The following is a 144,179-nucleotide window of genomic DNA, read 5'->3' on the forward strand; positions in this document are numbered from 1 at the left end:
AAAATTTTATTAGGTTACTTCAGTGCACAGAAAACTGTTGGAGAATATCCAGCTGACAAAAGAACAAACAAAAAAGGAGAAAATCTAGACACAGGCTTCAAGCATTCAGTATTTTCAGAACATATCAACAAAACATAAAACATTGAAATCACCTATACAAGACTAAGAGAATTTCCAATCGATCATACAGCTATAACATTTAGCGATAAAAGGAAATAATGAATTTAACAGTTATAAAGGGTACAAATACAGAAATAGATCAGTATCTAACCACAAAAAATGAAGCTTATTCAGCGGAAAAGACTTCCAAGATAAGAGTGCAGGATTCATAAAATTAATACTAAAATTCTGGAAGTGAAAAAATAAGAATATCAGCAACGTCTAAATACTCTCAGCAGGCTGGGAACAAGTTCAAATAGGCCTTGAAACAATGCCATTGAAAGAATACAAAAATACAAATGGCGTAACGAACAATGTGTGAAAGCATTACTGTTTATAAAACAGGATTTCCAGAAATTACACTTCACCAAAGGAGTGTAGACTTTATTGGCTTCAGACACAAAGGTGTCAAAATGAAAAACGGTAAGGTCACTTAAAAGGAAGTTTCAGAGGAACAAGCTATCACTAACACAGGAAGTACTCCAAGAGGAGAATAGCAGGAACTTCCATAGCACTTTTAAACAAAACCTCCAAAGTTACCAACCACATAAAATTTGCTGCGAAAGTATAGGTGGAAAATTAGCACTAAACAATGTAGAAAATTATGAAATGCTATCAAGCTATCTCAAGAAAAACTGAAATTTTGATAAATGAAGAGAAAATTTTCTAAAACAAAATCAGTGATGCACTTAAACCTAACCATGGGTGAAATCCAATATATTAATAGAACGAAAAGGTCCGTGGGGAAGATTCAATAACTACTGAACTGTGAAAATCTGCAGATGTTGAGGCAGTCAGGAAGATACATGGAGTCTTTCAAAAAGTCTAGCAAACAGAACCTATACCAAAATACTGCAGAAAAAAACACTTCGCCTAGTCCACAAAAAATAGAATAGAGATGACTCCAACCACTACGTTGAAATTTTCCTCCTACTTAACTTACAAAATTCATACAAACGCTTTACGAAACGTGCTAGAAAGCGAACTGCATCAGTAATAAGAAGAGTACCAAGGAGGATTTAGGAAAAGACGATAACGTATGGAACGCATTTTAAATCTGAAGTTTGTAATCAATACAGAAGAATGAGAGCTAAAAGCATTTATATAAACATGTAAGCTTCGGAAAGTATATCAGTTTGTCAACAGGTTGCTCAAAACCATAAAAGATTCTGGAGCTGCTATAATAAAAGACACACCAACAAATACAAAACAAAAAAAGAATTACATCCTTAGTGAAATCTCCAGACATGTCTTCAGTCTGGAATCTCATTGACTGGAATGGAACTGTGTTCAGTGATGAGCCCCGCTTCTAAATGAGCCCCAACGACCAGCGAAAACGTGTTTGGAGAGTCCTGGAAAAGCAGTGGCATACAAAACTGACTGTCTCCCGCGGACAAACAGGAGCTGATAGCTGATGGTTGGAGAGAAAGCATCGCTGTTACAGGTAGACTGCAAAAGCCAGATATTGATTGGTCACTGATGAATCGTGTATACGGATGGTGTTAACCTCCTGCGTCAGCTAAGCTCTTGACATGGTAGCCATATAATTAACAACATCGTAAGGCTGGCTGTAGGTGTTCCATTTTATTATATACATGAACTGCGAAGCCTCTAACACCTCCAGCCACATTGATGGACATCCAAAAACTAGGAGTGAAGGTCTGGGGTGGTATTTCCTTTAACTTGGTTGTCATCCGCGATACCCTTACAGCAAAGCGGAAGGTCGACGATATTCTACACCACTTTGTTGCCCTTCAAGGCAAGCCATCCTGGGCTTACACTTCAGCAAGATAATGCCCGCCTGCACACGACGACAATTTCTGCTGCTTGCGTTCGTGCTTGCTAGACTCTATCCTGCCCAGCAAGGTCGCCGGATGGCTCCCCAACTGCGAACGTTTGGAGCAGTATGGGCAGGTCCCTCTAACCAGCTCTGGATTTTGATAATGTAAGGCATCGATTCGTTAGAATTTGGCACGATACCCTACAGGAGGACCTCCAACAAATCTGTCACTCGATTCCATGCCAAATAATTGCTTTCGTAAGAGCCAGAGGTCAACGAACGCGCTGCTGACTTGCTCAATTTGTGAAGCTATCTCTCTCTCATTCTTGAATAAATCATCCATTTTTTGCAGAAATTGTAATAATTTGTTTGCCTGTACATGTGCATCACATCTACCGTTTTCCGTCCCTTCGGATAATTATTTCGTGGTGAATCCACATTTTGGTCTTAAAGTGTGCACGGAAACTGATTACGGAAGAATAAAAAAACACCATGAAATTTAAATATCTAGGGTGAATAATGTAACCAAATGCTTTCGCCAAAGAAGCTAACTTATCAAGAGAAGAATAGCGGAAATGGCTTTTCAGCTAACAAAAACACTACACAATAAGAAATATTTTCCCATAAACACAGTACTTCGACACTTCACCACTTTTATTAGACCAGATTACCTTTAAGCTTCCGACTGACTTTCGTTAAATATAGCCGAATAATTAGGTGATACAGAACAGGAGAAAGGGAAAATACTCAGGAAAATGGTGGAAGCAAATATGACTATGGGAAATATAGATAAGCAATAACGTATGAAACAATAGGACCAGTATTATACACAACTGGGAAGAAAAGAGTTGTATTCTAAGAATACTTGAAAAAGCTACATGAGAAATCGCAAAAACATCGATTACATGGTTTAAAGCAGTTAAAGATGACCTGGAAGAAACTAAAATAACAAAGGAAGTAACAGGAGAAAGAGAAATGCTCAAAGCAAAATTAAAAGGATTCATACGCTTCCAGGAGAAGAAAAAGAATATGATAGGCGCAATATGGACAGAAGAAAGAAGATAATAATATAGGGAAAGAATGAACCAGTAATGGAAAGAAAGAAAAGTGGGAAGAAACACATGTAAGTTACATCATGTAGACTTTAGAAGGCCAAGTAAGTAAAGCAAATCGTATTAATTGTAGAAAATGACAATTTATAAAGCTGGAAACATTCGAAATCGAAAATGTTTAAGTAATGATCCATTGTAAGCGAAAGGAATTAAGTAAAAGCAATGGAATATTTTAACGAATACTACTCTCGTTGTATGCTGTTTATATTATCCTATAATCCGTCTTCTCCAATTTTTTCATATCAGTGACCCTTACTATATTTGGATTGAGTCTTTCCATTTCAGACTACTCATCCACAGCAAATTTCTATTTTACGCTACGCCTCATTGGTTTTTAATTTTCTTATGATCACTTACCACTTGACAGTCACTATATGTGGATGAGGATGTTAGTGGACAAACCAGGAATAGTTCTCCCAAAAGAGAGATCATCACGATACATCCAATCATTGAAAGCAAACGTCGAACTTAAAGTATTCGTTTCGCAGCACAAGAAAAAGACCTTGTGAATGGATCCGTTTCCCAACATGCTTATTCAAATCAAAGTCAATCCTACGAGCACAACAGGTTTTAGTGTTATAAATAAACAATGTTCAAATTTGTTAGTATATTCTTCGTTTCTTTGAAACTGTTATGTTAAATTGCAATCCGTCGTTCCCTTTCTTTCCTGTTGTCATTGACAACAACCTGTATCTTCGCCTGCCAGTAATGACAGTCCGTGAGAGAGATGAAAATTCTAGCTTGCTATGACCAATTAGCGATCAAACCGTCCTCGGTCCCGGGTTTGAAGCGCTTAAAATTTGAATAAAAAGCATCAGAATTGGCGGCCGCAGACTTACTGCATAAGAAGTCACCCTATTCTGCGAACGGCCTTGTAGCGGACAGAGGTTCACGCCACTCTCTTAGCCATGGGGTGGGAAACTGACTCGAAAGGTGCAAGAAATTAGCAATGATTAAGTGCATGAGGATTCATAAAGCTACGGAAAACACTGCATTAAAGACACATAATCTGTATCGTAGGATTCGCCAAGAATGGGAAGATAGGGCGACGAGTATGTTACTGCGAACAGCTCAGTGATAGGGTTGTTCTCATCAGAATCATTAGAGAACACCGAAAATCATAAATCAGGGATACAGGCTGACATCTAATGCTGAATACGATTAGAGAAAGTATATGAGGATAGTCACCAGATAATTCAGTTCGCAAATGGAGATGAAAATCTAATAGTTAGTTGGTTGGTTTAAATGGTGGGAGGGGGGCAGGGGGGGGGGGGGGAACTAACTGCGAGGTCATCGGTCCCAATCTAATAGTCATGGACGATGAAACGAGGTTGTAGGGCTAGGAGTAAAGGAAAGGGTTACTGCAGAATTTGGGCTTCGTACTAGGAATCAGAGAGGAAAAGACTAACTTGGTTTAGTAATAAATTCCAGGTAGTCACAGCAAATACTGTGTTCAAGAATTACGTGAGGAGCAGGTGGAAAAAGTCGGGAATACAGATTAAAATGTGAACAGGCAGAGATTCTGAATTCAGGTAGTCATTTCTTGAGCATATGCAGGAGTAGATATAGACACAGATCACAATTTAGTAGTGATGAAACGTAGGCTGAAGTTTAAGAGCCTTGTCAGGAAGAATCAAAACGCGAAGTAGCGGGATACGGAAGTACTAAGGAATGAAGTTCCTTAAGACTATAGATACTGCGATAAAAAATACCACAGTAGGCAATTCAACTGAACAGGAATGATCATCGCAAAAAAGGGCAATCACAGAAGTTGGAAAGTTGGTGATCGATGAAAGAAGGAAATACAAGAGCGTTCAGGGAAATTCAGGAATACAGAAATAAATACAAAATGCCGGGAAGCTAACGCGAAATAGGTACATGGAAAATGTGAAGAGCCGGCCGGAGTGGCCAAGCGGTTGAAGGCGCTACAGTCTGGAACCACGCGACCGCTACGGTCGCAGGTTCGAATCCTGCCTCGGGCATGGATGTGTGTGATGTCCTTAGGTTAGTTAGGTTTAAGTAGTTCTAAGTTCTAGGGGACTGATGACCTTAGAAGTTAAGTCCCATAGTGCTCAGAGCCATTTGAAAATGTGAAGAAATCGAAAATGAAATCATTGTCAGAAGGACTGACTCAGTGTACAGAGCAGTCAAAGCAACATCCGTTCAAATTAAAAAAAAATGGTAACATAATGAGCGCAATGGGAAATCCTCTGTTAAACGCAGAAGAAGGACCAGATAGGTAGAAAGAGAGCATTGAGGTCTCTATGTGGGGAAGACTCGTTTGATGTTATAGGAGAAGGAACAGGAGCCAATATATAGGAGAAATAAGGGCTCCAGTATTAGAATCTGAATTTAAAAGAGCTTTGGAAGACTGAAGATCAAAATTCCACCAGAATTTCTAAAATCATTGGGGAAATTGATAACAAAACCACTTTTCACGTTGGTGTGTAGAACGTATTAGTTTGGCAACATACGGTCTGACTTTCGGAAAAATTTCATCCAAACAATCCCGAAGACTGCAAGAATTGACAAGTGCGAGAACGACCGCACCATCAGCTTAACATCTCATGGATACAAGTTGGTGACACGAATAATATACAGATGAATTGAAAAGAAAATTGAGGCTGTATTACATGACGACCAGTTTGGCTTTAGGAAAAGTAAAGGCATTAGTGACGCAATTCTAACGTTGCGGTTGACAATGGAAGCAAGACAGAAAAATCAAGACATATTCATAGGATCTGTCGACCTAGAAAAAGCGTTCTACAATATATAACGGTGCACGATTTTCGAAATTCTGAGAAAAATAAGGGTAAGTAGTAGGGATAGAGAGAAAGTCGAGTAATAAACAACATGCACAAGAGCCAAGAAAGGATAATAAAAGTGGACGACCAAGAACGAAATGCTCGAATTAACAAGAGTGTAAGACAGGTATGAAGTCTTACGCCCCTACTGATCAATCCATGATCAAAGAATCAATTAAGGAAATAAAAGGAAAGTTTCAAGCCTGGAATTAAACTTCAAGGTGAAAGTATGTATATCAATGATAAGATTCGCTGATGACATTGCTATCATCAGTGAAAGTGAAGAAGAGTTACACGATCTCCTGTATGGATTGAACAGTCTAATGAGTTTCAGAGAAAATCGAAGACAGACAAACAGTAATGAGAAGTACCGGCAATGAGAGGAGCGAGAAACTTGACATCAGGATCGATGGTCATGAAGTAGATGAAGTGAAGGAATTGTGCTACCTTGGCAGGAAAATAATCCATCATGCACGGAGCAAGGAAGGCACCAAAAGCAGACTAGCACTGGCAGAAAGGGCATTCCTAGCCAAGAGATGTCTACTAGCATCAAACATAGGCCTTAGTTTGATGAAGAAATTCCTGAGAATGTATGTTTGGAGCACAGAACTGTATGGTAGTGACACGTGGACTACGCTAAAACCGTAAGAGAAGAAAATCGAAGCATTTGAGATGTGGTGCTAGAGACGATGTTGAAAATTAGGTGGACTGATAAGGTAAGGAACAAGGAAGACCTTCATAGATTCGGCGAGGAAAGTAGTATATGGAAAACGCTTACAAGAAGAAAGGACAGAATGGTAGAACTTCTGTTAAGGCATCCTGAAATAACTTCCATGGTATTAGAAGGTGCTGGGGTAAAAACTGTAGAGGAAGGCAGAGATTAGAATATGTGCAGCAAACAACTGAGAACGTAGGCAGAAAGTACCACTCTGTAATGAAGAGATTGGCACAGAAGATGAATTCGTGGAGGGCCGCATCAAACCTACCAGAAAACTGATTAAAGAAATTAAAAAGTCTAATGACAATGTATATTTCCCTTGGATTTACTATCAGTAGAAACGAAAATTACGTCGTACAACGTAGAATGTAAAAATAAGTTAATGTATGGCATCCTTCGTTAGTATGTCAGCTGTTCTTTCTTTTTTTTCCTGTGGAAATACAGTCAACGTCGAACATGATGTTATTTCAAAATTGTTACATCAGCGTGAATCCCTACCACGAGAAGTTATAAAGGATTTGTTGGTTATGTTTTCTGTCCGATGGTAGATGATGTATGTGAACCGCAGTTTATATGCGTATGACTGTGATACTTATATACAGAGCGCAGTTTCGAGATGGGTTTATTGATGAAAAATTCTACAAATTCACTCAACATCTTGTTTATGAATAATTTTCATTAGTTTCTCAACAGGTAGGATCCATTCCGACTTGTGGATAACAGTTGTTTTGTGTTGTACAGCAATGGGGTTGTGTAGATATCAAACTGTGTGTCCATCAGAATCATGCCACATATTACACAGCGTTCAGAAATACATTTGCACTTTTCAGAATCTTCCCGACAACCACTTGCTTTATCTATCATAGAATCCAGCTTCCACTTTATTTTTTGTTTATACACAGTCTTATTTATTTTCGCCCTTATAATGTATACTATTATTGTAAATTAAAGTCAGCAGTTGCATTGTTCTGTCTCTATGTGAAGGGTAATAGCAGGAGCTCCCCTGCGGACTTTGACATCGTTTACACTAATAGAATGATTCACGAGAAACGATTCAGTACACCATCACACAGTATAGTCTCCTGTCGAGTTTTTCTAGCTGCATTTGAAGGCCATCTTCTTTCTGTAGGATTTGGGGCCGTTGTCACAAACAGACCGACTCACTGATCAGAAAGGTTTGGAAAAACTATAATTTATAAATATTTGTTTCAAAATTGTTGAAGTATGATGATTTAAAGTGGTGCACCGTGTTTTGCTGTCTGGTGTGTGCAGGCTAATCTCAGGATCTATTGTAGGGTTTTTGTTACGGTTTTCACTAATAGACAGACTGATTTAAGAGGCAGGGTTGCGTGTATAATTTATCACCGGTATGCCAGACAAACGGTCAGGCCGCAAATACACACTAGCCTGCAGATTTCAAACGCTCAGATAGGTACCAAGCGTTGTATGTCGTTAATCAACTAAAATGTCGATTTAGTTCGTGTGATGTGCTGTCGTCCAGTATAACAAGCGTAAACTGTAATTAAAAATAACAGCGCAACGAAGGAGAACAGGCAAAACTTATCTGTGAACAATCGCTTTGTATTTCTCGTGTGGGTGACTTGGTAGAGCGTGAGGTCGTTATACCTAAAGTCCTGCATTCAAATCCCAGAGTGATAACGATTTTTTAATTGTATACGCGTGAAACTTATATGGGAGAACATTTTCCGGGCATGTATAAGGACTTTTCGGAGTTTGTAGCAATGTTATTTAATCAATCTGCTTTCGCTTCGTTACTTGAAAGAAGCAAACTCATAGAGTCCATTTGTATAGCTAGGAGTGATGTTCTGTCGGACATCTGCGACAGAACAGACACCACTCGTGACGAAGCAGCTAGTGCATTTGTAGTTTCACGAGACGAACGTAAACAATCGGAACAGTAGGATAAGTAAACTACTGCATCACATGAGCGGAAGTATTGTAAGTCCCGTATAACACTTTCACGCATAATAGAGTAAAAAAAGTAATAATTGGGCTTTGAACCCAGGACCATTGATACGACGATTTAACTTTGTACCAAATTCCCCACGAAAGTTATACGTATTGATTATTCATATTTATGCTTTTACTGTGCTACGTAGTTCTGGTGTTACACTTAATCTTTGATAAATAAGAATTCATTCTTTATACATCGCGCAGGAATATCTATGGGGTGAGCATTAGAAACACAGAGTAGAATATTTGTTGCCAACATAAATTGCCTACAAGAATCACATGACTATTGGGCCACGTAATTCTTTGGTCATAAACACTCTGCAGATTTGAATGTCATTACGTAGCATTAGCAGCTTCTGTTCCAAAGCGCTGTGCACTTTGTATATGCCTGTCAAAGGCATCTTAATAATTTGCATTCAGTATCTCTTTGTAGAAATAATTGGAAGAGCATACCGTTTGTTTGCTTGCGACAAGTGTCACAGCTCCGATGTCGCTATTTTTTTCCATTGTTATAGGAAAATTTGTAAGTTCATGTAGTAAGAGGTGGGCATATGATTAGTGGAACTGAACACTTCAGATTTCTAGACATTCAGATAGATAGTAAACTGTCGTGGAAAACCCACGTCCAGGATCTTGTTCAAAGACCTAATGCTGCCATCTTTACTATTCGAACGCTATCTGAAGTGAGTATCCTTCAACACGAAAGTTAGTCTACTTTGCTTATTTTCATTCGCTTATGTCATATGGTATTATATTTTGGGGTAACTCGTGCGATTCTGAAAAGATATTTTTGGCCCAGAAACGGGCGGTTCGGTCAATAAGTGGAGTAAGATCACGACAATATATACACTCCTGGAAATGGAAAAAAGAACACATTGACACCGGTGTGTCGGACCCACCATACTCGCTCCGGACACTACGGGAGGGCTGTACAAGCAATGATCACACGCACGGCACAGCAGACACACCAGGAACTGCGGTGTTGGCCGTCGAATGGCGCTAGCTGCGCAGCATTTGTGCACCGCCGCCGTCAGTGTCAGCCAGTTTGCCGTGGCATACGGAGCTCCATCGCAGTCTTTAACACTGGTAGCATGCCGCGACAGCGTGGACGTGAACCGTATGTGCAGTTGACGGACTTTGAGCGAGGGCGTATAGTGGGCATGCGGGAGGCCGGGTGGACGTACCGCCGAATTGCTCAACACGTGGGGCGTGAGGTCTCCACAGTACATCGATGTCGTCGCCAGTGGTCGGCGGAAGGTGCACGTGCCCGTCGACCTGGGACCGGACCGCAGCGACGCACGGATGCACGCCAAGACCGTAGGATCCTACGCAGTGCCGTAGGGGACCGCACCGCCACTTCCCAGCAAATTAGGGTCACTGTTGCTCCTGGGGTATCGGCGAGGACCATTCGCAACCGTCTCCATGAAGCTGGGCTACGGTCCCGCACACCGTTAGGCCGTCTTCCGCTCACGCCCCAACATCGTGCAGCCCGCCTCCAGTGGTGTCGCGACAGGCGTGAATGGAGGGACGAATGGAGACGTGTCGTCTTCAGCGATGAGAGTCGCTTCTGCCTTGGTGCCAATGATGGTCGTATGCGTGTTTGGCGCCGTGCAGTTGAGCGCCACAATCAGGACTGCATACGACCGAGGCACACAGGGCCAACACCCGGCATCATGGTGTGGGGAGCGATCTCCTACACTGGCCGTACACCACTGGTGATCGTCGAGGGGACACTGAATAGTGCACGGTACATCCAAACCGTCATCGAACCCATCGTTCTACCATTCCTAGACCGGCAAGGGAACTTGCTGTTCCAACAGGACAATGCACGTCCGCATGTATCCCGTGCCACCCAACGTGCTCTAGAAGGTGTAAGTCAACTACCCTGGCCAGCAAGATCTCCGGATCTGTCCCCCATTGAGCATGTTTGGGACTGGATGAAGCGTCGTCTCACGCGGTCTGCACGTCCAGCACGAACGCTGGTCCAACTGAGGCGCCAGGTGGAAATGGCATGGCAAGCCGTTCCACAGGACTACATCCAGCATCTCTACGATCGTCTCCATGGGAGAATAGCAGCCTGCATTGCTGCGAAAGGTGGATATACACTGTACTAGTGCCGACATTGTGCATGCTCTGTTGCCTGTGTCTATGTGCCTGTGGTTCTGTCAGTGTGATCATGTGATGTATCTGACCCCAGGAATGTGTCAATAAAGTTTCCCCTTCCTGGGACAATGAATTCACGGTGTTCTTATTTCAATTTCCAGGAGTGTGTGTATATATATATATATATATATATATTCCTTACTGTCATTTCTTGTTAACTATATTAGCTTATTCCCAGAATAAGGAGCTTTCACTTAGTTAACACTCGGCAGAAATAAAACCTGCATTTGGATCGGACTCCATTAACTCTCGTGCAGAAAGGTGTGCAGTATACTGTTGCATCCATTTTCAATAAGCTGGCACAAGAATTCAAAAATCTTAGCAGTACTCCACGCGTTTACAAATCGAAACTGAGGAGTTTCCTCAAGGCTCACTCCTTCTATTCTGTCGAGAAGTTCTTTCAAAAATTAAGCCGATTCTTGTTGTATTGTTGATTGTGCTACTTAAAATTATGACTTGATTTTTTTTCAGGTTCATAAACATCTTATTTTACTTGTTATTACTTTTATGTTGTAATTTCATGTACTGACAAGTCTCATGACTCTGGGAGATTTGCTCCTCAATTTGGTCTTACTTAACTTGACGTGTAAATAAATAATGAATAAATGATCAACCAACTTCAGTGGCAGACACAGTAAGAACAGAATTTTGCATCACGACGTGATTTACACAGAGTAGAATATTTGTTGCCAACATAAATTGCCTACAAGAATCACATGACTATTGGGCCACGTAATTCTTTGGTCATAAACACTCTGCAGATTTGAATGTCATTACGTAGCATTAGCAGCTTCTGTTCCAAAGCGCTGTGGACTTTGTATATGCCTGTCAAAGGCATCTTAATAATTTGCATTCAGTATCTCTTTGTAGAAATAATTGGAAGAGCATACCGTTTGTTTGCTTGCGACAAGTGTCACAGCTCCGATGTCGCTATTTTTTTTCCATTGTTATAGGAAAATTTGTAAGTTCATGTAGTAAGAGGTGGGCATATGATTAGTGGAACTGAACACTTCAGATTTCTAGACATTCAGATAGATAGTAAACTGTCGTGGAAAACCCACGTCCAGGATCTTGTTCAAAGACCTAATGCTGCCATCTTTACTATTCGAACGCTATCTGAAGTGAGTGATCGTTCAACACGAAAGTTAGTCTACTTTGCAGAAAGGTGTGCAGTATACTGTTGCATCCATTTTCAATAAGCTAGCACAAGAATTCAAAAATCTTAGCAGTACTCCACGCGTTTACAAATCGAAACTGAGGAGTTTCCTCAAGGCTCACTCCTTCTATTCTGTCGAGAAGTTCTTTCAAAAATTAAGCCGATTCTTGTTGTATTGTTGATTGTGCTACTTAAAATTATGACTTGATTTTTTTTCAGGTTCATAAACATCTTATTTTTATTTGTTATTACTTTTATGTTGTAATTTCATGTACTGACAAGTCTCATGACTCTGGGAGATTTGCTCCTCAATTTGGTCTTACTTAACTTGACGTGTAAATAAATAATGAATAAATGATCAACCAACTTCAGTGGCAGACACAGTAAGAACAGAATTTTGCATCACGACGTGATTTACACAAAGTAGAATATTTGTTGCCAACATAAATTGCCTACAAGAATCACATGACTATTGGGCCACGTAATTCTTTGGTCATAAACACTCTGCAGATTTGAATGTCATTACGTAGCATTAGCAGCTTCTGTTCCAAAGCGCTGTGGACTTTGTATATGCCTGTCAAAGGCATCTTAATAATTTGCATTCAGTATCTCTTTGTAGAAATAATTGGAAGAGCATACCGTTTGTTTGCTTGCGACAAGTGTCACAGCTCCGATTTACTGTCAAAATTTCGAGAGCGTACGTATTTAGAAAAGTTAGCAAACACATTGCTTCCTCCAATCATACCTCCCGAAAAGGCCATGAGGTTAAAATCAGAGAGATTCGAGGCCACATTGAGGCTTATTGGCAATCGTCCTCCTCACTGACTATTCATGACTGAAAAAGGAAATGGGTAGCTGTTAATCTGGTATATTCCGCTGAAAGGTGGTTTGCGGAGTATTAATGTAGAAGTAGATGTAGAAAGTCAGCTTCATTTGTAGTTGCTTTTACTTTATTACCGACCGTCTGTTCTCGTAGGTTATGCTGTAGCGGCTTTTCTAATCGGCTTTCTACTAAGCCAGCTGAAAGTGTCCCAAAAAGCACTGAATTTAGAGCTATAACAGCTTTACTACAAACTGAAATATTAATAAAGATGAAGTTCTTCCTTTTTTACTTTCTGGTGCCACAGGTTTAAGCAGAATCCGAAACCACCGAATTTTTCTAGCGCTAGTGTCTTAAGAATATGACCATTGCGTCACATAAGTTAGCCGTGCTGTATTCACTCGTAATTATACAGTGTGTCAGAATTTTCATCACGTTAAAGAATGACCATTATTATTAACAAACATGTTAAAACAGTGCAAAAAGGTGCAATGCCAAAATTTTAATCTTGATCATTATGAGCTTCACAGATGACATCAACATTAATGATAGACGGAAACGTCCTCAGCTGTATTATTACGTATTTATTATGTACGACCGGTTTCGTTGGAAGAACATCTTCAGATATCCTGCAGTTAAACGAAACAGGAAATTAGGCTAACACTATAGGATCTTAGGGCAAAAAATAATCTCATACTGATAACAGGCTTGTACAAACTATTAAGTCCTCAACGAATTGTGTTAAAGTCATGACAGAAAAGGTCTGGTTGTAGCTGGTTGTGGCTCGATTTTTTTAGTCTTCTGACTGATTTGATGTGGATCATCTCGAATTCCTCTCCTGTGCCAACCTCTTCATCTTAGAGCAGTATTTGCAGCCTAGGTCTTCCATTATTTTCTGGATGGATTCCAACGTCTACCTTCTTCTCTCCCTCTACAGATCTTATCCTCTACAACTCCCTCTAGTACCATGGAAGTTATTCCTCGATGTCTTAATGGATGTCCGGATGTTCTACCATCATCCTAGTCAGTGTTTTCCGTAAGTTCCTTTGTTCGCCGATTCTCTGGAGAACCGTCTCATTCCTTACCCTGTCAGTCCATCTAATTTTCAACATTCTTCTGTTACACCACATCTAAAATACTGCTATTCTCCTTTCTGGTTTTCCCACAGTACATGTTTCACTACCACACAGTGTTGTACTCAGAGCTTACATTCTCAGAAATTTCTTCCTGAAATTAAAGTTTATGTTTGGTATTAGCACATTTCTCTTGACCAGGAATGCAATTTTTGCCAGTGCTAGTCTGCTATTTGGGTCCTCCTCGCTCCAACAGTCATGGGTTAATTTGCTCTGAAGTAGCAGAATTCCTTAACTTCTTTTAATTCGTGGTCACCAATCTCGATGTTAAGTTTTTCACTGTTCTCATTTCTAATACTTCGCATTAATTTCGTCTTCCTTCGATTTACTCTCAATCCATGCAGTGCACTCATTAATCTGTTCATTACATTCAGAGGCTTCTTCACTTTCGATGAGGATAGCAATGTCATCAGCGAATCTTATCATTGATATCATTTCGCCTTGAATTTTAATTCCACTCTTGAACCTTTCTTTTATTTCCATCATTGCTTCTTCGATGCATAGATTGAACAGTAGAGGCGAAAGACTACATGCCTGCCTTTCACCCTCTTTAATTCCAGCACATTCCTGTGCATATTCTATATTACCGCATTTCCCTATAGCTTACTCCTATTTTTCTCAGAAGTTCGAACACCTTGCACCATCTAACATTATCGGCTGGATTTTTCCAGGTCGACAAATACTATGAACGTGTCCTGACTTTTCTTCAGTCGTGCTTCCATTATGAACCGCAACGTCAGAATTGCCTCTCTGCTGACTTTATCTTTCCTGAACCCAGACTGATCTTCAACCAGCAAATCTTCAAATTTCTTTTCCATTCTTCTCCCTATTATTCTTGTCAGAAACATGGATGCATGAACTGCTTAGCTGATTGTGCGATAATTGTCGCACTTTTCGTCTCTTGGAATCTTCGGATTTCTTTTCCCAAAGAAAGACCGTATATCGCCAGATTCATACATTCAGCACAGCGACTTGAAAAGTCACTTTGGTGCCACTTCCCTAGTTATTTTAGAAATTCTGAAGTAAAATTATCTGTCCCTCTGCCTTATGCGGTCTGAAGTCCTCGAAAGCTCTTTTAAATCCTTATTCTAACAGTGTATCACCTATTTTTTTCTATACCGACCCCTATTTCTTCTCCCATCACGTCATCAGACAAGTCTTCCAGGCTTAGAAGTCTTCGATGTACTCTTCCCACTTATTTGCTCCCTTCTCTGAATTTAATAGCGGAATTTCAGTTGCAGCCTTAATTTTACCACACTTGCTTCTAATTCCATCGAAAGTTGTTTGCATTTTCCTATATGCTGATTCAGTCGTGTCGACAATCATTTTTTCTCTTATGTCTTCACGTTTTTTCTGCAGCCATTTCTCCTTAGTTTCCCAGTACTTCCTACTTTTTTCATTTCTAAGTAACTTCTGTTTCAGTATTCCTGAATTTCCCCGAACATTTTTGTACTTCCTTCTTTTAACAATCAGCTGAAGTATTGCTTCTGCTAGCCATTGATTCTTAGCAGTTACCTTTTTTGTACCTCTGTTTTTCTTTCCAGCTTCTATGATTGCCCTTTATAGAGATGCCTATTCCTCTCCAAATTAACTGCCTACTGAGCTATTCCGTATCCCAATGTCTACAGCACTAGAGATCTTCAAGGATATGTCCTAATTCCTCAGTATTCCTTCATCCTACTTTTTGAGCACTGATTTTTCTTGACTGGTTTCTTAAACTGCTGCCTGCTCTTCATAACTACTAACTTACACTGAATCACCAGAGAAACTGGTGTAGAAATACATATTTAAATATAGAGATATGTAAACAGTTGGAACACGGCGCTGCGGTCGGCAACGCCTATATAAGACAAATAAGACAACAAGTGTGTGGCATAGTTGTTAGATCTGATACTGCTACTACAATGGCAGGTTATCAAGATATAAGTGAGTTTGAAAGTAGTGTTATAGTCGGTGCATGAGCGATGGGATACAGCATCTCCGAGGTAGCGATGAAGTGGGGATATTCCGGTACGACCATTTCACGAGTGTACCGTGAATATCGGGGATCCGGTAAAACATCAAATCACCGACATCGCTGCAGCCGGAAAAAGGTCTTGGAAGAAAGGGACCAACGGCGACTGAATAGAATCGTTCAACGAGGCAGAAGTGAAACCCTTCCGAAAAGTGCTGAAGATTTCAGTGCTGGACCATCAACAAGTTTCAGTGTGCGAATCGGTCAACGATACATCATCGATATTGGCTTTTGGTGCCGAACACCCACTCGTGTACCCTTGATGACTGCTCGACACAAAGCTTCACGCCTCATGTGGGCCCATCAACACCGACATTGGACTATTGATGACTGCAAAACACATTGCCTGGTCGGAAGGGTCCCACTTCAAACTGTATCGAGCGGGTATGGAGACAACCTCATGGGTTCATGGACTCTGCAGGTCAGCAGAGGACTGTTCAAGCTGGTGGAGTCTCTGTAATGGTGTCGGGCGTGTGCAGTTGGAGTGATATGGGATACGTCTGGATACGTCTAGATACGACTCTGATAGGTAACACTCATGTAAGCATCCTGTTTGATCACCTGCATCCATTCATGCCCATTGTGCATTCCGACGGACTTGGGGAATGCCAGAAGGACAATGCGACAACTTACACGTCCAGAATTGCTACAGAGTGGCTTCAGGAATACTCTTCTCAGCTTAAACACTTTCGATAGCCACGGAACTCACCAAACATGAACATTACTGAGCATATTTGGGATGCCTTGCAACGTGCTGTTCAGAAGAGATCTCCACCCTCTCATACTCTTACGGATTTATGGACAGCCCTGCATGATTCATGGTGTCAGACATTAGTCGAGTCCGTGTCACGTAGTGTTGCGGCACTACTAAGTGCTCGCGTTGGCCCTAAACGATATTAGGCATGTTTACCAGTTTCTCTGGCTCTTTAGTGTATTGATCTGAGCTTTCGCTATTACTTTCGGAAATTTACTGCAGAACTCAGGTTTTCTCCTCTTTTATTCCTTGTCCCAAATACATGTTTCACAGTAACCCTTTGTTCTACTCCTTTCCCTACAACCCCATTCCAGTCCCCATGATTATCAGTATTTCATCTCTTTTTGCATACAAAATTGCCTGTTCAGTATCTTGGCAGTCATGGGTAATGTCAAAGACCATATCCTGGCGGAAGTATGACGAGCAGCCTTGACTTGCTGCGTACAGTAGACTGCTCAGAAAGTTCTTGGCTTTCGTCGAGTGCGACAGCCGCCTGTACGATCGAGATCATTACAGTTAGTCACAAAACTTTAAGTACTGAACGATATTAAAGGGTACACAATTAAACCAAACAACTGAAAAATACAACTGCTCTTTATTTCCTTAGATAATGTATGGTAAAGTGTCGCTTTTATACCTAAATTATTTTTATATGTCTACACTTGCCAGTCGTGATTGTGTCTTGTGAGTGTATTAGTTTTCCTACGTACGTATCGATGAAAATACTGGAATAGTGAGTCCTCGAATAGAGCTGGTTTTTCTGAGTATGAGTAATTGAACTCATTCCCCGTGATGTTGTTTTGCTTATTTTCATTTTCATGTAAGTCCTTCTGTTCTGAATTGTACATTGACGTCCATTCAAATGTAAAAATACTGCAACTAATGCTTAGGTAGTTGTTTGTGCGTACTTTAGTGACTCCGTTTGTGTTGAGGTTTTACGTTCAATTATTTTTTGCGTTTGTGCTTTCACTCGTGTAATGTAACGGAGCGGTGTTCTTTTTACACGTACATTTCATATCTTGCCAATTCCTTTTATATATAATGTTTTAAAATTTTACTTTCTTTTGTTCCATGATTCATGTGAATGCGCGTATCTATAGTTATTTCACTCGCCTATCGTTGCTCAGAGTCCCTGCGCGGGCGAGGGCATGGCTGCGGAAGGCTACGTAAACAGCTCCGGTAGCGTGAAGATGGAATATCCCTATTGCAGTGACTATGGACAGTTTTCCTAGTGGCCACTGGCTGCTCACAAAATCGGCAGTCTGTTTGGCCGGTAATTGTGGGGCGGACTTGGACCAACATTGGTATTGATTTTTCAAGCGTCATTGATTATAAGGAATTCGGATGTGGACAGGGTGTCGTAGAAAAAAGATTGCATGGGAGGAATTTGCGAGCCTTACACTCCGTATGTTGTCAAAGGCAGTTAACAAGGCTGATTTGTAATTTAGAGATTGGATTAGTATTTGTTCCATAGATCATGAATACGACACTTCGTAATGATGTGGAACGTGTCAGGTTAATAAAAGGTGTCTATACAAGATATTACATTACACAAAATATTACATGACACTTAACATTTTTAATTTTTTTGTGAGGGTTGAGGAAATTATCCACTTACTATATCCAAAAATTCGTCTAATGTTCAGCATCGGGCATTTGTAGCTGCCGTCAATGGACTAACGCCTTCAGCATAGAGTGACCGAGTGAGGTGGCGCAGTGGTTAGCACACTGGACTCGCATTCGGGAGGACGACGGTTCAATCCCGTCTCCAGCCATCCTGATTTAGGTTTTCCGTGATTTCCCTAAATCGTTTCAGGCAAATGCCGGGATGGTTCCTTTGAAAGGGCACGGCCGATTTCCTTCCCCATCCTTCCCTAACCCGAGCTTGTGCTCCGTCTCTAATGACCTCGTTGTCGACGGGACGTTAAACAACACTCACCACCACCCACCACAGCATCGAGTGGATAGGTTGTTAAAGGAAGAAATAATACTGCTGTGCTGCTATCTGATAACACTATTTTCTTCTGGGTGCAATTAATAAGGCTTATGGGTAATGACTTGATATGGGCTTTCCCGGAATTGCTGTCTTAATTATACAGGATATAATAGTGCGCATTTTAGGCCTGAGTTTAATTGTGCGTTTTAACTGTTATAGTACTGGTTACTGTTGTCTGACGTGTAATTACTGTTGGTTTTAGGGTTTTGCTCATTGTCCATTCAAAAGAAGTTATTATTACGTTGCTAGAGCGGATAAGCTCATGAAAAGCTATTGGCTTGGAGTCAGGTAGTTTACTGTAAATTTAAAATTGTCGACAATAAGTGGAAGCAGTCTACAGTGAATGAATTTTTAGCGTGTTTACAGTTGAAATAAAATTAATTTTATTACTTTCCCTTGTGTATGTAAGGCACTTAACACTCAGATTGCTGTAACTTGGCATCACCAAATTTGTTCTTTCTGTTTTACTCGTTAGGTTGATAACACAATTTATTATCCCCATAAGTTGGCTTATGCTCAATTCGAGTACTATCACATTTCAGCGAAACTTCCCTGCATGTATATTTATTTTAAAATAGTGCTTCTTGCGCAATTATAATTGAGTAACAGTGTCTTGCATTTAATTAAGAGCTATCAGGTGATCAGACTTTGGTTTTATTTTAATCGGCTTTCGTGTTGTTAAACTGTTTTGTTATTATGAATGCGTTTTGAGTAAATATTTTTATGAGTTTATTATTCTCTAGATGCACTAAGTGACCTGCACAGTGTTGAGAAATAATGGTTGAATAATAATTGCATTTCATTCTGGTTCCTGATCGCCTTCTGTGAATTCTGATGTCTTATTTTTAATTTTATTCAGTAATTTTGAGAAGGTTACCTAATGACCTTCTGATTAAAAATTTTTTTGTAATTTTTTTGCCAGAACGCTTGCTGCATTTCCTGTTATCACTCTAAAACTTTCCTTAGTAATGATAAGAATGTCATCTGTTGGTCTTTTGACTAACAATGTTGTAACTGTCTGTTAAACAATTATCAATAAAATCTCGTGTGAGATTCCTGGCAAAATAATTTATCTCAGCAATTTACACTCGATCCTCGCCCTCCCTCCCCGCCCTTATCATGCTACAGTATGGGAATATAGCCAACAGCTAACTTTTTTACGTCACTATCTTCTGTTTAATCATTTACTCACTGACTTATCTGTTTAATCACGATACAGCTTTGTGCTCTATTTAATTACGATATAAGTTTGTGCAACCACTTATAGTGTCCTCTTTTACCGTACATTATACTAGCATGTACAATACAGACAAATTTTGGTGTCAGCACACGAATAAAATTAAAATTTTAGGTTTCCACACGATTTTTTGTAATCGCTTTTATTCATTGCTCACAGTTACTTCGTGTAAGTTCATTTTCTTTGTATTGCTTTTATTGCACAAGTACGTAACAAATACTAAACTGCTCGATTTTGTTTGTGAATAACACGCAAGAACTGTCAAATTTAGTTGTTTTCAATTCTATTACACGTTTAGTGGCAAAATATTGTTAGTTGTAACTGCGTTTTTCTGTAGTTGTGATCATTTTATACTATCTCAATTAATAGTTCTCTGATACTGTACGTATTGTAGAATGGGAGTTTCTGAGTATGAGGATACGTGGATAGAAATAAGAAAATATTGTACTTGTACTGTTGTACTTATACTTGTATTGTACTGTTCAGCCCGTGTGCACAGCTGGGCACCATTATATCACAGGATCGTTGGCTGTGTGAATCAGTCTTGATGGAACTTTCTGAATCGGAGTATAGTATATATTATTTCTTCTTTATTAAAGTATTCACGCAGCCTATTTATGCCCAATAATCCCTCAGCCTCTATTACAAAATTTGTTTCTGGTAAAATTTTAGACTTCATCTGGAGACTTGAAGACAACACAGGAAATGCTGTGAAAGGATTTGAGTGAACGCGAATTTTTCCCAGTCCCAACAAAATACCATCTCAAAAATTCCTTCCTGCGTTCACATTCCTGCATGATGAGTCTCCTTCTGTTACTAAAGATTCAGAAACAAAGACCCTGCAGTTCATTTTAATCACCCAAGAAATTTGTAAAGTCAGAGCTCAGCAACACGTTTTTCATCTTTTTTTTCTATTTTGTAACGCCAACGAAAACTACCAATACCACACTTGCGCGGATAGAGGATGTAGAAACGCACTGGACGTTCAACAGAAACCTTCAAACTTAGAAGAGGACCACGTGAAGCTGAGTCGATGGAAGAGAAGGTACGTTGTGGATTCTGCAACATCAAATATTACGACCCTAGATCTGCGAAACGGTAATGGATCAGATTTGATAACTGCAACGTGTGACTTCACGAAATTTATGTGGGAGCTGCTGGTCTTAAGCAGTTCCGCTGCCTGGAATGCATGTAACAAGTACTGGAACAGTTAAAGGATGTGGTCTTCCATAATGTGTGTAACTAAATAACAATTTACCATCATTCACGTAGCCCCATAATTTTGTTTTATTTTTTCATTGTTTATTCATTTTAAATTTTGCTATTTACAGTGAAGGAGAACATATCTTGAAGCAATGTACGTTCGTCACACAAATTTAGCCCAATTTCCTGTTTTGTTTAACTGCAGGCAAACTAAATGGCTATTCTCCCTTAATAACTTCTACAGATAAACAAGATTAAAAAGACGAAAATCACGTCAGTCTGACTAGTTTGTTATTTGCCTGTAGAACGTTTTAAAAGTTTTAATATATCCTACACTGCTAAGTAATATCGTCTTAAAGGTTGGTGCAAACTGTATATAGGTTCTTAGTATTTTTTTCATTCAAACGTTATCTTAGCAAAAGACAGTCTCTAAATATACAGCGTACTTTTCAATCACCACGAATGCAGACAGTGTCCTGTCGTTTCGTATAAACTGCGGCTGGCTTAGTTGAGTATGTCTCCATTACCATCGAGTCAATTCCTTTTTTAATAAAAACTATGAAATATTCTCTGTACTGTCACGATAAGTGATATCTGTGAGTTTCTTTGTATTCAGGTGCAACTTCATTACTGTGAAAGGAGTGTGACTTGTTTACGAGGAAGAATATGTATGATGAGATGTCCAGCGCACTCACGGTAATAAACCATTTAACATTTAACACTGGTTGTGCTGAACGACTGTCATTATATTAAATAATACATATTTCTAATTACACGAATAATGTTCCGTAATGAGCAGCTTCCTCAGACTTCATATTCAGCTTAGTCTCTCTATTTCATTTGAGGGCAATATATGTGACTCATTAAAATTTATGTTATATTACAATGGTAATATTACTTTTATTTCAGTATAATATCTCACTTAGATGCAATAGTTTAATCTGAATGCCTGTGATGATACCGTTCAAATCAGTACAAGGATTTGGTCAACGCGAAATTCCTCAGATACTCCTATGTATATTATTATTGGCTTTCCTGTCTTAACCTTACCAATAATAATTGACTATAACATAGCATGCAGAAGATGGCCATGCGAACAAACACACACACACACACACACACACACACAGTTTCAGAGCACCATTTGTTCAAGACATTACGGTTGCTCCAGGCTTTATTGTCTGCTGGACGCTCAATATGCTCTGGCCTGTACATCCTTGTCAAGTATTTTACTGTACTAATGTTTACCCTTTGAAATCTTGGTAGGGACGATTTTTGGCACTAATTTTATAACCATGCTTGGACACTTTTTTTTCTCGGGTAAATTTTGGTGTAGATAAAAGCCATTAAATCGTATAGATGTCGCAGACGTTGTGAAGAAGTAATAAATACAGTGGGTACACAAAGTTCAAAATTATCACTTCGATAAAAGAACTAATTTTTCAGTTTGTTTGGAGATACATGTCAGCAGTAAACACCCACAAATCCCTACGCCATGGTGCCGTTACACGCCACCATAGGATCCCAAACAAAACTGCACCGCCCACTGATAAGCGGGTTGTAGTGCGGTAATTCATTATTGGAAACATTTGAAGTATTACAACTGTGTCTGTGTCAGGTCAATCCAGATGTCTCCTTTAGCCATCTGGACTGGGCTCAAACGTGGAAATAGCGGCGTGCTACGGTACGGTGGCGCTGTTATTTCATGGTGCAGATTGTGGACGTGTATCAACTAACAAAAAGTTAATTATTGACGGAGGAATGGAGCGAACAGGAACGAAACTACCATAAACGTTGTATGCTGCCGTGGACGAAGTCAAATGGAAAATCATTTAAAGATTTCCTCTTCTAGGTTGGTAGCGAACCATTGCAAAATGGAAATCACGAAATTCACGGCGACACCGTCAATTGATGTTTTGCTCACTTTATAACAAACATCGAATGTGGTGCCGAATTTGCTTACTTCGAACTTTCTACGTAACCACCAATGTAAATTGTACTGTTCGACTTTAAGTTGTTGTTGTTGTGATCTTCAGGCCTGAGACTGGTTTGATGCAGCTGTCCATACCACTCTATCCTGTGCAAGCCTCTTCATCTCCCAGTACCTACTGCAGCCTACATCCCTCTGAATCTGTTAGTGTATTCATCTCTTGGTCTCTCTCTACGATTTTTACCCTCCACGCTGCCCTACAGTACTAAATTGGTGATCCCTTGATGCCTCAGAACATGTTCTACCAACCGATCCCTTCTTCTAGTCAAGTTGTGTCACAAACTCCTCTTCTCCCCAATTCTATTCAATACCTCCTCATTAGTTATGTGATCTGCCCAACTAATCTTCAGCATTCTTCTGTAGCACAACATTTCGAAAGCTTCTATTCTCTTCTTGTCTAAACTATTTATCGTCCATATTTCACTTCCATCCATGGCTACACTCCATACAAATACTTTCAGAAATGACTTCCTGACACATAAATCAATACTCGATGTTAACAAATTTCTCTTCTTCAGAAAAGCTTTCCTTGCCATTGCCAGTCTACATTTTATATCCTCTCTACTTCGACCATCATCAGTTATTTTGCTCCCCAAATAGCAAAACTCCTTTACTACTTTAAGTGTCTCGTTTCCTAATCTAATTTCCTCAGCATCATCCGATTTAATTCGACTACATTCCATTATCATCGTTTTGCTTTTGTTGATGTTCATCTTATTCCATCCTTTCAAGACACTGTCCATTCCGTTCAACTGTTCTTCCAGGTCCTTTGCTGTCTCTGACAGAATTACAATGTCATCGGCAAACCTCAAACTTTTTATTTCTTCTCCATGGATTTTAATACCTACTCCGAACTTTTCTTTCGTTTCCTTTACTGCTTGCTCAATATACAGATTGAATAGCGTCGGGGAGAAGATACAACCCTGTCTCACTCCCTTCCCAACCACTGCTGCCCTTTCATGTCCCTCAACTCTTATAACTGCCATCTGGTTTCTATACAAATTGTAAATAGCCTTTCGCTCCCTGTATTTTACCCCTGCCACCTTCAGAACTTGAAAGAGAGTATTCCAGTCAACATTGTCAAAAGCTTTCTCTAAGCCTACAAATGCTAGAAATGTAGATTTGCCTTTCCTTAATCTTTCTTCTAAGATAACTCGTAGGGTCAGTATTGCCTCACGTGTTCCAACATTTTTACGGAATCCAAACTGATGGTCCCCGAGTTCAGCTTCTACCAGTTTTTCCATTCGTCTGTAAAGAATTCGCGTAAGTATTTTGCAGCTGTGACTTATTAAACTGATAGTTCGGTAATTTTCACATCTGTCAACACCTGCCTTCTTTGGGATTGGAATTACTTTACTCTTCTTGAAGTCTGAGGGAATTTCGCCTGTCTCATACATCTTGCTCACCAGATGGTAGAGTTTTATTAGGCCTGGCTCTCCCAAGGCTATCAGTAGCTCTAATGGAATGTTGTCTACTTCCGGGGCCTTGTTTCGACTTAGGTCTTTCAGTGCTCTGTCAATCTCTTCACGCAGTATCATATCTCGCATTTCATCTTCATCTACCTTCTCTTCCATTTCCATAATACTGTCCTCAAGAACATTGCCCCTGTATAGACCATCTATATATTCCTCCCACCTTTCTGCTTTCCCTTCTTTGCTTAGAACTGGGTTTCCGTCTGAGCTGCTGATATTCATACAAGTGCTTATCTTTTCTCCAAAGATCTCTTTAATTTTCCTGTAGCCAGTATCTATCTTACCCCTAGTCAGATAAGCCTCTACATCCTTACATTTGTCCTCTAGCCAGTTTGCACTTCCTGTGGATCTCATATTTGAGACGTTTGCATTCCTTTTTGCCTGCTTCAGTTACTGCATTTTTGTATTTTCTCCTTTCATCAATTAAATTCAATATTTCTTCTGTTACCCAAGGATTTCTACTAGCCCTTGCCTTTTTACCTACTTGATCCTCTGCTGCCTTCACTGTTTCATCCCTCAAAGCTACCCATTCTTCTTCTACTGCATTTCTTTCCCCCATTCCTGTCAATTGTTCCCTTATGCTCTCCCTGAAACTCTGTTCAACCTCTGGTTATTTCAGTTTATACAGGTCCCATCTCCTTAAATTCCCACCTTTTTGCAGGTTCTTCAGTTTTAATTTACAGTTCATAATCTATAGATTGTGGTCAGAGTCCACATCTGCCCCTGGAAAAGTCTTACAATTTAAAATCTGGTTCCTAAATCTCTGTCTTACCATTATATAATCTATCTAAAACCATTTAGTATCTCCAGGGTTCTTCCATGTATACAACCTTCTTTCATGATTCTTGAACCAAGTGTTAGCTATGATTAAGTTATGCTCTGTGCAAAATTGTACCAGGCGGCTTCCTCTTTCATTTCTTAGCCCCAATCCATCTTCTCTTCCTTTTCCTACTGTCGAATTCCAGTCACCTATGACTAATAAATTTTCGTCTCCCTTCACTACCTGAATAATTTCTTTTATCACATCACACATTTCATCAATTTCTTCATCATCTGCAGAGCTAGTTGGCATATAAACTTGTAATACTGTAGTAGGCGTGGGCTTCGTGTCTATCTTGGTCACAATAATGCGTTCACTATGCTGTTTGTAGTAGCTTACCCGCACTCCTATTTTTTATTCATTATTAAATCTACTCCTGCATTACCCTATTTGATTTTGTATTTATAACCCTGTAATCACCTGACCAAAAGTCTTGTTCCTCCTGCCAATGAACTTCACTAATTCCCACTATATCTAACTTTAACCTACCCATTTCCCTTTTTAAATTTTCTAACCTACCTGCCCGATTAAGGGAGCTGACATTCCACGCTCCGATCGTAGAACGCCAGTTTTCTTTCTCTTGATAACGACGTCCTCTTGAGTAGTCCCCGCACGGAGATCCGAATGGGGGACTATTTTACCTCCGGAATATTTTACCTAAGAGGACGCCATCATCATTTAATCATACATTACATCAGTCAATCATCCAGACTGTTGCCCCTGCAACTACTGAAAAGGCTGATACCCCTCTTCAGGAACCACATGTTTGTCTGGCCTCTCAACAGATACCCCTCCGTTGTGGTTGCACCTACGGTACGGCTATCTGTATCGTTGAGGCACGCAAGCCTCCCCACCAACCGCAAGGTCCATGGTTTAAGTATATGATGAGTAAATTTGCAGTCCCATTTCATTAAGCAAGAGCTCAGTCTGAAAGTGTATTTCAGGCTGACTTGTGTTTAGGCTAATCGAAAACTTAGGGGTGTGTTTTCGGAATTTTTGGGGGTGAATAGATACCGTAATCGCCAGTGTTTTTACAGACGAAGACAAATAATTTGACATATACGAAGAGTGACGTGGAACAGTTCTGATCACAAATATTAACGTATATAGGATAAGTATACACGCATTTTGACTGTCAGCATATAAAATTCACTATTTAGAAGGCAAGGGTTATGTTGATGCTTATTTTTTTGGAAACATGGCCGATTAAACTTGTTTATTTTAACAGGTGAGGAGTCAAGGTATTGTTGTTCGAAAGCTCTTCGTGACTTCTGATGGTACGACTTGAAGATTCAAGTCAAGTTAAACATAACGTCAGCGACTTTATGTATTAACAAACAAACCTAGTTCGTCAGTTTAATATTAAAAAAGATTAATTAGAAAAAAAATTTGTTTGCAAAACAGAATGAAAGTCAACAGTGCATGAAATATTTTTAATTCTGTTTGTTAAACAGAAAAAAAATTGGATTCTTATTCTCCTAGATCCAAAAATAGTTTTTCACTAGTCTCAATAAACCCTAAGGATCAACAAATTGTCAAAATAATAAGTTTAACAATTTTTTCTGCTTTCTCCTTCCTGTGAGGTGAATTGGGAAACCAAGTTCTTATTGTTTTGTGTTGCGAAGGTATGAGTTAGATCCCAAACGTATTTATAAGTGTAAAATTAGGCACGAGATCTTTAGTCCCATATACTTTTGATTTTCATGTTTTTTTAAAGTACTTCTTTTAATGTTGGAAGCTATTTCTATTCACCCCATTTACGCTAACTTAACTTCTTGAAAGTGATTTCCTTAAACTTAATGGCTACCCTATGTACTGACGTTTTAACGATGACGTTCTCGGCAATATATTTTATGACCGACGTAAGATATATCCCCTCAAATACGCTACTGTATTCTGAAGCAATAATTATATCCATTTTCTACCCAATGAAAAGTGAAATACTGCGTCGCAAGCGCTTTATTAAATTTTTAAAGCAGTGTCAAATAGAGGGTTAAAGGGCACAGGTCAGCCTCGGGCACTGTGAACGTCCAGTGTGGGGGATCCGTTTCCGGCCCCACGGATGCGACGGCCTCTCTCTGTGCGGTGTGGCAGCTGGTTCCTCTAGAGGCTGCGTTCGCCGCCCCTAGCACACGAGCACACACACACACACACACACACACACACACACACGCACGCACGCAGTGCCGAAATACCTAGGGTAACCGGACCGTACGAACCCCGGCAGTTCTGTAGCTTCTCTTCGCTTCGCTGGTGCAGAAAACCGCCGCTGAATATTAATGCCACCGCTTAACTGTAGCGAGCGCAAGATAAACCGGCAGCCACGTTGCTGAAGTTTCTGGGCAGCACACTTGGCTTTCCGATTAATAAAGTGAATGGCTCTTTCCATGCAAATGATTCTCGAGCATGAGAAAATGGCGGATTAAACGGCGTGAGGTTGCCGCTTCTGCGAACGTTTTCGAGTATTCTCATTACTTTCAGTTACTAAAGTTTCTCTGAACTGACTGGCTTCGAGCGCATCCAGAAATTCATAAGCACTCTTATTCCGAGAAAAATCTACGCTCTGCTCGAACTTATAATATCTTAATTCAAAGGTCTGATATCTTAATTTCGATATCAGACTATATGCTTTACAAAACTCTTCCTTTCCAAGTCATGTGTTGTAAGCGACACAGTTTAGAGAACTAATTTTGCACAGCAATCCTGCAGAAGCTGAAACGCAAAGGGATCCAGTGGGTGGGCCTTGTAGCCCGTATGCTACAAGGAAGACAGGTGGCGAAAGTGCTGGATGGGAAATCAAACACCAGACGCCCCACAGGACGACAGAGAAGCGCTGGATGGACGATCTGGCGAAGGATCTGCCAGCCCTGGGGACTGAAGACACCTGAAGAACGACGATTCAATCCCACGTCCAGCCATCCTGATTTAGGTTTTCCCTAAATCGCTCCAGGCAAATGCCGGGATGGTTCCTTTGAAAGGGCACGGCCGACTTCCTTCCCGCCCTACCCAAATCCGATGAGACCGATGACCTCGCAGTTTGGTCTCTTCCTCCAAACACCCCAACCCAACACCTGATGGAGCAGAGCACAAAACAGAAAGGTACAGAGGCAGTTTGTGGAAGCAGCGTGTAGTCTGCAGCGCCTGTGATCGCTACATATGTATTTCAGTAATTTTTCGCTATTTTGGATGAGTATCTATGTAAATAACATAAAATTATTTGATCGAGTGCGCTTCTTACTGAGCGATTCAGAATTCCTCTTCTACTCACAGGTGAAGACAAAGATAACTTATTACTATTATACCGCCGAGCGTGGAGCTGTTAGTTCGATTTTAAGAAATAAAAGTAACCAGACTGACTGATCTTGAAGAAACTGGCAGGTGGTGTCTCTCCATCCACACAGCAATAACGCTACTGTATAATAAATATGGCGGTAAATTTAACAGCAAAATTGCAAACAACACAGTAGATGAGGTGGATGAATTTTGCTACATTGGAAGCAAAGTAACACGTGAGGGGCGAAACAAGAAAGATATAAGAAGCAAACTAGTATATGTGAAGACAGCATTTATCCTAAAAAGAACAATATTAACATAACATTTCTGACAGTGTATGCCTACAGCACAGTTTGTACGGAAGTGTAACAAAAGCTGTATGGAATATAAAAGGAAGACAATCGATGTGTGATGAAATGTGGTGATTCAAGGCTGCCGAATATTTACTGGACTGGACAAACAGTCGATGTTGTTGGGTTAAAGGCTACTATGAGTTGAAGACGTTGCCACAGAAGAGGTAGTCGTGGTAGTATGCATCAAAGCACTAGAATATGACGACAGAGTTAAGGAAAAAATATTACAGATGCAATGAGGGGAAAGCTGTCACCATCGTCTCGCAGTTTAATATTGACGCAACCGAAGTAGTGTGGCTTCAGTGTATTTACGCAGATCCCGATATTCAAGCACGGCGCCGTCACACCGACAGCCTGGTCTTTCTTTCGCCATATACAGGGTATTTGTTATAACTTGAGACAAGTAAATACCTCGAAAACGTCTCATCGTACGAGAAGTATGTTATCTGTCAAAAGTCAATATTAGTAAAGGGGACATATGTCTGTGCTGCAGCTTACCACCTCATAACTATCCCTTCTTCGTGGGCGGGGTCAGCTTCGTATTTTCAAATGGGAATCATCCAGTTCTATTGCGTATTCGTATCCTACGCCAAAAAATAAATACGGTTTGCTCAGACTACTATTTTCCATTTAAGGCAGATGACGGTGTAATCGATAAATATTAAGTGTGCCTCTGTTTGCAAGTAAGAATTTACATGACGTTTACGATGGAATTGTTAACTTTTGTGTTCTAACGATTGGCCTTGATGTTCAAATGTGGCTTGAGTGCTGCAAATGTGATCGTACACTACAAATAATATGACTAGACACTTCTGCCAAGTAAGCTACTTATACTACACTCATGCTTATAAATTAAGAATAATGTTGATACATGGAAAAACAACGCTCTGTTGGGTGGTTTGCAGTTTTAAATAATCTGGGGGTATGACCATGCGGTGCAGTTGACCTGCGGTCGTCGCACGGTGGATCTGGCAGCAGTCCACATACGCAGATGTGGTTGGTGAATCTCAGAGTATAGTGCAGCGAGTAAGTGAGCAGACGTTTCCAGACGTGCTAAAGGTAACTGTGTGTTGAAAATGGCTCAAAGAACACATATTGATGACGTTATGAGATGCAGAATAATAGGACTAGCCAAACACAGCTGGTAGCAGCACGGGTCCTCCGTGTGCCACAAAGTGTGATCTCAAGATTATGACAACGATTCCAGCAGATAGGAAACGTGTCCAGGCGCTACAGTACTGGACGTCCATAGTGTACAACACCACAAGAAGACCGATATCTCACCATCAGTACCCGCAGATATCCACAAAGTACTGCAGGTAGCCTCGCTCGGAACCTTACCGCAGCCACAAAGTCTACAGACAGCTGAACAGATATATCTTATATGCCCAGAGACATGCAAGGTGCCTTCCTCTGACCCCTGCTCACAGGAGAGCCCGTAAAGCCAGGTGTCAAGAATACAGTACATGGTCATTGGAACAGTGGTATCAGTTTATGTTCACGGACGAGTCCAGGTATAGTCTGAACAGTGATTCTCGCCGGGTTTTCATTTGGCGTTAACCAGGAATAAGATCCAAACCCCTTAATTTCCTTGAAAGAGACCTGTATGGAGGTCGTGGTTTCATGGTGTAGGGTGACATTGTGATTGGTGCACGTACACCCCTGCATGTCTTTGACAGAGGAACTGTAACAGGTCAGGTGTATCGGGACGTCATTTTGCACCTTTATGTCCACCTTTTCAGGGGTGCAGTGGGTACCACCTTCCTCCTGATGGTTGATAAATCACGGCCCCACCGAACTACCTTCGTGGAGGAGTACCTTGAAACAGAAGATATTAGGCTAATGGAGTGGCTTGCCTGTTCTCCAGACTTAAACCCCATCGAGCACGTCTGGAAAGTTCTCGTTCGACGTACCGCTGCACGTCTTGAAACCACTACAACACTTCAGGAGCTCCAACAGGCACTGGTGCAAGAATGGGATGCTATACCCCAGCAGCTGATCGGCCACCTGATCCAGAGTATGCCAACCCATTATGCGACCTGTGCACGTGTGCATGGTGATCATATTGCATATTGATGTCGGGGTACATGCGCAGGAAACGGTGGTGTTTTGTAGCACGTGTGTTTCGGGACGGTTTCCTCAACGTATCACCAATACCGTGGACTTACAGATCTGTGTCGTGTGTGTTCCCTCTGTGCCTATGCTATTAGCGCCAGTTTTGTGTAGTGCCACGTTGTGTGGCACCACATTCTTATATTATCCTTAATTTATGAACATGAGTGTAATTTTATGTTCCCTAGGATGTTGCATGTGTGCGAGTTCCCAAACTATCTAAACGCTTGATTCAGTGTGTGCCCTCGAATCCTGCCATCAGAGTGAATGATTTCCGTGCGTGTTTCCACCCAACCGCAGAGCTCTCCCTCTGATCGCTTCGCGGTTACTGGAGAAATGCAAGCCAGGATCATTGTAATCAGGTGAAACGTCCATGGAGTGATAGCGACAGGGGCGCCTACCTTTGTTACACATGTATCGTCTAAACAACGGACGCTCGCCCCACGTTCAGCTCCCCACCAAGCGGCACGCCCCACTGCAGCGCATGGACCCTCGTAAGTGCGAACACCCAACTTGTCGGCACCACTCCTCCCGGGAACCTTTTCTGGCACAGCTGGCGTAATGGATGTTTGTTTCTGTTGCAGAGATGGATTAATTTTAATTTACAGCGAGGCTGAAAGAAGCACTCCCATCGTGAGAAGAAATGGAGCTCACTGAAATCAAGCACGCCAATGATGAGAGGCAAGGTGACTCACCGAAGTCAAGCTCCCCAATGGTGAGAGGCAAGCGGTATCAAAAAAATATAGCATTCCAATGGCGGGAGCCATGGGACCAGGAAATTGTTATATCCACAGCGTTGTTCTAGGACCACGCTGAAAGTCGTTTCTAATTAGGCAATGAAACGGTTTAACATATTGTATTGTACAATCAAATTTGCAACACTGAAGTAAATTTAAAACATTGATATCAACCATTAGGACACAAAGGTTTACATTTATATTGCAAATGAAATGTAGAATCAAATGCGTCGAATCTTAATCGCAAAAATAGCCACACATGATATTTGTCGATTACAGCGCCTTCTACAACGAATGGAAAACAAAGGCTTGAATAAAAAAAATGGAGACTCCGTTTTGAAATGTAAAGTTGACCCCGCCAACACACGAGGGGTGCTTACGATGTGGCCAGCTGTAGCACAGGCGTCGTTTTCGAGATATTTAGTTGTCTGAAGTATATACAGTTATACTGTTTAGCTGTTCTCAAGTACACTGCTTAGCCTTCAAAAATTACCGTACTTAGCCATCAAGAACTACAAAATGACTTTTTAAACACATAAATGAAATATTGCCATAAGATAAAGGATCAATACCTGTTCATTGCTACAAAAAGAAGGAAAAAGCCTCTAAATCTCTGAATATGGGAGTAACATGTAAATTTTCCGTTACAGAAATGCTTTACAAGTTGCATTATACATTCAGTAATCTTTCAGATAAAATGTGTTATTTTAACTAAACACTAAAGTTTGTTATTACACCTTCACTACAGGTTGTGATCGGATTTTAAAATTGCTAACTGAAATAAATCGTATCACACATCTAAGAACTGCCCAATAATTATGTAGTACAAAACAAGTAATATTTGTAGAGAGTTGGACCCCGTGATTCCCTGTTCACCATGTTTCTGCTACATTTTTGTGGTGTAAGATTATTCTTTTGCCACTCGATATAATTATTTCTTCGCACACTGTGCTTTTAACAACATAAATATTGTAACTTCGCTACGTGTTTCCTCCTCTTTGGTTTGTTTACCTGCATGTTGCTAACCTAACGAAGTAGATGTTGAAAACCAACTTCTGTTCATGATGCCTATATCGTGTGTGTGCGTGCGTGCGTGTGTGTGTGTGTGTGTGTGTGTGTGTGTGTGTGTGTGTGTGTGTGTGTGTGTGTGCGTATGAGAGAGACAGAGAGAGAGTGAGTGACCTGAGGACTGTGTATATGTTTGTGTGTGTATGTGTGTGTGTGCGTAAAATAGGGGGGGGGGGGTTGGTAGTATGAGTTGTAGAGTGTTGAATATGAAAGTAATAGCTGCTATCGCCTGGTTGAAAGCTCTGTGAGAGCTGATTTGACTTTTCGTTTCAATGTTCTGTGAAGGGGGTCATGGATAATGAGTGTAAAGATGTTCAGTGGTATTGTTATTATATTGGGTGGTATTAATATATTAATACACTTTGGGAGTGTTATTCTACTTTTTATCTGTAAGTGTAAACAATGAATTCTGTAGCATGTGTAGTGGATCATTCAACAGCGTTTTCCTTTCTACTTTCGTTTACTGTAAGTGGTAACTTTCTTGCAGGGTTAGGAGGTGTTTTTTATTGTTGATTCTAATTATTTTCAAGTCTTCTTCTCTAGCGGTTGATTTGTGGTTATGTTCTCTTAGGTATTCTGCAAATGTGGAATGGTTTGTTCCATATTTCTAGGCTCTCGTGTGTTCTTTGTATCCTCATCAAATATTCCAGCTGTTTGCCCTATGTATCTGCCATCACAAGTGTAACACTGTAGTTGATATATATATGCTTTCTGGCTTATGTCTCTGTTTTTTGTCAGTTCTGGGGTGTATTTTTGTATAGAATTGTCTGTTTTGTATGTTATGTTTATTCCATGTCTTTTGAAAATGTTGGTAATTTGATGTGTGAGTTGTGGATATATGTCAATGTGTACCACCTTGTGTTTCCTTTCAACTGTTTCTGATTAGTCTGTGTGGTGTTTATAGGACTGCGTGTTTGTGTTTCGTTCTGTTGTGTTGTTGTATGTGGTTAGGTGCTTTCCGCTTTTATTTTACTTTTAATTTTGTTCTTTAACTTTGCGACTATGTTACTCCTGTAAGTATTGTTTTGTGCTATCCGCATTCTTACGTCCAGTTCGTTTTGGTAGTTTTCTTCTGTGAGTGCCATTGTGTTGAGTCTATGGAGCATGTGTCTAAGTGCTGCTTGCTTTGTGAATGTGGGTGGTTTGAGGATTGGGGAATAGTAATGTCTGTTGCTGTGAGTTTATGGTAAATTTCAAACATGTGCTTATTGTTTTGTCTTTTGATTGTTATATCCAGAAAGCTAATTCGGTTATTCTGTTCTCTTTCAATCGTGAATTTTATGTTTTTATATACCTTGTTAATGTCAGTATGTAGTTCTTCAATTTTTGTTTGTGGTTCGTCTTTTTAAGCAAAGAATGTATCCATATACTTGAACCAATATAATAGGTAGTGTTTTTTGTATTATTTTTGTGAAAATGATCTGTTCAATGTCGTTTACAAAAATATTTGCTAAGGCTCCTGAAACTCGGGACCTCATTGGTAATCCATCCTCTTGTAAATAAAATTCATTGTTGAATTGGAAGTAATTTTGTTCTGTTATGAGCTTTATTAATGTGCTTATTTCCTTATTCTGATCATCTGAGAATTGACTATAAGTTTCCAGGTTCTTATCCATTATCTCTATTGTTTCTGCTCCTGGTATGTTGGAAAATATGATTTCCATATCAAATGAAGGTGTGTTGCGATGTCTGGGATTTATATGACTTTTATTTGTTGTATTAGCTGTGTAGTGTTTCTAATGGTTCTGTCTTCCCGTACTTTGAAATTTTCAGACAGTAATTTCAACGTGTATCCTGTAAGCTTGTAAGTGTGGCATTTTCTGAAATCCAGTATTGGTCTCAGGTGAAGATTCGGTTTGTGGGCCATTGGTTGCCTTCGGACGGCAGGTTCAGTGGGATTTTAATTTTGTAATGTTATTTTGTGAGATGAAGTCCTGTGTGTTTTCAATGTATTGTACTTTGTCTATCAGTACTACTATGTTCCCTCTGTATGCCTTTGAAATGATAACATTTTCATTTTGAAGTTTTCTCGTAAGCTTTCTGAGTGTTGCAGATTCTGTGTTTTTGTTGTTTTTATGTAGTTTGCTTTTTATACTGGTTTTTATGTTATACATTTCTTTTTTTACTAGTTCTCTGGTTACTCCAATGTTGACTCTGCTGTTTTCATTCCTATCTTTCCTTGTCAAAACATTTTCTGGTTCTATAATTACATTTTCTATGTAATCTTAATCTAATTTTGAATTTACATTATATTTTTATCCTTTCTCCAACACCTGTCTTTCTTTATTGTTTAATTGTGTCTGTAAGCTTTACTAATCTTGGGTAGAACTTGTCTGTGTGTTTTTCTTGTTTCTGTGTAAAGGTACTGTGCAGTGACTCGAGTTTTCTGAGTTGGTTGATCTTTCTTCTATGAACTGTTCCATTCTTTGTGCATCAGTTTTCTCATGCTTTTTGGCCTTGTTGACCAGACGTGAGAAAACTTCATATTAGTAATAGAGAGCGGAATTTGTAAATGTGTCGTATACAAGTTAACTTGTAATTTAGCTCTTATTTTTTACTGACTAGGGAGTTTATTTCGTATTTTAACCTCATTTCCTGAGAAGCATATATTGCTTTTTCGGCTCTGGTTGAACTGTTTTTAATCTTTAGATTGATATATTTAGGTACAAGATCGTTACATTTCATATGTTGTTGGATTTTATGGTTGTATGGTTTTATGGACGTTCAGATGAAGTCTTCTGAATTTCTAGTATAGACTACACGGAATTTTCTGGTGTGCGTGAATGACAAGTTTGTTTGCGTGGCCATACTCCACAGCAAGCACAGAAATACTTATTCTGTAAATAAAACCGCATTTTCTTGCTGCAACTTAATTTATTTTTTCCAGATGTGTTACGCCTTTCTATTGCTCTAAGGCATCATCAGTGATATCTATAACGGTACAGTTCTGTTATTTTTAGATTGTCAAACAGATTTTTATGTAAATAAGTAATTACTTAGGTTTTTCAGTGATCTGCGTTTCCCCTCAATTGGTCTGGAGGTCGCCCTACCACTTTATTACCGACACATAAGCAAAATTTTGTATTCCGAACTCTTTCACACCGTTCACCACGTTTCTCCTTCCTTTTGTGGCGTACTGTGATTCTTTTGACACCCGGTATAGGTATTTCTTCGGACACTGTGCTTTTAACAACGTTAAATATTGATCATACGGTACTCTTCTGCACATCATTACGCAAACGTAGGAAATGAGACCGCTTAGAAACTGTTACAGCCATCATAAGGAAAAGTATCATTCAACACGTCCAACTAACATTAGAAAATGCTATTATAAACAACTTTAGCTTCCCTTGTTCACTGTATACTATACCGGCGTCACTCTCCTTCCCACATGTGGCAGCTATTTAGCACATTGGTTTTTTCAAGTAATAAATGTTAAGGAAATCAAAGCTGCGACAGACTATAACTAATAGCCAGTAATCACTGTTCTTAGCATCAAGGCAGATCAACACTTCTTCCTTTCACTACAACTGCTGGCTGGTATAAATATCAATATACAGCCAAGTAACTGATAGTTAATCACGTAAGTACAACTCGGATTCAGAAAATAATTAGCAGAACTCTCAGCGCCCAAACAAACACTCTGTGTTCCTTAATACAAAAACACAATCTGTCGCTGGACTCAGTACAGCTCAGTGCCACCCAAGACAGACAGCACATTTTAGTACTAAGAGCAAGCGCAGCCCAGGCTCTCTACACACACCACAAATACGCGCTCTTCCACTGTACAGGCCCAGCACTACACAGACGTCCGATATACACTCTTTTGGAGAATAAACTTAAGGGCGCAGTTGAAGTCATCTATTTACGAGGAAAGCCGTCACAGCTACCAGTTTCTTCCTCCCGCTCTGTACTGTCACTTTCCAGTTCCTACTTGCTGGCTCACAGGTAATCACTCTTTCTGACAGCGATCTCGCACATGGCACACGGCGGAATTATAGCTATCTTCGTCCATATGCTGGAACAGTACCAACCACGGTACAGTGTAACAACGTTAAAAAAGTTCCAGTTCAAGACTGGATAAGATATTATTCAACGTTATTATAGGAAAATTTGGACAAAAAAAGGAGAAGAAGTTAAGATCTTATTACAAAACAATATAGAAATAAAGGAGGATGTGAAACGAGAGCTGTCTAAAACAAAAGTAAATAAAGCACGAGGACCAGAAAAATGAACGAATCGAACTTTATAAGCATGGGCGAAGTGTAGCGATAGCTACAGAAACTTTTTGTGAAAATAGAAGTGATAATTCACTTGACAATATTCTATATTTTTGTGTTAAAATTTCAAAAAATAAGTAAAGTTCTAAGGTAAACCTTCAAGGTCATAAGGTGTGAAGAAATATGGAATACCATTGTGCTGCGATTGTGAAGTGGAAACGAGAAGGATGAACCACAGTTAAAACGAAACGAGGCAGAACTCGTGTTCTGATGGACAGAAGTCTTTGACCGTTGAGGCGACTTCACTGGTTGCGGCTCTTGTGGGAGTACGGGGTGCCACATCTCCAAACAAATTCATACACCTCAATATGTATATCTCCATCACTCAAGCCGTCATAAAGACGATGGGAAGATGCGCCCCGTACCAATGTTGATTAATATGAGTCCGGATACTTTTCATCGAGTAATTACCCATAATTGTGTGCGTGTGCGAAAAGATCACTAATGTACAGGAGGCGCGGAAGAACATCAAATTTATCGGGGCTCTTATAGTATGATAGAACAAATCTCTGTCTCTAAATTTGAAAAAAAAAAAAAATACAGGTCCCGTACCTGAGGTACGGGACCTATCAAGAATACATAATTTTTAGCTCTCGTTGACTGCAATGAATTCTGTGCCTGTTCTTCAGGACCTTGCACACTGTAACCAGTTATTTGCGAGTCTTATTTTACGAATGACTGAGCTTTAAAGTGTATCACGACAGGTACCGGGAGCTTTTACTACATTTTTCATATGGTGCAACTGGAAAATAGTAGCTATATAAATGTCCTGTTTTTGAGGCTTTTCAGATTTTTGTGACTGTTATAAAAATACTGTTTAAAGGATTGTAAGTTCTACGAGGAACTGGACCCCACATTATGTGCTAACAATAATTTTTGATAATGACTGCAAAGATAACTTCAATGTGTTTTTGCGTACGAGTAAAAACACTGTTGCAAATGTGCCGTATTCTACACTTTGTTTCTCCTTATTTCCTATCCCAGAGTCATATTTCAAAGAGAATACTCCACAGGTTGAAATTTCAGTTATTCGTCCTTTGGTGTCATCTTTTACAGGCAGAGATAAAAAATCTGCTGCGAGCGCCCCAAGCGTATATAATATGATTTTATCTCTGAACCTGATACGCCACGAAAGACGAATTCCTGCATATCCGCAGCTTTTTTCCACGACAGATGTAATTTTCTGCTCTTACCTGAGTTAGCAACCAACGATGGTACAAAGTATTTTCGTTTCGTTTTCTCTCCCGCACGCCGTACTGTGTTATTTGTAACTTTCTCGTGTTTCGCACTGGCTCAAATTGTTCAATGTCCAAACATTACTACAGAAATAAATATTTCTGGCAACTCCATTTGAAGTGAAAATGGCCTTGACACATGGGTGTTATTAAAGTACTTTTCCGAGATATTTGAGATGATGTTTCAAGTGGAGCCACGTCAAACGAAGACTGGAAACACGTCTGATCCTGTTCTGGCGTAATATAACGCGGATGAATTTTAGTGAACAGAACATATCGTGTCAGTCATTACTAATTGGGATCGTAAACACAAATAAATACAGTAAAAACGCAAGTACGACTCGTACGCCGTGTATTCGGTACAAACTGAATCATGTATACATATAGCACTGACTTGCTGAAACACACATGCTTTCCGTCTTGTTTTATGTTTGAGATATATGGGCCTTCAAATCCAGAGACGAGTAGGTTGCTGGTCATAAACTGGACCGAAAGGTGAACAATAGCCTATTAATGAGCAGCTCAGTATCTACAGACGTTTTCCTCTCCCGTAAGCCAAAAATCTCCAGCTCTTTGGCCATAATATGAAACGTGAAGGAGAAAATCTGGAGAAAATAAACATGGAAAGGAAGCTCGATGGCAAGAAACCGAAGGAAAGAGCAGCGAGCAGTTGAATAGATCAAATCAAGATTTGCCGTCTACCTCTTCAGGACGCTGGTGACCGTCCAGGATGCAACCGCTTGGTTCATGGGGCCAACACGCTCGGCAATCAGTACAATGACTACAAGTTTTGATGAGTGAGTTTGCGAGTGTCGAAATTTATGACATAAATGGCCCATGTCTTTTGACTGTATTGACTTAGCAGCTTAAATGTTTTACATCGCCAAGTGACCGTACACCGTAGTAATTGTCACCAATTTAAACTTGATGCCTCTACCCGTTCGTGAAAAAATGGGATCTTAACAGACTGACAGAATGATGGACGGAGTAAAAATGCCAAAAAATTCTGTAATTAAATCACAGATTAACAGTTTTCGAACTTTTCTCCTTTGTCTGTTCTGTGAAACCTTGCTTCTTGCCATATTTAATGGTTCTAGTTCAGAGGGAAGTACCCTGCAGATTTTGATGAGAGAATTTGAGAGCATCAGTCTATGTGACATAAATGGACGTATCTCTTGATTGCATTGACTTAGAACCTTAAATTGTTTGATACCACCGAAGCGCCATATGCCTTAGTATTTGAAATAAATTTCAACTTGACACCCGTACCCGTTCCGGATAAAAAGGGGTCTTAACTGGCGGTCAGACGGACGGACAACAAATTGAACTTATAGAGAACCACTTTTTACCGATGGAAGTACGGAACATTAAAAAAGGGTAAAACCACCAACTTTCGGACATTATTTTTCTCTAAATAGTCGCTTTACTCCATCACATCTTCTGCCGTGTTTAAAAATATCTAGACAAAGAAACGCCTTCCCGTAGAGTTTAAAACCTAAATGCTAATAAACTACAGTTGCTTAGACACATTGGAGTCTATAAAAAAAAGAAACAGATTGTTTATATGACAGTAAAACGAGATTACCTTACCAAATTAATCAATTGGAGGTGTAAATATGTTAACCGCCCACAGGCTAAATTTGCCACAGAAAACCTTGTTCAATATTTAGCAGAGCAGTGTAAGCGGTGTAAGTGCATCCAACTTTAAAATTGCGGTTATTGACGGTATCAGAGGCGGATATATTAATTGGCTGTCACGTAGACAATTGCGTTGCAGTCGTACAAATTCCACTCATGCCCAGCTGCATTTCATTTTCATTTGTGATACTGGTGGTTAGCGAGTGTTTAATTAGGTGCAGGGAAAGGTGACTAAGTTGTAAAAGGTGATAATGCGTAAAAGAAATATTCGTTTGAATAAAAACCAGTTTTAATATACCAGGTTTTTAAATAGGCTAAAAGGATAAACTACAGATGGTTCTGGAAATCTTTGATGGTTATAAAAAGTAGTTGAAAGATATGAAACGAAAAGCATCGACCTAATGCAGTACATAATTGTCGCATGAATAGTTCACCTCTTAAAATTTTCTATGGCATGCCTCCCACGTTCTTCGTTTCCTGTCTTGCACCTATTTTTATAGCTACTGAATGTTCACAACCCTAAATTTCAGGAACCATCTCTATGGGGCCAGTAATGTGTGTGGGGCTAGGAGAAGTTATTTTATACTTTGTTTGGTCACCGCTTCAGCCCATTTCAGTAAATATAAATCCCGCTTAAGTAAATCTAAGCAACACAATCTGGAGAAGCTTTTAGTGTAAGTTTGGTTCACTCATTTGCGGCATCCTATATATTCCAGACAATTTGTCATGAATGGTGCTTTTGATTGGCCATTGCGCCGTAAGGTTAATAGTGTTTACAAGCCTGATAGCATACCTGCCAGCAATGCGTCTTTGAACGTAAGCTAAGGTCCCTTAAAATAATAACTAATGGTCATCTTATATACTTAATCAAATTTAGTGTAAGCCCTAAGGCACCTTTGTCCATTGTAAAAATTGTTTCACGGCAGCCTGTTGTTGATTCTGTTGTCGTGTATCTCTCTTAAATGACATTAAAGATTTTTGAATAGTGAAATTTTCTTCACTTCAGTTTTCACAATATTGCCGTAAGCTAGTATTTACGGCCAAAGCATGTTGTTCCTTAATGTAATTTTTGTGTAAAATTTAATTACTTGAAAGGGCTTCGCTGTGGTAAGCATTTATCATTGGTACTTAAGCCGTTTGTGCAGTTGCTGAAGGCAGTTATGTGTTTGATCAGTTTAAATTCTTGGCCTCTAATTATCGGTTAACGAGCAACCCCACAAGACAATTAATAATTCTTGCTGTAGCTACGACGTTCATTAAATTGTTTTGCTAAGGAAACGAAGGAGACTTTATTTTCCTTACGCCAACGTGCAGCGATCTTCTTTTTTAGTATTGTCACCGTGCACACATACATTTTAAGAATTGTATTTATCATTTGTTTAAATACCTTATTTACGAGTCATCAGCGCTAGCACTATTAAGTGGTGTAGTTTACTAATTATAAAGTGTTCAACTGTTTTAGATAATAAACTACTATTTAAGTTTATTAGCGACATGATATTTAGAAAAATGCAACAGAGTAGCAGCGGTTAGTAACTAACCTTTATTGACGATAGACTGTTTCGGCAATTATCGCCATTTTCAAGTATCTGCAAATACAATTTTGGTGAGGCTGTGTATGAATGTCAATGTCGTTTATACTAATTTGCCTATATTGTATTTACGTCTAGAATGAAGTTACGTACCTATTACGACGGTTGTGAACTGTTTTATAACTGTAAATGTTTTGATTAGATTATAAGTGACGTAAATACATTGAAAATAATAAGTTAATTACGTTTGACAGTAATTCACCAGTTCTGCTCTTACAAAGATCATACAGATAAACAGCGAAATTACTTTATTAGCTAAAAGTTATCACTAAAAGTTGTCACTATTGTCTTTAGTTGTTGAATACGCTATTTCTGAATTAGCCTTTTTCGTATTCTGAAAGTTCAGTAAAGTATTCGTGCTGGTATTTGTGTCTAAATTCTGTATGCCAGTTTATTATTTGTTGTGAGTATTTTCTCGTGTGTATTTAAGTTTCCAGTTCTTCAAGAATGCAAGACCTTTTGATATTCTGTGCAGGATTTGGAGTATATTTTCTATCGTACCAGCAGTGTGGTCTTTATTTTTCAAATGCAGAAAGATGCTCGTGTAATTATTCTAGCTGTTTCGAATGTGTTTTCTTGTATCTGACGTTAAAATTTCTTCCAGTGTAGCCAACGTAAAAGTAGTTACAGTCGTTGCATGTGCTCGACGTATAGGGTAAGTTGGAATCCAACAATTTGGTCACGATTTGGCGAAGCCAAAGAATCTGACAGCATAAAAGCTTTCTGTGACGATAGACTGATCTGTAGCGTAGCTCGAGGTCCAGGTTAGGTTGGAATGAAACAGTTTGGTTGCGAGTTGGCGAAACCAGCGATTCTGACAGTGGAAAATTTTTTGTGGTGACAGACCGATCTGTAGCGTAACTTGAATTATAGGTTGGGCTGGGATGCAGCAGTTCAAATGGGAGTTGGAGAACCCAACGAATCTGACAGCGGAAAAGCTTCCTGTGTTGTGACAGGCCGATCTGTTGCGTAGCCTGTGGTCTAGGTTAGGTTGAAATGCAACAGTTTGGTTGTCAGTTGGCAAAGGCAACGAATATGACAGCGGAAATGTTTTCTGTGGTGATAAGCTGATCTGTAGCGTAGACTAAGCTCTATGTCAGGTTATAATTCAAGAGTTTTCTCGTTAAAGCCAAGAAAACTACATGTTGTAAGAGACACACATGTAGTGTACCAAGAGATCTGTGTTAGGTAAAACGTGCAGATTTCGTTGAGGTGTCGAAGGAAACGAATGCTGACACGAATGTACGGTGCCTGGTTGATCTCTGTCGTATGTCGTGATATACGATGCTTTTCGCAATGTCCTAACTGTATTTACAATTTTGTCGAATATTTGGACTATGTGCTCAGAAACATTTCGCTGTTTCTCAATATAATACGAGCAATAATTATTCGGGAAGCAAATATTATTTCCGAGAATCATGGGAGTCATTATCAACAGCAGCAGACTTTGCAAAAGTAGCTGAGCATGTAAGTGTATTTGTAGTTTACTTTTTATGTGATAGTTTTGGCTCTTTCGTTTAGTAGCATGTTTTTTCAGCTAAAAGGGCTTTTTTACGTAACTCGCCAAAGCCAAAACTCCTATCGAAGAATCCTCTTTTAGCACCACAATTTTCCTACATCTTTCTCTCTTATAGCACAAATGTTACGGGTAACCGAGCAAGTGATTTATATGGGTCAAAGACTGCTTACGACTGCAAAGGACAGGTTATCTCTGACTGTGATATAAAATCTCTGTGGACATAATGTGGAACATTACGTATACAATGGGCTAACCACTGCTGATTGAGAATTGTGGATAGTAGGATCGCAGTGGAACTGTAATTAACGGCATTGTTGTAAGCTGCCGTCTTGAGTACGGGATGAAATTTTATTAATTGTGATAACATTTCATCTCATACAAGAGGATGACTTATACTCGAATGTACCTAGGAAAATTGTTTACGGAAAATTATCATTTCATGAATGAAAAAGGTACGTTCAGTTCTTTGGTTATTTTAATTTGTCCCTCGGAACATTATTTGTGTGTCGTAACTCGTGTGAACTTTGTATCCTGGGAAATCAGTAGAGCCTGCATCGCGGTCGTTCATGCTCTATTTTAAGAGATTATATTCTGGACTTGGACACTGATTCCCAAGCTGCTGTGTGAGTACGTCATAGTATCCAAGACGGCTTCCCCAAGACGTACGGTTGTGCTTCATACCATTATAAGAGTTTTCAGAGTCGATGAGCGCCGGAATTCTGCAGAGCCACAGAGATTTTATTCCAGATGCTAACTTCGACGACGAGAAACAGACAGAACATGATTTTGAACTGTAACTTCTAATTATTTTGTTTTATAGACATAAGGATTCAAAATAGTAACAAAACTTCTACCTGGAAATGTGGGACATAGTTGTGAAAAAGTATTGGGTAAGCGACTTCTCTCGCCCAAAAGTTTCCATTCAAGTAACTACCTATTATTAAGTCATAATAATTTAAGTTTAATTTCGTGGGGCGGGAATTAAACCCTTTATCCTTGTTCCTTACATCTGACGTAATTTCTTCCAGTATGGTCAATGTAAAAATAGTTAGAGTTGCTGGATGTGATTTTATATATGCCTGTGTTATCAAATTTGCATATTCTAGTAGTTGTTATTTGTTTGAACGGCTAGTTGAATATTTGTGGATCTAAGAAGTGTATTAATTTTACAAAATTGTTAAGGCTTTCGTGGCCACTTGTTGACAAACTGCCTATTGGCTTCTGTCTCGGGTTCTTCGGCCGACGTTCATCTAATGATTTTTCTGACGTTTCGCCAGCACGAGTGGCTGGCATTGTCAAAGCTTCACCCTCCATTGCCGGTGGTGAACTGGAGGCGAGCTCGCGGCCGCAGACTATATGTACCTGGCGCGCCAACGTCCGAGGGCTTCTCCGCGGTCATTTCCGGTGCGGTTCTCCTCTTGCTACCTGCGACGGTCGTTCGCTGCAGTACGGGAAGCCAGGATCCGTTTACCTTAAGGCTTTCCTCTTTCTTGTTGAAACTGTTCGCGTGTTTTTGGATTTCTCCAGCTTCTCTGAACAAGCGCGTGTGATAGTGCTTCTCTACAGCCAGAACTTCCGTATCGGCGAATTTTATTACGTGGTCGGTCTCATTCAGTGCGTGCTCTGCCACGGCCGATTTCTCCACCTGCCCCAACCTGCACTGTCGCTTATGCTCTTTGATCCTAGTGTTAATGGATCGTCCAGTCATTCCGACATACTAAGCGCAGATCCGACACAGCGTATCACTCGGAATACGAATCGATTAATCAAGGCGTCTCTCTCTGCCGGCGGACATACAGAGAAACCTGCGCAAAACAGAAGCCCTACCACCTCGGCTGTATGGATTACCCAAGATCCATAAGAACAACGTTCCACTGAGACCGATCGTTAGCGCTCCTGGCTCACCAACGTATAAACTGGCGAAACACTTTGCCTCTCTGCTCCAGCCACACGCGGGAAAGACGGTAACATACATTAAGGACTCAGGACATTTCATTGAGAAGCTGAAGAAACTGAAACTTGCGCCAAACGACATCCTGGTCAGTTTGATGTTGTTTCGTTATTTACGAAAGTGCCACTCAGCGACGCTCTGGAGCACATCGGTTCCATGTTCCCGCAAGACATCAAAAAGCTCTTCCATGCATGTCTCACCAAGAGCTATTTCACGTGGAATGGCGATTTCTACCAACAGCTGGAAGGCGTCGCCATGGGTAGTCCTCTCAGTCCAGTGGTGGCCAACTTCTTCATGGAACAATTCGAAGCACAGGCACTGGACTCAGCGACTTACAAACCTAAGGTGTGTTACAGGTACGTCGATGATACTTTCATGGTGTGGAGGCATGGTGAAGAACATCTCGGTGAATTCCTGAGACACTTTAACAGCCTCCATGCCAACATAACATTTACCATGGAAGTAGAAAAGGACAAGAAACTGCCATTTCTAGATGTGCTGGTCACAAGGGGCGGCGAAAACCTGGGACACAGCGTGTATCGAAAACCGACACACATGGACCGATACCTGCACAAACTGTCAAACCACCACCCGAGCCAGAACAGAGGCATGATTAGTACGCTCGTAACGAGAGCAGGACGAATATGTGAGCCTCAACACCTCAAACGAGAAATGCAACACCTGGAAACTGTTCTGAGGAGCAATGGGGACTCCACAAATTACATTAGAAGTGTAACAGAGCCAAACACTCGGCGAAGTAAGGAACCAGAAAAAGAAATGTCGGGTACGGCCTTTCTGCCATACATTCCCAGAGTGACGGACAGAATCGGCCATATATTGCGCAAACACAGCGTAAAGACGATTTTCAAACCGACAAGGAATATCAAAGAGTGTCTTAGATCGGCGAAGGAGAAAAGAGACCCACTTGCAATGTCGGGAATATACCGTATACCTTGCACATGCGGAAAAGTTTATGTCGGAATGACTGGACGATCCATTAACACTAGGATCAAAGAGCATAAGCGACATTGCAGGTTGGGGCAGGTGGAGAAATCTGCCGTGGCAGAGCACGCACTGAATGAGACCGACCACGTAATAAAATTCGCCGATACGGAAGTTCTGGCTGTAGAGAAGCACTATCACACGCGCTTGTTCAGAGAAGCTGTAGAAATCCAAACACGCGAACAGTTTCAACAAGAAAGAGGAAAGCCTTAAGGTAAACGGATCCTGGCTTCCCGTACTGCAGCGAACAACCGTCGCAGGTAGCAAGAGGAGAACCGCACTGGAAATGACCGCGGAGAAGCCCTCGGACGTTGGCGCGCCAGGTACATATAGTCTGCGGCCGTGAGCTCGCCTCCAGTTCACCACCGGCAATGGAGGGTGAAGCTTTGACAATGCCAGCCACTCGTGCTGGCGAAACGTCAGAAAAATCATTAGATGAACGTCGGCCGAAGAACCCGAGACAGAAGCCAATAGGCAGTTTGTATTAATTTTGTTGGAGATTCTGATAAGGTAAACTGCTGATACCTATCTTATTTTCTGTTTAGGTCATGTTTCTCGATTTAGATGATCTCGTTATGTGTTGTGTTCTGCTTTGGTGTTTTACAAGCCGCGCGGGATTAGCCGAGCGGTCTGGGGCGCTGCCCAGTCATGGACTGTGCGGCTGGTCCCGGCGGAGGTTCGAGTCCACCCTCGGGCATGGGTGTGTGTGTTTGTCGCTAGGCAAATTTAGGTTAAGTAGTGTGTAAGCTTAGGGACTGATGACCTTAGCAGTTAAGTCTCATAAGATTTCACACACATTTTTTTGGTGTTCTACATTTTTAGTATAATTCTTTGATTAGGTCACGGTCAATGTCATTTGTATAGGTTATATGATAAAGTGTGTTTAGTTCTTTATGAATTCCTCGTTTTCTAACAGCAGATTATCTAATCAATCAGTCACTGAAAGGAAAACCGCTAGTTTATTGTGACTTTGGATGACAAGCATTTATAGTATTATTAGAAGTGGTACTCTTTTAGTAGATACGAAATGAGTGATTATTATTTTTGCCTACTGTGAGTTCTAGATAGTTAACGGACCCTTTCTTCATTTCCGCAATGACATTAATTTCAGGGTGTAGTTGGTTGAGTTTTTGGTGGATACTTTGGATATCTGCATGGGTGTCATCTACTGACATAAGGGTATCATCTACATTGCTAAAACTCTATGAGAATTGGTTGAGAGAAGGGTAGTTTGAGTTAAAGAATTACTTTTCCAGATAATTTAGGAACATATCGGCTAATGTGCCTGCTACGCTGTTACGATTCGCAAAAATAATAATCATCACATATTTGATATCTATAGAAAGAATACCACATCTGATAACATTATAAATCTCAATGCCTGTCATCCAGTGTCGTGTAAAGTAGCATTTTTATATTCAATGATTAATAGATTAAAAAAGAACCCAACTCCCTTACGTAGCCTATAGAAATGACTTTGAAATCAACTTAATCACAGAATATGAAACACGTAGCAGAACACAATCCTTCACCCTCTCCAACTCTCCCACCCTACCCAGCCCCTCCCAATTTCATTTCACTTCTCGCTTTCCCCTGCAACTCACACCTCGTTACACTACTACTTACTTAAGTCCACTCATCACTTCTCGCTTACCCATCATAAAAAAATTAAAAAAATTGCATCACTATTCCTTCCCTACTCTTACATATTATATAACCGCACATCAATATACACTCCTGGAAATTGAAATAAGAACACCGTGAATTCATTGTCCCAGGAAGAGGAAACTTTATTGACACATTCCTGGGGTCAGATACATCACATGATCACACTGACAGAACCACAGGCACATAGACACAGGCAACAGAGCATGCACAATGTCGGCACTAGTACAGTGTATATCCACCTTTCGCAGCAATGCAGGCTGCTATTCTCCCATGGAGACGATCGTAGAGATGCTGGATGTAGTCCTGTGGAACGGCTTGCCATGCCATTTCCACCTGGCGCCTCAGTTGGACCAGCGTTCGTGCTGGACGTGCAAACCGCGTGAGACGACGCTTCATCCAGTCCCAAACATGCTCAATGGGGGACAGATCCGGAGATCTTGCTGGCCAGGGTAGTTGACTTACACCTTCTAGAGCACGTTGGGTGGCACGGGATACATGCGGACGTGCATTGTCCTGTTGGAACAGCAAGTTCCCTTGCCGGTCTAGGAATGGTAGAACGATGGGTTCGATGACGGTTTGGATGTACCGTGCTCTATTCAGTGTCCCCTCGACGATCACCAGTGGTGTACGGCCAGTGTAAGAGATCGCTCCCCACACCATGATGCCGGGTGTTGGCCCTGTGTGCCTCGGTCGTATGCAGTCCTAATTGTGGCGCTCACCTGCACGACGCCAAACACGCATACGACCATCACTGGCACCAAGGCAGAAGCGACTCTCATCGCTGAAGACGACACGTCTCCATTCGTCCCCCCATTCACGCCTGTCGCGACACCACTGGAGGCGGGCTGCACGATGTTGGGGCGTGAGCGGAAGACGGCCTAACGGTGTGCGGGACCGTAGCCCAGCTTCATGGAGACGGTTGCGAATGGTCCTCGCCGATACCCCAGGAGCAACAGTGTCCCTAATTTGCTGGGAAGTGGCGGTGCGGTCCCCTACGGCACTGCGTAGGATCCTACGGTCTTGGCGTGCATCCGTGCGTCGCTGCGGTTCGGTCCCAGGTCGACGGGCACGTGCACCTTCCGCCGACCACTGGCGACAACATCGATGTACTGTGGAGACCTCACGCCCCACGTGTTGAGCAATTCGGCGGTACGTCCACCCGGCCTCCCGCATGCCCACTATACGCCCTCGCTCAAAGTCCGTCAACTGCACATACGGTTCACGTCCACGCTGTCGCGGCATGCTACCAGTGTTAAAGACTGCGATGGAGCTCCATATGCCACGGCAAACTGGCTGACACTGGCGGCGGCGGTGCACATATGCTGCGCAGCTAGCGCCATTCGACGGCCAACACCGCGGTTCCTGGTGTGTCCGCTGTGCCGTGCGTGTGATCATTGCTTGTACAGCCCTCTCGCAGTGTCCGGAGCAAGTATGGTGGGTCTGAAACACCGGTGTCAATGTGTTCTTTTTTCCATTTCCAGGAGTGTAATTAAATAGATTTACACACATACAAGAACTAAAAAAGAGTTAGTTAAAGACAAACTAATGGCAAAGTTATGTTGGCAACACTAGAAAACACAAACCGCAATACACACTTAGTAGTAAAAAATTAAAAAAAAACAGAAAACAGTGGTGTGCGAAGAAGTGCGCTGTATAAAACATAAGAAATGTGTATATCTGCAGAGAAACTAAAAATTAGACCACCACTATCAATATCTAAAGAAGAAAAATATCAACGATATGATAGCAGACGGCATTACGCGATGCAGGCGAGAAATCAAGCGGAAGTTACCGTAAGTAGAAATCAACATATTGTTAACGATGTGTTGTCCAATCTTACAGCAAATCAAAATGTAAATAACTTAATTACAGACCACTGATGATGCATTACGTCAATATAGCGAAACACGTCTGGTGAACAAAATACACATTTTTTTTGTAGTTGGAACGACGGAACGAAAATACTCTCAAGAACTGTAAAGCAACTACGGACAGTATGGCCACACAAATGAAGAAAATTTATGGCCTTCTTAAAGCCACATACAGTATATTCAACTAGCCTTTCGAACCAATAACTGCCTTTCAGTAAAATTACATTCCGACACCACTATAACATACAAATATGATAATACAGGCCTATAAAAATTCAAACTGTAACAACTTTTATTTTGGCCATACAGGAAGACATTTTAACATCAGATATAAAGGACACATTCGACACAGCGAGAATAAGCAGTAGATCACATTTATACGTTAGAAAAATAAAAATCACACTGCAGTTACGATAGAAAATATACTCCAGAACCTGCACAGAATATCAAAAGGTCTTGCAATGACCAGTCTTGAAGAAATGGAACATAATCGGCGTATTATTTTCAATATATTTTCGTCGTTTATCATCTAACTAAATAATTGACAGTCATTAACTAACGACGTAATAAGGACATCACGTCATTCTAGATGTGAGTACAATGAGTTATGTTATGAGTGGGTGGTTTAGCACTGTGACCAGCATCTTATATATTTGAGTATATTATCACTTACAGCTCTGGCATAATAAGACTGCCTGCACATATTATTAATGACAAAGTAGTGCAGGTAATTAAAATGGTTAATTCTGAATGTGAAGGGCTTGTGGGTCCCTTGTGGTCATCCTGCTGTTTTGAAATTCTTCTAATGTTTTAAGGATTGTGTTACTCTGGATACTGCTCAGTTGCTGTGTAGTTTTATGTTGTTGTTTAGTGGTATAATCAGCGGTGCGCGTCATCCGCTGTTACTGGTCGCTTAACTGGGGGACGACGCCTTGGCGGCGACCAGATTGAAATTTTACAGAGAGCGCTTGTCACTTTGTTTATCAGTAGGCTCCGGTCATCCATGAATTTAAGTTGATTATTTTATTATTTGTTCCTGGTCATCCCGAGGTGTCCGTCTTTCCTTCTTCACGGTTCCTTTCAGCTTTCATTCACCGCGCATCTCTGAAATTTTGTAATACCTGAAAGGTGCCTTTCATTGTACTGGGGTTTTAATATTTTAATCAGAAAGAGAAATTGTGAGTTGTTTCTGCTGTTATATCTAAAAAGGTGCCCTGCTTCTGTGGGAGTTTTTCTCAGTAAACCATTTATTGTTTGTATGGTTCTTAATATTTATGTAAAGAGAGTTTTAAAATTATTTATTGTTTGGGGTGTCCTTTGACGCCTGTAGACATTTTTTCTGTTTAGTAATGTTTCAAATTTTAGGGTAATCATGGTTCAAAAATGGTTAAAATGGCTCTGAGCACTATGGGACTTAACTGCTGAGGTCATCAGTCCCCTAGAACTTAGAACTACTTAAACCCAACTAACCTAAGGCCATCACACACATCCATGCCGGAGGCAGGATTCGAACCTGCGACCGTAGCGGTCACGCGGTTCCAGACTGCAGCGCCTAGAACCGCTCGGCCACCGCGGCCGGCCTAGGGTAATTATGTATTTATTCTGTAGTAACAGCAGTTTGCTGTTGTCATGCAACTGTTAAATAAAAATCTGTAGGAAGTTATAAGCCAGAGTTTGTGTTTGTTTGGTAATTATTGCCTTGTCTTTATTGACTTGAAGTATCCTTGAGCGTGTGTCCCACGTCACAACAAGTGCACACCAATCTACCTTCTTTGCCCTCGTAACATTAAGTTAGATGCACTAGATAATACGCAACAGCACATGTCGGGGAGTCGGGGACCCGATGGGGCAATTACAGTAGGGGAACAAATCCGTTAAGCGAATGTAGCAGAGCCAGAGACCGCTGACAATCCGTAACATATAGGACCGAATCGGCCTCTACTCAGTTCGATGTAAATACGCCTACAAACTAGCTTTGAGTCAGCTTATCAACAGGACAGACGGCAGGTCAGGGCACAATCTGATCTCATGCTTTGGCATCGTACGGACTAGAGAGCCTACCAAACCGGCAGGCCAAGATCAGCGTACATCACGACATTCGACATCATGGCACCAGACACTACGCTCCCTCTGACAGGACAATGCGAGAAGTGACCATAGAGGGACAGAGCACTATCAGGGTGGCGTGTGAATCAACCACGCGCGCTCGCGCTCGCCCGTGCGCACACACACACACACACACACACACACACACACACACACACACACACACACACACACCCCGTGGTCACGCCCCTTTCGTAGCGGATCTGCCGCACTGGAAGCGCCAATGGATCGGTTTGCAGTCAACCATCCAAACAATGAGTCGCCCAGCTATGCTAAGGGCTGACGCAGCGCCCTCCGGGCAGCGCTGAGTCCGCCACTGATGACACTAGATTCCTTTGCAATCCACGCACAGACCAGCTCTCACTATCGCCATAGCTACAAGGGGTATATCGAACAATAAATTGAGTAATAACCAGACTTCTTTTATTGGTGCCAAAAGATACCCCACAGGTGGTCAGGTCACATATCCTGGAAAAACAGTTTCCAGCCCAGGACTGGGTGACTCCTACACAATATTGATAAAATTTTCTCAACTGCAACGCTTTTAAACTTCAATACAATAATTCTTCCTAAATACGTTGTCATTTTGTACTTTTGAACATTATTTCACATTTGGCCAAACCTCAACTTTTCGGAAAAATTTTGCAGTTTTACAAAGAGTGAAAACCATGTGATTTCGCAGATTCTTCCGGCTTAATAACTTTCGATGCTTTTCACCGGTATGCGGCGGAATCATCGTCCTGATGTCACGATATTTCGACGGGCTAACTGGTCGCCGTCTTCAGATCAGATTGCGGTTGCACAGTCACGCTGGACCTGAGGTAACATCAGATATGGTGACTCCTTTACACTCCGGAATAGGCCGCTGCTGGTGCAAGAGAAGCAAAAGGGCTGCCCTCTGTGAAGCTAGGAATTGCTGCGTCACAGGTGATGGAAACAAACAAAAGCGATTAATCGTAAATTAAGATACAGCCGGTCGAAAGTCCCACCGTTGTTGTTTTATATCTGATAAAATATAATGCCCCATCTTGCTTAAAGGAAAATCTTTATCTCTGTTAATATGTGAGTGTGTGGTAGGCTTCTAAGGCACCAAACTGTTGAGGTCATCGGTTCCTTACACTCTACTTAATCTAACTTAAACTAAATTACGCTAAGGACAACACACACACCCATGACCGAGAGAGAACTCGAACCTCGGACGGCGGGACCCGTGCAAACCGTGCAAGGCGCCTGAGGCTACGCTGCTACACCGCGCGGCCTTTGTTAACAATGTAATTTTATAATCTTATTTCGATGAATTCCTTTAGCTCACAGTCCCCGTAACAGGAAGCCGGATCAATAATTTTCGTCTCTCTAAATGACATAATATATCCTTCATTGTGACACTGTTTAGCGACGGGAGATTTATCAGGTTGGAGCAAACGTGTGTGACGTTGATGCTCCACACATCGCTCATGAACCTTACGAGTAGTCTTCAACTATAAGCCTTTCCGCAATGACGGGGGAATTTTATAACCCCAGGCTTCCTGAATCGAATATCATCTTAAACAGTTCCAAGAAGGGCTCTAATTTGGGCCAAAAGCAAAAGGACACCTTTCATAGCAAATTTTCGGAAGATTCTTGAAATTTTAGGTGAAATGCTCCCGACAGGGTAAAAAAGCGACTGATTTTTAAGTGATCATTGTTGGTTCACGCTACGGTCGCAGGTTCGAATCCTGCCTCGGGCATGGATGTGTGTGATGTCCTTAGGTTAGTTAGGTTTAAGTAGTTCTAAGTTCTAGGGGACTAATGACCTTAGAAGTTAAGTACCATAGTGCTCAGAGCCATTTGAACCATTTTTGAACTGTTGGTTCACATGGTGGTCCACATTGAAGAGCACGAACAATTTGATGATGCATATATCCATTTTGCATGAAAACAACCTTAAGATAATCCAGTTCCTGCGTCAAATTATCAGAATCCGAAGTTGCGTAACTCTCTTGACCAGTGTACGTAAAATTTCCTTGCGTTGATGTGGTGGATGACAACTAGTAGCGTGAACGTAGCGACCCTATACCTACGTTTACGATATACGCTGTGTCCCAAAGTTCCATTTTCTTTTTATGTGTTAAAATACGCAGAAACGTAATTTGCCATCAAAAATTTGATGCGTGGCTGAAGACAGTTAAAACGATCCAGAAACCGATGAAGAACTTCCATTCCATTTGGCCGAAAGATAAAAATGTCATCAACGTATCACAAAAGACATGTGAGTTCACTAGAAGAAATAGTGAGTGCTGTATCTTCAAAATCTTCCAAGAAGAGACTGGTAACAACGGGGGAAAGAGGTTTCCTCATAACCACGTCGTAGGTTTGTTCAAAAAAAAAAAATCACTAAATAAAAAAAAATACTCATGCCATGACATGACGTCACAGTACAGTAGTTCTACCATCCAAATTAACAGCAAGGACTCTACCAAAGGTACCTGAATAAAAAGTGAAACAACATCAAAACTAACTAGAAGGTCAGTGTTATGTCCGCACTATAATACAACAAATATTCCGTGATAACCAAATTTATTTGACCTTCTGTCACTCAAAACAAAACTTAAGTTCGACTACACAACACTTTTCTGGCTGTAGCGCCAAGGAGAAATCCGAGTCACTAGTAGAGAATACAAGGCCAAACCACTGCCAACCAGTCGATACCGACGCGTCGCAAGTTTCCAGCCAGGGAGGCCACAGTACGGTTCGGTCGTCGTGAATCCAGCAGCCGGGTGGTAACACAGTCATCGGCGAAGATTGTACTAGTGATGATGATGATGATGAGCGTTTGGCGTCATTGGCCGGGAGGCCCCTCGCGGGGCAGGTCCGGCCGCCTTGGCGCAGGTCTTATTACATTCGGCGCCACATTGGGCGACCTGCACGCCGGATGGGGATGAAATGATGATGAACACAACACAACACCCAGTCCCTGAGCGGAGAAAATCTCCGACCCAGCCGGGAATCGAACCCGGGCCCGGAGGACGGCAATCCGTCACGCTGACCACTCAGCTACTGGGGCGGACATTGTACTAGTTAAACGGGCTCAGGGAGCTCGCTTAAATCCGCAGGTCCGGCCAATCAGAATGTTGGTAGATGGCGCCCTTACACGGATGCTCACTCTGGTGGCAAGGGCAGCGTCGCCAAGGTAATCCGTATCGATAGTGGTGTGTACGCTGCCGCTAACCCCGCGACGACGCGTTTACTTGCGCGAGTCGTTGACATCGTGTGCGGCGCCAGCGGTACTCGCTGTGTGCCGCGCGTGTTGTAGCACGCCGCGTCGAGTTGACGGCTGCTGTGCGGCGGCCGATACGACAGTCAGCTGTTCCAAGGCATAGAGACGCAGCGCAGTGGCCTGTCTCCGGGGCTAAAGGAGCCGTCGTACCTGATGGCACCTTAGTACCGGCGTGATTGTGCACCTGCCATCTCACCTGAGGCTGGTGGGCAGCTGGACCATCGAAATATCGTACTGTCAACGTAATGAAATATATACATGCATAAGGTGCCATCTTAAGAGCCATCAGGCTCATTTCCTAATATTTCGTTGGATATTTGCAATTTTGATTTCGCAGTGTGTACCTGGAGCTAACTCAGACAAATACTACTCATCATTTCTTTCAGGCGACAGCTAGTGTCGATGGTAAGCGTCGGTTTGTTTTTCGTTACAAACAAATTGATTTTTGAACCAGAATCTTGTTTGACAATTCGATAGTGCGGTTCCAAATTAGCGTAGTGAGACTTTTGTTGTATCTTTATGTATTAAAGGAACAGTAAACACCATGAATAACCAGTACTCCAGCAGTGTCTGAACAGCACTGCGATATATAGGGTGGTCCAAAAGTCCGGAAATACCCTTATAAAATTCCAATGGAGTAGCAAACAAGGAAACCGAGTCCTTACATACGAGGAACGGGAAGAGGGAAACTTTATATTCTATGCCACCAACATGGCGGTCATCTTTAAAGCCGCCATCTTGGATTCAACTCCAAAATTTCAAGTGGAAATGTGGTCATGTGATATATCAAACAGATCTAAGAGATAGAGAATTTCACCAGAAAAACAATGCCGCTGTTATTTTAACCATAGCTTTATTCATTCTCAGGTTATAGCCAGTTACATGTGGCAGCGGTGGGACGCTCGGCAGCATGTGTGTTATGTGCTGAAGAGACATTACGCCGATGTTACACAGTCCCGAGGGACCACCAACAGTCATAGGAATTGCTCAATATGTTGTCCATTATGTTGGATTGTTAATGCTATCCTTCGAACCAGTCCTGATGAACTTTGACCAACACATCTGGCTGAATTTGACCACACGCATCAACAATGCGCTGCTTTAGATGATGCAAATCCCGTATTTTCACAGAATAAACCAGTGCTTTGACATGACCCCAAAGATAAAAATCCAAAGCAGTCAAATCTGGTGAAAGTGGTGGCCACTCCACAGCACCCCTACGACCAATCCACTTTTGAGGGAACTGCACATCCAGGTATGCTCGCACATTGTGCCCACAATGTGGTGGGGCTCCATCATGCTGGAAGAATTCCGGAAATGTCCCGTCCTCCGTTAACAACGAGGGAAACACTTATTCATCCAATAACCTCAGATAACCGTTGGTTGTTAACTTACCATCAATAAAAAAAGGTCCAACGACTTTGGTACCCCACTCACCACACCAGACCATCACTTTTTGTGAGTCGACCGTTTTGGAATCATCAATCCAGTGCAGATTTGTGTCCGACCATTATCTTGGATTCTGCTTGTTCACTTCACCATTGATAAAGAAATTGGCTTCATCACTGAACTGCACCTGATAGGGGAAACGTAGGTTTATCTGCAGGTGCTGTGTCACCCATTCTGTGAACTGTGCCCGACGGTCTGGGTCATCATCGTTCAGGTGTTGGAGCAGCTTAATTTTGTACGGGTGCCATTTGTGCAGCGATAAAATTCGCAGTATGGATGTATGGCTAACTCCACACTCTTGTGATAGGCGACGAGTACTCCATTGCGGACTCTTGCTAAATGATACCAACACGTTCACTGTTGTTGCTTCATCGGTGGCGGATTTTGGTCTTCCAGCCTTAGGATTATCTGCGACAGAACCTGTTGCTCTGAGTTTGGCGGAAAGCTTTGCAACTGTGCTGTAAGTGATGGGCTGTCTGGTTGGGTGACAACTGTTGAAATCCTCAGCAATGACCCGTGTGCTTCTTTCTCCTGATATCAAGATGATGTCAATGCGTTCTTCATGTGTTAAGGACATTTTGTAACCTTTAAATAAGGAAACAATAATTAAAACGTTAGCATGAGTAAATAATACCTAACAGTTAAGCTCATGCAATATATCAGGCGTGGGATAGTCACTTTGCACCGTTTCAGACTCCATTTTACGATTTAATACTCACTTAATACTCACGCTGCCGAGCGTCCCACTGCTGCCGCAAGTATTTGGCTATAACCCGAGAATGAATAAAGTTATGTTTAAAATAACAACGGCTTTGTTTTTCTGGTGAAATTCTCAATCTGTCTGATAAGTCACATGACCACATTCCCATTTGAAATTTTGGAGTTGAATCCAAGATGGCGGCTTCCAAGATGGCCGCCATGTTGGTGGCATAGCCTATAAAGTTTCCTCCTTCCCGTTCCTCGTGTATAGGAACTCTGTTTCCTTGTTTGCTATTCCATTTGGATTTTATCAGGGTGTTTCCGGACTTTTGGGCCACCCTTTGTGGCTGTGTACCCCCACATGAAAAACTTATGATTATGTGTACAAACGATTGCCTTCAATGTGACAGCCTGATTAAGACATGAACAGACGTAATCACAGGCCATCTCGATGATACTCTGAAAGGGAATTAGGGGCACATTTGATAGCAGAGTCCGATTTCCATTGCACTGGAGCACCTGTATTCCAGCACGCACCCTTGTGGGCATCGACTCGCCGCGTATCGCTGTGATTGCTGCTGAAACTTGCATTTAATCACGCTCGGGACGCAAACACGTGACCAGCTCACGCAGAGGACGCTAAGCAAATATTCACGAGGCGCGAGGTACGGCAAAGCTCCAGCTGAGAACGAAGCAGTGAGTACTTCGTAGCGCTTTGTCGCAATGAATCGATTCGCGAGTGCCACCGTGACCCCACATGATAAATTCATGAAAGCATTCTGTCTTTTGAATTGTTTCTGATAATAGCTAACGAATTTTCCTCTTCAAACTGCGATAATATTTTGATTTTCACTCACGAATCTTTTGACTAGTGTCGAGTTTTAAGTATGAGTTGGTGTGCGTGCGTACGCGCGCGCGCGCGCCTGTGTGTGTGTGTGTGTGTGTGTGTGTGTGTGTGTGTGTTTGTCCACTATAATTGTCACATCAGTCTTCAGTAAAGTCGCAATAAATTACTGCCACTGCACACTTCTAGTATGATCAGCACAATTCTGTGCAGTCTTTCAGTCTCACAAAATGGTAGCAAGTGTCGGTCCAGTATATTTTCTATTCAGCCTACTGCATTTACGTTGCAGACTGCAGTGTCAAACAACAGGTTTGTGCAACATGATGCATTATTTTACCGCTGAGTGTTACTTTTAAACTTTCAGGTCTCTTGTTTTTACTATCTTTATTATAAGAAACTTTGAATAATAAGACGTCTCATTTTCACAATGTGGATACATCAGATTCACTGTTTTCTCTTTAACTTACTCTTTCATCGAAAATTTTTCATTTTTATCGTCTTTATTGTGAGTTCTGGCAGCGTCAGTGAGCAGTTTTCCTGTATTCTCTACCAGCTCATTCCTGACGCAGTATTGTTAGAACTAACTTGGTATTTTATTCTCTCTTTCCAAATACAGGCCAAGCAGTCTTTAAACTAATGTATCTACTGCTTTAGAGGATTAGCCAAAAACATATTTCATTGGAAAGCTTATGAGACGTTTTCACTACTGAAGCGGCGCAATGCTTTTCGTGCTCATATCCTTATTTCAGTACCAGGTGTTCCATGTAATATTCACGTTTTGTATTGATGCATTTAACTACTCTCTCGCCGCATCTTTCACAGAAAATACGTACCACCAAACAGGTTCTAATGTAAGTTGGTGGTTAGGAAAATGTCAGTTCAGGTAGTATAATCAGAGAATAAACTGAAATAATTTATTGCAGTACATCAGACGAAGAAAACGTTTTACCACTTCTCGTATGGGGAACACTCTTCCGAAACACATCATCTTTCAGTTACATGTCAATAAAATTGATTTAAACAATTACTGAGTATTTGTTGATGGTTTTTCTTGTAACTATGCTCACCTTAACTACAATATTTTATTACAGTACAGATTCCTCGCACTCTTGTTTCAAAGGTCTTCTAGTGTTTCTCTGTATACTCTCAATGTGCAATCACAGTATGCTTCCTATTTAACTTTATTCTAACATGTATTATAGTTACTGTCCAGAAAACGTCGAACAAAATTTCCACAGTTTTCTGTGTTCGCAAACACTTTTTAAACATTCTTCAGAAAATGTTATTTCATAGCCATGAACTTTGCCTTGAAAAATTCGTCTCGAGAAAATCAGCAGCTCTATTGGTGTTTAAAGCAACTGTAGTTTATTCTTGCAACTCAGCTGCACGTTTTTTTGTAACTGAAACTGAAGGTTAAACGACAGTTGTTTTAAATTCTTTTTCATTTGTTCTACCTAAATCACTTCAGGTTTCTCGCTGTTTCAAATGTACCCACAGCAATGCCCATACCCTATCTCACGGAAATTTATCTAGATTCGAACCTTCATGGTTTTCTTATAATTCTGTACGTAACACACTGTGAATGTAAGTCAGGCGTTTCGTTTCATCAACAAGCAAGCGCAAACATTTAGTGGTAGATCGTTCTTCTTTTAAATGGACTACTTGGTCTTTAAATTACAAGCTTGTTACTATTCACACTAGACTTTGTTCTAATAAGACGAAGTTCGATACAACGACACATTGGAACAAAAGCTACTATTAAACTTGAGTAGTTACTTTTTTACTTCTGTTACTCTTCTTCAGCCCTCAGGAGGAAGAAGTCTGTTATTTATAATATGACCTGCAACTGCGCCGGAGGAACACTGCAATTGGCGGTCTGCGTTACGTCAATTTAGGTTGGCTATAGTTCAATAGCAATGTTGCAACAGCAGCCTCTATATACACTCCTGGGAATGGAAAAAAGAACACATTGACACCGGTGTGTCAGACCCACCATACTTGCTCCGGACACTGCGAGAGGGCTGTACAAGCAATGATCACACGCACGGCACAGCGGACACACCAGGAACCGCGGTGTTGGCCGTCGAATGGCGCTAGCTGCGCAGCATTTGTGCACCGCCGCCGTCAGTGTCAGCCAGTTTGCCGTGGCATACGGAGCTCCATCGCAGTCTTTAACACTGGTAGCATGCCGTGACAGCGTGGACGTGAACCGTATGTGCAGTTGACGGACTTTGAGCGAGGGCGTATAGTGGGCATGCGGGAGGCCGGGTGGACGTACCGCCGAATTGCTCAACACGTGGGGCGTGAGGTCTCCACAGTACATCGATGTTGTCGCCAGTGGTCGGCGGAAGGTGCACCTGGGACCGGACCGCAGCGACGCACGGATGCACGCCAAGACCGTAGGATCCTACGCAGTGCCGTAGGGGACCGCACCGCCACTTCCCAGCAAATTAGGGACACTGTTGCTCCTGGGGTATCGGCGAGGACCATTCGCAACCGTCTCCATGAAGCTGGGCTACGGTCCCGCACACCGTTAGGCCGTCTTCCGCTCACGCCCCAACATCGTGCAGCCCGCCTCCAGTGGTGTCGCGACAGGCGTGAATGGAGGGACGAATGGAGACGTGTCGTCTTCAGCGATGAGAGTCGCTTCTGCCTTGGTGCCAATGATGGTCGTATGCGTGTTTGGCGCCGTGCAGGTGAGCGCCACAATCAGGACTGCATACGACCGAGGCACACATGGCCAACACCCGGCATCATGGTGTGGGGAGCGATCTCCTACACTGGCCGTACACCACTGGTGATCGTCGAGGGGACACTGAATAGTGCACGGTACATCCAAACCGTCATCGAACCCATCGTTCTACCATTCCTAGACCGGCAAGGGAACTTGCTGTTCCAACAGGACAATTCACGTCCGCATGTATCCCGTGCCACCCAACGTGCTCTAGAAGGTGTAAGTCAACTACCCTGGCCAGCAAGATCTCCGGATCTGTCCCCCATTGAGCATGTTTGGGACTGGATGAAGCGTCGTCTCACGCGGTCTGCACGTCCAGCACGAACGCTGGTCCAACTGAGGCGCCAGATGGAAATGGCATGGCAAGCCGTTCCACAGGACTACATCCAGCATCTCTACGATCGTCTCCATGGGAGAATAGCAGCCTGCATTGCTTCGAAAGGTGGATATACACTGTACTAGTGGCGACATTGTGCATGCTCTGTTGCCTGTGTCTATGTGCCTGTGGTTCTGTCAGTGTGATCATGTGATGTATCTGACCCCAGGAATGTGTCAATAAAGTTTCCCCTTCCTGGGACAATGAATTCACGGTGTTCTTATTTCAATTTCCAGGAGTGTATATAACAGCCGACACGTTTATTTTTTTTTCATTCAATTTTGTGAATGCAAGCTTTTACACTATAGCAGTGTACATAAGAATTGGTTTTGTAGTTCCTACCACAATGACAGCAAATACACAACAGTATAAAAACGTAAATATCAGCATTTAAAAAAAATCTCCAATATGCAAAACCCTATTTAATTCTTCAAATCTTCCAGACATGTTTCGTCACCTATGTGTCATTTTCTATGAATCAAATTTATTTCTGTAATATAAAGTTTCTGATCTTTTATCCATTGTAGGCATCAAAATTATAACATAAGCAATTTGTGTTTTGACTGCATATCATCTGCAGCATACTCATGAAGTTATGTTGCTGTATTTTCAATGAACGTCATGCTGTGTATTTCTGGCGGATATCACTTTCTACTGCTATCGTGTACACTGTTTTTACATATTTACTTCACCCTTATTTTTCACAAAACTTGATTTGAGTAGGCACTAATGCCGCCATACCCATTGGATCATGCTATGTTATTGATGGTGCTAATTTGGTCACCATTTGCCCTTTGTTTCGTATATCGCTAATGTTGAGTGTTTCGTGGTGAGAACTAATGTGGTGTCTCTGCTGAGGGAAACCTTATGTGATGTGATGCGATGTGTGTGTGTATGTGTGTGCGGGGGGGGGGGTCAGTTGGTGGATGAGTGAATGTGGATGTGAAGAATGAAATGAAAGGCAGAGAGGTGGAGAGAGGGAGGAGCAAGGGATTGAAGAAAAATATATTTGGGGGGATTTGTGGGTGTTGAATTATAATCCTTTAAGTTGGGAAGTGTCTTTTCATGGTTAATAGAGTGTTCCAAACAGTGCTTTGCTTACATTATTGTATATTGATGTAACTTTTTTTCCCTTCTATCATTGCTTTTTATATGTGATAGTTTTCCTTTAATGTGAGCTTTCATAGAGGCTATTGCTTTTTCTGAGGATCTTAAGATCTGTCTGATTGTTGGCTGGGTGAAGTGGAATGTGTGCTTTCTCTTTTTAAGGGTCTGAGATGTTCAGCTGAGCAGAGACATCTGTATGTTGTCAGGATGGTGCTGTGGTACCTGTAGAACAGCTTCCGGCTCAAATAAAACATGATTAGCAAATTAAAATTTATTCATTCGTATCTGCAGTCCTGTGTCTTCTCGTCAATCTCGGCAGACGTCTCGTGTCGGGGACAGAGGAACTCAGGTAACTCCATTGACGAGTATGCCGGTAAGGCTGTTGCTCCAGCAATCAGGTTGAAAGCTTGCGGGCTGACGTCTGCAGTCAGATGGGGAAGCTGTAATACGAAATTTAGCGTCCTCGACCCAGCTCCAGAAGACAACGATGTCGCTCGATGACCCATCTGTGTGTACTCCACTATCGGAAGTCGTGTAGTCGACTGTTTCTGGCCCCACCGGACAGGCAGGCCCTGCCACTTGCAAGGGCCAGTAGCTGGGATCAGGAACAGAGGCATTTTATGGCCCTACAACCCAGCAGAAACGATGATGTTAGTGCGATAAGCACGGCGAAGTGTACTGGTGTTGGAAAACCGCCAGTCTCCCCATCAGCGAAGCGGTAGGCGGCCAATGGAAAGCCCCACGAGTGGCACGTCGCAGGTACTTGAGTGTTGTCTTACCGGAAAAGGCTAGAAGCGTTTTCACGAGAAGTGCTAGAACATCTAATGCGTGATTGTCACTACACTGTAATAATCATTGAACTGAGTGCTTCCGTTCAAAAGCCGTCGATCCTAATACCAATAAAATTCAGAGTTCCAGAATTGTGGTATTTATGGAGAGAGGCGGAAGGCAATGACGTGAAGCTCTGCTCGTTATGACTAAATATGGCCTGATTCCTTACTGGTGGTCAGCAGTCCTCGATCAGCTGTGTTAAAAGCTGTAACAATTTGTTACTGGCCCTTAACTGCACTAGCACGTCTCTGATTGGTGTTATTGCCTTTGCTCGTCCACTTAACATGAGCTAATACGTAGATCTCTCTTTCTCTCTCTCTCTCTCTGTCTCTCTCTCTCTCCCTCTCTCTCTCTCTCTCTCTCTCTCTCTGTCTCTATCTCTATCTCTCTCAGTGAACGTTGGGGTGAACGTGTAACTGGGGCCTTCCAATTGGTGCTGATATAACATCTTCGTCTACGTGACCGAATCACATTGTTGATTGCATAGGCAACCACCTCTGCCTGGTGTTGCCTGCAACGTAAGAAAAATTTTCATTTCTTCCCCTTTTCTTCATTCTGGCTTAACACTCCATTTACTTACTTTCTGTATCTGCTACTAAGCGAGTCGATACATGTTTGTGTTTAAAATTTTACATTACCCCGTGTTCAGTCCCTTTGTTGTTCCTCTAGCTGAACCATAAGGCGCTTAATCTTAGTCTAACTTTACACTGTCTTTATAGTCTGTTTTTCCGTTCTTAGGTTTCATCGCTAGTACGTAGAAGGAAAAACTATCCAGCACATAACAAGTTTGTTGAACAAAGCAGTCTGTCTCAGTCGTATGGAAATAAAAGTTCAAGACTACAGTAACAACAGCAACATAGTAGGTACAAAATAATTGTAGATTACAATGAGGTGAGACAGGCGCTAAGCGCCGAGGACACTGATCGGAAACGAAGCTCAAAAACACTGGTGGAACGCTCTGTTTAGAACGAAGCATTGCCTGGAGCCAATTCGGGAATGAGCGTACTTGCTGGATGCTAAGTGCGGCAATGATCATTTGCTGAATGCTAAGTTCATGGCCTGTACGTTTGAGTCCAAGGATGATGGCTGTTCTGGTTAGTTTCAATACGACATCACTTAGTCTGTGGCCAACAGCCAGAATGTACCAATCATAGTGACGTCGCTAATGATATCACACTGCGCTGCTGCAGAAGCTAAAATCACGGGGTATTAGCCGGCGTGAGATTTCCGAATATGAAACGACGATGACTTCTGATAGCAGCTTTCATCCCTAACGATAGACTTCGAGAGCAATCCAGTTTGATGGGGTGAGTAGAACCCATCGACTGGATCGGGAAGGACTCTCGAAGCCCAATTAAATTGTGTTCCCTTGTCGCCGCTTATACAGCTGCGTGCGGTGAAATACTCTTCAAACTAATTCCATGTCAAGTAGCGCGCTGATGCGAGTAGGTTCCGTGTTGGCGGTGCCCTCTGCAGGCGCTAGCTTTGCCTCCTGGTGGCAATTTAAGACGATGTCATGTCGTACTTGCGATGCTGAGGCATTCAGGGGCAGTGGTGGCTGCTCGCAAGATGGAGCTGCCCAAAGAGTTGCCTATCCATTAGGCAACAATGTCTCTGACATGGCATGTGTATTTAGACTCATAGTTCATTTAAATAGGATAGCTTACATTTTAGTAAGAAGTAAATTGCACAGATGAGTACAGAAATCAGGATAATACTTGTTGTGATCAGACTAACTGTTATGTTTTGTTTGGGTTTCTCATGATACTGCTTTATGTGCTGTAGCATCTCTTCAACTGGAATTCTGCCATTTTCTGAGAATGTTATATCATGCAATGAGTGTAACAGACTTGAATCCAAGGTTCTTTTAAGGTAACACAACTAATGGTTCCTCTGGATAATACAACATTGGTTCAGAAAAGGCTATCATTATTGTTCCCGTCATAGTAGTTGGAAGGTGAAACTGTTCTGGCTGCGTCACACTTGGTTCTATTGATTAGTAATCCGTTATTTCACAATTCTAATTCCGTTATCCCTTTTAATTTTCCGTTCCTTTAACAGCTTAAAGTCATTGTTTTTGGTAACGGTACAGAGGGATCCAGACAAATATAGACACTCCTTGATAGTCAATGTTCTTCTTAAGTTGCCAATCCTAAGACTGATTTGCAGCAGCTCTCCATTCAGTGCGATTGTCGGCCAGCCTCTTCAATTCCGTGAAACTTCCGCATCCTAGGTCCTGCATTATCTGGCTTATGTACTTTCTTCTAGGTCTGCCTCTTGCCCTTTTGCCCTCCACAAGGCCTTCCTTTATAGTGTGGAGAAGACTTTCATGTCTCAGAATGTGTCCCATCCATATATCTCTCCTCTTCTTGACCGTCTTCCAAAGAACTGGAACTTCCTCCGCTCTCTGCAGGACTTCTTCATTTGTCATCCTGGCCGTCCATGGAATTTTTAACATCCTTCGCAGACACCACATTTCGAATCCTTCACCCTTCTTCTTTCGTCCTCTCCAAGTGTCCAGGTTTCGCTGCCGTAGAGAAGCACACTCCCAACAAAGGTCTTTATTAACCGCTTCCTTAACGACAGACTTATCATATTTGATGTGAGGAGTCCTTTCCTTTTATAGAATGCAATCTTTGCCTGATTTATTCTACTTATTACATCTTTCCTACTACGACCATCTGATGTTATTCTGCTTCCCAAGTAGACAAAGTCTTGTATTTCTTTCAGCTTCTCTCCATTGAGCCTTATATTCGTAATTGCTTGATTATTTTGTTTGCTTGCAACTAAGATTTTTGTTTTTGACTTATTAATTTTCATGTTGTACCGTGTAGCAAGAGTGGTTTTTTCCATTTCCTCCAACACTACTTGTAATTCTTCCTCATTTTCCGCTAGGACAGCAATGTCATCCGCAAAACGCAGCATATCAACTATTTTTCCCTGGATCCTGATTCCATTAGCTTGTCCTAACTTTTCTCTGACCTCGTCCATTGCTTTCTGTATGTACATATTAAAGAGGACAGGGGAGAGTGCACATCCCTGTCTCACACCCTGTTTAATTTTTGCTTGTTGATGTTCCCCACATCTCACTATTGCCACCTCTTCTTTGTATATGTTCCATATCGTTCTCCTGTCCTTATACTTAATGTTAATGGGAAAAAAATGACATACCGCCACAATTCTTGTGCAGTGGTAAGGTTATTTGATGTGTTCGTAGTGACCCCTATTAGCAGCCAAACAAAGTCAATGCCGCTGAATTTTTGGCAGAATCATGGCTGTCCTTGTTGTCAGTGTGACAGCCGCACAGGAAGCTTCGATGTTTTCTCATAGCTCGTTCAGTGTAGATGGCTTCTGTTGATGAACTTCATTTTTCAATGTAACCTATAGGTAGAAGTCAAGAGGTGTAAGGTTTGGAGACCATGGTGAGTACTCAACAGCTTCTCTTCGACACAGTCATCGTCCAGGTACATTTTCAGCCATGTACGCTCTCACATCTCTGCTGTAGTGAGGCAGAGCGCCATCTTATTGTAGGTAAAACCTTTCATTTCCAAATACCTCTCGGATGGCAGGTAAGATCATTCTTTGCAGAATATGAAGCTACACTTCACCAGTTACGGTACCTTCAAAGAAAAATCGGCCAGTCAAATCACGCGATGACAGACCACACAACAAGTTAACAGCCGGTAGATTAATATGTTTGTCCATCTGAGCGTGTAGATTTTTAGGAGCCCAGTACACACAGTTGTGGCGTTTTACAGTGCCGTTCAGTTTGAACTGGACCTCGTCAGCCCAGATAACCGTCCCTACAAACCGATCATCCTCTCACAGCATACTTTCAAACCACTTTCAGTGCTCCGTCCTTCGATACGAGTCGTCTTCCTTCATAGCGCACAGCGATTTTGGAATGTACACTTACCACTTTGCAGCCTTCATAATTCGACGGACACTTGATCGGCTTACCCCATTTCCACAAGCACACTGCTTCACATATTTCTGAGGTGACCTAGTAAAACATTGCAGCTCAGCACGCTGGAAGCTGGACTTGTTGATGTTTGGTCCGCCAGGCCTTTCCTTATGCTCAGTCTGAACAGTACCGTTGCCTTCAGATTTGTCCAGAATATGAAAAATTGTGGTACGTGTTGGTGGCTCAGTTGCGTACACATTACTCCATTGCCGTTGTACCACTATTATGTTTTCGTACCTCCTGTACCACTTCAATACGGCCTTACCTCGCTCAAATTTCAATATTTTTTCATTCATTGTTGCACTATCACCTGCTGGAAAATGAGTGCCAGGACCTGTTGAGAAAACAATGGACTACGCTACCGCACAATACTGCAACGATACGTCACATTTTTCCAAAGATATTAACTATCAAAGAGTGTCTACACTTGTCAGGACCTCTGTGTACGGAGTAAATCCAGTGGTTCCCAATTAACTGGAAATGTATCTGTGGGGCTAGTACGAGGGCAGTTCAATAAGTAATGCAACACTTTTTTTTCTGAAACAGGGGTTGTTTTATTCAGCATTGAAATACACCAGGTTATTCCCCAATCTTTTAGCTACACAACACTATTTTTCAACGTAATCTCCATTCAATGCTACGGCCTTACGCCACCTTGAAATGAGGGCCTGTATGCCTGCACGGTACCATTCCACTGGTCGATGTCGGAGCCAACGTCGTACTGCATCAATAACTTCTTCATCATCCGCGTAGTGCCTCCCACGGATTGCGTCCTTCATTGGGCCAAACATATGGAAATCCGACGGTGCGAGATCGGAGCTGTAGGGTGCATGAGGAAGAACAGTCCACTGAAGTTTTGTGAGCTCCTCTCGGGTGCGAAGACTTGTATGAGGTCTTGCGTTGTTATGAAGAAGGAGAAGTTCGTTCAGATTTTTGTGCCTACGAACACGCTGAAGTCGTTTCTTCAATTTCTGAAGAGTAGCACAATACACTTCAGAGTTGATCGTTTGACCATGGGGAAGGACATCGAACAGAATAACCCCTTCAGCGTCCCAGAAGACTGTAACCATGACTTCACCGGCTGAGGGTATGGATTTAAACTTTTTCTTGGTAGGGGAGTGGGTGTGGCGCCACTCCATTGATTGCCGTTTTGTTTCAGGTTCGAAGTGATGAACCCATGTTTCATCGCCTGTAACAATCTTTGACAAGAAATTGTCACCCTCAGCCACATGACGAGCAAGCAATTCCGCACAGATGGTTCTCCTTTGCTCTTTATGGTGTTCGGTTAGACAACGAGGGACCCAGCGGGAACAAACCTTTGAATATCCCAACTGGTGAACAATTGTGACAGCACTACCAACAGAGATGTCAAGTTGAGCACTGAGTTGTTTGATGGTGATCCGTCGGTCATCTCGAACGAGTGTGTTCGCACACTCCGCCATTGCAGGAGTCACAGCTGTGCACGGCCGGCCCGCACGCGGGAGATCAGACAGTCTTGCTTGACCTTTCAGCGATGATGACACACGTTTTGCCCAACGACTCACCGTGCTTTTGTCCAGTGCCAGATCACCGTTGACATTCTGCAAGCGCCTATGAATATCTGAGATGCCCTGGTTTTCCGCCAAAAGAAACTCGATTACTGCCCGTTGTTTGCAACGCACATCCGTTACAGACGCCATTTTAACAGCTCCGTACAGCGCTGCCACCTGTCGGAAGTCAATGAAACTATACAAGACGAAGGGGGAATGTTTGAAAATATTCCACAAGAAATTTCCGGTTTTTTCAACCAAAATTGGCCGAGAAAAAAAATGTGTTGCATTACTTATTGAACTGCCCTCGTACTTTCCTTTTACACTCTACCGCCCATTTTCCCTAGGAATATTTCCATTTCACATCCCTGTTTGTCAGTCGGAACTATCCTGCTTCGACAAATGGTACCACCCTGTCTCATCGTTGTTTAAATCTACTATAGACATACACTTGTCAGGCAGAACATTATGACCACCGACCTACTTTCGATATAAGCCCGTCCAGGCGATAGTAGCGTCACTTGAGGCTAGTCAGACACACGCATGTTGCATGTAGGGCCAATGAGAACGCTGTTCGTAGAATGGGGACGGCGCGTGATCTATCTGAGTCTGACAGTGGACAGATTTTGATGGCCCATAGGATCGCCATGAGCATTTTGGAACATGTTCAACTTGTCAAGTGTTAAGAAGTGCTGTTGTGTGTGTCTTCAACAAGTGGCGAAACCAAGGTGAAACCAAGTCCAAACATCGAGGTGTTGGGCGACCACCCCTCCTTACAGATGTCGGACGTCGTAGGCTGAGGAAACTCATATAACAGGACAGGCGGTGAACTACTGGGGAACTAATACCAGAATTTAATGCCGGGTAGAGAGCAAGGCTCTCTGTATGCAGATATGGTGCCGACTCCCAAGGCCTGGTTGCTTCAATGCCATGACGCGCTGCCGCTGTTATCTGTGCCAAAGATGGGCATAGCGACTGTAAGGTGGGTGGTCATAACGTTCTGGCTGACCAGTGTAAGTACGTGACAGTCCTTTAGTTCTGAGACAAATGATACCTCGTCAGTCTTTACTTGTAGACTTTTCTTGATAATTTGCCACTTGCTCGGATATGGATGGGTTGTAGAACATCGATATCTACTTCCAGAAACTGTATGGTAATGTATAAATTAGCTCAGAGGAACCAACATTAACAGTAGGTATATGATAAAACAAAGCATCTACTTTTCTGTCACACGTTTGACTTGCTGTTACCCTGTTGGAAGTCACTTTTTGCTTTCTTCAACCATATTACAAATACCTGCATGGTTAGAAGTGTCACACTCAATTCTAATGAGCAGCTCCGTCAACCTTTCAGTTTTGATCCTTGCATCCCCTGAACTGTCTGCTAAAGTGTAGTAGTACTACGTCCAAGATAATACTTTTAAGTATCAGCATTGGTACGTCCCCTCTATCCTTTGGAACAGTGCATATCTACAGAATCAAAGACAAACAAATGAAAAATAATGTTATCCTTACTGCTCTACAGTAATCCGTGTGCACATAAAGTATAACGTGTACACTAATCCTGTTTCCTCTTAGATGTATGTTCATATGGTAGATTACGCGAATGTTTTTTTCTTTCCTTGTCAGACTCAGACGTTCATAACGGGTGGCAGGGACAAAGAATCCAGTGAAATTTTTTTAAGTGCTTTATCTGAAAACTACCTTGAGCAGTTAAACAGAGAACCGACTCGTGGCGATAACATATTAGACCTTCTGGTGACAAACAGACCCGAACTATTTGAAAAAGTTAACGCAGAACAGGGAATCAGCGATCATAAAGCGGTTACGGCATCGATGATTTCAGCCGTAAATAGGAATATTAAAAAGGGTAGGAAGATTTTTCTGTTTAGAAAAAGTGACAAAAAGCAGATTTCAGAGTACCTGTTGGCTCAACACAAAAGTTTTAAGTACAGATAATGTTGAGGATCAGTGGACAAAATTCAAAACCATCGTACAATATGCGTTAGATGAGTATGTGCCAAGCAAGATCGTAAGAGATGGAAAAGAGCCACCGTGGTACAACAACCGAGTTAGAAAACTGCTGCGGAAACAAAGGGAACTTCACAGCAAACATAAACATAGCCAAAGCCTTGCAGACAAACAAAAATTACGCGAAGCGAAATGTAGTGTGAAGAGAGCTATGCGAGAGGCGTTCAATGAATTCGAAAGTAAAGTTCTATGTACTGACTTGGCAGAAAATCCTAAGAAATTTTGGTCATATGTCAAAGCGGAAGGTGGATCAAAACAAAATGTCCAGACACTCTGTGACCAAAATGGTACTGAAACAGAGGATGACAGACTAAAGGCCGAAATACTAAATGTCTTTTTCCAAAGTTGTTTCACAGAGGAAGATTGCACTGTAGTTCCTTCTCTAGATTGTCGCACAGATGACAAAATGGTAGATATCGAAATAGACGACAGAGGGATAGAGAAACTATTAAAATCGCTCAAAAGAGGAAAGGCCTCTGGACCTGATGGGATACCAGTTCAATTTACACAGAGTACGCGAAGGGACTTGCCCCCCTTCTTGCAGCGGTGTACCGTAGGTCTCTAGAAGAGCGTAGCGTTCCAAAGGATTGGAAAAGGGCACAGGTCATCCCCGTTTTCAAGAAGGGACGTCGAACAGATGTGCAGAACTATAGACCTATATCTCTAACGTCGATCAGTTGTAGAATTTTGGAACACGTATTGTGTTCGAGTATAATGACTTTTTTGGAGACTAGAAATCTACTCTGTAGGAATCAGCATGGGTTTCGAAAAAGACGGTCATGTGAAACCCAGCTCGCGCTATTCGTCCACGAGACTCAGAGGGCCATAGACACGGGTTCACAGGTAGATGCCGTGTTTCTTGACTTCCGCAAGGCGTTCGATACAGTTCCCCACAACCGTTTAATGAACAAAGTAAGAGCATATGGACTATCAGACCAATTGTGTGATTGGATTGAGGAGTTCCTAGATAACAGGACGCAGCATGTTACTCTCAATGGAGAGAAGTCTTCCGAAGTAAGAGTAATTTCAGGTGTGCCGCAGGGGAGTGTCATAGGACCGTTGCTATTCACAATATACATAAATGACCTGGTGGATGATATCGGTAGTTCACTGAGGCTTTTTGCAGATGATGCTGTGGTGTATCGAGAGGTTGTAACAATGGAAAATTGTACTGAAATGCAGGAGGATCTGCAGCGAATTGACGCATGGTGCAGGGAATGGCAACTGAATCTCAATGTAGACAAGTGTAATGTGCTGCGAATACACAGAAAGATAGATCCTTTATCATTTAGCTACAAAATAGCAGGTCAGCAACTGGAAGCAGTTAATACCATAAATTATCTGGGAGTACGCATTAGGATTTAAAGTGGAATGATCATATAATGTTGATTGTCGGTAAAGCAGATGCCAGACTGAGATTCATTGGAAGAATCCCAAGGAAATGCAATCCGAAAACAAAGGAAGTAGGTTACAGTACGCTTGTTCGCCCACTGCTTGAATACTGCTCAGCAGTGTGGGATCCGTACCAGATAGGTTTGATACAAGACATAGAGAAGATCCAACGGAGAGCAGCGCGCTTCGTTACAGGATCATTTAGTAATCGCGAAAGCGTTACGGAGATGATAGATAAACTCCAGTGGAAGACTCTGCAGGAGAGACGCTCAGTAGCTCGGTACGGGCTTTTGTCAAAGTTTCGAGAACATACCTTCACCGAAGAGTCAAGCAGTATATTGCTCGCTCCTACGTATATCTCGCGAAGAGACCATGAGGATAAAATCAGAGAGATTAGAGCCCACACAGAGGCATACCGACAATCCTTCTTTCCACGAACAATACGAGACTGGAATAGAAGGGAGAACCGATAGAGGTACTGAAGGTACCCTCCGCCACACACCGTCAGGTGGCTTGCGGAGTATGGATGTAGATGTAGATGTAGAACTTCTCTCTGTCTGGTAATGGTGAGGGAACTTACAGTAATATGTCAGTCGTTCCTTTCATTACTTTAAACAGTTACGTTCTACTGATAAGCACTACAGATGCCTTAGTCGGTAGATGTAGTTTTACATTTACTTGTGAAGCCATTTTGACGGCCTCGTATGGACCTTGATACTGCTTTAAGAACTTTCTTTGCTTTGCCCTTTGGAGTATACTATTGGGGGTCTACTATTTAGAAGGAAAACTGGACAAACAGAAGTTGTGCTTCCCAGCACACCGTACGTAAGTTGATTGACTGTCTTCGTGAGAGCTATGAACATTAAGAGACGACGAAGTTTGTAGCTAGGATACAGGACACTGGAGTTTTTAGCAGCTTGCAGAGTAGAGTTAAGTAGAGATTGGAAATGTGTGACAAATGTAAAAGGCTAAAGACCACCGTTGTGCCATCTAAAGGGTTAATGCATTCTGTTTTGCCTAACGAACCGAAGGAACTAGTCTCTGTGGTCCTCCTGGCGTCCCTCCCGGTGTCCACAGGGGTTGCAGACATATTTTTGTGGTGCTAGACACTTTTTTCAAACATGTAAAATTGTACCCAATCAAAAGAGCTAACATCAAAACCATAGTTAAAAAATTATAGACTGATTACTTTCACAATGTGGGGTATCAAAATCATAATTGTCAGATAACTGCTCCAGTTTATTTCGGAAAGACTCATTCAGTGCACGGAAAGGTATAAAATTAAACATTTCAAAGTTTCAACATATTTTCCACGAGGCAGTATGAGTTCATTAACTAAGTGTAGACTGCCATATTAATCATCATTGTGATCTAAAAGATAAAGCAATCTCTCTCTCTCCTTACTTTGTAAACACTATCATAGGCAACAGCACATTCAAAAAGTTTTTTTTTCACTAAACCTTAAGGTATCTGCATTACGACATACTTTAATGCAGATTAATTTTCATAGACATTTAATCTGAGGTTACCATTACACTTAGCACTATATACGCACTCTAGATTTTATTCTCTCCTTCGTTGTTGTTGCTATACCAGTTCTTTAACAAAATATGCTTACTAATTATTCCAGGTCTTGAAACTTCCTGGCAGATTAAAACTGACTAAATAAATCTCGGGTGAACAGCCTGGTATGAGTTTGCATAGGACACATTATTTCGGCAATCGACCACGTTGCCATCATCAGGTGTGCTGATGTACGGACCGAGACTCGAACTCGGGACCGTTTCCTTTCGCGGAAAAGTGCTCTACAAACTGAGCTACCCAAGAATGACTGACGTTCCATCTTCACAAATCCGCCAGAACCTCGTCTCCTACCTTCCAAAGTTCGCAAAAGCTCTCCTGCGAACCTTGCAGAACTAGCAATCCTGGAAGAAAGGATATTGCGGAGACATGGCTTAGCAACAGCCTGTGGTATGTTTCCAGAAGGTTCTGCAAGGTTCGCAGGAGAGCTTCTGCGAAGTTTGAAAGGTAGAAGACGAGGTACTGGCGGAATTAAAGCTGTGAGGACGGGGCGTGAGTCGTGCTTGGGTAGCTCAGTTGGTAGAGCAATTACCCGCGAAAGGCAAAGGTCCTGAGTTAGAGTCTCGGTTTGGCACACAGTTCTAATCTGCCAGGAAGATTCATAACAGCGCACCCTCCGCTGCAGAGTGAAAATTTCATTCTGATTCCAGGTCTTGTTCCACTACCCACGCTCTATGCAGTAAGCTGTTAACACTCATATTACCACCAGACTTTCGTAACTGTACCACAGTATATCCACTGCAAATGAAAATACGAAGGGGGCAAGTGTAGAATACAGGGAGCGAAAGGCTAATTCCAATTTGTACAAAAACCAGATGGCAGTCAAAAGAGTCGAGGGGCATGAAAGGGAAGCATGGGTTGAGAAGGTAATGAGGCATGGTTGTAGTCTATCCCTGATGTTATGCAATCTGTATATTGATCAAGCAGTAAAGGGAACAAAGATAAACTGGGAGTAGGAATTATTATCCATGAAGAAGAAATAAAAACTTTGAGGTTCGCCAAAGACATTGCAATTCTGTCAGAATCAACAAAGGACCTGGAAGAGCAGCTGAACGGATTGGACAGTGTCTTAAAAGGAGTATAAACGATGAAAATCAACAAAAGCAAAACGAGGATAATATAATGTAGTTGATTTAAATAAGCAGATGCTGAGGGTATTAGATTACGATATGAGACACTTAAAGTAGTAAATGAGATTTGTTATTTGGGCAGCAAAATAACTGATGATGGTTGGTATAGAAAGGATATAAAATGTAGACTGGCTGTGGCAAGGAAAGCGTTTCTGACGAAGAGAAATTTGCTAACGTCCAGTATAGATTTAAGTGTCAGAAAGTCTTTTCTGAAAGAATTTGCATGGAATGTAGCCATGTATGGAAGTGAAAGATGGATGATAAACATTTAAGACAAGAGGAGAATAGCAGCTTTCGAAATGAGGTGCTACAGAAGAATGCTCAAGATTAGATGGGTACGTCACGTTGCTAATAAGGAGCTACTGAACAGAATTGGAGAAAAGAGGAATTTGTGACACAACTTGACAAGAACAAGGGATCGGTTGGTAAGACACGTTCTGAGGCATCAAGGGATCTCCAATTTAGTGCTAGATGGAAGCATTTGGGGTAAAAATCGTAGAGGGGGACCAAGAGATGAATACACTGAGTAGGTTCAGAAGGATGTAACTTTCAGTAGTTATTCGGAGGTGAGGAGGCTTGCACAGGATTGAGTAGCATGGAGAGCTCCACCAAACCAGTGTCTGTACTGAAGACCACATGAACAACAATAAGAAAATACGTCATACAAAAATTTATCTCTGTTCATAAACAAAGAAAAGAGCCTCGCCGTGGAAAACAAAACATGACATTTGCTTCATGGAAGCAAAAAAAAAAGCATGACAGGGTATTCGCCAAATGACTTTTGCAACTTTACTGTATGACAAACAAATGTTGGGGAACAGAACTACAACTTTTGAACAGCTGAACCACGACTTTTGGGGAGCAGAACCCCTGATAGTGAAGTCAATCATTACGAATGATGAACACGCGTTTATCTTTTATACACCAAAGGAAACCTGCTTTTACTAAACATAACGTTCTCCCACTATTATTCACTGATATTTTTACAGGATGGTGATTTTGCATCCGGTATTTTGTGGGGAGTAACCGAGCGAGGTGGCCCAGTACTTAGCACACGGGACTCGCATTCGGGAGGACGACGGTTCAACCCCGTCTCTGGCCATCCTGATTTAGGTTTTCCGTGATATCCCTAAATCTTTTCAGGTAAACGCCGGGATGGTTCCTTTGGTGGGCACGGCCGATCTCCTAAGTCGAATCCTGGGTCGTAATTAAATAAAGAACAATACAGTCAAATGGCGGTGTGTTCATTTAAAAATTGCCAAAAGTTTTTCTTTCATTTTCTCTGCTTATCTTTCGACTCTCAGAGCCATGCTCACTACCATTTCAGAAACAGAGGAGGTTCAATGAAAACTGCTGTTTTAGTCAGGGACAGACGCTACAAAAAGAGCAGTTGTACATTATTTTGTGAATCACTGTTAATATTCTGAGGGCTTACGTTCCTAGAAAAATCAAGATACATTGTTTCCTCCTACATAAATCTCGCGAAAACATAATTTTGAAGTTACAAAGAGCGTTATCGACAGTCATTCTTCCTTTGCAATATTCGTGATTGGAACAGCAGAGGGGTGAACTGAGAATTTTAATCGAAGTACCCTGTGCCTCACACAGTAATCCACCTTGTCAAGTATAAACACAGATGTACATTTTTGTTTATAGCACACCCTGCGTTAGTAGTTTTTACAATTATAAGTTTTAGTAAACGCCATTAGTTTGTAATTCCAGAGCAATCACGGCAAAAGTTTCACTTTCTACGCTTCTAAAGATTTCATTTTCCTTCTTTTGGCAATATGCGTTTGCCATTCTACATCTGCATCTATAGATCTACATGATTACTTTGCAGTTCACACCTGACTGCCTGGTAGAAGGTTCTTCGAACCATCTTCAGACTATTTCTCTAACGTTCCAGTCTCTAAAAGTGAATAGTAGGCTTGTACGAGCTTTGATATCTCTTATTTTATTAATCTCGATTTCTCCCTCTGTAGCAGGGCAAAAATGAAATACGGTCACATTCAAAAGAGAAAGTCGGTGATTGAAATTTCGTGAAAAAATCACCAGCAACGAAAAACGCCTGTGTTTCACAGATTGCTACGCCAACCCGCTTATCATGACCATGACACCTATTTCGCGATGATTCAAAACAAGCTTCCCTTCTTTGAATTTTTTCGTGGTCCTCAGTCCATCCTATCTGGTAAGGGTCTCGTGTTACACTGAAATACTCTGGTAGAGGTCGGAGAAGCGTAGTGTAGAGGAGGAGGAGGAGGAGGAGGAGGAGGAGATTAATGTATAACGTCCCGGTGACAACTTTGTCATTAGAGACGGAGCACAACATCGCATTAGGGAAGGGTGGAGAAGAAAAGCGGCCGTGTCCTTGCGAAGGAACCACCCCGGCATCTGCCTTAAGCAATTTACGGAAATCACGGGAAACCTAAATCAGGATGGCCGGACGCGGGTTTCAATCACCGTCCTCCCGGATGCAGGTCCAGTGTGCCAATCACTGAGTTTCCCCGCTCCGTAAGAATAGTATAGACAGTCTCTTTAGTAGATCTCTTGCATATTGTAAGTGTTCTGCAAGTAAAACGCAGTCTTTCGTTTGCCTTCCCCACAACATTATCTATGTGATCGTTCCAGTTTAAGTTGATCGTAACTGAAATTCCTAGGTACTTAGTTCGCCCGAAAGTCTTTAGATTTTTGTGGTTTATGGTGAAACCTTGCGTACGAAAAGATATTTTAAAATTTCGCTTACACGATAAATCACACAAAATTGAAGGATATCAATTCATTAAGTAGCTAGAAAGTACATCTACGAACAATTTAAACCGGAGCGATCACGTAGATAATGTTGTGAGGAAAGAGCAGAAGCAGTCAGTGAAACACAGAAGAAAACAGTTTTCCCGCACTCCATCTGTGAATAGTAAGGGAGCTTAAGAAACATAATATAAATACTACTCTTTGACTCTACTGGCTCCACTTACAGATAATATGATGGTCAGACTGAAGCCAGCTGGTGAAAACTTCCTCTTGATGTATGTACAGTAGGTGAAAGCAATTTGGAGGCTTGCAGTCAACTACCTGCTTAAAATATATGTGAAATGAGTGATGGTTGGGCTTAATCACAATATTGAAGTGTGTATTTAACGAAAATCCTGTACAACAGTTGGACGCTCGCAAACTGCATAATTATGTGTTTACCCGTGCTCCGTGAACACGGAATCAGATAAGCGAGGTCGACGCTCGGAAGCGAACAAATAGGCAGTGCGCCGCTTAAACTGGTGTTGGGGTCGACGCAATTATGCAGCCTCATTCATATTCAAATAAGTGTACATGGGACATATGGCAATCGAGTTATGTCGGCCGTCGCTCCACCGCGTTTGCTGCTGTGTCAGTCGACATCAGTGCTCCAATACGAAGATAAAACTGTCTATCGTTCAAATCATAAATATAGTGTGTGTGTGTGTTTCCGCGGAACAGTGTTGCATTAACATTCAATTCTATAAACAATGAAGTGCCTTTTTCATTTTACCACTGAGATGCTGGTATCTGAAATAAAAGAAACTTAGACCACTGACTGAATTCAGGCAAAATTGTGTGAGGGGCAGTCGCACTAGTGGGAGACGATGCTCGGTGGGTGAAAGGAAACCGCAGAAACAATTACACTGACAATGTCTCGTTATTAAACGAAACTTGTCCGGATTATGGAATCATGTTACACAGGGCTGACAGAAAGCGTAGCCTCGTTAACAACAGTTTCTAACACAGACTATTGTACCATTCTTTATACAATTTTTTTTTTCCAAATACACGATGTTTCCTTTTCACCTAAGTAGGAGCTTTAGGAAAACAATTTTCATCTTCAAAAGCACTTTCAATTGATTATGAGAACTTATATGTGAAGCTTGTGTTATGTGTGTTCTGTCAGCATTCTCGCATGTTCACTTTAATGCCAAGATGCACAGAATATTTCTTATTGGTGTTTCTTTTCAGAGAGGAAATGCGAAATGTAAGACCGTACTATATTAAGGAAGCTGTGAAAATACGAATGCATTCCTTCAGAAGTTAACATTTTCTTTGTCGACTGGTTAAACATTCCACTGGACTATGGACTTTTTCTGATGAAAGCATTCGTATTTCACTTTGCAGTCACATTTATAAAATTTCATTACTGACTTCTTTTCGCAAAATGTTGGCACCCTTCCCACTCATGTGCTGAATTATGAAAGTTTCCTTAACATAAACGACCTTCTTGCAAAAACGCAGGGCATATTGCTTCTCTTTAATATTGTCATACGAGATACAGTATCTTTCTAGCTATAATTTTCACCAGGTAACCATTGACATTATACAGGAATTTCCTATCTGTACTTTATCTTTTAAAGCTACATGCGTGTGTTATGCACATTTGATTAGGTCTAAATTTCTAGAAATAACTTATTTCTAGACAAGAAATTGTAAGTATATTACAGTTATCTTTTAAGTGTAATGCTACTAACAGTAATGTACTTTACCTGAAATTGAATACATAGAAAAACCAGCGAAAAAATGCTCCTATCGGAGCACAAAAAAGGCGAATATGTTTCTCTTTAAAAGGGTGACAGAAAATTTGGTGGGGAACCAGCTGCCTCAGTCTTCATTCCGCCTTCTTCAAAACAATTTTGGCATGCGAACATATTTGCGCTCTCTTAACACAGAACATTCGAAATCCTTTTACCCAGATTGTCTTTCAAAGTAAGAGTTCACACTCAGCACCTCCCTCTCACCGCCACTATCTGTATATGTCTCCCTCCCACTGTCAGCTTTTTATCTCGTTGATCTGTAGAATATCGCACTGCCACTGTGTTCTCTCTCACTTACACTGTCTTCTCTTCCCACTGTCATTGCCTCCACCATACCTCGGTAGCTTACCTTTCATGTTTCGTATTTCTATCTTTCTTTCTTTCCTTTTTTTGTTTTTTCTTTACTCGTTTTCTGACTGGTTTGATGCTACCCGCCAAGAATTCCTCTCCTCCCAATCTCCTCATCTCTGAGAATATACGTTTGCAACCTACGTCCTCAACTGTTTGCTGCATGTACAGTTTTTGCCCTTTACAGCTCCGTCTAGTACCATGGAAGTGTTTCCCTCATCTCTTAACAGGTCCTATCATCCTGCCCCTTCTCTTTGTCAGGGTTCTCTATATCTTCCACTCCTCTCCTATTCTGCGCAGAACCTCCTCATTCCTTACCTTATCAGTCCACCTAATTTTCAACACTCGTCTGTAGCACCACATGCCAAATACTGCGATTTTCATCTGTTCCGATTTTCCCGCAGTCCGTGTTTCACTGCCATACAATGCTGTGCTTCAAACGTACATTCTCAGAAATTTCTTCCTCGGATTAAGGCCTATATTTGAAACTAGTACAATTCTCTTGACCAAAAATGCCATTTTTGCCAGTGTTAGTCTGCTTTTTATGTCCTCCTTGCTCCATCTGTCATTGGTTATTTTCCTGCCTAGGTAACAGATTTCCTTAACTTCTTCTACTTCATGACTATCAATCCTGATATTAAGTTTCTCGCTGTTCTCATTTCTGCTACTTCTCATTACTTACATCTTCAATGTACTCTCTGTCCATATCCTGTACTCGTTAGATTATTCATTTCATTCAGCAGATCCTCTAATTCTTCTTCACTTCCACTCAGGATAGCAATGTCCTCAGCGATTCGTATAACTGATATCCTTTCCTAGAATTTTAATCCCATTCCTGAACCTTTCATTTATTTCCATCATTGCTTCTTCGATAAACAGACTGAACAGAAGGGGTGAAAGACTCCATCCCTGTCCTACACACTTTTGATCCGAGAAAGTCGTTCTTGCAAATCCACTCTTATTATTCCCTCTCGGTTCCTGTTCATATTTTATATTATCCGTCTCTCCCTACAGCTTACTAGTATTTTTCTCAGAATTCCGACATCTTGCACCATTTTACAACGTCGAACGCTTTTTTTCAGCTCGACAAGTCCTACGAACGTGTCTTGATTTTTTTTAGTCTTGCTTTCATAATCAACCGCTACATCAGAATTGCTTCTCTGGTGACTTTACCTTTCCTAAAGCTAAACTGATTGTCATCTAACAGTTCGTCAATTTTCTTTTGCATTGTTCTGCATATTACTCTTGTCAGTAACTTGGGTGCGTGTGCTGTTAAGCTTGGGACCTGTGTGGATGATATTTTTCCGAAAGTCAGATAGTGTGTCACACAACAACGTTAATAGTCGTTTTATTGCCACTTGCCCCAATTATTTTAGAAATACTGATGGAATGTAATCTATCCCATCTGCCTTATTTGATCTTGAGTCCTCCAACGCTCTTTTATATTATAATACTGGATCCCCAATCCCTTCTAAATATACTCCTGTTTCTTCTTCTAACACATCAGACAAATCTTTCCCCTCATAGAGCCCTTGAATGTACTCTTTCCCCCTATTCGCCTTCTCCTCTGCATTTGATGGTGAGATTCCCGTTGCACTCTTAATGTTACCACCCTTGCTTTTAATTTCAACGAAGGTTATTTTGACTTTTCTGTATGCTGAGTCAATCCTTCCGACAATCATTTCTTCTTCGATTTCCCACATTTTTCACGCAGCATTTCGTGTTAGCTTCCTTGCACTTCCTATTTATTTCATTCGTCGCTGACTTGTATTTCTGTATTGCTGAATTTCTCTGAGCATTTCTGTACAGCCTTCTTTCGTCGATCCAATGAAGTATTTCTTCTGATACCCACGGTTTCTTCGCAGTTACTTGCTGAACTTTATTAGAATTAAATTAGTCTTTTTCCGCATTTATTTCTTGCATCAAGCCCATAGTCTCCTTTAAACATTTCTTGTACTACCTCCCCTACAACTGCTTTCCAGTCCCGCTCGACTATTAGCCTTTCATCTTCCTTTACATACTGTATTCCTTTTCAATACCTTCATATACTTCCTCTATCTCTCCAGCTTGCGACATCGGTATGTATATTTGAACTATCCTTGTCGGTGTTGGTTGGCTGTCGATTCTAATAAGAACAACCCTATCACTGAACAGTTCACAGTAACACTCTCTCTCTCTCTGCCCTACCTTCCTATTCATAACGAATCCTTCTCCCATTACACCATTTACTGCTTCCGTTGATATTACCTTATACTCATCTGACCAGAAATCCTTGTATCGTTTCCATTTCATTTCTCTGACCCCTACTACATCTTTCGTTGGTTATTCAGTCTTTTTCTGATGGTCACCTCCCCCTTGGCAGTCCCCTCCCAGAGATCCGAATGGGGGACTATTCTGGAATCTTCATGACACTTCTTCAGTCACCGTCCACATATCCTGTGGATGCACGTTATGTGTCTTTAATGCAGTGGTTTCCATTTCCTTCTGCATCCTCATGCCGTTGATCATTGCTGATTCTTCCACCTTTAGGGACCGTTTCCCGTCCCAAGGACAAGATTGTGCCCTGAACCTCTGCCCACTCCTCCGCCATCTTTGACAGAGCCTTTGTCAGAATGAGGGTGCTTCTTATGCCGGAGTCTGCGGCCGCCAATGCGAATTATTAAACGAAATTTAAGGAGTGGCGGGTGTCCAATCCATGACGAAGGACGTTTTGGTTACTAATCAAAGACGGTACGCCTTTACCGAAGTGTTTAAAACTTCGGTCCAAAGTTCACCATCCCTTATAACTATGTGCAAAGGTTCGACGTTCTGGGAGAATCCAGATCACCGAAACCTATTGTATGTTTTCCATTCAACTATGTTTTTCATTCCCACTGTTTCTCTTTTTGTCCCATTGCTTCTATCTCCACCCAGCTCTGTTTCTCTTTGTCTCCCTCTATTTCCCACTGACCATCAACGTCTCCTCTCTCTTCCGATCCCCCCTGCTATTATTTTCATCCATTTCTCTTTCTCTTTCACTGCCACTTTCTCTCTCCCCCTGTCACTGTCTCCTCTCTCTTTCTCACCCAATGGCATTGTCTCCTCTCTCTCTTCTACCGTCACTGTCCGTCTGGTTCTCTGTTCCAGCACAAATAACCTCGCATACCAAAATTTCTGGTGAGGGAGGCAGAACGAGGACTGAAATAGGTGTTTTCCCATGTAACTATCAGCGCATTTTGAAGAGGAACTTTTTTGTGTTCAGACAGCAACGTTTTTCCGTGGTTCTCTTCTATCCCCTGCTGTAGCAGAGTGTACGTTGATATGGAACGAATTCTATAGGCCAATTAAATGTTGACGGTTTATTTATATTGTTCAATACATTTATATATTTTGACACAAATAAACAACAAATAAGTACGCATAATGTAATGTTGACATAAAGCCATTTGCTTTACATTTCTTCTGCATACACTGCTCACTGATCGCAATTCATCGAAACAGCCCAGATTATTATTTATTTGTAAATTGGAGTGGGATCACTGCTGTCAGCTGCAGTGGGACATTCACAGCTGCGTACTATGCGTTGTATCTGCTCTTTTTTCTTCGGGGATGTAACACGCATCCATATAATATACTATTTATTTTTTAAAAGAGTAAAGTTGTTAGATATATTTTACATAATTTTTGAGAATCATTACAAGTTGGTCACTGCAGTATCACTCTGGATGTATTTATATAGGAGTGAAGTGCCCATTATAAACAGACAGCGGGTAGAGAGCGTGTTATAAATATTTATTGGTGGAAAAATACAGACTAAAGACGTAGTTTTGTAACCTCAGATCCCTTGCGATGAGACGAAAAAGCATTCCATGTGATCACTAACATCTTTTAAAACTATATTTACGCCTTAAACCAGATGCGATTTGCCATGAATACAAATCATAGGTACTTTTGGTACCCAAAAATCATGTTTTTTCTGATGTACGGATACAGTTTTTCTTAAACGGGAAAATGGCGTTGTAGATGAACTTTTAAACAATGCAATGTTGGTAGTTACTAAGATAATTGAAGCCCACAGTGTAAAATCTGCTAAAAATCGGTTTTTGTGATTTTGTGTATAAGGACGGTAACTATGAACCTCTGGATTTTGGTAACGGATAATAATATGCTCATAATTTTCAAAGCACCTCGAGAATATCATTTTGAGAATACGTGGTTAAGATTTCAACAGTCTGTCACGAAAAGAAATTATAGAAGTGACCATCCTCGCAATTGGTACTTTTCGAACACAAAAACTATGGATATTCCGGGATTTATCAATAACTGCCTATGAACAACTGATGCTTTTATAAGCCACCTAACGTCCACGCTAGATCACACCTAATGCAAAAGATCCAATCGATTTGCCCAATTAACCTTGACAGGACGTGATGTTTGATGTTTAAATTTTGATTGTAGTATAGCTACGGTACGCCTGTTCTTCCGATAGGTACAGGACCAGGGCAATCCAAAACAGTTGATCCCTTATCTCTGTGATTAATAGAACTCGACATATGACGCCCTGAAAAACCACATTTTCATGTGCAGTTTTTTGGAAGATATTGGTATTGTGCATGGTCGTGCAGGGACCGATTATTATTATTATTATTATAGCTCGTTGGATGTGTCACTCTGAAAGACGACTTTTAACAAAATTGTGATGTTCAACTCCCGATTTCAAGTGACAATGAATATATCAACTTGAATAACGAATATGCTTGATATACAAAGAAAAAGGCGGCACATGAGAACTTACATTTTGAATCTGATGTTTTTAATGAATATTCTAGAATAACTGTTCCCTTAACAGGTCTCGTCCCTCATCCCCGATAAATGTAAAGGCTATTCACTCGTTTCCCATACAACTAGATCAGAGGTGCCCAAAGTTTTTTGTCTCGTAGACCATGTGCCTAGATTCTCTGTTTTGGAGTGATCCCCTACCTTTCATATATGGAATTTCTATAAATTTATCAATTTTAAATACGTTTTCGACCTCTGGCACAGTGCTAATGACTTTTATACATTCAGTTGTAGAAGTGTAGATTAAAAACTTAAAAAAAATATCAGTTGTTATACATTTATTATTTTAAAAGACATCAATGGCAAAATCTAGCAAAACTAAGGCATAAATGCTTTTCTAATTGGAGAGATGTGCCTCATGATTCATTAACAAAATTTCAGCATTTGCTTCCAATTTAGACAGATCTAATCTTAAATCTCCTATGTCTGTGATTTCCAACCTGTTTCTTTTTTAGCAAGAGGACTGGCAACAGCAGTGAAACCACTTACCACGAGGTATGATAATGAAAAAACAACAAAAACTTTCTAACAAAAGTGCATTACAGGATATGTAACAAGCACGTCTCTCAGAAGCCACAACTTTCCAAATCGTATCCCAAACTCTTCGTTAGCGCTTATTCCGATCAGTTCTTCTTGTAATATGACATCCGTTTGTTCAATAGCACTACTGTTACAAGTCTGTAAGAAAGACATTTAAATCTTGAATGTAGAGCGAAACGTCATCATCCTGGGAGTTTGTCTGTGACAAATTGGGAAACTGGGAAAAGTTGTGCTGTTTCGTATTTTGATTCATTAGTTTCGTTTCGGTAAAAAAAGATTTTAAATGTATGATTGTTTTTATAAAATTTAAACTGTCACCTTGTAACTACATGTTACCTTCATTAAAGTTAACAAACAAATGTCTGGTTTCCACTTTCCAAACATCTGTTTCAACTTTGTTAAATTTTATTTTAAAATCGCGTTATAGCGCCTATGAACTCTAAAACATCAGAAAAGTGAAAACAATATTGTCAAATATAAGGTTTTTGAAAGCCGGCGTACTTCAGTGTGAAGGAGTGACCGGATAGTTCTCGTCATTTTCTTCACATAACTGCACATATAACCCAAAATTCAAAGTGTTGAGTGGAATTTTACTTTCTACTTTAATGACAAACTGAAGAGATTGATGAAATCTACCACTCAGATTTTTAGCGACTAAATGTTGTCTATGGATGACGCAGTGTATTTCAAACACCACGGTTACATTTTGTGTCAAAAAAATTTGCCATATTCCAGGTGTATTTGACAAACGTTCACAGGGTGATTTAGTGTAATAGTTGCGACACTGATATCTGTTGATCAGCAGTTATTGACTTGCTTATGTGGAGTATATCTACTCTCCAGGTTTCTTCTTTCCTCCTTTCATGGACTTTTGGCATGTGATGGAGATTAAACTCGCGCCTTCCAATGCGTACAAGTTTAGAACATCACATGTAATAACTGTCTGCAATTTCGGTTTGTCAAGTTCATCTGGTATTACAGGTCGATAGACAGTTCGGAGTAAATTCTCTGTCGGATTTCAGAGCAGACTGATTAACTTCTCTCCTTTCACAACGTCTTCCATTGTCATGGTGTGCGCTGTTCCCGGCAGCGCAGCGGTATCTTCGAGGCTGGGGCGCAGCTGAGATAATGCTCATCTCACAAGACTTTTTGCAGACGTGACGTCGTTTTGGCTTCGGGCACAATGTCGACAACCCCAGTAACTGCTATCTACTTTGAGAAAAGTAAGAGTACGAATGTTATTGCTCCTCGTTTCATTTAAGCTTTCCTCTTAGGTATCTGTCTAACCGCACACTTAGAAATCGCCACATATTCGGAAATAAAGATCCAAACATTTGTTAGAAGAAATAATATGAATTTCGAACCTCCGGCGGGAGGGGTCGCGCAATCCGTGACATGTCGCCTCAAACCGTGCGGCCACTTCGCGCGGCCATCGTCCTCCTTCTCAAACTAGACAGAAATGAAAATACCACCGAATAATGCAGAACGTACTTGTATTACATTCATAGGAGAGTCCCAGAATGTGTTACAACGCTAACATGAAAAAACATTGCATATAACAGGACGCGAACTAGCATTCTTCACTACATAAACAATGGCAGTATCCATTACACTAGCACTTCCTCGTGTGACCACGGTCTCCTGGCTGTTACAAGATGCCACGGAGACCTATATCGTTGATGCATTATTAACCGATGTTTAATGATAATAGAGACGTGTTTGTGATACGTTTTCAATATGTCATTCCTTGAAACGGCACACAGCAAGTCACAATACAACTGTGTTCCATGCTTAATTTATAAATTTTACGATAACAACTCACTCCTGAGAGAGCACTCTTCTATGAAAACATTAACCATGACGTTTAATTAGAACAATAATTGTAATAAATCGTACCAAGAATGGCGTGTTTTTATACACATCGAATACGCCTACATGGGAGAGGCCCATATCGAACGCTAACGAAAATCGATAGCAGTTCCTTCGGCCTTCGATATTGCACTTGACGTCAAGACGACGTCACTGTTTGCAGAAGGTCTTGTGAAATGAGTGTTACCCGCGCAGCCGCATAGAGTAATCGTCAAACCAGCAGGTGCCGCCAAAGTGTGACCGAACTGACAGCGCCGCCTATTCTTGCAGATACGCTGCGTCTATCACGCTCGTTATATGCACAAACATTACAAATCCTCCACACAATACGCAAATTCACACTCACTAAGCCTCCTCGTAATATATTTCTGGCGATCATCATCCATCCTACTACAAACCTCGTGCAACAAATCGCTTCGCTGAAGCGGTATGTTACACTTCACGCTCAAAAGTGGCAGGTACTTCATCTGATGGCACTTATGTTTATTTGATACACACATCACTTTCTCCGTTCAAAACATTACATACAGATTCATCTTTAATGGCCTTGTGACAGTTCTCGTGAATTGTCGTTCTTCATGTAATTCTTGGTCCGTAACGAAACGAAAATAAATCAGTAATAAAACTTTATTACCAAGTAAAGCTGACTCGTCCAGTTGTATATGAAGGAAAAGGCCGCTTTTATATAACTACACCATGCGTTTTCAGTATTATAACTCAGTTCATCAACACGACTTTCACTGTGTTGTTGCTCATATATATCATAAGTAGGTTTGCTCAGAACAATTCTCCAAATCTCTTCAGTTTTTGGTAAAATAAACCGTTCCCCGATTGGTATACGGTTTTCCAGATTTTTCTGCCGGCCGGGGTGGCCGTGCGGTTCTAGGCGCTCCAGTCTGTAACCGAGCGACCGCTACGGTCGCAGGTTCGAATACTGCCTCGGGAATGGATGTGTGTGATCTCCTTAGGTTAGTTAGGTTTAATTAGTCCTAAGTTCTAGGCGACTGATGACCTCAGAAGTTAAGTCGCATAGTGCTCAGAGCCATTTGAACCAGATTTTTTTATAAGTAGTAAGGTATTGTAAAACCGTCGTAAATCATCGTCATCATCTCTTTGGTACGTCGAAATAAACATACTGTCCACCATGGCTCCCTTTTGAAGTTTTTCTTTAAGTATTTCAGATCTGTTTAATCAGGGTGACGCCTTCTCAGATGACTGTGCTTGGATGGTTTCATAAGGCCATTGCTTGACAGTTCGTTGGATGTAAGACAAATACGTAATCGTTTGTCCGACAATGTTGGGATGAAGCAAAACTTCGAATAATCAGCATGGTAGTGTCAACATTTCTTTTTAGATTCGGCCATGTTTACTATCCGTTATCTATTTAGGTAAATATGATAATACATAGCATCAAAATTAACCCTCTCAACCTCAAGTTACGATCGTCAAATCCATACGCAAATGAAGACTCATTTTAACTTGTATGGTACTCCTCTATAGCCTGTTCACAAAGACACAAGCAAAGCTCTCTAGTTCTGGACCGGCAGAAGTCGGTAGAAGTCTGCTGACTTCTGGCCACTGATGTTTAGTGTCCGGCCGCTGCCGGCCTCAGCGGTGTGACACAGAACCTCGCGCAAGTAGCTATTGCGAAGCGATTCTTGTCCTACTTTGTGCTGTGTTGCCAACTAACATATCATTTGATGGGTGACTAAACGGTTGCTGGCCATGACGGTAGAGCCAGATATTCTTTCCATTCCTCGGAGAAGGGCATGGGGCGGAGACAGGAAAATAATTAATAATGTTGCTGGATGTTGCGAGCAAGAGTTGCTCTACCCGCTTTTAGCCAATGAGACGATCGGTGACGAACACAGGCGCAAGCTCCAGCTCTCTGAGAAAGATTCATAATTCCTGTTGCGATTTACTTAAATTGGATCCACTGTTATGGACTCCAATTCGCTGAAATGCACGAAGAATTTTCTTAATAAGAACGCTGAAAAACTGATGAACTGGTGGCTAAATTAAATGCTACTACTTAAAAAAAACTATTGACTTTATTTGACGCGTTTCAGGAGATACCCATCATCAGTCTGGAAACCAAAGTACAAATGACGCAAAATATACATAGGTATATAGAGCAACGTGACAAGGTTACAAACGTTACAAAGTTTCGTCATATTGAGAGCTGACATACACACCATAATCATATAGGTATTTAGATGCATAAATACATATTGTAAATGATAGGCTACAGCTGTCACGGAAAATTCGTTTCAAAATTACATCATCTTTTCTAAGCAGATAATTTACGCCGCCAGAGAGTGGTGAAGCATACACAAGTAGTGCCGTACAGCGGTGATAAATTTTTAATTTATTTACATAAAATTGATTGAATATAAAATTTTCAGCAATTTTGCAACACTCATATTAATTTGCAGTATTATTACAGTCTTCCTGCATGACTTTATGTCACAATTACAATAATTTTCTTCTTTCACCTTCTCAGGCCCATTGCAGGTTGGTGTCGATCCCTGGGTGTCGATATAAACCGCTTTGAGAACGACTGGTTTCGAACAATAAACAAAATCTCACTGCTTTGGAAGACCGGACAACGTAGTGTGTTGGAGGCTTCACAACTATAACTTCATCAGAGGTCGACCGTTAAACGGTTGAGGCGACCCTCAAATTTTTGATTCCTTGCCCAAGAGGCAGAGAGGGCTGTTGTAGGTTATTTTGAGCCAAACGCAAGTGGGTAGAAACGTAGAAGAGACATTCCCAACTGGTAAGATCGGTGAATAGATTTACTGTTCCAGCACTCGTCTTGTGACCAGGCGAATGTTCCAGAGGACTTGCTTCAGAAACTAAGGACTGGAACCGTTGTCGGCGGACGACATTTTACCAGAGATGTATAAAAAATTTGTGAGGATCTTCATAAGCATTTTAAGTTATACCAATAAATCTTCCTACATACGTGAATCTACTCAGGACGCAAACAGTAACCACTTCTACCGTAGGAACCACAAAGAGAAAAGAAAGAGATATACTGCTAGACACTGTTGGTATTTGACTCCCTCTGCACCTCCATTACAGACTAATTATTGGCTTTGAATACAGACGTAAATATTGATCTCAGTTCCGGTATCTTTCTAGCGTGTAAGGCTGTATAATGTTAAAGCAAGGAACACACTACTTGCATACACCAAAGGGTGTGAGAGAAATCTAAACCCTTCTAGTATAGCTATCAGCAACTATGTGTGTTTCAATTATAGCAATTAAATTAGTCGAATGCAACCCAAAAACAGTTGATCCCAGTAGTTGCTCCCGGTTTTTATCAGCCATCCGTTATGCAAGAGAACAACACTGTGGGATTCAGAACGGCGCGAACGCAGTGTTCAGAATTGGTACTCTGTGGTTCCCTTTTCACCGTTAATCACCTGCCACCGACACAGCACAAATCCCGAAACTCGATTTGCTGGCCACAAAAACCAGTGTTTGTTCGTCGCTAAACTCTTCTCGAAGAAATTGGGACGAAAAGATGAAATGGGAGCAAAAATTCAATCAGAGAAGAGTGTACGCAGACAGTGGGGCGAAAAGCTCGTTTTCGCTAGACAGAGCTCTTAAAAAAACGCGGCGAACAGTTGATTTTTCATGCTGAATTCGAGTTCTGATAAATTCTTACGACTGATTAACGTAAATTAAAGTACAACAACCAACCTCTTGATACATTCAATAACGTGTTTGCTGCTAAAATGTAATACGTGGTACACGCACGATGTCAAGGATACAAGCTGTGTGCCGTTTTTAATTACCACATTAATTAAAATATGCACTAGAGTGCGTCAATAGCAATTAAACATTAAAATATGATTCACTGTGCTAACAACACGCACGGAGAAATCTCATTTTTCAAAACAAATTTTCGTTTTCACGCTAATAATTTTTTGAGGGTGCAACTGTGTGTTCTCGGTGTTGGTACCGTATCTACCAGTGCAGAATGTTTCCAAGTACGCTACCGTTATGATCATTGTAAGAAAAAGTAAGATATATTACAGAATTTCCTTAAATATCCCTTATCACTAAAAATAATCTCGGAATCGCTTCCCCTACGAATGAAAATTATTTCCAAAACTGGAAGATATTTTTGAATGTGGAAGGCTAACATATTCCAAGCTGCATCAGAATGGAGCTGTCAGTAGTTGCTTCCTCAGAGTGAGCCTTAAATCTCAAAAATCCATAACAGAAATCCATGTCAGAATTGCAAGGGGTTTCTCCATCCTAAACCTCAGAAAAAACTGTATTCTTGAGGTTCATAGCGAATGTCATTAGTAAAGTGTCTCCCGTCCTAAAAATATTTCTACATATCTGTCGGTTATCTCATTCTATTGTACCGTGTTTTATGTCTGCCAGTCCAGACATTTGTTACGAAATATTGTTGCACCTCATGGCTTCCACTGTCTACTACATAAACAAATCGTTTATATTTCCATCAATCTCTCCTGCCCCCCTGTTCTTATCTGATACACGATGCCTTGCAGTGATAAATAATTTACGCATATTGCTTTTCGTAAATCTATCACGGACTTCGGTTGTCCTCGTTTTTCTTCGTTGGTTATGGCATGATATGTGTGTCTCCGCTCTGGAAATGTGGGAACTCACTTGGATTTTGCTTTTGTCGAAAATGACTTTGCAAATTTGTGTTGCACATTGATAGCTTGGCTCTCTTCCCAGTCTTTAAATAGTACAGACTCAATGGTACTGACTGTCCTATTCACACCACATTTCTGCTCTTTATACGGAACTCATCTCTGATCTGAAGTTTTAATTTTAGCGTTTTCTTAGAGAAATGAAAGATGCATTAGAATATTGAACAGTCAGTAAACAAAAGATAAAGGCACCAATAACTAACTATGTGAGAATCTTCGCTGGTGAATATAGTTCACTTTCAGTACATGTAATAACTAAATTAGATGAACAAGGAACATAATGGCTTTTAATAATTCGTACTGGAGTTTTGCAGACGTTGTATTTCACACGATTACAAAAGAAAATAATAATAATAATCTCATGTGGTTCTACGAGCTTCCAGCGTGCTGCAGTAGCTTGGGTCAGCAACTCATGTTAATCAGTAGGCTGAAAAAGCAGCCAAAGTTGCAAACTAAAAATTTGCAACCTGGGCTGGTTTATCGTTCTACTAATGTGGTTCTGTCTGGAGAGATTTCAGAGCTCACTATTGGACATTAGGAGTCGTCCATCATCCACTATACGTCCCATTAACAAGGTTGCTGGCTTCCCGCCTCCAACCCCAATTCACCAGAACACCAGCTTGTTGAAAAATAGCATTTGTGTGGTACTCACGATACGAAAAACTGCCCTCATATAAGAAATGAAGCTTTGCGTCACTTTAAGGGGTGGCTAGGCTCTCCGTGTCTGCATGCAGTGTCCCTACTCTAAAAAACAGCGCCGTTAGGTAGAGCAAACATCCACATCTACATCTAAATCGACACTCTGCGAATCACATTTAAGTGCCTGGCAGAGAATTCATAGAGCCACCTTCACAATTCTCTATTATTCCAATCTCGTATAGCGCACCTAAGGAACGAACACCTATATCTCAGCGTACGAGCTCTGATTTCCTTAATTTTATCACGGTGATCGTTTATCGCTATGTAGGTCGGTGTCAACATAATATTTTTGCATTCGGAGGAGAAAGTTGGTGATTGGAATTTCATGAGAAGATTCCCCCGCAACGAAACACTCCTTTTTATTAATGATGTCCACACCAAATCCTGTATGGTTTCAGTGGCACTCTCTCTCCTATTTCGCGATAATATAACACGTGCTGCCCTTCTTTGAACTTTTTCGGTGTACTCTATCAATCCTGTGTGGTAAGGATCCCACCCTGCGGAGCAGTATTCTGAAAGAGGACGGACAAGCATAGTGTAGGCAGTCTCCTTAGTAGATCTGTTACATTTTCTAAGTGTCCTGCCAATTAAACGCAGTCTTTGGTTAGCCTTCCCAACAACATTTTATATGTGTTCCTTCCAACTTAAGTTGTTCGTAACTGTAATTTCTAGGTATTTAGTTGAATCTACGGCCTTTAGATTTGACTGATTTATCGTGTAGCCGGTGTTTAACGGATTCCTTTTAGCACTCATGTAGATGACCTCAAACCTTTCGTTATTTAGCCTCAATTGCCAATTTTCGCTCCAAACATATCTTTTCTAAATAGTTTTGCAATTTTTTTTGTTCTCCTGATGAATTTATTAGTCAGTAGACGACAGCGTCATCAGCAAACAACCTAAGACGGCTGCTCAGATTGTCTCACAAATCGTTTACATAGACAAGGAACAGCAAAGGGCCTACAACACTACTTTGGTGAAGGTCAGAAATCATTTCTGTTTTACTCGATGACTTTCCGTCAATTACTACGAACTGTGACCTCTCTGAAAATAAATCACGATTCCAGCCACATAACAGAGACGACATTCTATAAGCACTCAATTTCACTACGAGCTGCTTTTGTGTTACAGTGTCAAGAGCCTTCCGGGAAACCAGAAACACGGAATCAATCTGAAATCCCTTGTGAATAGCACTCAGCACTTCATGCGCGTAAAGAGCTAGTCGTGTTTCACACGAACAATATTTTCTAAATCCATGTTGACTGTGTGTTAATAGACCATTTTCTTCGAGGTAATTCATAATGTTCAACACAATATATGTTCCATATCGACCTTGATGATGTGGGCCTGTAACGTAGTGGATTACTCCTACTACCTTCCTTGAATATTGGTGTGACTTGTGCAACTTTCTGGTCTTTGGGTACGGATAATTCGTCGAGCGAACGGTTGTATATTATTGTTAAGTATGGAGCTAATGCATCAGCATACTCCGAAAAGAAACTAACTGGTATACAGTGTGGACCAGACGAGTTACTTTTATTAAGTGATTTAAGTTGTTTCATTACTCCAAGGATATTTACTTCTACGTTACTCATGTTGGCAGCTGTTCTCGATTCGAACTGTGGAATATTTACTTCGTCTTCTTTTGTGAAAGCATTTTGGAAGGCTGTGTATAGGAACTCTGCTGTAGCAACACTGTCTTTGATAGCATGTGGCCGGCTGGTGTGGCCGAGCGGTTCTAGGCGCTTCAGTCTGGAACCGCGCGACCGCTACTGTCGTAGGTAGGAATCCTGCCTCGGGCATGGATATGTGTGATGTCCTTAGGTTAGTTAGGTTTAAGTAGTTCTAAGTTCTAGGGGGCTGATGACCTCAGATGTTAAGTCCCATAGTGCTCGGAGCCATTTGAACCATTTGATAGTATGTACATTGCTGTTGCGAAGAGAAGTCATTGATTGTGTCTTGCCGCTAGCATACTTCACATACGACCAGAATCTCTTTGGATTTTCTGCCAGGTTTCGAGACAAAGTTTCGTTGTGGAAACTATTATAATTGTCTCGCACTGAAGTCCACACTAAATTTGAGCTTCTGTAACAGATCGCCAATCTGTGGGATTTTGCATATATTTAAATTTGGCATGTTTTTTTCGTTGTTTCTGCAACAGTGTTATGATCCGTTTTGTATACCAAGGAGGACCACCTCCGTCATTTGTTAATTTATTTGGTATAAATCTCTCATTTGCTGCCGATGCTATTTCTCTGAATTCAAGCCACAGATGGTCTCCACTTATATTGTTGGTTTGGAATGAGTGGAGATTGTCTGTCAGGAAATCGTCAAGTGAATTTTTGTCTGCTTCTTTGAAAAGGTATATTTTCGTTCATTTTGGAGGATTTGGGGTTATAATATTCAGCCTGTATTCACTAATCCCTGTATCTGTTTTGATGCACGTTATTAATTCAGGATTATCTGTTGCTAAGAGGTCAAGTGTGTTTTCACAACCATTTACTATGCGTGTGAGCTCAAGAAACTAACTGCTCGAAATAATTTTCAGAGAGCACACAATTTAGGATTAGGTTCTATGCGTACCTCTGAAATTAAACATGTATTTTCGCCAACATATCGAGGTTAAATTTAGTCACCACCAATTATAATCGTATGAGTCGGATACGTGTTTGAAATCAAACTCAAATTTACTTTGAACCTTTAAGCGATTGTATCATCTGAATTGGGAAGTCGGTAAATGGATCCAGTTACTATTTTATTCCGGTTGCCATCAATGACCTCCGCCCATACGAATTCATAGGAACTACCTACTGCAATTTCGCGACAGGATAAACTGCTTCTAACAGCAAAAAACACGCCACCCCCAACCGTGTTCTGCCTATCCTTTCGGAACACCGTTAGGTTCTTTGCAAAAATTTCGGCTGAGCCTATCTCCTGTTTTAGCCAGATTTCAGTGCCTATAAATATTTGAGCATCAGTGCTTTGTATTAGCACTTGGAGCTCTGGTACCTTCCCAGCATAGCTACAACAATTTGCAACTGCTATACCGAGGGTTCCTGTATCTACGTTCTTCATGTGTTCGACCTGCACCCTTTGTGACTGAAGCCCTTTTTGTGTTTTCCCGAGACCCTGTAACCTAAAAAACCGCCCACTCTACGCCACACAGCCCGTGCTACCCATATAGCCGCCTCCTGCGTATAGTGGACTCCTGACCTATTCATCGCAAGCCGAAACCCATCCAGCCTTTGGCGCAAGTCGAGGAATCTGCAGTCTACAATGTCGCAGAACCGTCTGAGCCTCTGATTCAGACCCTTCACTCGGCTCTGTACTAGAGGTCCGCAATCGGTCCTGTCGACTATGCTGCAAATGGTCAGCTCTGCTTTCATCTCGCAAGCAAGACTGGCAGCCTTTACCATTTCTGTTAGCCGCTCGAAACCAGAGAGAATCTCTTCTCATCCACAGTGACACACATCATTGCTACCGATGTGAGCCACCACCTGCAGTTGGCTTCACCCTGTGCTCGTCATGGCATCCGGGAGGACCCGTTCCACGTTCGGAATGACTCTCCCCGGCATGCACACGGAGTGCACATCGGATTCCTTCGCCATTTGATATATGAACAATAATTATAGACTTCTGCTAAAATATCCATTAATAATGATATTACCAATACTTAGTAATAATCCTCCGAACTGGTAACATTATTAATGAAGGACTTTGTGACAGAGAAGGAATTTCCGTCAGTAAAATTAACTGCCATCGAAAACCATAACAAAAAGCTGGCACATTGTCTTATATGGAAAAAGTTCTCAAGTTGCAGAAAATTTGTTATTATCTGTCTAGATGTTATATATTTTGACAATTAGGACCGTATCCTGTTCCACACGTGCTAAATCCAACCTGAATATTTCGGTTACAAGAGTAATCGTCCATTTCATCAGCGATCCTCTCTCACAAAAGAGTACAGTGACGATATTGTCCTGTGATGGAGTATATAAATCTGCAGATGAACAGGTTGCTTTTGCAATTAATATATTGAAAAAGGTTCTTGTTGAACAAAACCGATCACAATTTTAAAAATGCATGCAAATTAGGAGGATGACAAATCTTTTCTACGGACAAATCGCATCCCAGATAAACATTTCATGCAGCCTTTGCAGCCATTATCTTCCTTCTCATGAGCTAATTTTTCGATTGCGATAGCATAGCCGATCATTGCGTATTATGTGACATTAAGTCACTTCGTTTTGCACTTCTTATAAATGAAGCAAACTTCAGTTAAAAGATATTACGCACAGAAATTGCTGTTATTTCTGGAACTCACAAGAAGCTCGGAGAGCGTTTTTCTGGACAGCTCATAAATGATTCTTTCACTCTTCCTGTAGGGCTTCTTGGCAAATACAATGCCTTAAGGCCCTATAGAGTTTTATTAGAGTAGTTATCGTAATTACAGAGAACACACTCATCTACTCCTACATTGTGAACGATTAATATAATTGCCAGCCACAGTGGTCGAGCGGTTCTAGGCATTTCAGTCTGGAACCACGCGACCGCTACGGTCGCATGTTCGAATCCTGCCTCGGGCATGGATGTGTGTGATGTCCTTAGGTTAGTTAGGTTTAAGTAATTTTAAGTTCTAGGGGAGTGATGACCTCAGATGTTAAGTCCCATAGTGCTCAGAGCCATTTTCGTATATTTGGAACGAAAAAGTCAAGGAAGAGAATTTTGTGAACAGTAACGACTATGCAGATATACGATCTCTTTCTCCCTCTCTTCCTCTTTTTAAGTTTTAACATACAGTACAAACGATCAATATGTGAAATATTTGTAAATACAAATGAACAATTCCTCCCGAGAACGTCATTTGTTACGTTTGTTACAACCATTTTTAAGTTATTATATTCTTCTTCCAATTGATTACGCTTCAATCGTCTAAAAGATTCACCTTAAATACTTCTTGTTCCTTCTCCCCTTATTTTGTTTATTCGGTTTTCTCCAATTTTCTTGGATGTCCGTTGTTGACTCCAGTAAGAAACGGTTTGATTAATAATCACTCCTCGATAATCTATGATACCTCTAATGAGTCTACGGAATCCTTCAGTTATTATAATATTACCTTGCTGAACAGGTAAATTTGTGTCTATTGTTCTAGCTAAAGAAGTTACTGGTATTTTTAAGTGACCAAAAGTCTAGCACAGTTTTACCGTTTAACTGCAGTCTGTGACTGTACGGTATTATAAATGAAATAAAAGGTTTTAGATTCATACTTGGTTGCACTGGCGCCCCCATGAGCGACCTAGTAGATTATAAATTAAAATAACTCTAACTACTGAAAGATAGTACTAATTGTTCCTGAGGGCTCTAGTATGCGTAGTACGTTTTCACTGTTTGATTATGTTGATGTCTAGGGGTATATCAATTTTTTTTGTTGTGATTACTCTTGTTAGTTAGTCTCTCAGTAATCAATAACAAAAAATGTGTAGGCGGGAGTTTTATATGCGGTAAATAAAAGATTCAATAATGTTCACAATAAATCAGAGTTTTTTGCTTTAAATAAAAAACAGAGTTTATTGTTCTGTTTCCTACAGTGAATCAGCGTAAAGACTGTGAGAAAGCTTTAAAATAGTAACAAATCAGAGCAGTGTACCACGTTAAGTAACATGTAAATTTCAGCCAAACTTCAGAAATATTTCAAAATTCATCAGCGTACGTTTTAAAAGTAAAGCTCCACATTGACAAACCAGTCAAAACCACAAGTTCAAAACCTTCACAAAATAATCAGGTAAGTCTTTTTTAGAGTTCTAGCTTGACCTAGATTGAATTATCCTAAGTTCACACGCTAGGCAACACGCCGTAATATTCCTAAATGTTCGGTACCGACACGCACGAAAAGGAAGCACAAGTCATCGATTTCGTTCTTAAACATGTTCAGGACATTGCTGAAATGCGGCCTAATCGCCATTCACACGTACTTCTTTCCTGCTCCAATTCTGAGAACCGGAAGACCACAAAAAGCTGCCTGTTATACAAGCCCTCACGTTATCGTTAGCTACAGTCACATCCTCCGTTTCCCAATTCATACTTATAAAGTATTAACTTTATGCTAGGCGTATGCTTGGTACGGCATTTGACATGGAATTAACTCAGATTTTCACTTCTGTATCTGTTTTCCAGCTACGTTAGTTATTTTGCCCCATATTAAATATTTTCTTTGCGTGAATGTTGCTTTAAGCAACCTCTTTCTTAATAAATTAAAACACATAAGACAAGATATATTTATACAAACATATCCCAGTCTTATTTGATATGCTGCCATTAATTTCATCATCTGATTGATTATTTTCCTGATAATTCACATTTTTTTTGCAAGGAGAACGTATTCTGTTATGTAGTTAAAAATACATAAAGTTTACAAAACATCTGTTGTTATGTTCTGACAGAGCTTTCTGAGGTCTATCTACGGGCACTTAATTTATAAAAATAGCACGACGCATTGTGGAGGTGTTATTTCTTACATTTCATTTTAATTTTAAAACTTTGACCTCGCATAATTCAAAAGCTATGTTCTTGTTCGACGACACGTTTTCAGGTACGCACTCGTCTTAATTTTCTCTTTGTAAAAATGTTGTTGGATTTTTTGTAAGTCTCTTCGATTGGTATTTACTGAATTCATATTTATTTTGTGGCCATTCTGCTCACTCAGTTCTCCCATGTACCGTTTCCATGCTCCTCGGCGACAGCTAAGCGCACAAGATTTTTCCAGCTGACAACCCAAACCACGAGTTTACCTGCTGGTCTCCGGCAGCTGCTGGCTTTCTCGTAGTCTCAGTTCCCGCTAATCGCTGAATTTGGATACTGTAGTCGTCTCCTGGGTCCTGTCGTCACATCCTGGCGAACGCTGTAGGCCTGTCGTGGCTCACCGTCGAGACCACTCTAGAGCAGTTAGCACGCCTACTCAACCGTCAAACACATGCTCGCACAGTCGCGCCTTCTGTCCAATCACAACGCAATGCACGTGCCTGCTTTTTGAACTTCTGGCATTGAGACGTATGTAGCTGTACGCTCATAATGCTTTATCTTCAAATGGGTCTACTATTTTCGGTACTGGTGTATTTCCAGCCTTAGCATTGAGATCTCCCGTAAGGCAAGTCATGCTTTTTTTAACTTCCTTAAAATTATTCATCATTGTAAAAGGCCTTGTTCCTTCTTCTGAACTGTAAATATCTATAATTTTAGGCTCCTTCTTGGTCCTGCAATTCACGCTAGGACAAGAGAAAATTTTGTATTGTTAAAAACCCTTCCGTAAGGAGAGATAATGGCAGACTATTACAGATACCTTTGAAATACAATACCGTCTTTCTTTTTCAGAATAAATGTTTTATTTGCTGCAAGTAATCCGTGTGGAGTGCTATTGCGTGACGACGTAGCCTTTCGAATACAGATAAACTGAACGGTGTAGACCTCTTTCACAGTAACTGCGAGTCCATTCTTTGCTAATAATATCCTACGTTATGGAAATAACCTCCGTGTTGGATGAAATCAGTTCCCATTTACATTTTGAAACAGAGTTTATGCCCCGTAAACACATTCAGAAATCTGCGTAACCTCCGAAACAAGTTTTGCTCTGATAAACTGCTCATGTAACGTTGTCATTCTTGTAATAAGCTTAAAAAGCGGGAAACACGCCTGTGCCATTGTCAGAGATTACCTACGTTAGTGCAAATGTAGCGCAGATTACGAGCTACGCTTCACGAATTCTCATTCGCTGTTACGTTACTCCTAATGAATGGCACTTTTCAAGAGAATTAACTAACACGAAAGTTCACATTCCGGCAATGTCATGTGACGTACCTACCTCTCGTATTTATAGATCCTTGTTTAGAGCTACGGTATACGCAGTAAAAGCAGTTCCGTCTACTCATCACAAACATGCCCGGTAAATAGTAATTGTATCACTCTGTCGGTGTTTCATGTGGATTAACCTAACTACAAATAAATTATATATGTAAGCGGGTTGTGCCACAGTTTACAGAGAAAATTGTCACGCGACAAAACACTATAACAGAGGCAGAAACGTTCTGGTAAACAGAGTCCACAAATAAGCTGTTTGCGAGATAACTGCGAATCTTAGGCTAGGAGGAAAAACTGACTTGAGCGTGAAGAACGCACAGCTAATATTAATTTATTTGCAATGAAGACTTTTCTACTGAATCTCTATGGAATTCACATTTCACCCATGACCCATTTCTGAGAAGTTTGGTGCATACATGATGGGGCAAAGGGCATTTTGCTGCTGACTTAAGACACGTAATGAGTCAGCATCATCGAAGATGGTTAGATCGATCAGGTCTCGTACCTCAATCTCGAGGGTCACCTGGTCTCAGCCCTCTGGATTCTTCTGTTTGGGATCATCTCAAAAGCGTACAGCACTCCCGTTCATACTGTTGAAGAACTCTAGCACCGAACTGTGTAGACTTGCCCCAGATTTACTAGATGTTTGGGGCTGTTTCAAAGAATTTTAACACACTGAAGGGGTGAGAGCAATATTGCTTCCAAATGCGAGGAATCCATGTTTACACTAACATTTCAGCTTCTATTAGTGTGTTTTTTCTTTCATGTCAGAGACCGAGAGAGAGAAGGTGAAAGGGAGAAGGAAGAGTGAAGAATCACTCCTGATAAATTCTTGAAAATCGACAGTCAATGAGAGAAACTACAAGTGAAACTAATTTGAAATACTGATTTCTGCTAAATAGGGCAACTTTTTTAAGGAAGAAATATTACGCTTTAGCGGTTGCTACTGTGATGGAGAATTTCCATGTGTATAAGTAATATACACTCCTGGAAATGGAAAAAAGAACACATTGACACCGGTGTGTCAGACCCACCATACTTGCTCCGGACACTGCGAGAGGGCTGTACAAGCAATGATCACACGCACGGCACAGCGGACACACCATGAACCGCGGTGTTGGCCGTAGAATGGCGCTAGCTGCGCAGCATTTGTGCACCGCCGCCGTCAGTGTCAGCCAGTTTGCCGTGGCATACGGAGCTCCATCGCAGTCTTTAACACTGGTAGCATGCCGCGACAGCGTGGACGTGAACCGTATGTGCAGTTGACCGACTTTGAGCGAGGGCGTATAGAGGGCATGCGGGAGGCCGGGTGGACGTACCGCCGAATTGCTCAACACGTGGGGCGTGAGGTCTCCACAGTACATCGATGTTGTCGCCAGTGGTCGGCGGAAAGTGCACGTGCCCGTCGACCTGGGACCGGACCGCAGCAACGCACGGATGCACGCCAAGACCGTAGGATCCTACGCAGTGCCGTAGGGGACCGCACCGCCACTTCCCAGCAAATTAGGGACACTGTTGCTCCTGGGGTATCGGCGAGGACCATTCGCAACCGTCTCCATGAAGCTGGGCTACGGTCCCGCACACCGTTAGGCCGTCTTCCGCTCACGCCCCAACATCGTGCAGCCCGCCTCCAGTGGTGTCGCGACAGGCGTGAATGGAGGGACGAATGGAGACGTGTCGTCTTCAGCGATGAGAGTCGCTTCTGCCTTGGTGCCAATGATGGTCGTATGCGTGTTTGGCGCCGTGCAGGTGAGCGCCACAATCAGGACTGCATACGACCGAGGCACACAGGGCCAACACCCGGCATCATGGTGTGGGGAGCGATCTCCTACACTGGCCGTACACCACTGGTGATCGTCGAGGGGACACTGAATAGTGCACGGTACATCCAAACCGTCATCGAACCCATCGTTCTACCATTCCTAGACCGGCAAGGGAACTTGCTGTTCCAACAGGACAATGCACGTCCGCATGTATCCCGTGCCACCCAACGTGCTCTAGAAGGTGTAAGTCAACTACCCTGGCCAGCAAGATCTCCGGATCTGTCCCCCATTGAGCATGTTTGGGACTGGATGAAGCGTCGTCTCACGCGGTCTGCACGTCCAGCACGAACGCTGGTCCAACTGAGGCGCCAGGTGGAAATGGCATGGCAAGCCGTTCCACAGGACTACATCCAGCATCTCTACGATCGTCTCCATGGGAGAATAGCAGCCTGCATTGCTGCGAAAGATGGATATACACTGTACTAGTGCCGATATTGTGCATGCTCTGTTGCCTGTGTCTATGTGCCTGTGGTTCTGTCAGTGTGATCATGTGATGTATCTGACCCCAGGAATGTGTCAATAAAGTTTCCCCTTCCTGGGACAATGAATTCACGGTGTTCTTATTTCAATTTCCAGGAGTGTAGATTAACTGATCAAGTAGTCCGTTTTATCTATCATCTTTGCATAATGATAATTCATTTATGTGTTATAGCCGGTTTTATTAATACCAAACGTAGAGTGTGTATCTTTGACGGGAGTAGGTCTTATTTGTAAATGCATTATTTTCGTTGTATTTTTGCGTAAAGCTAATATGTCGAATACACAAATTTTATTGTCTAGGTAGTGAAATACTATGCGTAGAACGTTTTAATTATCATCTGCGTGTGTAAATGAAGAAGGAAAGAGAAGACAGTAGAGAGAGGAAACATGATAAAATCTATGGACGTAAATTAGTGTACGAATGTTTATGTAATAGGGAAAGAAGAGGTGTTGTGCGACAAAGTTTACAGTGGGATAAGTGGAGAAAACTTGAGAAAAGTATGTTGTAACGAGAAAAAGTTATGAAGCAGCTCTTCTGAAGAAATTATAGGCATAATGAAGAATATTGATGACACCAGTAATGGTGCCGTGTAAGTTGTGAAAATTATTGAAGAGTGCAGAGTTGTATCGGGAAAAGAATAAAGATCAATTAGAAGACTGGAAAAAAAGGGTGGTCAGTTTTATGTTAAAGATTGGTAAGAGAGAAGTGAAGCACAGAAGAGATTGAAAATTGTTTACTGGTGGACAGCACATACGTAGTGTCTGACGTACTGAGAAGCTAACTAGACTTTGATTTGAAAGTGGTGAGCGGGAGTGGTGAGTGAACACTGTTTGCAAAGTGTGAAGTTACGAAGACTTTATTGGTCAGCCAAGTGGAAGGCCTTTCTTGAGAGTGCAGTGTAGATGATCTGTAGAAAACGAACAGACAGTGTTTTGGGAAATGATGAATGCTATGTGGGGTCCAGTTTCCGTCAGGTGATTTCTAATTGTTTAACTGTGATAGCATAGTACATGGTTGTGGAAGTTTCGGATAAATGGGTTCCCCGACTAATCAAATACCCAAACAGTATGGGTGTGCAGTGCTGCCACAGACATTAGGATTTCGCATAAATATCTCTTCTGAATCCAATCCAAAAGGTTTCCCTGTAGTAGTTACAGCATTTCTAGCCAACGTGACAGTTTCTGGAGTTCTGCTGGATAATAATATTTTCAGGAAAACTATCCAAATGGAAGCGGGACCGCCGCCATTTTACCGTCATCACAGCTCTACAGAGACGGATCAGTCCATAGTTACGTCGCACAGCTTCCATCTACCACCAACAGCGGTAGGCTTATTGTAGAGCCATTTACAGCTACACTTAAAATAATACCACGAAAATATTTACAGCGACACACTAGGACACCATTATAATTAAATCAGTGCAGTTTACTAAAATAGTTAAACAACAAAACATCCTTTTACAGTAGAAGGATTTTGGGGATGGAAGTAGACCCCAGCAGTGGTGAAGGACTCCGGCGTTTGTAGATTAGGAAAAGGTGCTTCTTCCTTACTTCGTGGGTTGTGGAGGTGGTGGTGGTTGAAACCGTTCAGTGGGCCGTTAATGAAACATCCCTGTTCACATTGCCTCGCAATGACGTAGGTGGCTGCCGGACGTCGAGATCAGCAGGTGCCACCTCGAGAGACCGCAACGACTGCATTCGTTGGCCGCTACGGCTGCTGGCGTCAAGTCAACTGCGTACGGTTCCCAGTTCAGATGGAAACCTGCTGCTACTTTGAGACAAAGTCTTTAGTGTGTGACTGGAAGGTTCGTCTGCAATTGCAGTGGTCTTCAACACTAAGTTAACAGCTGTTACGGACATGGTGCTGTTTACAATCAAGTACACATCCTGACATTTTCTTGAGAACGTCGGCAAACTTTTGAGAATGAGGATCGTTTTGGGAGGGTATTTATGAGAGTACACTTCTCCAACAGTGGCGTACTCGCCCCAGAAGAGACAAAAGTCGGTAGCGGTTGGATGTCGCCATCGGGTGACGATTTGTTCGGCTTTTCTTATTGACGCAACTCTTGCAGGAATCTAGCCGGAGCTGTGGTATAGCCGAACCTCACCCTTCAGTGGCACTGGCTAACTTGTTCCGCTTCGTCAGCTTCCTGAGTACGCACTCTTTCATTCTGAATAGTTCTTCTTGTGAAGTTGTGTCTGCGCTTCAGGCTAGTGCTCGCTTTCTCTTGTATGACGTCGTTTTGATGAGTGCAGCTGGAGCAGTATATCGAACCCAATGGATTCGTGGTGCAACGAGGTTAAATACACTGAAGAGCCAAAGAAACTGATACACCTGCGTAATATCGCGTAGGGCCCCGTTAGTACGAAGAAGTGCCGCAACACGACGTTGCATGGATTCCAATAATGTTTGGAGAAGTGCTGAAGGGGATTGATACCTTGAACCCTGCAGGACTGTCCGTAAATCTGTAAGCGTATGATGGCCTCGAGATCTCTTCTGAACAGCACGTTGCAAAGCATCCCAGATATGCTCAATAATGTTAATGTCTGAGGAGTTAGGTGGCCAGCTGAAGTGTTTAAACTCAGAAGAGTGTTCTTGAAGCCACTCAGTAGAAATTGTGGACGTATGAGGTGTCACATAATCCTGCTGGAATTGCCATAGTCCGTTGAAATACAAAATGGACATGAGTGGATGCAGGTAGTCAGACAGGATGCTTACGTACGTGTCGCCTGTCAGAGTCGTATCTAGATGTATCAGGGGTTCCATATCACTCCAACTGCACACGCCTCACACGTTACAGAGTCTCCACCAGCTTGAGTAGTCCCCTACTGACATGCAGGGTCCATGGATTCATGAAGTTGTCTCCATGCCCTTACATGTCGGGCTGCTCGATACAATTTAACCAGAAAACATGTTTCCAGTCATCAACAGTCCAATGTCGGTGTTCACGGGCCCAGGAGAAGCGTAAAGCTTTGTGTTGTGTAGTCATCAAGGGTACAAGAGTTGGCCTTTGGCTCCGAAAGCCCATATCGATGACGTTTCGTTGAATAGTTCGCACGCTGACACCTGTTGATGGCCCAGTATTGAAATCTGCAGCAGTTTGCGGAAGGGTAGCACTTTTGTCATGTTGAACGATTCTCTTCAATGTCGTTGGTTCCGACCTTGCGGGATCTTTTTCAGGCCGCAGCGATGTTGGAGATTTGATGTTTTACCGGATTCTTGATATTCACAGTACACTCGTGAAATGGTCGTACGAAGAAATTCCCACTTCATCGATACCTCGAGGATGCTGTGTCCAATCGCTCGTGCACCGACTATAGCACCACGTTCAAACTCACTTAAATATTGATAACCTACCATTGTAGCAGCAGTAACCGATCTAACAACAGCGGCAGACTCTTTTTGTCTTATATTGGCGCTGCCGACAGTAGCTCAGTATTGTGCCTGTTTACATATGTCTGTTTTGAATACGTATACCTATACCAGTGTTTTTGGCGTTTCAGTGTAATATGACGTGTGATCACAAAGCAAGTATACCAGATTTTTAGATTTTTTTCAAACAACTGTACATTAAGGAAAAATTACAGGGTATTGTTGATACACTTTCTGACTCTGTTTCCACATAATCTCCCCGTTCACTGTATGTGGTGTACCTTGGCATAATCTAGTTTCTGCCCCATCGAAGAACTCTCCCATCAGCACCTATCCCCATTTCAGAACCCCTTTCTGCCCCTGCTCGATGGTAGAAAATTTAATTCTAGTCAAGTGTACCTTTGGAGAGGTGAGAGGATAATAATCTTTTGGCAACAACTCAAGGGATAACGGGGGTGGTTCGAAACATTCAAACCAATTATGCCTCTTTCGGTCCTAAAAGACAGCAGCCATCATTTTTTCCCTGAAATTGTGGTTTTGAATTTCTTTGCAGAAGGGAAATTACTGTGACGCCACCTTGACGACTGTCTTTTTGAATCAGGCCTGTAATGAGCCACACACGTTTCATCTCCAGTGGCTACAGACCTCAGAAAATCCTTACCTACCCGTTCAAGTCACTCAAAAAACTCGACGGCGATATTGACACGAACTTTCTTGTGCTGCTCTGTCAGCTGTTTTGGGTACCATCTTGTGCAGAGTTTCCGGTATCACAGCGTTTCTGTGAGTTTCTTGTGGAAGACAGTTCTCCAGAGTTGTTGCAACATCGCAGAAATTTTATCCACTGTCATTCGGCGGTCTTCACGAACACTTTCCGCGATTTTTTGCATCACCTTTTCAATCACAATGGGATGTCTTCCACTCCTGTGCTCGTCATGAATATTTAATCTGTCTCTACTTCTGTCTTCTTCAAGAACTGTGTTATGTCTTTCTTCCACGCAATTTCTCGAGTCCCCTTTGACAATAAATATCACATCGTAAGTGTATCCCATCGGTCCTGCGACAGCTTCGGTTTTGTCCAGCTTTCCTAATAGCTGGTGGAGTACCACATTGCAGAACACAAGGCCACTTATGGATCCATGTGGGAAGCCTTTAAAATTTCTTTCGCAAAGGCCTCTCCTGGGCATGACAGAGCTGTTCCTCTGTTTTGGCAATAGTTCTTAAAATAGTTTCTGCTCCAAAATTTGAACTGAACATTCAAAGGTACACCGCATGCCGTGAACGGGAAGATTATGTGGAAATAGAGCCAGAAAGTGTATCAACAATACCCTGTAATTTTTCCTTAATGTACATTTGTTTAAAAAAATCTAAAAATCTGGTATACTTCCGCCACTAATTCATTTATTAATTTCTAGATCTGAGTCCGCTCCTTTTCTAAAATGGATTCCAAGTAGCAGAAATTGTTGGTCATTTAGATTTTCCTTCTCTACGCACAGTTCATCCAGACCATAATGAAGAAGTTCTGCTTCTTTTATATAATTAATCTGTCAATCCCAGTTTTTATGTTCCATTGCTAAATGGTGATATATATACAATTTGAATTCTTCCCATATGGTGCTATGATTATTTGGTCATCAGCAAACAGTAAACGGTGCAGGTATGTTCCATGCACAATCAGCCATTTGCGAGACGATTTCCTGAGACATAAGGATCAGTCAGTTGAAAACGAGACAGATGGAAAGAACGTAGGCGAACTGTTCATTATTTAAAAAGCAATCGCCGTAACTGTTAATACGTTTATCCACTGTGTGACACGTCATTGCCTTCATTGGAAAATGTCTGCGCTGGCCTACGGAACCAGGCTTATATCCAAGCGCGTACCTCTTCGTCCGAAGCAAATCGACGGCTCCAAACGTCATTCTTCAGTACTCTAAAATATGTAAATGGCATAGGGAGGGTAGGGGACTGTATGGAGGATGTGTAGGGGCTTCCCAGCGAATCTTCAGCAGCTTAGTCGAAACAAATTGGGCGACTTGTGGTCCCGGTCTCTCAACATGCGATATTCGGGCGAAGAGGTGCTCACCTGGCCACGATCACGGTTCCTTAGGCAACCGCAAACATTTTTCCATGAAGGCTGAGGAGAAAGCACTTCCAGAAATAACCATCGATTTCTGCAGTGTCTATGAGTTTTTCCACAAACGGGTACTCTGCTAAGAGATTCACTTCACTCCATTTCAGTATCACATTAACCAGGCCGGTTCAGTTCCGACAATCCTTTGTTCTTCGTCCTTTACCGGTAAAATATTAAGAATCTCGTGGGATTTTCGGTCCAGGAATGCGGTGTCAGCAAGTACACAGAGGTGGAAACAAAAGTCTTGGGATAGCGATACACACATACATAGATGGCGGCAGTCCGTGTACACAAGGTATAACAGGGCAGTGCATAGGCGAAGGTGTCATTTGCATTCAGGTGATTCATGCGAAAAGGTGATGGTGGCCGCACGACGGCATTTTCTCTTACCACACGCAACTCAGTAGCCGACAGCCTTCATTTAACGACCGAGAGCAGCGGTGTATGCGTTGAGTTGTCAGTACTAACAGACAAGTAACACTGCATGCAGTAACCTCAGAAATCAATGTGGGACGTACGACGAACGTATCCATTATAACACTGGGGCGAAATGAGGCGTCCGAGGGCTATAGCAGCAGACGACCAACGTGAGTGCCTTTGTTAACAGCGCGAAATCGCCTGCAGCACATCTCCTGGCCCGAAACCATACTTGACTTGAAAACCGGGGCCTGGTCAGATGAGTCCCGATTTCAGATAGTGTGTAAAACTAAAATATGTTAGTCTGAATGTAGGTTGGTCCCTGGAAAGAACGATGCTCGCTAGGGACCACTCAGTGACGTATCATCATAATTTAAGATGCTGTGTTTTCCTCACTAATAAAGTGAAAGTGTGTTGCCAACACAAATTACATTTGACACTACCTCTTCTAACCAGTCAAATTTGACATTAAATAAAACAAAATAAAACAGATTTTTCTTGTACTGTAACCAGTTAGCACATTAAAAACTACATATCATGTAGTAAGATAACAACCGTTTTAAAAGTTACTGCGAAAGGTTATCATCATAGCTTATACCCAAAATGTCAAGCTATTGCCTCTAAAATCGTCTTCCACTATAGTGTGGATCACTTATTTAACGATTTACGTCATTTAAACTAAATCATAAATGCTAAAGAGAGCATATGAGCCAGTTTCTTTTGTTCTAGTCACTTCATACTAATATTTAGTCAGTGCGACGCGTTTCATCAGTTTACTGCCATAATCAGGTACAGTGCAGTGACATGAAAATTATATAAATCTGAACAGCAGTTAGGTTTATTCGCTGTGTGTGCCAGTGAGGATATGTATCAAAATGCAGCTATGTTCAGAAAGATACGTAAAGTTTACAATGTTTACTAAGCGATTTTCATTAGACTGTTTACTTACATTTTTGTCGGAATGTAAATGTTCTAGGACACATAGTGCAGAAAAAGAAGATTCCACAGCGTAACACTTCCACATACAGATCTTTGCGAAATTCCAAACAGTCTTCAGGCTAAGTTAGTTTCAGTTCCTATAGTAAATACTGTGAAGATAAAATCTTTTCGGGCTAGTTCCAAGACAATATTGTCAATAAAACAAGCAGTCAACATTGGAGAAGTTATTGAAATTATTGAAGAAATTAGTATCTCTATTTTCTAGCTTATCGTTTAGTAACATGTTATCATTGTACTGTACCACGAATGAAAGTTTCTAACTCTTGATGTAAGTTCATTTGGTGTCCCTAGACCGTTTCATAAAATGTATGATCACCATTCACGATATCCTGGAATGGGGGACAAGTGTCCTTAAGTGGTTGGCTATTGTTGATTTATAACAGTTATTTGTGTGGAAGACATTAATAAGTTCACCGCGTCTTTTCTGGAAGTCTCTCCCAATTTCGCTTACATAGAGGGATTTGCAAGTACTAGACTTTATTTTTTTGTTTTCAAGTCATCAGTCTTCTGGCTGGTTTGATGTAGCCAGCCACGAATTCCTCACCTACGTCAACCTCTTCATTTCAGAGTAGCGTTTCCACCCTACTCCCTCAACTTGCTGGATCTAAGCCTATCTCTGTGTTCCCATAAAGTTTTTACCATTTAATTTCGTCTAATACCATGAAGGTTAGTCCTTGACTTATTAACACATTTCCGATCAGCGTGTCTCTCCTGCGTTGACGTACGCCTTCGCCAACATGCCGGTCGGCACTAGAAACATTGTACAGCAGGCGCTGAACTAAGCGCTCCTATGACAATGCTATGCACCGATAACACCCTCTAGGCAGCGTGCATAAAAGCCGCCCCCGATAGAGTTTTCTCAATTTCTCAATCTCAGTACGTCGCATCTGGACTCAGTTCGCATTGCACTTCAGTACGTCGCACTATGATCTAGTCTTCCACAGCGATATATTCGTCGCCTCGCACCTTAGTTAGCTGTGAGGGAAAGTTTTGTATATAGTTTTGATATGGACGCGGACAAGATTCAAGAATTAGTACATGTTATTTGATTGCTGTTAACCACAAAACTTCAGATTAGACATCATTGAAGTTCAATACTCAATTGGCTCCTGTAATAAAGTGTATTTTATCAACGTGTGCATTTTGTGTTGTAGTGAGAGGAAACCGGCCGCCCACCTATCATACCAGCCTCTCCTCCTCCAGTCAGGAACCACAAAACATTACGAGAGGGCACAGCCACAACATCTTCTTCTTATGTTAAGTTTCTTGATGTTCTCGTTTCTGCTACTTTTCATTACTTTCGTCTTTCTTCGCCGATTCTGTGGAGAACCTGCTCATTATTTATCTTCGCAGTCCACCTGATTTTCAACAGTCTTGTGCCGGCCGCTATGGCCGAGTGGTTCTAGGCGCTTCAGTCCTGAATCGCGCTGCTGCTACGGTCGCAGGTTCGTATCCTGCCTCGGGTATGGATGTGTGTGATGTCCTTAGGTTAGTTAGGTTTAAGTAGTTCTAAGTGTAGGGGACTGATGATCTCAGATGTTGAGTCCCATATTGCTCAGGGCCATTTGAACCATTCAATAGTCTTGTATATTATCGCATCGGAAACACATTCTATTCTGTACCGGTTTATACACTGTCAGTGATTTACTACCATACTGTGCTGTGCTCCACAGGTCGATTTTCAGAAACTTCTTCCTCAAATTAAGTGCTATATTTCACACTAGTAGACTTCTCTTGGACAGAAATACCCTTTTTGTCACTACTAGTCTGCTTTTTGATGTCCTCCTTGCTCCGTCCGTCATTGGTTAGTTTACTGCCTAAGTAGCACAATTCCTTAACTTCATCTACTTCGCTGTCCCCAATCGTGATGTTAAGTTTGTTGCTGTTATCATTTCTGCCACTTCTCGTTACTTTCGGCTTCCTTCGATTTATTCTCAGTCCATATTACGTAACAGTTACACTGTTCATTCCATTCAACAGATCCTGTAATTCTTCTTCACTTTCACACAGAATAGGTACATCATCAGTGAATCTCATCACAGACGTCCATACATCCTCAATTTTAATGCCACTTTGAACCTTTCTGTTATTTCCTTCATTGCCTCTTCGGTGTATAGATTCAACAGTAGGAGTGAAAGACTAAATCTCTGTGTTACCCCTCTTTAATCCAGTCTTGTTGTTCCCTCTTGGTTCTCGTACATACCGTACATCACCCGTCTCTCCCTGTAGTTTACCCCAATTTATCTCAGAATCTCGAACATCTTGTACCGTTTCACATTGCTGGACGATGTTTCTAGATCGAAAACTCCCTAGAGCATGTCTCGGGTTTATTTTAGTCTTGCTTCCATTATTAAAAGCAACGTCAGGATAGCCTCTCTGGTGTCTTTTCTAAACCCAAAGTAGTCGTCATCAAACGACTACTTTGGGTAGTCTCAATATCCTTTTCCATTCTTCCGTATACTATTCTCGTCAGCAAATTGGATTGTTGGGGTGGTCAGCTGATTGTGCGATAGTTTTCGGACTATGTGGCCTTGCTGCCTTTTGAATGTGTAGACGATAATTTTTCCGAAACTGTGATGATAATACGCCAATCTTCTAGATTCTACACACCAATTTGATTTCTTTGCCTTCTATTTTCCCCAAATATTCCCGAAGGTGTACTCAGTGTACTATTTCTAACCATCCAATATTTCCTCTGCGTTTAAAAGTTGAATTCCCTTTAAAGCAGCCGCTCTTGACTGTCTTGACGTTTCTATATACTGTGTCACTCCGTTGGACGATAATTTCTTTTTCGATTACTTCCCATTTTTCCTGAGATCCTTTACTCCTGGCTTCCATGCACTTCGTATTTATTTCATTCCCAAGTGACTTATATTGCTGCATTCCTATCTTTCCCTGGACATTTGTGTACTTGCTCCTTTCGTCGAGCAGTTTCTTCTGATACCCATTTTTTCTTGGGAGCTACCTTACTTGCACTTATGTCTGACTGTCCACCATCTGCGATTATACTTTTAAGAGATATTCACTCCTCTTCAACTGAAGTGTCTGCTTTAATATTCCTCATCACTGTAACCACATCCTTAACTGGGTCTTATTATTCCTTAGTGCTTCAATATCCCAATTCCTTCCACACTGACTCTGCCGTGCGATTCTTTAAAACTTCAGTCTACTCTAAATTACCACTAAATTATGATGTGACTCTGCATCGTCTCCTGATTTTGGAATCATTTTCTGATCATGATACAATCCAGCCGTATTTCCAGTTATGCATGGATACCGTACCTCCTCGTGATTCTTGAAGCGAGTATTCGCTATTACCATCTGAAATTTGTTGCAGAAGTTAATTAGTCTTTCCCCGCTCTCATTAGTACTGCCTAGCTCGTACTCTCCCGCTTTCTTCCATCGTACAACCGCTTTCCAGTCCCTTATGATAATTTTCATCCCCCTGTAAGTAGTGAAATATCCGTTCAATACGATCACATACTTTTTCTAGCTCTTCATCTTCAAATAGGGGTGTTTATCTGAACTATCGTTGTCTGCGTTTGTTTCCTGTTGCCCTATAACTCAACTGTTCACAGAAACTTACGACCTGCCCTCCCTTTCTTTTCATGCCATTTTCTGCTGCTGTTGATAGTACCCTATATTCGTCCGACCAGAAACCCTTAACTTCATACCATTTCACTTCATTCTTCCCCACTTTATTTAGACTGAACCTTAGCATTTCCCTTTCGTGATTTTCTAACTTCCGTGCCACAACTCCGCTGGCAGAACGAGAGTAACTTCTTATATGGGCAGTCCTCGGTCGCCATTGAAGATGACTTTTATTCAAAATTTAATGCACTCAGCTTGGTCGGGCCTTATGGATTCAATTGTGGTTCACTCCGCTGTTCACTTCGACTTCACAAATGATTCCCACGAATAAATTTTCATTTTAAGATACGAAGACTGCATCTTCATTATGTAAGCACTGTTACAAAAACAGTGTTAAGTATTAGAGTTGAAAAAGCAGAAAATATTAAATAGGTGCATTACCCTGCCATAGATATAGCAACAATGTAATCTGCTGGGTAACTTTTTTACTCTCACGACAGCATTTATCTAGTGTTCTCTTTATTTCCTTGTTACAGTACGCCTGTTCATGTTCTACAGGGTCCGTATTAGTGGATATCAATGCAACAGCAATATCTGTAATCTGTAATAACAGTACTGAACGTTTCTCACCACAGAAGCAACGTAATCAAATATTTTGCTAGTTGTTGGAATACTAAAACAAATTAAAAAGGTTCTAAACAGCAGCATCATAGTAACATATCTTCATTCATTCACACTTACTATGTATACAACCCGTTCACAAGCACACTACATTACGCACAGGGGTAAGTCAGACAACGTTGTCCTATACGCCACTCAGTTCAACGCACTCTCCCTCAGAGATCATCGCTGACACTGTACGCATCGTGTTTGGCAGAGAAGGTGTTAACTTTTGTGTATAAAATATTCTGCCGTAAATTCATATCACTGGACCGATTTCAACCAAATTTGTGGATATACCACCTACTTTGTGGACAGAATCGCTGTGGCGATAAGAACCACCTATCTGTCAAAGGGTTAGTGGTGTAAAACCAGTGTAGCCCACGACGTGCGTACACCTACATTTTGAGAATAAGAGCACTTAGTCACTTGCAACAAACTTTGCACGTAATTTCAAACAACTAACAATTTTTTTTCTCCCTGACACCCCTAACAAAACGATCCAACGAAAAAAGTCTATCGCCTACTATATTTTCGCTGTTCATACAGTAAAAATACCGCTTCAAGAATGAGAATGATTCTTCACTTTATTACATCTTTACTACATCTGTACTCGTGACACATTTTGCAGACAGTACCCCCACAAATCACTGAACATACCTGTAAAATTATATCACTGTGTGACGCATAGTTCAGGAGTTACAGCCTCATAAACACTGAAATGCGTGAAAAACTGCAGCCTTATGCATGACGTTTATTTTTATTACTTCATTACTACGAGCTGTATTGGCAACACACTTAGCAGGCAGTACAGACATATATCGCCGAATGTAGATAAGAAATATATGTCTTTGTACGGCACATAGCTCAGGAGATACGTCATATACTAATAGGCGTAAAAGACGGCTGCGTCATGGATGAATTTTAATTTGTTACTTCTTTGCTATTAATGTCATTCGTAACACATTCCCCAGGCAGTATACACATACGTCGCTGAATATAACCAGAAAAATATATTACTGTGCAACACATAACGCAAAAAATAAGACGTCATAAACGTTGAGCTGCGTGATAATTGAACTGCAGAGTGAAATTCACTAGAGATATGGGTGAAGTATATTTAGAAATACCTGTAAAATATGTTCAGTATATGTGAGACATATTTGAAAAGTGTGTAGGTAGACAAAGCCACAAGTGAAAAGCTCATTCTAAACTCTCGGAACTAATTCAATCAAATTTGATGCACGTGTTAGTTGTTGTTGTTGTGGTCTTCAGTCCTGAAACTGGTTTGATGCAGCTCTCCATGCTACTCTATCCTGTGCAAGCTTCTTCATCTCCCAGTACCTACTGCAACCTACATCCTTCTGAATCTGCTTAGTGTATTCATCTCTTGGTCTCCCCCTACGATTTTTACCCTCCACGCTGCCCTCCAATACTAAATTGGTGATCCCTTGATGCCTCAGAACATGTCCTACCAAACGATCCATTCTTCTGGTCAAGTTGTGCCACAAACTTCTCTTCTCCCCAATCCTATTCAATACTTCCTCATTAGTTACGTGATCTACCCATCTAATCTTCAGCATTCTTCTGTAGCACCACATTTCAAAAGCTTCTATTCTCTTCTTGTCCAAACTATTTACCGTCCATGTTTCACTCCCATACATGGCTACACTCCATACAAATACTTTCAGAAACGACTTCCTGACACTTAAATCTATACTCGATGTTAACAAATTCCTCTTCTTCAGAAACGCTTTCCTTGCCATTGCCAGTCTACATTTTGTATCCTCTCTACTTCGACCATCATCAGTTATTTTGCTCCCCAAATAGCAAAACTCCTTTACTACTTTAAGTGTCTCATTTTCTAATTCCCTCAACATCAACCGACTTAATTCGACTACATTCCATTATCCTCGTTTTGCTTAAAAAACCTTAAAGTTTTTATTTCTTCTCCATGGATTTTAATACCTACTCCAAATTTTTCTTTTGTTTCCATTACTGCTTGCTCAATATACAGATTGAATAACATCGGGGAGAGGCTACAAACCTGTCTTACTCCCTTCGCAACCACTGCTTCCCTTTCATGCCCCTCGACTCTTATAACTGCCATCTGGTTTCTGTACAAATTGTATATAGCCTTTCGCTCCCTGTATTTTACCCCTGCCACCTGTAGAATTTGAAATAGAGTATTCCAGTCAACACTGTCAAAAGCTTTCTCTAAGTCTACAAATGCTAGAAACGTAGGTTTGCCTTTCCTTAATATTTCTTCTAAGATTAGTCGTAAGGTCAGTATTGCCTCACGTGTTCCAGTATTTCTACGGAATCCAAACTGATCTTCCCCGAGGTCGGCTTCTACTAGTTTTTCCATTCGCCTGTAAAGAATTCGTGTTAGTACTTTGCAGCTGTGGCTTATTAAGCTGATTGTCCGGTAATTTTCACATCTGTCAACACCTGCTTTCTTTGGGATTGGAATTATTATATTCTTCTTGAAGTCTGAGGGAATTTTGCCTGTCTCATACATCTTGCTCACCAGATGGTAGAGTTTTGTCAGGACTGGCTCTCCCAAGGCCGTCAGTAGTTCCAATGGAATGTTGTCTACTCCGGGGGCCTTGTTTCGATTCAGGTCTTTCAGTGCTCCGTCAAACTCTTCACGCAGTATCGTATCTCCCATTTCATCTTCATCTACATCCTCTTCCATTTCGATAATATTGTCCTCAAGTGCATCGCCCTTGTATAGACCCTCTATATACTCCTTCCACCTTTCTGCTTTCCCTTCTTTGCTTAGAACTGGGTTTCCATCTGAGCTCTTGATGTTCATACATGTGGTTCTCTTATCTCCAAAGGTCTCTTTAATTTTCCTGTAGGCAGTATCTATCTTACCCCTAGTGAGGTAAGCCTCTACACCCTTACATTTGTCCTCTAGCCATCCCTGCTTAGCCATTTTGCACTTCCTGTCGATCTCATTTTTGAGACGTTTGTATTCTTTTTTGCCTGCTTCATTTACTGCATTTTTATATTTTCTCCTTTCATCAATTAAATTCAATATTTCTTCTGTTACCCAAGGATTTCTACTAGTCCTCTTCTTTTTACCTACTTGATCCTCTGCTGCCTTCACTACTTCATCCCTCAAAGCTACCCATTCTTCTTCTACTGTATTTCTTTCCCCCATTCCTGTCAATTGTTCCCTTATGCTCTCCCTGAAACTCTGTACAACCTCTGGTTCTTTCAGTTTATCCAGGTCCCATCTCCTTAGATTCCCACCTTTTTGCAGTTTCTTCAGTTTTAATCTACAGGTCATAACCAGTAGATTGTGGTCAGAGTCCACATCTGCCCATGGAAATGTCTTACAATTTAAAACCTGGTTCCTAAATCTCTGTCTTACCATTATATAATCTATCTGATACCTTTTAGTATCTCCAGGCTTCTTCCATGTATACAACCTTCTATCATGATTCTTAAACCAAGTGTTAGCTATGATTAAGTTGTGCTCTGTGCAAAATTCTACCAGGCGGCTTCCTCTTTCATTTCTTAGCCCCAATCCATATTCACCTACTATGTTTCCTTCTCTCCATTTTCCTACACTCGAATTCCAGTCACCCATGACTATTAAATTTTCGTCTCCCTTCACTATCTGAATAATTTCTTTTATTTCATCATACATTTCTTCAATTTCTTCGTCATCTGCAGAGCTAGTTGGCATATAAACTTGAACTACTGTAGTAGGTGTGGTCTTCGTATCTATCTTGGCCACAATAATGCGTTCACTATGCTGTTTGTAGTAGCTTACCCGCATTCCTATTTTCCTATTCATTATTAAACCTACTCCTTCATTACCCTGTAGTCACCTGACCAGAAGTCTTGTTCCTCCTGCCACCGAACTTCACTAATTCCCACTATATCTAACTTTAACCTATCCATTTCGCTTTTTAAATTTTCTAACCTACCTGCCCGATTAAGGGATCTGACATTCCACGCTCCGATCCGTAGAACGCCAGTTTTCTTTCTCCTGATAACGACATCCTCTTGAGTAGTCCCCGCCCGGAGATCCGAGTGGGGGACTATTTTACCTCCGGAATATTTTACCCAAGAGGGCGCCATCATCATTTAATCATACAGTAAAGCTGCATGCCCTCGGGAAAAATTACTGCCGTAGTTTCCCCTTGCTTTCAGCCGTTCGCAGTACCAGCACAGCAAGGCCGTTTTGGTTATTGTTACAAGGCCAGATCAGTCAATCATCCAGACTGTTGCCCTTGCAACTACTGAAAAGGCTGCTGCCCCTCTTCAGGAACCACACGTTTGTCTGGCCTCTCAACAGATACCCCTCCGTTGTGATTGTACCTACGGTATGGCTATCTGTATCGCTGAGGCACGCAAGCCTCCCCACCAACGGCAAGGTCCATGGTTCATGGGGAGGTGTTAGTTATGATCTAGAAAAAAATATTGTCGGGGTAAGAACCACCATCTTCCTACTGGGGCGGGGGTGACAAAGCGGAGAGTGAATGGGAGAGGAGGGGATGGACAGACACAGAAGGCGAAGGAGGAGATGGACACATGTAGGGAGAGAGGAGACAGAGTGGTCGGAAAGAGGTGGAAATGGAAAGAGAGAGAGAGGAGGTGATGGACAGAGAAAGGAAAGAAGAAAAGATGGGTGGAAAGAGGGGGGTGGCAGGAGAAGACAGAGGGGAGAGGAGGAGTTTGGAAGAGGGAGGAGAAGACTGTCGGAGAGAAAGGGTGCAGGAGGGGAGTAGTGGAAGCACAAAGAAAGGTGTCGGAGGGGAAGAAGGACATGAACAGAGAAGGAAGAGGAGACGGTCAGAGAGAGGGCAAGGGGAATGGATACAGAATGAGGGATAGATGAAGTAAACAGAGAGAGGTAGAAGTGGATATGGGCAGAGACAAGGGAAGAGAGATACAGACAGGAGGTGGGGAATGATGAGATGAACTAATAAAAGAATGGATTAAATGGGTACTCATGCAACGCCAGCTACTGATCTAGTATTCAATGCAACAGCAACTTTACAATGAAAACAACACACATAAATAAGGCATAAAGGATTATATTCTTACTCTCTTTTCTACATCAGCCTCACACTAGCATTTTCACCGGCGATAAAAATGAGTCATAAGTGGATGTGATGATGATGATGTTTGGTTTGTGGGGCGCTCAACTGCGTGGTTATCAGCGCCCGTACAATTACCCAATTTTTGCTCAGTCCAATTTCGCCACTTTCCTGGATGATGATGAAATGATGAGGACAACACAAACACCCAGTCATCTCGAGGCAGGTGAAAATATCTGACCCCGCCGGGAATCGAACCCGGGACCCCGTGGTCGGGAAGCGAGAACGCTACCGCGAGACCACGAGCGGCGGACGTCATAAGTGGATCTTGGCACACATTTATTTCAGACAGTTGCAGTATCTGCTGCCATCAGGCAGCTCTTCAGATACAGTGAGATTTAAACGTTTGGTGTGAAGTTTTCGTCAGTTATCACATTGATCGTCGACACATTTCTTTGACACCGAACAACTCCAGCACGCTACTTTCTGTTTTACTAGGAACAACCCCCGCTGTTGAAACTACATGTGTGACACCAGGACAACTACAAGATTTGGTTCAACTTAATGAGGATCCACGAAACTCGTTTAAATCATCTCTAGACTGCACTGTCTGATAATTCAAAGAGAATGTGAGTTCCGCTTCCTGCAACGCCAAATGGTTCAAATGGCTCTAAGCACTATGGGACTTAACATCTGAGGTAATCAGTCCACTAGGCTTAGAAGTACTTAAACCAGCTAACCTAAGGACATCACACACATCCATGTCCGAGACAGGATTCGAACCTGTGACGCGTCGGGTAGCCGAGCGGTCTAGGGGGCCTCGGCACAGTCCTCGTGGCTCCCCCCGTCGGAAGTTCGAGTCCTCCCTCGGGCATGGGTGTGTGTGTTGTCCTTAGCGTAAGTTAGTTTAAGTTAGATTAAGTAGTGTGTAAGTTTAGGAACCGATGACCTCAGCAGTTTGGTCCCATAAGACCTTACCACAGATAAGATTACAAATCATGGGCTGAATTCTATCGTAGGAAAAATGGAAGTGTCAAGATTATAAAGCTTTGTATTTTGATACATACTCCCATGTTTTGGCATTAAAAATAATTATATTTTTGAAGTTTTGAAATTTTAAATTGTATACCTTATCACTGAATATCTGCAGGCATGAAAAAAAAAAAAAACTTTTGCGGTTCCGAGAGTTCCGGAACCTGTACAGAAAATTGGAATAGAGATCAACATAAACATCATTTCCGCCCTTTTTATTGCTCATGAAAGCCACACATTGCATGTTGTACCACCATACAGCGAGACCTTCAGATTGCTGTACACACCTATAGCTCTAATACCCAGTAGAATTTCCTCTTGCATTGATGCATGCCTGTATTCGCCGTGGCATACTATCCACAAGTTCATAAAGGCACTGTTGGTACAGATTGTTCCACTCCTTAACGGCGATTAGGCGTAGATCCCTCAGAGTGGTTGGTGGGTCACGTCGTTCATAAAGAGCATGTTTCCATCTACATCAGGCTTGTTAGATAGGGTTCACGTCTGGAGAACATACTCGTCACTCTAGTCGAGCGATGTCGTTATCCTGATGGACGTCATTCACAAGACGTGCGCAAATTGTCGTCCATGAACACAAATACCTCGCCAATATAATGTCAATATGGATGCACTATCGGTCGGAGGATGGCAATCACGTATCGTACATCCGTTACGGCACCTTCCATGACCACCAGCGGCGTACGTCTGTCCCACATAATGCCACCCCAAAACAGCAGGCAATCTCCACCTTGCTGCACTCGCTGGACACATCTAAGGCGTTTAGCCTAACCGGGTTGCCTCCAAACACGTCTCCCACGATTGTCTAGTTGAAGGCATATGCAACACTCATCGGTGAAGAGAACGTGATGCCAAGCCTGAACGGTCCATTTGGCATGTTGTCGGGCCCCTCTGTACTGCGCTGCATGGAGTCGTGGTTGCAAAGATGGACCTCGCCATGGACTTTGGGAGTGAAGTTGCACATAACGCAGCCTACTGTGTACAGTTTGAATCGTATCATGACGTCCTGTGGCTGCAAGAAATCATTATTCAACATGTTGGCGTTGCTGTCAGGGTTCCTCCGAGCCATAATCCGTAGATAGCGGTCATCTACCGCAGTAGTAGCCTTTGGACAGCCTGAGCAATGCATGTCATCGACAGTTCCTGTCTCTCTGTATCTCTTCCATGTCCGAAATGGATCACTCCGAAACACCTGGACACTTCCCTTGTTGAGAGCCCATCCTGCCGTAAAGTAACAATGTGGACGCGATCTAACAGCTTTATTGACCGTCTAAACACGGTTGAACTATAGACAACCTTCTTGGTGGAATGACTGGAACTGATCGGCTGTCGGACCCCCTCCGTCTAATAGGCGCTGCTCATGCATGGTTGTTTACATCTTTGGCGGGTTTTGTGACATCTCTGAACAGTCAAAGAGACTGTGTCTGTGACACAATAGTGACAGTCAACGTCTATCTTCAGGAGTTCTGGGAACCGGTGTGATGCAAAACTTTTTTTGATGTTTGTATATGTAGTTGTTTTGGTTTAATTAAATTCTAAATTTGTTACATTTGAGGGTACCTCCTGTTCGTGCCTGACAGGACAAATGTTAGAACACTTGGAACTGTAGAGGATGCCAGAGTGCCAAGAACTCTTGTTGGCTGTTGGCTAGGTAAAACCATGTTTACAAACATCTGAACGTGATTCTAAAATACCTTTTAAGGCTAGTTATCAATAATGGAGTGGAATATATACCCAGAACACTGACGGGTGATAACGTGCCTCTTCGTTAAGCATCCTTACCCTGGACGTTTGCAGGTGGGCATCAGTTTCTATTCTTTATATATGTTCATAAGGTTCTCCTTCTTCATTATATGAAGAATTACGAGGTTGTGTATCGTGTGACTATGTCGCATGAGGTCAGATACTAATCTGTATTTACTCCCTATGTCTTTTTTCCTTTTGTAATTCTGCGTCTTGCATGTAATGTATTTTAAAATTATTTCCCGTTTGTCCGAAGTAGCTAGCCTTAAAGTGAACCCAGTGAAATTTGTTTATGCAGGCGTTTCGGTATAAGACGTGCATTGTCTTAATGTTGTGTATAGAATGACGTAGCAGTAAAATCACTATTTAATCATAACGTGCACATTATATGTTCTAAAGATATTTATTGCCCCACAAATAAAAGACTTGGTGTGGCTTAGTAAGACTATGACCCTTCCATTGGCCAATGCAAGGATCCAAAGAAGCACCTCAAGACAGACGGCAGGTCAGAAGCTACCTCAGGGCTACCTCTGACGTAGCAAGCATGGCTACGGAAGCGACGTGCTGGGTACTTCATGCTATCACCAAGCGGAGGGTCAGTTACTTCACACCAGACCCACAGACATCGTGTGGCCTACGTGACCAGGCACGCTGCAGTAGCAGAACAAATATGCTCCGAGCCAGTAAAGACAACCATCATTTTTCTTCAAAGGGATTTCAATCTGGCAGCCACCTTCGTCTAAGAGAGATCCATGTTGGCCCATGAGGCGGCTACAAGCACCAGTACGAGAACTAGCTGCATACCTTTTGCTGGCACAGTGGACTTAACGTGGATTTAGTCTTCCAGCCCGGCGGTCACCTGTAGGCCCCCTTCAAGCCGCTGCCAGCCGTCTTCGCTGGAGGGCAGCTGTTCGAGATGAGGAGCGCTCTGAAGACATGATATGACTGAGTTTGCAGTAAAGTCCTAAAACACTTTGTTCATGGTAATAGTAACTGAATTTGATGATATCACTCCGTGCACAAGGGCCAAATAAACGCAAAATGATAAGTAATCATGGATCACATTTCAAAATTGTAGTCATATGTCATTCACAAGAAAAAGATTTATTACATTATTGCAATTAACTTGGGGAAGGGATATTATAACTAGGACAAGGATATTATGGTCTGTGACTAAATAACATCCTACACAAAAGTGTGTTGTTGAAAGAACACTATAAGCTGTTTGAAGTTTCTGTTTTATTACTCTGTAACTAGATGCGAGCCATCGGTCACGATCTGACTGAACTTTTAACACTAGAATCGCCAGAGCGTTCAAAATGACTGCAACACCTATTAAAAACGTATTTTGACTGAAATTTATGTCGTATTGCTATGAGCTTCAGTGAGTTTTCCAGGTTAAAAGTCAGAATCACCTGTACTAAATATATTTATTTTTTGAAAAATGTTTAGGACGTTGTTAACTAGTATACCTAGAGCCACTACAGTGGTCATTTCGACGGCTGTGTTGATTATTCTAACAAAATGTCTAACAACATGTCCTTGTTCCCCTGGTTGAGATCAGATCTGTTAACAAGCATTCTCTAAACAGCAATAATACTCACAATAATGAAACTAAGAGAAGATGCAGATGAAGATTACTGTCAACCGAACTATCACTCTAGAAGCACTGATTCAGATTAAGATGAAAACGTAGATGGTCAGCCAGATTCGTAATAATTATGAAATACGTTATTTACATAATAAAATTTAACTTTCATATAAAATTCTGGATTTAGATGACAATTATTCTGAGCGGACACTTCTAATTTGAAGTTTTCTATTGTTCTATTGCAGCAGCAGAAAATTTATCACGTAAAAGAAGATGTTAGAAGGGATAGATCTACACACGCCTCCCAGGACCATGTAATATGTTGCTGGGTACTGATAGCATCATGGAGTGGATTGTAGCAGAGTTTGGAAAGACCACATCAGGCAGACTGGCAATTCATAGCATCGTGAGAGAAAATCCAGGAGCTACACCATATTCAAAGCGGCTTGTTGTTGAAGCCAGTGTAGTGAGTGCATGGCGTCTGTTTATTGATGAATCAATACTGAAAGACATAATACACTGTACTGAAACGGAGGCAAAATTTGTTCTAGGAAATGAGTCGTGGAGTGTTGGATGGAGAAACTGGAGGCTTTTATTGCTTTATTGTATGCTCGTGGTATTCTTGGAGCCAATAGTACTGAACTTGATGAACTTTGGTAAAAAAAAGGGTGGAGCCTACCTATCCTCAGTGATACTATGGGAAGAAACTGCTTTCGATAAATTCTAACATACCTCTCTCTACTCCCGCTAGGAAGACAACGCAAAAACAAAAATAATTAAATATTATATCCAAGTCGGCTAACAAAGCCAGAGGTACAATGTACAACAGTTTTTTTGAACAGTCTCTTTTATGCATTACAGTGAAAAACATATGTGAAGTGAACTTTTGGCCACTACCAGCTTTTAACAATATAAAAAACATTTCCGCCACGTTGACATTTTCACCCCTTCCGCACACGCGTCGTAAGACAGAGAATCCAGCGAAATACCAAATTCTCTCGACGTGATACTACATAGTCCAGCTTAGTTTCTTATACTATGATCTACATTAATAATCGACTACAATTGGTTCTGGGTTCGTATTTCAGTTGTTGTTAGTTGTATAACAACTTCCAGCGGCAAGAAAAATTTGATGTTTAGTATTTATTACAGCTACCGACTATGCTTAAAATGCCGTCATCTTCTGCTTATAAAGAGGTATAATTTTGTGCTTAAGGTATAGTACAATAAGACAAGTATCACCGTTGAAACCAATACGTACATTCCGTATATCTTGTTAGCGAAGCCCACTTCTGTCAAAATCACATATATTCTTCCAAGAATTCTTAAAAAATTTTCATCCCTATTGCCCTACCTTAGAGGTTATATATCCAGAAATATTAAAACACGTATTTTTTTTAAATTTCTAACTGAGAAATCAAATACCAGTTGTCATAGATGTAGCCTTAAAAATCCTGCTGTAGTTTATTAGTAACTATTAATTTTCAAAAAAATTTCACCCGGTATTTTACCCGCCCTTAGTGGTTTAATTTCCAAAAATGCTGAAACTCGTATTTCTGACCGATAAACCAAATACAAATTTTCGTAGGTCTAGATTCAAAATTACCTTAATAGCGACATTTTCTCATAAAACCCTTCATCCCCTCTTTCATCCCATTAGGATTGTAATTTCTAGAAATCCCTTATTAAACGATGCTCACAGTATAAGATCCATATCTTCTTTAAATTAAAAGTTACTGTCCTTATCAGTTTGAGTCAATCAGTCAGTCAGGACATTGCCTTTTATTTGTAGAGATAATATTTTTGGACTCTCTCCTGAGAGGACTGATCCATCGTAGTTGAGTAGGAACGTACTGGTAATCATTCTGTGGGTGTTGACCTTATTCGTAGTCGTTCCCTAGGTGTTGATTAGATATCACCAGCAAGAATTCTCATGATGTTATTTGACTGGGCATCTATCTTCTGTGCATACCGACTGTTTAATCAAACTGGGGCACAATAATCAGACAAGACAAGAAAAAACGTGATCCACGTCTGGTCCTGCAATCCCTAGGGACGTCTACCGGCCGCCGTGTCACCCTCTGCCGTGCGACATCATGCCGATGCAACATGGAGGGGCATGTGGTCAACACGACCGTCTGCCGACCCTTTTGCCGAATTTTAGACCTTGAAGCCTCAACTTCTGTCAAGTAGACCATTAGTTTGCAGTCTGAGAACCGAGCTCGAGTTGTCCACATGGCAGCCATCTACGCTGACCACACAGATAAGCAGGCATACTAGAAGAAACGCAGGATAAAAGCCGATGCTCCCCAGGAAGTGCTACCTAGCTTTTGAATGACGTTTCTTGTTAACATTTTTTCGGTTGTTTTTGTTAGATGATCTCTGAAAGATAGTTCCATCAGGAGTTACCTCCATGTACTTTGGTACTTCACTGCACGTGCAGTGTTTTCAAACTGCATGTAGAGTTCTCTTAAAAATTAGACGGAAGCAGGAAACTTACGTTTCGGTGGCGTTTGGATGGAATCTCCTTTTTCAAAAGTACTACTCCACTGCATTTGGAACCCCGTTAGGATTTCTTCTGACTTTGCACTTGACATACAATTTGTTGCAAGTTTCTGTTCGAATATCACGTTCACGCTTTAAATTAATAATATTTGAAAAGCGAGTTTCTCCTTCTCGTATACTAGCCTCCCAAATAAACCGCAGTTTCTAGTTGAGTTAGCTGTAGCTGCAGCCAGGATTGATTCACCCTAAACTAATTCATGGGCACAATCCGTTACAATCTGGTAATAGTGCGTCAATTATTGATGCAGTTGGGACCTAATGTATGCCCGTCTGTTGACCCGATAGCTATCTGCAGCCCATATCACGCCCCGCTTAGCGTTAATATTGGCTACACATCGACCACGACGTCTCGGCCTCTACCTGCCCTAGCTCCCGATTACGTTGTGTTACTCCGTACCCACTCCCACGTTTACGCGCACGTGTGCCTCTAGACACGGTGAACAAACCTTTCAGTAGAGTTAAGGCCGTATGCTAAACTGATTAGTGCGTCATTCTCATAGAAGAGGTTAGAAATAAGGTAATCGGAATGTTGTGAGTGATTATGATAAAGTTTTATGAATCCTCCGCTGTTTTCATAAACCGAAGATCTATTACTGGCATTTGATCTAATCCTTATCGATTCCCTCAGAAGGAATGCCATCTAAATATTCAAGTAATGAAAGCTGGTTCTGGTGTAAAATAACAGATACTTCTATTGCTGCATAAAATTGCTTGACGTTATCTGTCTCTTTCGTTATCGATCTTTTAACATGTAATTAGTTTATCAGCTCTCCTCGTCTGATTAAAGTTTTCGTACGTAGTTCCTCCTTTCCAAACTGACCTTACCTTTAGCAACATGCTTTGGATATCATAAGCACCTGTATTATTTGCAATTACGTGTTAAGTTTTGTGGGGAAATGAAATAAGTCATCTAAGCCGGCTTGTGAGAAAACTGCGCAACTTGCTTTTCGACACTCACTGAGAAAAGCTTTGTGAAATAACAGATTTAGCACTGTCAATATCCAATAGTGAGACACCTTGATGCAAGTAAAATATTTCATCCAAAATATAATGCGTTAATATGTGTTAATTCAAACAGTGATACAGCACCACTAATTTGAGGTTTCTTATAAATAATGAAATGCAGTACACCACAATAGTACAAGTTGATATGCCATCTATCTCTGCAGATAATGTACAGATTGAATAAATGCATGGTTTCATAAAATAAATTAATCAGGTAGTTAGGGGAGACTGGAATTCGATACTAGTAAAACGAAGAGAAGGAGAAACAGTAGGTGACATGGACTATGGGGAAGAAATGAAAGATGATGCCACCTGGTAGAATTTTGCACAGAACATAACAACACTTGGTTTAAGAATCATGAAAGAAAATTTTACATGTGTATACGTACCAGTCATATTCTGTTTGTTTTTGATTTTGACATTTTTGTAGTGATTTCCGGTTTTCTATGTTTTAACCCATCTGCCACTTCTCAAGTAGGTTAAATCTATCTGTAAGGCTCCGAGTATACTATTTTTATACACTTAATCGTACTGAAATTACGCCTTCAACACTAAAAATGCTGTGGAAATGTTCGTTTGCTTCATAAGACACTATGTAATTCTCACATAGAGCTCGTTTGACGTTACAAGAATAACATCGCAGCCCACTATGTTAAAAGAAGTTACTTCAGCGAAAAGTGCACAGTTGTTATATGGAAGTTTTCTGTGCTTTAGGCCTGTTTCTAGAAGATTGATAAGAGCCACGGTTTCATATGATCTGGTTCTAACAAACAGTGTTGTGACAACACTTACGGCGACACCATAATAAAAAGATGTTACTATTTTTTTCCATTGTTCTAGATTGATACGCCTAATAAACAAACACCACGTTGATTTCTTTTGTTATTTAATATTTTAAAATAACTTCAAAATTAAAAGAAGGCCACAGACATACAGTCTTCAATGCACAAATGAACACAAAATCAGTTTACCCATGGAAGTTGTTTATTTGGAAATCAAGTGACGTATATAACGATGATAGAAACGTAAGTCCGCACTTTCAGAACTAAATTGTTTAAAATTTCAAAGAACTAGAGAGCTGTTAAGTGAACGTACTGACCCCATAGCCTCACTCATCTCCATCTTCTTTTAAAATATGATCTGAATGAAACAGATGTGACTCGCATATCTGAATAATGAATCCATGTATTACGTGCTGTTTACACAGTCGTAATGTGTGTAATATCTGTCACTATTAATGTAATAGAAACCGATGATCGTATATATATGTTTCTGATTACGATTAGCTACAACATTTTTCAATGAAAGTTCATTTGCTGTTTGCTCCAATGACAGAGTTCGCAATGTTGAACTGTAATCAAGAGATAATTTCCAGGATTGTTTTTCAATTTTACTATTTCCATTAATTTTATGTCAGGGACTAGTTCTTTTTTTATTGAAAATATAGTTTCATTTAATTTTAACATTAGAATTGTATTGAAACTGGCTGTTTAAAAATGATTAGAATTGAGGAAATAACTTGTCGTTCTTAGCATCAGTAGAATGAAGTCTACATTAGGTTGGTACATGTTGTGCAATAACGGATTTTTTTTAGTACTCATACGAATGACTTCACATTTATTTAATTCAGGCTCAATTGCCACATTTCGCACCATACAGATATCTTACCTGAATCATTTTGCAATTCGTTTTGGTCATCTGATGACTTTACAAGATGGTAAATGACAGCATCACCGGCAAACAACCTAAGAGGGTTACTCAGATTTCACGTATGTCGTTAATATACATCAGGAACAATAGTGGATCTGTAACACTTCCTTTCGGAGCGCCAGATATTACTTCTGTTTTACTCGATGACTTTCCGTCTATTACTGTGAAGTGTGATCTTTATGACAGGAAATCATGAATCCAGTCGCCCAACTGAGGCAATATTCCATAGACATGCAGTTTGATTAGAAGGCGCTAGTGAGGAACGTTGTCGAACGCCTTCTGGAAATCTAAAAATATGGAATCAATTTGACATGCACTGTCGATAGCACTCATTATTTCAGGAGTATAAAGAACGAGTGGTGTTTCTCAAGAACAGTATTTCTGAATCCGTGCTATGTGTCAATGAACCGTTTTCTTAGAGGTAATTTTTAATCTTCTAACACAGCACATGTTCCAGAAACCTACTGTTAATCGACGTTAGTGATATGGGCCTGTAATTTAGCGGATTACTCCTATTTCCATTTCTGAGTATTGGTGTGAGTTGACCAATTTTCCAGGCTTTAGGTACGAATCGTTCTATGAGCGAACAGTTATATATAATTGCTAAATATAGAGCTATTGTATCAGCATACTCTGAAATGAAGCTCACTGGCATACAATCTGGACCGGGGGCCTTGCCATTATTAAGTAATTTAAGCTGCTTTGTTACACGAAGGACATCTACTTCCATGTTTCTCAGCATGACAGTTGTTCTTGATTGGAATTCAGGTATATTTACTTCGTCTCCTTTGGTGAAGAAGTTTCTGAAAACCGTATTTAATAACTCTGCTTGAGTCGCACTGTCATCAGTGACCTCACCATTGTTATTGCGCAGTGAAGGCATTAATTGCATCTTGCCACTGGTGTGCTTTATGTACGATCAAAACCTTTGGAAATTATTAAAAGCATCTTGCATTGAAGTACGCGCTATATTTCGAACTTCTGCAAAACTTTGCCAAAATTGGAGATTGTGCGTTCTTTTAAATTTGACCCACTTTTTTCGTTCCTTCTAAAACAGCGACCTGATCCGTTTTGTGTACCATGGCGGATCAGTACCATCACTTACTAATTTATGTAATATATATCGACTGCCGTCGATACTATCTCTTTGAAATCATTCCACATTTTTTCTACGATTTCATCATCAGATCGGAAGGAGTGTAGGCTGTCTCTTAAAAAAGCTTTACGAGAATTTTTATCTGCTTTTTTTAAATAGATGTACTTTAGGTTTATTTTTTATGGTTGTGGGTGCTACGGTATTCAGCCTAGCAGCTACTGTCTTGTGGTCACTAATCCCTGTGTCCGTTATGATACTCCCTATTTGTCCAGGATTATTTGTTGCTAAGAGGTTAAGTATGATTTCGCAATCATTTAAGCTTCGAGTAGTCTCATGAAATAATTGTTCAAAATAATTTTCTAGCAAAGCATTCAGTACAATCTCGGATGACGTTTTATGCCTGCTACCGGCTTTAAACGTATAATTTTTCCAGCATATCGAGGGTAGATTGAAGACACTACCTACTGTAATTGTATGGGTGGGGCCCCTTTTTCAAATGAGAGTCAAATTTTCTTTGAACTGTTCAGCAACTTGATCCTGTAAGTCAGGGGGTCGATAAAATGATCCAATTAATAGTTTAGTCTGACTGTCAAGTATAAACTCTACCCACACTATTTTGCAAGGACTACCTACTTTAATTTCACTACAAGGTAAACTATTTCTGAAGGCAATAAATACTCCACCACCAACTGTATTTAATTTTTCCTTTCTGAACATCGTTAGGTCGTTTGAAAAAATTCGGCTTCACTTATTTCCAGGTTTAGCCAGCTTTCCGGCTACACTCTGTAACCGCGCGACTGCTACGGTCGCAGGTTCGAATCCTGCCTCGGGCATGGATGTGTGTGATGTCCTTAGGTTAGTTAGGTTTATGTAGTTCTAAGTTCTAGGGGACTGATGACCTCAGCATTTAAGTCCCATAGTCCTCAGAGCCATTTGAACCAACCAGCTTTCCGTACCTATAACTAGTTAAGCTTCAGTGCTTTCTCTTAGGGGTTGGAGCTCTGGTTCTTTCCCAAAACACCTACGACAATTTACAACTACAATACTCATTGGAGTACTTTTTTAGGCTAACATCGCTGTCCAATAATCCTATATTGATTGAAATTAAGCTCAATGAAAAGTTCAGACAGGCATGTATTAGAGATGTTATAATATCACAAGATTCTCATAACAGTAGAGATAAAAAGAGTGTTAGTACGTCGCAACATTCACATAAAAGCACAATGAAAAATAATGTTAGTTTATTGAATCAGAGAATCAGGAAATTAAAAAACAAAACACATGAGCCTCTTGTTTGTTTAGAAGATTTAGATACTGAGGGTGGAATAGATATACTATGCCTGTCTGAACGTCATATAGTCACAGGTATGGAAATGGTAAATGTAGGTGGATATAAGCTTTGAGAACACGTCAGTAGAGACACTATGGAGAGAGGAGGAGTTGCCATAAATGTTAAAATCTGTCATAGTGTGAAAAATTTGGAAACTAGAAAACTTTGCGAAGAGCAACATACAGAAACAAGTGAGTGTGAGCTTACACTGAATAATGGCACTTTTATAATTGTAGGCGTTTATAGGCCCCCATTGCGAAATTGTCAACTGTTTTTCAAAAACTTGGATTCTTTGTTGTCCTGTCAGACAGAGGAAAAAATTATTTTTTGTGGGGATTTCAACGTAGATTTTCTGAAAGAGTCCGATAGAAAGCTTGACCTTGAAGTATTACATGGTTCTTTCAATTTGACACAATTATTGATTCTCCTACTTGGGTGGTACCAGAAAGCAGAACACTGATAGATAATGTTTTCATAGACCAAGATAAATTTAATAAAATAAAAACTTTTTCTGTTAAGAATGGACTGCCTTATAATGATGCACAGCTAGTTATAGTATACGATATAACTTCATACAGTAATGCAAAACAGTCCTCCAAAATAGTTCATTCAGTTAACGATTTAACAATTCAAAATTTTAGGGAAAGCTTGCTACAGTTATATTGGGTTGAGGTGTACAGGGAACATGATGGTAATTTAAAATTTAACCTGTTTCATGATACCAATGTGGGTATATTTTTGTATTAACAAAAGTTATTAAAAACTCAAGAAGTATGTGCATTATGTGTGATATTAGCACATTTCAAAATCAGATTAAGACAATCTGATATATTGTTAAAAGGGAAGCGTGGCAATGTCGCAATGGAGAGCACAGGAAGACTGTATTTCTAACAGCCACAATGAAAAGCTGTTAACAAGAAGTCAGAAGTAGAAAACATTTTTAATAATTGCTGTAAGTGGTGTAGAGAAAATATATTACAGTCATTCATTAGAAAATGTAAGACAATATGTGGAAGAAGCAGTACCTATGCAATTTGATAAAATTGAAATCAGGAAAATAATAAATTCACTCAAAAGTAAAAGCTCACATGGAATTGATGGCATTTCAGATAGAGTACTAAAAGCTTCTCAGCCACATATGTAGTAGTTCTCTGAAACAGGTCATTTTCCAGATAGATTGAAATACCCTATTGTTAAAACATTGCATAAAAAAGCAGATAGGTCTGATGCCAACATCTACTGCCCAGTCTCACTTCTTATGACTTTTTAAAAAAGTAATGCATTCAGGAGTAGCATCACATATTTCCTAAAATGAAGTACTAACAAAATGTCGGTTTGGTTTTCAGAAAGGGTTTTCGACAAGAAATGCTATGGTTTCACTGATCAAATATTAAATGCATTGAATAACTCAACATCACCCATTGGCGTATTTTGTGATCTCTCAAAAGCTTTTGACTGTGGGAATCATGAAATTCTTCTAGGTAAGCTTAAATATCCAGAATGAGATTTTCACTCTGCAATGAAGTGTGCCCTGATATGAAACTTCCTGGCAGATTAAAACTGTGTGCCAGACCGAGACTCGAACTCAAGACCTTAGAGCTGTGAGGACGGGGCGTGAGTCGTGCTTGGGTAGCTCAGATAGTAGAGCACTTGCTTGCGAAAGGCGAACGTCTAGAGATCGAGTCTCAGTCCAGCATAAGATTTTAATCTGCTATGAAGTTTCAAAGATTTTGGTATGAGTGGGGCAGTGCACAAATGATTTGTTTCATACTTAACTGTAAGAATGCAGATGGTTGAAATTAACCATACAGATAGTCTGCAAAAATCAGCAGTCTTCTAACTGGGGAGGTATCAAGAATGGTGTCCCAGAGGGTTCAGTCTAGGATCCCTTATTGTTCTTAATGTATATTTACGACTTGCCACTCTATATTCATGAAGATGCAAAGTTATTTCTTTTTGCTGATGATATAATTATAGTAATCACACCCAACAACCATGAATTAGCTGAGGAAATTGAAATAATGTCTTTCAGAAAATTATTAAGTGGTTCTCTGCAATTGGACTCTCACTAAATTTTGAGAAAACACAGTTTATGCAATTCTGTACAGAAAATGGCATAACACCATTGATAAATATGGACTATGAGCAGAATTCTGGTGCTAAGGCAGAATACTCAAAATTTCTGGGTGTATGTATACACGAGAAATTGAATTAGAAGAAACATGTTGATGATCTGCTGAAACGATTAGGTTCAGCTATTTATGCTATTAGGGTTATTGCAAATGTTGGTGATAAACATATCAGTAAATTAGCCTACTATGTCTGTTTTCATTCACTGCTTTCATATGCGATCATAGTTTGGGGTAATTTGTCATTAAGACAAAAAGTATTCATTGCACAAAAGAGTGTAATCAGAATGATAGCTGGAGTCCACCCCAGATCACCTTGCAGACATTTATTCACAGTAACTTCACAATACGTATATTCACTTATGAAATTTGTCATTAATAATCGATCCCATGTGCATAGCTACAAAACTAGAAGAAAGGATGATCTTCACTATTCTGAATTAAATCTCACTTTGTCACAGGAAGAGGTGAATTATGCTACCAAAAAAATCTTTGGTCATTTGCCAAATAGTATTAAGAGTCTGACAGATAGCCAATCAAAATCGAAAAGCAAATTAAAAGAATTTCTGAATGACAATTCCTTAGATATGAAGCAGTAACTGTAAAAAATAAAAAAATAAAAATGAAAAAGGAAAAAACTAATTATTTATTTTGCGCAGAGAAAACCTATGTTAAAGTGACTCATTCCAAATCATTACAAAATGTTGTATTCCTGATCTATGGAACAAGGATTAATTTATGTATGTATGTATGTGTTTTACCTGCCCCCTTTTAGATGGACGTCATTTCTATAGTTTCCTGAGACCCTGTAACCTAAAAGACCATCCATCCCCTTCCATGCAGCCACCACTACCGTTGTAGCTGCTTCCTGTGTGTAGTGGACTTCTGACATCATAAGCAGTACCCGGAAACCCACCACCTGATGGTGCAAGTCAAGGAATCTGTCGCCTGAGCCTCTGACTCAGACCCTCCATTCGGCTCTGCACCAAAGCACAGCAGTCAGTTCCGTCAACAATGCTGCAGATGGTGAGCTCTGCTTGAATCTCACAAGCAAGCTTGGCAGTCTCTACCATTTCCTCTAGCTGCCCAAAACTAGAGAGAATCTCCTCTGATCCAAAGTGGCACACGTCATTGGTACTAACATGAGCCACCACCTGCAGTTGGCTGCACCCTGTAACCTTCATGGCATCCAGAAGCACACTATCCGCATCCAGAATCACCCCCCCCCCCTCCCCCGCAGTATGGACACACAGTGCACACTGGCTTTGTTCCCCTCCTTGGCAGCCATGTTACTTAGGGTCCCCATTCCGCACCTAACGTTGCAGCTCCCAACTACCAGCAAACTCGCCCTCTGTCAATGCTCAGACCTTGTGTGCCGAGAAGCTTCCTCTGTTATGGGGCGGAAACTGCATCTGGTTTAAAGACTTCGTCACCACAGATAATGCTTGAAAACTGTTCGTCAAATGAACTGTGGCGCCCTACGATCAGCCCCTCAGAAAGTCATTAACTGCCTGCCAGACTTTGGAATGACCTCCCACTCGACCACAGGTGAGGGGTCAACCTCAGTGCAGGTAGTAATCGGGGTGGTCACAGCAGTGGACCGATCAGGATACATGCAGGACATGCTTGACATCCCCCATATCCACGCATCTGATCCCCCACAGTGATGCCCCTTGACAGCAGCCTCAAGCTGTGTGACAGAAGACAACACTACCTGGAGTTGTGAGCGAAGGGTCACCAACTCAGCTCGCAACTGTACACAGCAATCACAGTTCCTATCCATTACTGAAATCCCTCCTGTTTGGAGCTCATAAAAATATGTAGCAAACGAATGGTGCACTTGCATTATTTGCAGCAGGAACTCGAAGTGCTCTCTCTTTGATGGTCTAACCGACACTAAGCTATACTAACCAGTACAAACAAAAGCCTGTAAGATGTGAGGGTCGATACAAGTATCGATAACTATGGTGAATCTCTACACTACACTGTAATTAAAATAAAAGGTTGTGCCTAGTAAGCGCACAAACAAGCGAGAAATTACTAGAATAAACTAGTAACTACACAGATAACAGAAAATAAGTCACTTCTGTGTGAAGCTCGTAAAAGCATATAACAAACGAACGGTGTACTCATCTTACTAGCAGCAGGAACTCAAGGTGCTCTCTCACTGACAGTCTAACTGATGCTGTAGATTTGAGAATAACATACTATTTCTTTAATCTCTTGACAATCAACACATCGTTTTGTGTGTGTTATCTGTCTGAGCCTGCATAATAATATATAGAAATATTTATTCCAAAAATACACACCACACACACACACACACACACACACAGACATGTACAAACACACACACACACACACACACACACACACACACACACACACACACACACACACAACAAATTAGTTTACTATTTAATGCACACACATGCACAACCAATTAGTTTACTATTTAATGCTCTTATCTAATATTAATTTATAAGTTGTTTGCACTTCGTCCTAAAATCACCTTTTGTGTTTTTGTAAAGTAAAATTATCAATTAACTTCCCAGTTTTGAAATATTTACTCAGTTTGGACTGGATAACTTCCATTTATATAGAGAAAACTTTTATTAGGCAAAAGTAAAATTTTCTAGTTCTTGTAGTATACCTTTTAACTTATTCATTACCTCAGGAACTAGTGCTGTTGGTCAATTCAATCAACAAGAAATAAAGGTAAATCAACTTACCAGCTATAAATTTTTTTTGGTGAATTTGTTATATTCATATAAGATATCATTTCTAAAAAATACAAGAACCCATTGACGGACCTAAATGCAGAATTTATTCCACTAGGCAGTGCTGGAAATTGTGTGGTTATAACGCCTCGTCTTTTATACACTCCTGGAAATGGAAAAAAGAACACATTGACACCGGTGTGTCAGACCCACCATACTTGCTCCGGACACTGCGAGAGGGCTGTACAAGCAATGATCACACGCACGGCACAGCGGACACACCAGGAACCGCGGTGTTGGCCGTCGAATGGCGCTAGCTGCGCAGCATTTGTGCACCGCCGCCGTCAGTGTCAGCCAGTTTGCCGTGGCATACGGAGCTCCATCGCAGTCTTTAACACTGGTAGCATGCCGCGACAGCGTGGACGTGAACCGTATGTGCAGTTGACGGACTTTGAGCGAGGGCGTATAGTGGGCATGCGGGAGGCCGGGTGGACGTACCGCCGAATTGCTCAACACGTGGGGCGTGAGGTCTCCACAGTACATCGATGTTGTCGCCAGTGGTCGGCGGAAGGTGCACGTGCCCGTCGACCTGGGACCGGACCGCAGCGACGCACGGATGCACGCCAAGACCGTAGGATCCTACGCAGTGCCGTAGGGGACCGCACCGCCACTTCCCAGCAAATTAGGGACACTGTTGCTCCTGGGGTATCGGCGAGGACCATTCGCAACCGTCTCCATGAAGCTGGGCTACGGTCCCGCACACCGTTAGGCCGTCTTCCGCTCACGCCCCAACATCGTGCAGCCCGCCTCCAGTGGTGTCGCGACAGGCGTGAATGGAGGGACGAATGGAGACGTGTCGTCTTCAGCGATGAGAGTTGCTTCTGCCTTGGTGCCAAGGATGGTCGTATGCGTGTTTGGCGCCGTGCAGGTGAGCGCCACAATCAGGACTGCATACGACCGAGGCACACAGGGCCAACACCCGGCATCATAGTGTGGGGAGCGATCTCCTACACTGGCCGTACACCACTGGTGATCGTCGAGGGGACACTGAATAGTGCACGGTACATCCAAACCGTCATCGAACCCATCGTTCTACCATTCCTAGACCGGCAAGGGAACTTGCTGTTCCAACAGGACAATGCACGTCCGCATGTATCCCGTGCCACCCAACGTGCTCTAGAAGGTGTAAGTCAACTACCCTGGCCAGCAAGATCTCCGGATCTGTTCCCCATTGAGCATGTTTGGGACTGGATGAAGCGTCGTCTCACGCGGTCTGCACGTCCAGCACGAACGCTGGTCCAACTGAGGCGCCAGGTGGAAATGAACTGGACGATCGTCTCCATGGGAGAATAGCAGCCTGCATTGCTGCTCAGGTGCCACAGCTCCTAGTGTTAGATGCAATGCAGCTACAGTATATGTTTCAGTTTCAGAGCCAGCAAATATCCTCTCTGCAAAACAGTACGGCAGCTCCTGTCGGACCAAACTACTAATGCAGCACAAGCAACATCTTTCACAGCTCCGAGTGCTATACCGCCTTTTCGCCAGTTTCATGCACTAGGAGAGCAGTGGCTCGAGTAGTTGCAACTGTTTGAAGCCCATGTACTTTCTCACAATGTACCAGGTGCTGTGAATTTGCCTTACTTATTGTCCTACGCCAGTCCAACAAAATTTTTGTTCATTTGCATCTTTGTGGAAAACATTGAAATTTCTGTTGGACAAGGGTTCCTCTGTTATATTGCTAAATCGTCACACAAATGAACTGTTACGCTCCTCACGCCTGTCTAAAACTAGCACCACTTTGAGAAATTATAATGGACAGCTGGCCGGGCTGGTCGAGCGGTTCTAGGCGCTACTGTCTGGAACCGCGTGACCGCTACGGTCGCAGGTTCAAATGTGTGTGATGTCAAATGGTTGAAATGGCTCTGAGCACTACGGGACTTATCATCTGAGGTCATCAGTCCCCTAGAACTTAGAACTACTTAAACGTAACCAACCTAAGTTAAGTCCCATAGTGCTCAGAGCCATTTGAACGATATGATTTTACAATGGACAAGACCTTACAGTTTTCGGAAAATGTACTTTGCCTGCCATCTATCGCCTGCATACGCGAACAGTGACTTCATTGGTCCTACAATCACGCGTTTGTGAGAACATATTTGGTCTTGATTCATTTGGTTTGTTTGGCTTTAACATTCAGTACAAAGTGTTCTCAGTGCACGCATTCCATGCGAAAGACAGTGTAGCTAGCTTGCTGAAAGAATTCCTTGCACCATTTTCTAGAGGTTTTGGCTAGGCTAATAATTTTGTTGCACATATTACCATGATAGACAATGCTCAACCTAAATTATGCGGGGCCACAACTGTTCCCGTTGCATTACGGGACAAAGTCCGTTGCTGAACTTAAGGAATTGCAAGATAGCGGAGCTATTGCACCCATACAAGCTAGTCAGTGGGTAAGTCCACTGGTTTTGCCCCCCAAACCTTCCAGTCGCATTCGCCTCTGTGTTGACTTTAAATCTAAAGTCAACCCACAAACTGTGAGTGATACTTACCTACTCCCACGCCCAGAGGATCTCATGGACAGATTAGGTGCTGTTCGCTACTTTTCAAAACTTGATTTGGGCGACGCGTATCTCCAAATACCGCTCGATGAAGAATCTCAGAAAGTGTGTGTAGTGAATATTCATTTTGGCTTGTTTAAATATTTGGTTTTGCGTTTTGGCAGTGCTTCCGCAACCGCCATTTTCCACAGGTATTTGGAACAGCTGACTGCTCAAGTGCCAAACTGTTCAAACTGTTTGGCCGATATTGCCATAGCAGGTGGTACACATGAAGATCACATTGCAAATTTGCGTTCTTTGTTTCGTATGTTATTTGAGGCAGGACTAGACTGGACTAGTGTGATTTTTTAAACCTGAGTTGCAGTATTTTGGTTATGTCATAAACAATCAAGGTGTACAGCCTTTTCAGCTGTATTTCTACAGCTCGACTCATATGAATGGTGTACAAACCGCAGCTCCATTGCAACGCTTGCGTCGCAAGAATGTCCCGTTTGTTTGGAGAGACGAACCCCAAGAAGAATTTCAAAAACTTAAAAATGCAGTGTTCCGTAATCGATTTCTAGTTCACTTTGATCGTGACAAACCAGTTGTGTTGCAAGTTAACGCTTCCTCATACGGAATCGGTGGAATGCTTTCGCGCAGATTTGGTGATAAAGTCAAGCCTATGGCTCGCATCAAAAAGTGTTGTCCAAAGCTCAATGCAACTATGCACAAATTGAGAAACGAGCACTGGCTATTGTGCATGATGCCACCAAATTCCACCACTACTTGTATGGCAAAAAATTCTACTTCGTAACGTATCACAAGCCACTGCAGTCCTTGTTTCATCCGACGAAGCCAGTTCCTGTATGAACTGCCCAAAAGTTGCAAAGATGGGCTTTGTTGTTGTCTCAATAAAAAAAATGGGTCTGAGCACTATGGGACTTAACATCTGAGGTCATCAGTTCCCTAGAACTTAGAACTACTTAAACCTAACTAACCTAAGGACATCACACACAGCCATGCCCGAGGGGGGATTCGAACCTGCGACTGAAGCGCCTAGAACCGCTCGGCAACATCGGCTGGCCTAGTCTCAATACTAGTACGATATTGTGTATCGTCCGACTGCTGAACATGGTTATGTGGACGCACTTTTACGTCTTCCAATGGGCCATGATACAGGCTACGACGCTTCTGCCGCATCTTGTTGTCACATCGATGCTCAGGATTCAGAATTGCTTCAGTCTTTTCTGCTGAAGTGTATGAAAATTGCACAGGCCATGGAAGCTCATTCAGATTTGAACATTTTGCTAAAATACATTTCTCCAACTCGGCCTCGATACTTGTATAGCATAAATGTAGTGCGCGCTTTGCAAAAAAGTAGTGTTGCAGTTACTTAACCAAGGTTGATGCTAATGTAGTGTGACTAGGGCCTCCCGTCGGGTACACCGTCCGCCGGGTGCTAGTCTTTCGATTTGACGCCACTTCGGCGTCTTGCGCGTCGATAGAGATGAAATGATAATGAATACGACAACACAACACCCAAAGGGCACCCAAATAGAGCAGATGACGTCACAGTGCCACAAATGTGTGGAAAATCAGTCCGCTCCGCCTCATACACTCTCTGCTTGGTCTAAGTCGCAATCACCATGGCAACATAAGCACATAGACTTTGTGGGACCTTTTCGGAATATTCGTTGGTTGATTGTGGTTGACTCGTATAGCTAGTTCCCTTTTGCTGTGCCAATGAACTCGACAACGTCACGTAGCGCTATTTAGGTGTTATCCTCTATTTCTTTCCTTGAAGGGTTGCCTGTAGTCGTAGTGTCGCATAACAACCCCCAGTTCACGTCAAATGAATTTGAAACATTCTGTGAACGCAGCGGCATACAGCATCTAACTAGTGCACCACATCCACAGTCAAACGGCGAAGCGGAAAGTTTTGTCAGAACCTTCAAGCAACGGATGGCCATACTTCGCTCTGCACACAACATGAATCAAGCACTGCAACTGCTTCTCTCACCTATCTTTCGCATCCACGAGATAGACCAACGCCGGCGAAAATGCTCCACGGCTACCACCATCGTACACTGCTCCATCCTCCTCAGCATCCGGCGCCGAAGGAAGGCCGAAAGTATCGCTTCGCGGTGCATGATATTATGTTTTACAGAGTTTTTAGCTGCAGCAGACGGTGGGAGCGAGGCGAGATCGTCCGTCGACTTGGTGCTTGCATGTATCTCATTTCAGGTCCAAACGAACTGCAGCACCGACATCACAATTACCTTCGCCATTGTCAAGTGCACAGTGATCCTTCTGTGAATCTTCCCCCAGATTCAAGGATCCCGAATCAGAGCGGCCACAGCAGTCGTCACTACACCGCTTACAGACGGAGCCTTGGCCCCTCCGCCACCTCTCGTCCTACCGATGGAGCCGGACCCTCTCACGGCGCAGCTCCCGACGCCTTCTACATCTCGCTATTGGCCACAGGAGGTGAACGCGAACCCTACAAACGCTGTAGATGACTTATGAACTGTATTTTTTGCTTGTAATGCAATTGTGTGTCCTGAAGGACAATGACTATTTGCATTTCGCCAGTTGCTTGCTACGCACCTTAGTGAATAAAGAAAGTTAAGTATTGCCATTTTAACTTACTGTAATAAACTTCACTAATACGATTTGGTTGAATTGTTGTCTGTCAAACTGAGAAAGCAGCTACCCTAGGCACCCTATACTAGATGAGTGGGGGAACACAGTATTTATTAATGTATGCGTGTGTCTGGTATATATATATATATATAATAAATATCCAGTCTATATATATATAATTTTTATTAATAAAAGTATTGAAACTACTAAATATTGTTTTTCTTAAAAGGAGTCAGTCATCAACCTCATCGACAAAAAGAGCTTACATATAATAGTAAGCAAGCGTGTATGATTATTGAGGCAAAGAATAATCTGTTGTGTTGGCAGAAGAGCCAACACCGTGTTACGAATGGAGGCCGAAATGCACGCGTTTTAGCTCACGAGGGTGGCGTGAGGAGGGAAGGACTATACTAACGTGAGGTCTGGAACATGACAAGGAATTAGAATTCAGAAAGCGGACGTAATTAGTTTGATATCTAACTTTAATCCATTAATGATGAACGTCGCTTTTGACGGTACAAGAGTCACAATATTATCTGTTCAGAAGACATAGTAACTGAATATGGCGTCTTGCTAGGTCGTAGCAAATGACGTAGCTATACTAAACTGCCGTCTCTGCAAATGAGAGCGTCTGTATACAGTGAACCATCGCTAGCAAAGTCGGCTGTGCAACTGGGGCGAGTGCTAGGGAGTCTCTCTAGAGTAGACCTGCCGTGTGGCGGCGCTCGGTCTGCTATCACTGATAGTGGCGACACGCGGGTCCGACATATACTAACGGACCACGGCTGATTTAAAGGCTACCACCTAGCAAGTGTGGTGTCTGGCGGTGACACCACATAATCCATGGTTTCATGCAAATTAAATTACTGGTCTTTTAGAATATGAACATCCTAGAAAAGCAATTAAAGATGACATTCAAGAACAATATTGTGAAATATATGAAAATTTTAGTCCCAAAATGGAACTACCAAAATATATACAAAAATCAATAAAATGTTTCAATGAGTGGGGTCTATTTTCTTTAGAAATGAGATCCAAAATGACTCTTGCCAGAAGTTTCTAAGACTGGCTTTAGGAAGAAGTTTTATCATCAATTTATAAATTCAGAGAATATAAAACTAAAAAGACATATTGAGATGAAATAACTCACTTGGAGCATATAAATAAAATTAAGGATGAACATACAGAAAATTTAAATGGAATAGTTGATAATTCTTGAGAAACAGTACAAGAAAGAAACAGAGAAATGGATACTTTATTACCTCGCGTTGTTTTTCAAATATATCAGAACTGAAGACCAACTTCTGTTATTTTAAAATTATTAGATGAAAACTTCGAATACAATTATTACATCATTAAAGCATAATGGAAAAATTTACAAAGGCGATAGTATAGAATCGAAGATTATGAAGAAATATTAAGACTTGATTATAATCTTAATTAAGCTAATTTATACCAAAGAATGAACGAAACTTGAAGAATTGTTAGTTGACACAATTGTTTTAATATTTAGGATAACTATACACAAGAACCGTTGATTAATGAACTAGTCTGCCTTCATCAGGTATAAGTTTTTAATAACATTTCTACATATTGCACAAACAAAATGAATTGGAACAGCTAACCTTTTATTAGTACATTCTTTATGATTACAATTAATTTAGAAATTGATAATCCTGATCTATGGGGCTTATAAAACAGTTTTCCTCTGTTGCAGATAATTTTTCATAGGATTATATAATTTTTGTGTGAATGATTCAGATTATTTTCGACACATTAAAATATTTTTCCAATAACCTTCACTTTTAAATTCGATTATAAAATCTTCAAATATTTTTTCTGTTTGTGACTTATCATCAATATTTAGTTTATCTTGAAATTTTCCTCTGTTGCAGATAATTTTTCATAGGATTATATAATTTTTGTGTGAATGATTCAGATTATTTGCGACACATTAAAATATTTTTCCAATTACCTTCACTTTTAAATTCGATTATAAAATCTTCAAATATTTTTTCTGTTTGTGACTTATCATCAATATTTAGTTTATCTTGAAATCCTCTCATAAAATATTCAAATAATTTTCGATTATATGGTTTATTATACCAGTCTAATTTATTGTGAAATTCTCAGATAAATTCTTCATATAATTCTTAATCAACTGATAAGAATCACCAACTTCATCTATCTAGAAATTCTCATGTAAGGTCGTCAGATAGTTCTTCATATACTGATATATTATCCCAGTCTACTTTAGTACGATATTTTCTTATAAATTTTTAGTTCATATTTGTTTCCTCAGTATATGAGACCAATCTGCTTGATCTTGGAATTATCTTATGAAATTTTTAGTCAGTTAGTGTTGTGGTATTTTATTCCAGTGTAATCTATCTTGAAATTCTCTAATAAAATCTACAGATAATTTTTTTGTTTGATCTAATGTCCTATTTAATGTTACCTTGAAATTCTCTTATAATATATAGAGATTTTTCTTTATTCAATATAATACTCCAATATAATTCAGCTTCAAATTCTCTTGTGAGATTTTCAGTTAAGTTTCGATATGATCTAGCACTCCAACCTAATCTGTCTTGAAATTCCCTCATAAAATCTTCAGTTAATGCAAAATATCCTGCTACATATTTCTGTTCTGTGTCATTACATAGATTATTCTTTTTGAAATAAGAACAATTTTCTTTCAGTATGGTTCAGTTGTTGTTGATTATAATTTATTTAACTCCTCAAAACACAAATTTTCAAAATTAAAGTTAAGTAATCAGTGTTTTCCTTTTCTAGCTTAGATTGTGCTTCAATTACTAGTTCTTCCACATTAGCTTTTAGATCCTTTATATTAGAAACAGTCTTAGCACTGCATGCAGTCTCTGAGCAGTTGTTAATAAGATCAGTACCATGTTGCTTTCTAGGTATAAATTAACCTTTTATTCCTAATTGTTCATTTATAAGAAATATTTTTATTAAAAATGTTAAAGTATCTATTTATCATTTGGAAAAATGGATTGATTACTAATGATAAATAGACATTTAATTTGACTACAGGAATATTTGGGAACAGAGTGCAATACGATTTTTGTTCCCTTTGTGAACATATTTCTTCTCCATTCGGATTGAATAAGTAATTCACATCATAATCATTTAATTGATCTACGATTGTGTGTATGTCATCATGATGATAACAAACAAACAGAAACTATGAAAGTATTAATTTTCTCATTCATTTTGTAAAACACATTTATATACAAAAAGTTTTATAAAACAATTTTTTAAAGAACATTATCTTCACTCAGAAGACTATCATGTGAATTATCAGATCGCAATAATTTAATATATACTTTATCTCTTTTGTCTCTTAAAACTTTCCCAACTAGATATACATCAAGGATTTTTTGTTTTCTGTAGTTCATACTCATAAAAATTTTCTTTTATTTTTCTGTCCATCCAATGCCTTTAATTTATATATGGTTGAGTTAGAATGATTGACATCTTTAGTTCCAAAAAATT

This window comes from Schistocerca cancellata, chromosome 2 (genome assembly GCF_023864275.1).
Source record: "Schistocerca cancellata isolate TAMUIC-IGC-003103 chromosome 2, iqSchCanc2.1, whole genome shotgun sequence".
NCBI lineage: Eukaryota > Metazoa > Arthropoda > Insecta > Orthoptera > Acrididae > Schistocerca > Schistocerca cancellata.